A 144,179-nucleotide genomic window follows, 5' to 3' on the forward strand; every position below is an offset into this window, starting at 1 on the left:
TTGTGACTAGTGATGGGGCAAAACTTTTTCCGAAACACAAACAAAAACTTCTGAAAGTGTCGGAAGACCGGCCGAACCCTGGTGTGTTTCGGATAGGTTCGGATCGGTCCGGATAGTTTCGAAGCGTTGCCAGGATAGACCACATTAAAGCCACTGAATGTTCCTAGAGTACCGAAACCATAACCTCCGAGACGCCGAAGCGCGCGCGGGCTTCGGGATCTCGGAGGTTATGCCGAAACTCCCAAGCTTCGCTTCAGAACCGAGCCGCGGCGCAGCAGTCGCGATCCCCAACATAGTGCTGCCCTGTGCGGTCGAAGCGAAGCGCGCACAGTGCAGCGTTCGTTATCGTTCGAGCTCTTCAATCCACGTTCCTGGCCTGTGGCGACACTGGCTTGTTCTAGAGCGCAGCTCTTAGGCGCCCGTTTCCGGGTTGATTGGTGTCGCCGTCGGCGTAACGGCGCGTTGGATTATGGGATGTTTCCCCGCTAAAGTTAGCGAGGAAATTGACGTCACATGATTTCAACAGCAATTCAGTTTCCCCGCTAATTTTAGCGGGGAAATTTTGGCTAAACTTTGCGGGAAATTCAGCGAAACTTTTTTGCTAAATGGGGGGGGGGGGGGGGGAGCCGGAGAGGAGGAGGGGAGGCTACAGAGGGAAATTCCCTCCCCTCCTCCTCTTCAAGAGCTGCGCTCTAATTCGGCGTTACAGAGAATTGTAAACGTCTTTAGTAAAGTTATTTCCTGCGTTCCGAGCGATGCGTGACTTCCTCCTGGCTGTTTCGTCTGTCTCCCATTCTCGCCTCGAAACCAGGGACTCAAACCGTAACCGAAAGCGAAAACCGTTTATGAACGAAATTTTTTCACTAACCGTAACTGGTACGAAATTGTTATTTTAAATTTCTGAAGACCGTAACCATAACTGTAAATTATTTACAGGTAACCGATTAACCGAAATATAGAAATATTAATTTTTCTCAATAATGACCGCGAGGAGGGACCTTGAAATGTCGTGGCCATTTGACAGAGTTACCGTCAGCGAGTAGTGCATCTGGTAATACATTTTCGTTCTATCTAAATTTAGGATTAAAAGTACTTGTTGGGTGGTTTCACCTCAAATCGGGTAAACTAAATGGGTCTCAAATTTAATTTTGACGCAAAAGTTATATGTTTTGGGGGCATTTCTCAAATGAAGGAGGGCGCAAACCACGTGTTGCCCAGATGTTTTGTTCTCGAGTTACGAAGTGTAGAAGCCGCAGTGGCAGAAACATATTTTTGTCTGCCGTCGCAGGTCGCGTGTTTGACGCCCTCTGCTGCCGCTACTGTTTTTTCCTCCACCATCTTAACTTTTCCCCCTAATTTAATAGGTACTATAAAGATACCTTGATTTACTCACATATTTTTAGGAATTTTATTTTTTCTTAAAAAAAAAAGTCAAACTTATCGTTTAGGTTGATTTTCGGTCAACTTCGACACGTTCTTACTTTGTCTGTGCTTAAGCTAAAGTTTATTGTTTTAGCCCTATAGAAAGCCCAAACCAAGCCCATTATAGATACAAAATACCATTATGATCTGTCAACTAGCCGCTCCGCCACCTTCACGTAAACGTTGTGAAATGACTGATGTTGAAAGTTGGAAATCGGTTTTCTCAAAAACATTTTTTCAATTTTTATTTTTTTTTGTTTTTTAGATATAATAGTTTACTATAATAAAATACAATATAGGAATGTAAGTTTAGGTTATATGTCCTCTACTTGAGCCGCAATCGTGTGAAATGTGTGCTCATTTGACTAAAATATCGCAACACTACCGGCATTGTGCGCCTCTACGATTTCAAAAAATGTTTTTATTTCTGTTTACATTTTCAAAAAGGAACTTAAAGTAGGCGAACTTGTGACATTCATTGTAATTTAAGACTTGAAATGAGGGAGAAGCCACATAAGCATGCTACAAAACAAGGAATAAAAACTATGTACAAATCCAAAGGCCACGCAACATGTGAAAATTGTTTCTATATAGAACGGTTCCAAATAAACCAGGGTGGCTACTCATTACCTAGCCTATTACGACTAAATAATAAATTCTCACACCATTCAAATGCTGTACACAAATCTTCAGGATAAATGCACCGGGGTTCGTTCGCCTCACATCTTGCAGACCGCCGAGGGTTGACTGCACAGTTCTCGCACCTCAGTCATGCAGAAACGCGCGCACAGAACCAGTAAAAAACACAAAAAAACATTGATGGCACATTTTCCGAAAGCAGTACACTTTTTTTACCAGTTCGACGTAACTTCGCACTGTGTAGGAGCCATGCAGTCCACGGTCGCAGTTTTGAACATGCCGGTACGCACTCACTGATGATCTTCTAAATTTCGGGACAAAAAGCGGTACGTGCGTGCCTTGACACGTGTATACAGCTCCTCTGGGATTTCGCAAATCATTTCTAGGGCAACATTCAAGGTGCCTTCCTCCAGTGTCTTCCTCCACACGTATGAGGATCGGATGCCCCTTGGGTGGGTTTACCTTCTCCCACTGATTTTTTCTTGAGCTCCCGGAAACGCGTAAGCTTCTCTCTGGCGATTATGAGTAGAACGATCCCTTTAACTTTCGGTCTGAGTGCCTCAACGACGCTTTGCGCGTTCGTTATGGAGCACAATACTGTAATTGTCAAGTTACACATGGATGCCTGATGCTTGGGACGCCATCACACGAGCTTTTCCCGTGCCCCGATGCGGAGAATATCCACTTGGTGATAACCTTCTTTATCTGGAATTCGTACCCCAGGTGCCTGTTTTTGAAGTGGCTTGGAGCACCGTTTGAAATATAAACGAGTTGCGTGAAAATAGACATTACTTCCTTCAGTCGCCCTTTCGCAATGTTGAGCGCAAAGAACGCATGGGACGAGTCATGGACGATGGCGTCGCTCACTAGCCACGCAGGCAAAGATGGAAGCCATATCTTGCTCTTCCAGTTATGTCCTTGCACCGCGCGCTGGATCACGGCACTCCAGTTTTCAGCCAACTTGAAGTGCAAGATGACGGAACGTGACTTCACATGCGCTTTCTCCAGCCATATGGCTTTTCGCTGGGCGCGTCTGATGAAGAAGTGGGGAATGTATTTTTGTAGTCCCTTTCTGAAACTCGTTAACAAAACCGTGGCATCCAAACGTCTTCTTTTTTTTATCACCTTGTTATTGCATACCCACAAGGCAAGCACCAGTTCGCCTTCGCGTTCGAGTCCTAGCTTAGCCACAGATGCGTCATTCGTTTTCAAACAGACTTCACATTCTAGCAAGAAGCAGTCTTGCGGAGGGGCCTTTTTGAAGACGTAAACAAAAATAAAAACATTATTTCGAAATCATAGAGGCTCATAATGCCGGTAAGGTTGCTGCATTTTAATCAGATGAGCACACATTTCACACGATTGCGGCTCAAGTAGAGGACATCAAACCAAAATATTACATTTCTAGTTTTTTTTTCTTCTTATAGTAGACTACGATATCAAAAACAAAATTTACATAAAATGTTTTTTTTTTTTAGAAAATCGACTTTAAACTTTTAACATTCGTTATTTCTCACAACTTTAACCTGAAGGTGACGGACCGGCTAGTCAACAGATCATAATGGTATTATATCTATAATGGGATTGCGTTGGGCGTTCTATAGAGCTAAAGAAAGAAAATTTACCTTAAATACAAAGTAAGGACCTGTCAAAGTTGACCAAAAATCGACCTAATTGAAGAGTTTGAAACTTTTTTTAGGAAAAAAAATAAAATTCCTTAAAATATTTGAATGCATCAAGATAGTTTTATAGTACCTATTAAATTAGGAGGAAAAGTTAAGATGGTAGAGGAAAGATAGTAGCGGCAGCAGAGGCTGTTCAACACGAAACCTGCGACGGCAGGCAAAAATACTAGTTTCTGCCACTGCGGCTTCTACGCTTCGTAACTCAAAAACCAAAAAAAAAAAAAAATCTGGAGAACTTGCGGTTTACGCCCTTCTTCATTTAAGAAATGCCCCCAAAACATTTTTTTTTTTTCGGCAAAATGAAAAAATTAACCCTTTAGCCTGTTCAATTTGAGATGAAACCACCCTTGGAATCATTGGTCAAGCTTATAATGAAAGATCTATATTTATTTACTTATTGTACATACCCTCAAGCGCCGAAGCATATTAGAGGGGAGGGGCAAAGCAAACAGAAATAAAACAAAATGACAAAACAAAAAACATTCGGCAAGAAATTCAAATATCAAAAATACACTGCGATTGGCAAAAGCTGTAAGCAACATCTGTTACGAACAAAATGAACAAAATAAAATGACTCATGTTGGCTCATCAAACAGAAATGTAAACAAAGATTGGCGAAAAAGGAAATAATCAGGTATAGTTGCGATATCTGCTGGAAGGTGGTTCGTCATTTGATGTATGCGGGATAAATGAATGAAAAGAAGTGTTTGTTTGGCAACGTGTTAATTTAACTTTATTCTGATGGTTCAAACGGGAAGAGAATGTAAAGAAAGGGTCTCGCAGCGACTGATAATGATACACTTTATGAAACAGGCACAGTCGAAAAAAAACTTTCTACACAATGACAAAGAGGGTAACAACAAACTGAACTTCATTGGTGATATGCTGGCTGTTCGATTATAATTAAACAGAATGAAACGTACGGCGTTATTTTGAACTAGTTCAAGAGATTCATGTATAAAGGCGTGGTTAGGATCCCAAATAGAGGCTGCGTATTCCAATTTTGACCGTACAAGTGTGTTATAAAGAAGTTTTAAGTTAACTGGGGCCGTTCTGAAGTTCCGTCGTTGGTATCCTAACATGCGGTTAGCGTTGGCGATTATTATATCGATATGATGCTGCCATGTTAAATTCGATGATCTAGTAACACCCAGATAACGGTAAGAGTTTACAGATTCAAGTTAAATGTCGGTTAGTGCATATGCTGAAGGGCGCGCGCCTTACCGAGAAACCCGCATTAGTTTGCATTTGTTAGGGTATAGTTCCGTACGTCATTTTTTGCACCAAAACGTAATATTATTTAAATCAGATTGCGAAAGGTGTTCATCATCATCATCATGAACTTCCCGATAAGTTACAGTCATCTGCGTATAAATGCATGGAAGAAGAAACACAGCTTGGTAAATCATTAATGATTAGAAAAAGAAGCGGGCCTAAAACCGAACCTTGGGGCACGCCGGATACCGCATCAGTCAGAGATGAATTATTGCCATTTAGAGTTACATACTGTCAGCGGTTAGCAAGAAAGCATTCCAGCCAGGTTAACAAATTAGGATCTAGGTTTAATGAAGAAATTTTAAGCATTAGTAACTTATGATTAACTTCGTCGAATGCTTTAGAAAAATTGAGAAAAATACAGTCAGCCTGGTGGTTTTTGTCTAGGATAGCATGCAAAGAATGGGTGAAATGAAGGAGCTGCGTTTCACAAGTAAATGAGCGACGGAAGCCGTGTTGAGCAGGGGCAAAAAATGAATTTGATTCTAGGTAATTAAAAATATGAGAGTACAGTATGTGCTCCATTATTTTACAGGGAATACTTGTTAGTGAAATAAGTCAATAACTTAATGGAGAATGCTTTTTACCGGACTTATGCAGTGGAACCACCTTCGCAGTTTTCCATTCTAGTGGGAGCGTTCCACACTCAAGAGATTGCTGGAAAAGTTTGGCCAAAAAAAGGATGAGTACATTTTAGTTTGTCTTAGAAATTTGGAGTTAATATTATCGCTTCCGCATGACGATGATACTTTCAAAGAATCAATTAACTTTACAATTCCAGTAGGCTCCATGACAATGGGAAACATAGGGCTAAACTCGCAACGTAGAACGTCATAAAATACACTTCCATCACCTACAAAAAAACTATTAAAAAAAAAAACATTATTAAACACTGATGGATATTCTGCCGCAGGGATTAACGCTCTCCAGTAGGAGTGGGTCAAAAAATCTGCCATACTCCTACAATCGCTATATGTATTCATTACGAGTCGTTTTCAGAATATTAAATAATAATTTAGAATTCTAAGATGTCCATCCAACTCGATTCTTTCATAACCACCGATATTTCTGACCTGCACAAGCCAGTATGAAGAGACGAGGTAAATGGACCATCATGCAAAGCTGGCGGAACGAAAAAATGGTATTCATTTGGTTTTGGATTGGAAGGTGATGACCAAATGATCAAGTCAAACATTCTACTTTTAGTAAGGGCAGCACTGTTTGGTTGTTTTGGTAATATAGCAAGAATTGTTATTAACTTTTAAGATATTCGAATTATGTTCAGTTGATTGTAACTATTTATAAAATAAAACAACCTATTCCGTAAAAACATTTTCTCTGAACCTAGACATGTTTGTATCAAAGTCTGGCCACACCGTCCACAAAGTCGAACCAAGGCACATATTCTTTGGTCGAACCTTGTAAAACTTGGTTAAGCGTTCGAAGGTTCGTTCAACCATTCTAACCTAGAGGTTCGACGTAAAAATCCGACTCGACGAAAGTTCGTGACCATCTTTAGTTCCAACATATCTGCAGGAGAAGCTCCGCCTCGAAACCCCGGAGAAAAATGGCGCTACTAGATAAATGCACAATTTTTCTAGCGTCACATAATCGGGCGGCGGAGAAAAGCTCACCGGAGAAAAGCTCACCGAAAAACAAGCACATGCGGTGAAAAGCTCACCGGACCCTGAGCCGAGGTGAAGAAAAGCTCACCGAATGTTTTATTCTTTTCAGAGAAAAGCTTTTAGATGGTGTTTCTCATTTCATTTTCACTAATATTAGAGTTCGTCAGTTTAGTAGAGAAAATTAACATTTTTATGTAATATTTATCAAATTTATCATGCATATTTCCTGCAAGTGAGGAATCCAGTAGTTTGTCTATTAATACCGCCGGAAGTAAAAAAAAAGAAACGGGACGCCTGTAAAGAGGACAACAATTTATTGATAGCATCATTTTTACCTAAGTCAAAATTTTGGCTCAAAAACGAATGCACTGCCCAACTGCTTCGAGGAGCACGGGGATCTGCTTGTGCTGCAAATAATCCGTGCGGAGGTGGTGTAGTCGGCCTTGCAGTCGGCTTGTCTCCCTTCTCGTCTTCTTAGCGGGCGGCTCTCCACGGCTGACTTGCAGCAAGGTTGTACTGGCGGCCGCTTGGTCTTGCTGCAGGCACTCGATGAGCCTCCAAACACTCGGATGAGAATGCCCAACGAGGTGTTTAAAGGCGTTATTCCAGCCCTCGCAGGCGTTGTTTGTGCGGTCCTCCCCTCGCAGCGTTGCTTCAATGACGTTCCAGATCTCCGGAGGAAACTGCAGGGGCGTCGGCGGCGCACGGTGGTTGTCAGTCGTCCATCTGCTTCCGCTCTTGAAACAGTGCGAAACGTTCCGCTCACGTATGTGGAGTCAAAGTACGCGAGTATTTCGGCCATGTCGTCGGGTGCCATGTCACGAATGTGCTGAAGTCCAGATGGTACAAGGTCGGGAGGCACGAAGGCAAGGCCGTCAAGCATCCCGCAAGCCTTCCTGAAGGCGTCGTCGGTCCGGTACCTGCTGATCAGACCCAGCTCACGTAGCTGTGGTGAACAGAAATGTAAAATTAGCAAACACCTATGTATACACATAAATGCGAGCAGCGAGGGGTAACATAACATTTGAAACGCTACAACACTTTTATTGGTAATTTCATGTTGCGCATCCGCACCCTAATAACTCTCCTTGCCTATCGTATTTCACATTATTCCAATTAGCTTTCAATAAGGTGATATTAAATATATTTTGTTATAAAGGATGAAATAGAAATCATTGTTTACTGGAAGCTGTATAACCGCACGTTACCTTGCGATGGGTACTCTGGCACAGATGAAAGAAACACCCCCTGGATGCAAAGTCTGGTCCGAAGACTTCCCTTGCTGCCCGGATCGCAGCCATCTCGTAATCACTCACGATGACGCTGGGGTCTGGAAGGTAACCTTTTGATTCGCATGCGTCAAGGACGGCCCGAAAAAGCTCTCCATAAATTGCGAGGCTCTTTCCAGCAAGGAGAGCGTAGACGCAGGCGACCGAACTTTCTCCGACTGCGCACTTGAGCACGTAGAGTTCTTTGAACAGCGCGGGGCAGACTGAAAACGTCCCGTCCATATACCAGGTTGGGCTCGTGCTCAAGGCTCTGAGCTGCTCGCTGCTGGCGAAGACGAGCATCCGGTCCTTCCGCTCCGATCCGTTGTCATAAATGAGGAACGGCTGTGGCACTTCTCCTCCGGTCGTTGCCCAGATGTCCTCGACCTCGAGCTTAGCCGTGGATTCTGGTTCCGCTGGGCGCAGCCGGCTTCTTTGCTGGCGCAAGTCGCGACGCACAGTCTCCAGGCTTCCAATATTTGCCCGCACAGCAGCTGACGAACTACATAACGCCTGGGCCAAAAGCTTGCTTGGTGGTTCCGACGTTTCTTGCGCCTTTCTTTTCAGGTTCATTCTTATCTTCGCCACCTTAAAGCCGTCGACGTCGCTGGCATGGTTGTGCTCCGTCACTGACCAAAAGCGTGTGATCTGCAATGCCAAAAAAGGAAGATTGCCGGATGAGACGCTGCTTGTTTAGAAAACACCAAGGCAGTTTAAAATTTCATAATTCAACAAGTTCTTACTTTTTCATTGAAATATATCAGCTTGGAAATTATATTCCTTTGCCAATATTAAAAAAAAGATAAAGTCGGATAATAGTAAAAATCGGTTCACGTTGGAAATCGAAAATACGCCTAATTGCACGTGAAGGAAAAATTGTAAAATAGCCAGTAAGTATTATGGACGAACGGATAGACAGAAGTGGTATTTTGGGGCAGGAGCACTCCTGGTCAGTTCTTTACACTGATCTTCTTCATCATTTTTCTATCCTAAATTTTACCTCTCTCCATCTCTTTATTGAAACGTACGTGCGGTGCGTCTTCGTTGTTCAGAAGATATATTTTTGCTAATAGGCAGCATTAATTATTTTGAAAAGTAAAGAATCAATGAATAAATAAAACATTAGAGTCTAAGCACATCCACAAAATCATTTTTACCCCAAATAAATGCCAAACCCCTATTTTCTGCTCAACAATGTGAAGAAAACTACAGATCCCATAATAGCATGCAACACAAACATAGAAATATGCCCCAGCCCGTAGCTATTTTCTGCTGTCAAAACAAGGATTGCTATACTCACACCATGGTCCGTAGTTATTGCTCCCTTGCACCCGCCTGTCCGCTGCTTACGGCTCTGCCACCGGATCCACTCCTTTTTTGACTGCTTTTGCACGTAGTCGAAACCGTTAAGCAAAACTTTCGCCTTACCCTTGTTCGAACGAATTACCTCCATGATGACAGTCAGAATACTGATACGGCTAAAATGTTTGCTTTATATAGCAAACGTCTTCAGGAACTAGCGTTCGACTGTACCACCATCAACCAATAAGATAAAGGCAAAACTTTCTACTGTGCGATTCAAAAAGGAACCGCTAAGCAACAAAAAATATATTTTTATCCTACCGGCTTGGCTTAATAAAGAAAAAATATTTCTTAAACCAACCTCGAGAAACAACACAACAAAAGGTGTGAACACTGCTTTGAAGTTACCATGGAAGGGGCTTAAGACACAAAGGAATATCTAAAATCAGTCACGAGAAAGAACGCAACAAAAGGCGTGAACTCTGCTTCTGAATTAGCGTGGAAGGCGGAAGCAGGCTCCCTAGTGAAACGTCGGCACAGATCTGAGGCTTCGACCCCCGTGTGCAACTATGTAGGTCATAGAAGGTCCCTGCAGTGGCACTATCGCACAAAAGCAACGCGTGGAGAAACAAGCACGAACGGCTAGAAAGTGGGCATGTGCGTGGAAGAAAGAAGTCTTGACATTCTAATCACCGCTCTGGTCTGTTTTCGATGCTTACAATAGCTTCCAGGAGAGTTTTACGCGTCGTACTGTTGACAGTCCCGCTTGTTTTTGTTAAAGACCGACGTACACTTCGCGCTTTCCACTTTTTACCGCCTCCTCCTTTCCTATATCCTCTTCACTTTCTACCTTGGCCCAACTTGGCTCCCCTCGCAGCTTAGGAGAGGGGAACGCTAAGACGATTATCTTCCCTGCAGAAAACCGAGGTTGTACGTCGGCCTTTAATGCGACCTCGAATAATTCGATCGCGTTGAAAAGTCCCGGGACACATTTGCGCATATATTCCCAAATGGTTTAATTCGATCTTCGAGATCATTCGACATAATTTCACGGTCCTGTAGAGGTTGAATTAACAAAAAACGTACTGCATAGCTCTGTAGGCTTTTTTCTACACTCCAAGTTCATATAATTGTCAGATAGGCTTTTATTTGCCTACTAAATAATCTACAGGAAATATTTGCCCTTAAGACACGGTTGCGAGCAATGGACCTAATCGGTTCCACAAATACTGCAAAAACAAGAGAAAGTTTCAAGTTATTAACCTGACTCATTATAATGGTATAATAAATTGCTCTATGTGATGGAGGTTCCAAGAGCTTCGCTAAGAAAATAATCAAAAAAAAAAAGTGGTGAGCTTTCCTCCGCCTATGCCCCAGGACCAGTGAGCTTTTCTCCGCATCTGCCACTTTTGCGGTGAGCTTTTCTCCGGTGAGTTTTTCTCCGGTGAGCTTTTCTCCGGTGAGCTTTTCTCCGGGATTCCACATAATCGAACAGCGAGAAACGTGAACTTCTTTAACCACATGCATTTAATTGGAAATAGCAAAACTGACGTATGTGTAACAGAGCACAACAACCATGGCTAGGGAAAGGAACGAACACAGGACATACTTTTACAGCTTTTTGTGTTCGTTCCTCTCCTTATTCTTTCTTGTTTTGCGCTCTTACATTTACATTTTGTTTGACTTTCACCAACTAGCCCAGCTTACTATAACCGTTTTCACCTCAAGAAAAAAGCAAGTTTTGCGCATTGTTCATACGCGGCGCGAAGTAGTTCTTACGAGACTTGGTTGTCGGAGGAAAAAGCGATGCTTTTGGTGTTTGGAACGTGTACGCCTTGATAAGATAACATATATCTTATCTAAATTTCACCTACATATGTCTTAATTATCAACATAAAAGGGGAAATTAGGAATGCTGCGCGTGGAGCCGGACTTTTTTTACTACGGTTCTTGAGGTGAAAACGGGTATAGAAGCGGGCTATAGGTCTGCTCCTTCCTTCAGTGTGGGCAAAGCCTCTTCTGCATACATTAGGTTGCAAGGAACTATAGCGACGAGAAGGTGGAATAGTTTTTCCAGCACCCGGTGGGATCGTTCTGAGGGTTGCTTACAAACGCTGCCGAACAACAAAGAGCGATGTTTATTTTTATTATATAGAATGTGATGGACCCCAGAGTAGCGGCGGCAACATGTATGTTTAGGAATCAAACTAGAGGGTGTCACAAAGAAACAAAAAACAATTTACAGTTTTTACCGCAAGAATAAACTAGGCATCGCCAAACGCTCATTCTCCACCCAAAGGTAACGCTATAGGTCACAACCATATGCCAAAGTTTCAGCCCGATTCGATACCTTATTCAAAAGTTATTAATGATTTTCTGAAAATTTCTACGGTAAAATGGATCTCATTTTCGCCCGTTTTCGGTTTCTGGTGCCATAGAGCCCCATGTATTCGAAAACTCTGTCGGCCGCCATTTTCCCATTGAAATTTTCAGAAAATTTCAGAACTTTTGAATAAGCTGTCCGTTCGGGTGGAAACTTTGGCATCTGGTTGTGACCTCTAGCGCTACCTTTGGGCGGAGAATGAGCGTTCGGTGATGCATATAGTTTATTTTTGCGGTAGAAAAAAACACGTATTTTTTTTTTTTAGTGAACAAGCGTAGGAGCTAGAAACGTGTGGAACTCTAGACTATAATTATAAGTACTGAGATGTTTCGGAGTTCTTATTACTGTGGATGTCCCATTGTTGGATATCAGGGAATAGAAATTTAACTGGCTCTCTAGCATTTCAATAAAACTAATTATTGAAAAACCAAGAAAAAAGATTTTAGGAACGTGCAATTGGTAACCGAAACCGTAAAAATTAAAACCGTAAAAAAAAAAAAAAAAAAAAAAAAACACGAAATCAACAGGAAACGGTAACCGTAACCGAAACGTTATAATTTTCGGTTTGAGTCCCTGTTCGAAACACATCGAAGTTGACTGTAAGGCTTAGCGTCTAAGGCGCAGAGTTTGAAACGCAGCACCAGCGTAATCGGAGCGAGCAGACGAGCCGGTATTCTTCTTCAAGGTGAACTAGATTAGAGGCCACTTTATATGAAAAAAATCTAGAGAAAATCAACGCACTTTCCATTCGGTCTTAACTCATCGATGCCCGGAGCTCCCGCCCGTGCGTACCCGCCTTAGCCGTGGTAACGCGATGCTTTATACACGTTTTTTTTTTTTTAGGCCTATCTCCAAAATGGCTGACGTATAACTTCCGCCACTGGTTAAACCAGCCAATTAGAACTCGATTCTGTGGGGATTGACTTCCTATACTCTGGGAACATTCAGTGACTCTAGGCCACATTATTAAGCGTTTTAACAAAATAAAATTCAAACCACATTAAATAATTAAAATATTAAACATAAATAGTTAATTTAACAAAATAAGCTTGTTTAGATAACATCTGAGAGACTTAGAGATAAAATAACGTACAGTCGTTGGTCAAAATGGTTCGATTTAACAACGTCCATAGTCACGTGGCCAAAATAAAGCCGAGCAGGTATACGTAATATCAATTATCCCAAATCGCAACGCTCGTTTCCATCGCACGACGACGTGTGTAGTGCTCATTCCAAGCTCCAGGAACGTTGCAGTTTACGTTGACATAACACAGGTGGAAGTGACTAGCTGTGTCCGTAGATCTCCGACACTGTGTTATGCAATCAAGAATATGCACACGTCCTGCACGAAACCATCTGTGCTGTCTACGTGTATCACCTTTATAAGAAATAAACAGTGTAGATATATAGTACACTTTGTTCCAATGAACCTGATAAGTGTACTATCAACGCGGGTACTTACGAACGTTGCCAAGGGGACGCACCGAGTGACATTTTTCACACCAGCAAAGGCTGCAAACAAATGATGGTGATAGACTTCCACGAAGCTAAAGCTATTTGCACAGTACAGATTAACGAGGTTTGCTTCATTTCCCGTCGCTCTCTGATGCAGTGGCTTCGTAACTTACTCTCTTCAGAAAAATACTTCATTGCTTACACGATGACGTTTATTGGTCGAGCATCACAGGCGTCTTTTGCACAGAACGCTCCGCGGCAGACCACTTGCAGCGTGTTTCCAGAATGGAAATGAAATCCCTGATCAGTTAATTGTGATTTGTCACGGTAATTTTCGGGAGGCCTGCTCCTAGAGCTCTGACACTGGGACAGGCACAAGCTACTCGTAGAGAGCTTTGTTTTCTGATCTCCTGCTGTCAGTACCGTCAGCTTGGCCGTCACCGAGCACGAATCAAGAACGAGCTCCAAATCGTTTCGTCGAAACTCGTTTCGCGAAATTACGTTTCGTGGACGCACGTTTCATGCACACGTTTCGTCGACACGAACGTTTCATAGGCACTCGATACGCGAAGTGCACCCTGCATAGGGACATTTCGTCGCGCGTGTATCACTGGGCCCCTGCCATCCAGTGTTGCCGCACTGCCACGTCGGTTTTTCCCTCGCCAAGCGGCGAAAATTCCCTTTTTTTTTTCACAACACCATTTTAGTGACAGAAGTCGTTTTTTTGTTATGCAGAAGTTTGCATTGCATAAATTAGGAAATGTAGTTGGCATTCGGCGAACTGGTTTCCCTAGTCCTTCTTGAATGAACCAGGGGAACTGAATAAAGGCAAGTGGGCCATTAACTAAACCAAACTAAAATCGACTGCTCGTTTTCGTGATGTGAAAGGGACTTCACCCACCGTGCAATTCATGATCTATCGCACTGACAGAGGGTTAGTGTGCGTAGCTAGCGGTGAGAAAAGCGCGCAAACCGGCAGTACTGTACCGGCAGGCTTGCAGCACGCACATGATGTAAGTCGTGATGAATTAGGTTGGCTCTTCAAAACAGCAAACTGCTTTGCTGGCTAGTGCCACTTCCTTTCTCTTGTTCGATGTAGTTAAGAAAATTACGAAATTTTGGTTTAGTTTCGTATTAAAAAATATTTCCCACGTTTTACAGGTGTTTAAATTCTGGTTTCCCTTTTTCCCTAGCTGTCATGCTTTTTCCCACAATATGGGAAATTTCCCACGATTCGGCAACATTGCCCGCCACCCTGCCTACGCCGTTTCGTGGTGACAGTGTGCGGCGGCTCATAACAAAAGCGTTAACCCACCTGACCACCCGTACACACCGCTTCACGGCGACAGTCTGATGCAGCTTATTGCAGAAAAAAACCTAAATTGAGCTGTCGATGAAACGATTTGTCGATGAAACAATCTGTCGATAAAACATCGCTGGTTGATGAAACGTCGCTCGATGAATTGATCGCCACCGATCAAGAACGCGATCAATGGGTCGACGCGCCTGCACCCTCAGCTAGGATCTCCGACCCCACACACCGCTCGCCACCTTGTATGTATTGCTCTAACGCAGAAAATAAAGCAAAAAACTGATCGAATTTCCGTATGTATCAATGTTTAAGATTTTTGAACACTCACAACGCCATGCTGGCTAGATAGCGACAAAACTGCTGAACCTTCTAAACCATGCAGTGGTCGGCAACCTTTTGGAGCAGCGGGCCGAGTCGCAGCGAAGCCAAAGCGGAGCGGGCCGGACGGCAAGCAACAGGCCGGGGGGGGGGGGGGGGGGGGGGGGGGGGGGGGGGGTTAAAGTAAAAAATGAAAAATAAAAAAGCACTTGCACGAAGTTACATTGACGTACATAAATCAAAAATGAACAGTTTCTTTATTTCATGACACACAACATAAGATGCAACATTTCCACAAAAACCTATAGAGACTCCATTCAGTCAGACTTCTGGTGTTGAACTGCGCTCGCCAAACTCCGGACATCCACATTCAAGCTACTAACTGCAAGTTGCAAAACATTGTGAAGGTTCTCGTCAGTAATTCGTGAGCGCAAGTTGGATTTTATGTACTTCACTCGTGAAAGTCTGCTCGCAGACATATGTGCTCCCGAACACTGTAATCATGGTGGCTGCGAGTCTCTTAAGATTCATGAACGTAGAATTCGCAAGGCCAGCATAAAATGTAACAAGGTCGTTTGCTTCAAATGCGCTCTTCGAATCATTATCTGTTTGCAGATCGGCCAGCTCTATCTGGTAACACTCTCGCACCTGGCTAAGATCTGCATTAAATGGATTTTGAAATAAACAAATGTGGCTCGAATGCTTCGTGAAGTCCGCAAACCTAACTTGAAACTCACTTCTCAATTCGCGCAAGATTTCGCAGAGTCTTTCCGTGGAAAGTGGCGTTGCTGTATCGCCTGCAAAAATCTTGCAGCAAGGAAAATGATAAAAATTAGACTCTCTGGCTTGGTTTTGGAAGAGACTGAGCTTCATCTTGAAAGCTCTCACGTCGGCGAGCATCCCGGACACGAGTTTCCCCTTTTCTTGTAATTTTACATTCAGGTCATTCAGGTGCTGAGAAACGTCAGCCAGGAGTGCCAACTCCCACACCCAATCATGATCAGCAAGCTCTTTGAGAGGTTTCCCTTTCCCACGAAGAAACACTGCGATCTCCTCACGAAGCTCAAAAAAACGTCGCAAAACTCTTCCTCTGCTGAGCCATCGAACTTCTGTGTGGTACAGGGCATCCCCATACTCAGCCTCTGTTTCCGACAAGAACTGTTGAAATTGACGATGGTTCAGGCCGTGACTGCGAATAAAATTGATAGTAGGTACGACTACTTTCATCACGGACTCCAAGCGCATCACTTTGGAACACAGTGATTGCTGGTGGATAATACAATGAAGCTGAATAGGAGCAACAACGCCCGGGCGTGTCATTTCTGAGTTGATGCGTTTGATGACACCCGCTTTACAGCCAATCATATTTCTTGCACCATCAGTCGTTACGCTTTTGAGGTTTTCCCATTTTAGCTGCAGCATTTCCAGACACTCGCATAGCTTGTTAAAAAAAATTTTCTCCTGTTGTTGTGCCCTTCAGGCTTTTTAGAGCAGCTAGTTCCTCCGTCACTTCAAAACTGGTGTCGATTCCCTGCACAAAGATAAGCAACGGAGCAGTATGTGAAGATCTGGCTGCCCTACCCCGCGCCGACCCTCCGGGCCCCAATTTCCGACCTCCGAGATACGTCATGCCTCGGGGGACCCGCCATGGCATCGCGCAGCACAAGGTCCGGCTGGACCACTCCCCTAAGCCGTCTGACGTCACGAGACTGGCTTCCCAGAAGAAAGGACCCAAGGCTTGAAAAGGGGAAGCCGGACAAAGAAAGCTTCTCTTGGACGGCAGCGCTCTCGAACGGCGAGACACGAAGGATGGTGCAGCGGTGACAAGGAGACGAAGACGCTGGCGCGGGATCTGGCGGGAGACGGACGCAGGCGCGGGGAGAGTGCGGGCACTACGTCGAGTGGCGGACTCGACAAACGGACCGGACAGCGACCCTGGGCGACGACGTCCCCATGACGCGGTGTGGACGACCACCGATGGGACTTGGAGAAGCTGCTTGGGCAGCGGACTTACCCCCGGCCTCGCTGTTGACCGTCCCCCGATCCCGAAACCCCCCGGCAATGAGTGAGTGAAGAAACCCTTTTGCCGAGAGCGAAGTATTGAAGTGTCATATTCATCCGGAGACAGGGTCTTAGGGAATCGGAGCTAGCAGTATCAAAGACGTCATTGCTTTCGTCAAGCGCCAAAGAGAGGCACTGGAAAGCTCGGGCTCTATCCTTCAAAGTACTCAACGACTGTTCACCCATGTCTTCGATTCTCCTTGTGACAGTGCGGGCCGACAAACTAAGCTCCTTGAATACATTCTTCTTATCCGGGCAAATATCGTCAGCCACTGTCAACAAACACCTTTTAACAAACTCCCCGTCTGTAAAAGGCCGCCCACTCTCTGCGATCAACTTGGAGATTGAGTAGCTGACCTGAACCAGAGCCATCTTCTCCTGGACGTTCTTCTTGAAGACGTCTTGCTGCATGCCCAGGCTCTTCTTCAAACTGTCGATTCTCGCGGCTCTGGCTCCTGACATCAGAGAGTCGTACTTGTCGCGATGGTGGGACTGGTAGTGTCGACGCCGGTTGTATTCTTTAAATACTTAAAGCGCTTCTTTACAGTAGAGGCATACCACCTTATCCTTATGTTGAACAAATAAATTATCATTTGTCCACTGATCATTGAATGTCCGGCATCCCAAATCTATTTTTCGCTTCTTGCCGCATTTAGACAGTGACATGTTGCAGACGAACAGTCTGAAGAAAAAAAAGAAAGAAGATAACCTGTTAAAAAGGCGAATTCTAGAAAACACATTTATGTGAGTAACAGGTAATGTTAAAACTAACTTTTCAAGTTGTCGATGGGGCCCTTGAGACGACCGGATTGCCCGAACAGACGCAAAGGAGTGACTGTTCTATTGAGTCCAAGCAAAGTGCGCACCATTTTGCCCTCAGTGGCTTTGTTGTGAGTGGTCATGTAGCAAGTATCCAATCAGAACGAGTTTCGCAAGTGACGGTCACAAAGACGGGGACCCCGGAACCGGGGGCGAGGGGCAACGGGGGTTTGAGCACCAGCTGACATTTCCCTGGGGGTGCTGGGCAATATACAGAGCCCCCGTGCGTGCGTACTGAACAATGCCTGCACACCCCCCCCCCCCCCCCTTCTCCCCGTTGTGTTCCCGCTGTAGCTCAGCTCCGCCAAGCCACATACTTGGCTAAGGACAAGCACGTGGCTGTTTTTGTTACGGCTGGTTACCCACCGAATCGCGTGACAACCTTGGTCCGTGAAGTTCCAGAAAAAAATTACAAAGTAAAGCAAAGTGTCAGGAAACTGCGGACGACGCGGCAACTCCGAGAACACAGGGAGAAAAAGTAAAAGTCGGCGCCTGCGGCCTGCATATACTATCATGGAGATCTCTCTTCCCCTGTGTAGGGATGGCGCGAAAGATCCCCTTTGAAAGGTAATAGCTTTTCGACCCCGCCAGCCTTGGTGCTTTCTAATTAGGGGCTCCCCGATGTCTCATCCAGCTTCGACGACTTTTCGGAAGGCGGCATCGGTCTTTGTGCTTTGTGTCGCGAGCCCCGCTAACCGCAGAGCAGGGTGTACCACAGAGCAGGTCGCCGTCCCCCGAGCGGAGGTGAGAAGAGCCCTTGCCAACAAGGTCACTGGGTCGGGAGATTGGGGAATGCCCTCGGGGCATTGTTTACATCTGGCGGAAAGGGAGAAGATGAGCCTCCACGGCCTCTCTGATGGGGAATTCCGTTCGCAGATCTCGAGCGTTCCAAAAGTGCTCCATTTGGAGCGCGCATATTCAGCTCGCAGATCTGGCTCGAGCTGGTCATCTTCCGCTCGTAGATCTCTGGCAGCGCCAGCTCCACGGAGAGCATCGAACCCCGCCGAACTTGCTCTGCGGGATTTCACAGATCTCTCCGGAAGTTGACAGAGCTGCCCACGTAATTTCCGCCTAAATCGGCAGTGCGCATGCGCGGCGAGGTTGGAGAGGTCGGCGGGCCAGTCGGCGGTCGGGCCGTCGAGTTGGATCTGTGCGGGTGCGTCGGTTGTTTACGCAGGACTGTGACGGCTCGAACGCTTCTACCTCGCGTAGATCAGGGATACAAAGCCGGGACTGTGCAGCGTGGTAAATCGCAAGCGCTGACATCTGTGATCGTGAGAGGAAGAACGACAGAAAAGCCGGAGGAAGACGCAAGGTTAGGCCTGTTCAATTTGCATCCAATGATTGTTTACCTTTTTAGACGGCATTCCGCCTGCGTTTTCCCATGAAATAAAGCAAGAAGTGATTAGGTAACGACCGTGCAAGTGGCGGTTTTTTACTTCGGTGTTTATTAAAGTCGTACCAGAAATCTGAACTCCACCGCGGGCAATCGCTGTCCGTGCCCCGCCGCTTCGAGGCGGCCGAAAGGTATGTGACGTTGCCGAACGCGGACGTATTCGTGATTTGTGACATGGGCGTCGTGGTGCGTATAATTTCGCCCGGCCTGTGTCGCGTGTTATTTTTGCAGCTAAGCATTGACAGTCGTCACTGGTCGTCGGAGATCGGTCGGCTGAGGCGTTGGTGGGCTTGTCAAGTTCGAGCAGCGGCCATTTTGAACGGCGGTGGGGAGGGGTGTGGGGGAGGTCGCTCCAAAAATGCAAGTTTATCTTCCCTTCGTCGATTCGGGGCGGGTCCCACGGAGCGGAATACTTTCGTGTACTGTCTTTGTTGTTAAAACTTGCTAGTGTGATACCTTTTTATAATTTTATGTTTTGCCTGTTAGATTTGTGTAGTGACTCCTTTCCCAACGGTATTGCTCCCCCCCCCCCCCCCCCAAACCCCCCTCAAAAAAAAAAAAAAAAGGAAACGAATATGAAGAACGATGAGTGACAAACTAGCCCTGCTATACATGCAGTCACCCGAATTTCGGAAGGTCCCGGTCGAAACCAGATCGACAGTAATGATCGCAATAGTCCGGCGTCCTCGATAGCTCATGCATGTTTATCTACGCTATGATTGCTATGCGGAGGGCAAGTTCGTCTGCTTCTTGCGCAGGGGGTAGCGGTGACGTCAGAACGCCGAGCCCTGATTGGCTGATCGCGACCCCCTATCTGAGCGTCGTCTGCTCCTTTGCAACGTCGTCTGCTCGCAACGTCGTCTGCGTCTGTCTTACGTTTCCTGCGACTTTTGAAAGTGCAGAATCGAGATTCACGAAACAATCTTACGCCAAAAATGTGCGTAAGACAAATCTTGAGAACAAATTCGTATTCACGAAACGAAATTTTCGTAAGTTTTGCGCAGGTTACGACGAAATCCTACGACAGATCTGAAGCTGTCTTACGCACTTCTTACGATCAAATCAGCATGGCCGACAGCGTCGCGGTCGCGACGACCCACGGACGTTTATTTTTCTACGTGCGCTCCTCACGCGTCCCGACTTCAAGCAGCAAGAAAAAAGTAAAAAGTACTCGAAACAGACCACGACGAACAAGATCGCTGGATCCACAAACACCCGGGAAAAGCTCCAACGGCGACGATTCCACGGAACGCGACCAAGTGAGCACGGCAGTTAGGCCTAGCACTCCGCGACTCGGCGACCGTCTGCCCACGACCGGCTGGTGTGCTGAATGGAATATGCCCGCGCGACCCTTGTAAACCCCTTCCCGTATTATACTTTAATCGCTGACCTCAGTTTTAGATTAAGAGGTCGATTTCTTCCTCTTGTTATCTCCTTGTTTCCCGAGGCAACGGTGACTCACCGGTGAAAAAGCGGTGAATCTCCGACAGACGGTAATGCAGCCATCGCTTTGACTAGCAGACGTAAAGCAGACGACGTTAACTGCGCCAACCCGCCGATGCCAATAAAGAATGAGGGGTCTCGCCGCACACGAAAGGAGGGAAAACGTATTTGGGAGGGAACTTGAGACGCTCCACTCTCGCTTCTTAGGAAACAAACCTCGGCGCCTCGGGACACCTCGCCAGTGAGTCCTTTGACTTCCCTCCTTGATGAGCGTCTGCTACTTGTTAGACAAAAACAACGTACCGCTCGAGTTATTTCGTCTGCCCTATCTAAAAGGCGAAGTCGAGCTCGCTCGTAAAGACCTGCACTTCCGAAAGGCGCAGGAAAGGTAAGACAGACGTAGACGACGTTGCGAGCAGACGACGTTGCAAAGGAGCAGACGACGCTCAGATAGGGGGTCGCGATCGGCCAATCAGGGCTCGGCGTTCTGACGCCACCGCTACTTCCTTTCTCATGCGCAGAAGACGAAAATGAGCCCACTTGCGAGGCGTATAGCGTTTCAAGCTTTTTAGCGCAGAGGCAGCAGCAATCGCAATTCGCGCTTGTAGTTGTTAAGCTCGTGGAATACTGCAGGATCTAGAAATTCTCGGGATTATGTGGGGCCGAATATTATGAAGGCATTCTTACGTATTTAATCACTGACAATGACGGTGCTTACAACGCTCGTGAGAACCATATCGTTGCATTGTTACTCGTGGAAATAAAGCTGTGTTCTATTTTCTACATACTCAGTTCTGTGAGCTTTATCCGAAGGTTGAAAACGCTGCCGTCACGTTTAACTCATTCTTTCTTGGTGTTTAACACTTGCTTGGCACTATGCAATGTGAGAATGTATCAAAAACCTGCACTTTCAAATACGCAACGCGAAAGATTATGCTCTCTGAATGCGCGGAGAGGACATGGCCGTCGTCTGCTAGTTCTCCTTCTTGGTCAAGGAGGATAGAAGGGTAGGAGAGGGCATGACGTCGGCCGCGTAGCCTCCACAAGCCATGCTCCCCTGACGCCTCGCCTCTTTCTCATTTTCCTCCTTTCTCTTCTCACTTACCATGCCAACGTGACCACATCATGTGACCGTAGCTAGCCTTCGTCTTGCTATGGGGTACTAGAATACACCACAATCTAGCCTACGATCTGATAAAACCTACCGGACGGAGCGCGCGCTAGCTTGCAAGGAGTCCTACAATCAACCATCCATCTCACACGTGACATGTCACACGCACCAATCGCCAGACAGATCTGCGGTCACGCTGGGCACAAAATCGTTTAAACTTTTTATGATTAGGCTTCACCAATATTGCAACGTGCCCCCTCCTAGTACTTCTAACCTCCTTGTTCTTGGTACCCCCTAGGCGGCGCGCGCGGCGCCGAAAAGAGAGAAACGTAAAGGGTGAGGGTGAGAGATGGCGCTACCTTTCCAGTATTAGCCCCGAGAAGTTCGCGTGGCGCCCCCTTACGGCGAACCGGGGTGACGTCACGGCGAGGAGAGAATTTTTCCCCGACTCGCCCCGCTCGCCCTGTGGAGGCTGTGACGACGTTAGCTGTCGGCGCGCTCGTTTCTATTTTATTTTTTCGTGCGTGTTTTTTGTAGGAAGTGTAAATTTTTATATGTGCCTTTATTGAGGTATGGCCTGTAGCTACAGGCGAAACTTCAACCAACATTTTAAGCATGGTTGACAGGGCAGGCAACGCATGAATCGCCGCTGGGATATGAAAATAAAGAAATATGGCCACAATCGCAGGAGCATCACTATAGATTTACATCTCGCACAATAAATGCTGCTGATGGTCTGAATGAATTGGCAGGTACTATTTCTTTTGTATCTATTTTTTTAAACAAGATAGTCGAAGCAGAAAAGCACCATGCTGGTCGAGCAACCAGCTAAATACAGTCTGGGCGATGGGGACAGAATCACAAGTAAGAAGCCCAAGTGCAGGGGCAAAGTAAAAAAAACAAAAAAACAAGAAACATTTATTATATACATTGCTCGCATTTGACTTTTGCTGGATTCGGATAGTATTTCAATGAACTACACGGGTGGTATCTGTGGACTTGTTTATATCAACCCTCAAGTAATGTATAACAAACGTAAGCGAAGATGTCTAGCTCGTTATTAGTCCCTTAAGCCCTAAAATTGAGATATTACTTTAATCGAATTGTCTTGAAGCTAAAATACCGGTAGCTTTTCTCAAGCAGACTGTCGCCCTTCACAGGTTCCACATTTTCTGCTACTAGTGCTGCATCTACCACTGGACAGTCGTTCGAATGTTTGCTGTTCCTTCTGTTTTCCTGTGTTGTCGGAGAGTCCAGCTGCAGGGAGTTTGGAGGCTGAGGAAGCTTTTAGGGTCCCGCAGCAGTGTCTCTTTTAATTGGCAATGACAATTCAGACTAAGCGGTGTATTTTCCGAATACCCAAGGCTGGAATAAAGAATGTTAGAAAAAATTGTAAACATTCCAAATTACGGCACTATTGCTGTGCATATTTTGGGCGGTTCAATACATATCATACAGGCAACTGGGGGCAATTCGGCCGTTTTTGCTGCTACCATACAATCTAATTTCCAGTAATTGTGCATCTTCTAAGAAATACGCCTGCATACGTGTATAAACTATATAATTACGAAAAAGCTACATAAAACGACCCTGTTCCGCGAGCACTTCAAAGATCATCAGACGCAGGGCCTTTAAAACATCTGCGAATCAGCGCATGCAGAGTGGCAGCACAGAGTCGGGGTCGCGAGCTAATTTGCCGACCATCCAAAGACCCATGATATAAATGCCACTTCAAATGCCTTGAAAGCGGGATGGAACATCGTCCTAAATCATGAACATGCAAGGAACAGAATTCCCACGTCTGAAACACTTGCGTCACCGCTTCACCGACCCCTCGCAAGATTGCCTTGTGTCGTGTGGGCGGACGGGGAGGCTCATTGGCGGAATCGCCTCCGCCGATAGCTTTCGAGATTTGTAACCCAATTTTAAAGGTAAAAGGGACAAGCAGGCTTATAAAATGTACGGAAGCACGTCAATATCGGCCTAACTCAACGTCTTGTACTCCGGGTAAACGAAGTCCAGCTCCTCGAAGAGCTTGTGGCACACAACGCCAAACCAGGAAACCGGTGTTGGGGAAGCGAGCCGGTGCGAGATCGCGGAGCGGAGTCCTCCCCCCGACGTCACGGTACACATCACCCAATCAGAGCGCGGCGACCGCAGCGACGCTTGTGTTCGCTCTCGTGGCTAATAGAGGGACCTTAACCGGATGATGATGATGAATACGGCTGAGCCCTTTGGATCGGGCGGTAGCTTACGCCACCTAGCTTACGCCACCTAACCTTATTCAGAATCGCGTGCCATCTATCGGACGTGGCGCCAACCTTCCTTCCGACGCCATCTTTGAGGCGACTGGCAAAGCGCTGTGGCCACTTGCGGCACGTGAACGTGACGCGCAGCGACCGCACGACTGCTCTGTTCCGCTACCGTATTCAACGAGGAAATAAAATGAAAAACAACCGATGTAAAGATTCGGATCCTATTGTTTTATTTTCAAGTTAAAGGTATTATAGCCAACGTTTTAATAGCCGTACGTAGCGCTTTCCTGCACTATTCATGCTCCTAAGAAGAGCCACCCGTGCGTTAGTGTTGTGTGCTTTTACAAGGCTTTTAAACCGCTTTTAATATATGACACTTTCCACAATGGCATGAAGGGCTCATGATATGGGCATGTAACAACAGCGAGCATCTATTATTTCATGTGATTTTTTGGGAGCTCGATGTTGGCTAGCATCGTAGTTTCGCTCGCGCAGAGGAACGGCGAGGTCCAGTCAAAGTCCCTCAGATACACTGGTTCGAGATTGTTTTTTCTTGTTTTTTTCTCGCTCAAGTTTGCTCAAGTAAGTCTTTTACATCCGATTGAAGGCTGATGCAAAGTGCAAAAGAGCTTGGCAACGTAACAACTTCGTTAAACACATGAATGATAAAGACAACGGTGCTAAAAAGCAAAGGTGAACGCCCATTTACTTTATGCTGTATCATTATTATTACGCGACTCTTACATTTCGAGAAACATTTTCGAGATGTAGACCACAGCATAGAAGCGGGCTATTCTTGACTGATAACCTGGACCTGTTGGCGAGTTCAACAGTCGCGCTTGCTCGCTTCTTAACAAATCGGGCTCGCGCTGCGGGAGAAGCTTTTTGATTTGGAGCCAATAGACCATATCCAAAATGAAGCGCCATCTAGTGTATTCATGATCAATTATCAAATTTCTTCCATATTGGGGGGTTCCCGTGCCGATGGTTTCGCCCGAGAAACAATAGTTTCCGCAAAGTAAAAGTCGTATGATCACCTGCTGCAAATCCAGTACGAACCCTTCACAGAACGTCTTCGAGAAATACCGTTCATTGACCTGGATGGCCCATTTCACTGCTTGAGGGACGAGACTTGCGACCTCGTTGCTGACGATTCCTTTTCCAGAATTTGGCGGCCGTCTTTCTTTTCTTTTTTGAACCGAAACTAACCAGCAGCCCGTTGAATCTAGAAATAAACTGCACTAACATCATGAAAACCGAGTGAAATGCAGATGCGCCTCGTCCACAACTGGAAGATGTGATAAACCCCCCAATATGGCACCTCCTAATGGCATGATGATGATAGCTGTCAAGGATTTTGCATATGGCCTATTGTGCAAGCAGCCACTTTTATGAGCACTGGTCATATTCTATCGCGAGTAAGCATGAAAGTTTACTTTATGTAACCGCGCTACCAGGAGGAGTACATTAAAATGTCGCTGACATTTATTAATGCATTTTCTCTCAAGGGGCCAAGAAGTATATATGCGCTAGTACTGAATTTATTTGTTAGCATTATTATTATGATTATAAAAGAAAAATGCTCCAACTTTCCGTAAAATCGCGTTTTTTATATACGTTATATTCCGCATACTTGCTTTGCCGCGACACGCCGGTCATTTCATTTTACACTTTTGTGCCTCGCATACGCTTTGGTGAGCATGCTACTATAGACCTTTAGCGTCTTTTGTTTTACTACTACCGTAAATTCGTGATGTATCACACGCACTCCTTATAATGATGTTTTGAGCTACCATTCGATGATTTCCCCAAGAAACTAAATAAAAATAGATGTAATATATTTATTTTCATATCCATAGTAACCCTGAGACGTAGGAAAAATTAAAAAAAAAAAAACGGACAGTACAACAAAGTTTCTTCACTATTTATTTTCATGCCTTTTTTTTGTGTGTGTGTGTGTGTGCGCGGAATCATATTATCAATATTCCTAAGGTTAAGACAACGGGAACCAAAATTTAATGTTCAACGCCGCAATCATAGAATTCTGCAATTCGGGTCTGCACACGCTGGGTCACTGCGCACGGGGTGAAGAACTCCTCGCATTATTTAGACCCGCAGCCGCAAATGCCAAATAAAAACAAACTCACACAGTGGCTTACGACTCTGCTAAATATATCATATAAATCGTCTTTGTGCGAACAGGCATAATCGGCTGGTCAGGCAACTTAACGCACGATCCTAAAACAAGTGCGTGAGTCGGCCTGCTCTGGTACTGGCATGAAGCTCATTTTTATAAAAAGAGAATCTTAGTGAAACCGCTGAAAACGAACTTGAGCTGAATATTCGCAAGTTATTCTCCAGCAACTAACACCATCAATATACAAAACAAAAAAAAAATAATAAAAAATGCAGGAACATGCACGAACGCAACGCGGGGAGAGGGGTTCGTACTGCGGCGGGCGGCGGGGAGGCGAAGCCTCAAAAATGGCACCGAACCTCTGATAGTACCCGTGGCCGCCGAGAGATGGCGCTAATAACGAATGAGGAACGGATGACCTCAATGCGAGTAATATTGGTGGAATCTAATAAATAAGAAACACTCAGAATTTCACACTTCCTAAAAAAGAACATAACTTTCGTCTTTGACTCATTTAAGAGTAGGTCATTGGAAAAACACCACGCCAAAATAGATATAAATAACGCTACAGACATTCGCAATCGTCAGCAGTTTTAATCGCCGTAAATATCTTAATGTCATCGGCAAATAACAAGGACCACGTGCGGTGTGTTTAATACAGGAAGCTTAATACAGGAAACTGCTGATTAGAAAAATTAAAAACAGCAAAGGAACAAGGGGGATGTCTTGAGGAACCCCAGAAGTAGATAAAAAAAGGAGCAGATAATCGGCCGGATGCTTGCACAAAGTTCAGCAGCTGAAATATAGGTAACTATCGAGGAAACAACAGTACTGAAGACAATAGAACAACAGTACAGAACCAAATAAAACACATGTTCCAAGCAAAGTTGCATCATGATTAGATCTATAGTTGTTGACAGGTTAAGAACACAGAAAATGCTACACCTCCAGCACAAGCTCATTGCCTTCTGCCGAACTTCGACAACTCGTGCGCTGAAGCATCATCAATGTCCGAAGCGATGTACCCGAGACAGAGCGTAAAGTTTTTAACCTGTCATTGATGATAGAGCATATCTACATTTCAATACTAGTATGGGACATAATGACAATCACCAATTGTTTCCAGGCTGTGACCCACAGGAGAAAGCTTCTGCCAAAAACATGTTTCTTAGATATTCTGCGTGCACGAGCATGTGGTCTTCCAGAAAGATATTTATGCGCAAGTATTCGCACAAACAAAAAATCTGCAGTGCCTAGCTTGCACCGGAGCCTTTACCACCACTGAAGACGACTTGTGAGACTATACACCAATTAATTTTTACAAACAATCCGGAGCGCCCCTAGCGGATGCCACTGGCGCTGCACATGCACGATGGAGTGTGGGCAAGAAGCTTGCTGACGCCCATAAAGAAACCATTGAAATGCGATGCTGTTAGCGTCGGTGTGAGTCCCCCTGCCCTTTTTCACGTTCGAATTGTTGATTCTACGTCTTCCTGGCAATGTCCGACTACTTGAGCGGCCTCAGAGAAATTAACGAGGCTCGTTACACCGCAAAACTTCGCGTGAATAATGTGACATGCAGCAATTCATTCCGTGTGGATGCCGTAGAATAGACGCTAAAGCCCGACTCGCATCATGAGATTTCGCTCGCAATTTTCATTTGCAACGTCGCTCGAGCTGCCAAAGTGTGAACCACAGCCGAGATGGTCGACGTCGATACTGAAAATCGCAAGCAGAATCGGACCAAGTGAATCAGACATAACAAGTCGGTGATGGCCACTGGTAACAACGATCAACATCTCGTTGTATCTACTGTTTACATCGAGCCTGCTTACCAACCTTCCAACTTAAGTCTTTTAAGGCCTCCACTCGCTTCATATCGTAAGCACCGGGCCAACATTTGGTCTATGGGCCAATGTTGTCTAAAAGAGCAGATGGCAAGCAGAAACGTTTGAAAGAGCAGACGACAGTTTGAACGATCAGGCGACTGTATGAAGTTATAGACGCACTAAATGTAGTCCGCAGGTGGTCTGTACAACTTGACGGCTTTCCGGTGTTCATGTTGGAACAAAACAAATAAATCTGATGATAACAAGTATCCGTGAATTGAACCCAAAGTGCTTCCCACCCAAGCAATCGTTGTCCAACGGCGTCTGGTTTTCCCTTTTTACGGCACATATCCACGTTCTCGGACGAACCGAGCACATGAAAACTGACCTTCAAACCTTTCTCGACTCTTCTAAAACAGCCCCACTCGCGGCGTTTTGACGAGAAGGCAGGTTTTTGTCTGGTTCCTTTCAAAACAGCGCAGGAATACATGTCTCACATAAAGAGTTCCGCCCACAGCCCGACCGGAAGTGCGCCCAACGCACCACCACCGCGCCGTAACGTAACAGAGATGAGTTCGTGTATACACCACATGCAAAATATCAAATTTTCTCCTGTAGGTCATAGTATGAAAAGTGCAGAATGCTGTACTGGAATGCTTAACCTGCAATAGACCATTTGCTTATTACCCAAGCATCAAGGAGAATGGAGGGATCGGTGCTCCACGTGCCCCACGAGCACGCCTTCCCTGTATAAAAGATTCAAAGTAAATAACCAAAATAAAGCGTTGAAGAGCGCGCATGCAAGGTGCCATTTGTTTTAGGTATTTGGCTTAGAAAAGTTACTACTGCTGAGGCCAATGCATGAAGCACCAATCTCTGCATTCTCCTTGATGCTTGGGCAATATAGCAATAGGTCTATTGGGCCTCTTAGTTAACACTTCAGCACAGCATCTTGCCAGGACACTTTGCCTGCAGCACTGTTGAAGTACAACTTTTACAGATCCCGCACATACCGGGCCATGTCGGCAAAGTTCCGCGCCAGTGTTCGCGCCACCTGCATTGGTGGCTGAACAAGCAGTTTGCGCCACTCGCTGCCCTGCCTCTCACCAGTCGAATCTACAGAGTCTGCGTATCCAGCTGCGCAGTATGCGTCCTCTCCTGCGTGCTGCTCCATCAGAAAATTGTGGAGAACGCCGAGTGCCTTCACAAGATCCTCGGCGTTCTGTGGGCTCTCCCCCAGTCGTTTTTCCAGAATCCTCCAACGGGTGACCAAGATGCCAAAGGCATTTTCCGCACATCTCCTTTAGGTGCGAGAAAAGAACAAAGCAAGAGGTTATTTTTTCAATTCCTACTTGAGAGACATGAACATACCTGTAAACTCTCTCAAAATAATATGTCAAGTTCAAGAATTTGGACCTCATTCCAAAATTATTTTGTTTTATTTTACAATAAATCTTTTTGTTGTTAAAAATCTTGAGAAGTGCAGAGAAAGAACCTTAAGATCCACAATGTGGTGTAACTAAGTCCCACAGATAGTTGCTTACAGGAGCCAAAGCCCACTCTCCTCCTTGAAGTTTGTCAGCTGTAGACCGAGGAGACAACTTTTTTGCACAATGTGCCTGCCACGGTGCTTTCCCCAGAATCTGGCACGAGGGTCCGCTTCGGCGGCCGCCATGATGAGTGTCTGCTACGGATTACCCCGACTGGAGATTGCGCTTATGACTTTGCGGTTCATATCGCCGAGCAGATGTGCCAGGTTTTAGAAAGAACCAAGCTTCTTGCTCAGTCGTCTTTCCATTACTTGTTACTTTTAAGATGCAATATCAGGACACAACGACTGCAACAGGTGATGCTGTTAAAGGAAATTTAACTGGTCATTCGTCGTGACTTGTGTTTCATTTTTCACGTTAACTTGCTTCATTATTTTTTTTTTTACGATGAATAAATACCTTGTATCTACTTTTCTTCTCAGTCTTTTAATGCTGTGCACATCCCCGGCACCCACCTTTGCAGAACGGTGTATGGGCTTTTACTAACAGCCACCGTGGGCAGATTGTTTGCCGGGTGAGATATTGCATTTACAGAGTTCACATCACCTTAGTTAACCAAGTGACTAGCACATATTAAAAAAAAACAAAAACAGTAACAGTCAAGTTGAAGCTCAGATTTTTTTCTAAAACCTGGTGCACCCGCTCGGTGATATGTGCCACAAAGCCACAAGCGCCATCTCTATTTGGAGTAATATGTAGCAGACACTCAACACGATGGCCGCCGGAGCAGACCCTCGCGTTGGATTCTGGGAAAGCACCACATCGAAAAAGAGACGAAAGACAGATGCATGAGAAGCACAAAAAGACTCGTGTGAGCTATTATGTGGTCTCGAAACTAGGTGAGCCATTAGCGGATAGTGCACTTATGTACTTCGGTGAATGCTCGTGCGTCCAGGGGATGTTTCTCTGCAATAGTACAAGCTTCCGGTTTACACGCAGCGTTCACGGCATTCCCATATTTAGTCAAGTTTTATAGGGCAGTAGCACAGAAAAAACTTCCACAGTGAGATTTGTGTGCTTCATACCAACGAAAAAAAGATGTTAAGTGACATGTAGTTGTGACATAGGCATTTTAGATAATGGCTAAGGCTGACATCAAACTGCACATTTCTGCGTTCAGACACAAAAGGCACGTGCGAGCCACAGGTGTCCCGTCGGAGTTTTACTAATTTTCATGTCTGCAGGTATACTGTTAACTCTCTTATTGCATATCTTTTTTTTTTTTTTTTTAAGTTCAAGTTTTGGAAATAATTGCCAGACACAATATTTTTTGCTATTTGTAGTGATATGGTATGTATTCATAATGAGGCGTAATATATTTGCGAGACTATTTGTATGCCACAGTTGTCAGGTTGCGAAATGAATGAAAATGACATGATTTACAATACATTGAACATGCAGATTTTCAAGGAACTCTGCCCTTACAAGAGTCTAGACCAGGGGTGGCCAAACTGCAGCTCGCGAGCCTCTTCACGTGTTGAAGTGCGGCTCGTGGCACCCCCCCCCCCCTACTCCCTCCCCCCCCTAACCCACTCATCCGCCTCCCTCTTGGTCACACGATCACTTCCCCAAAAAGAGGAATGGAACTCGTTTTAAATCGAAACACAGGTTGCGGTTTGGTAGACTTGTGCTACTGCTATCTTAAAAGTAGTTCGAGTTTCGTTTATTGGTCCGGACAAAAGTTTGCCCCCACCTGCCCCGCCCCCCCTTCCCCCCGCGGCTCTTGTAAGTTTCGTGATTTTGTTTGTGGCTCTTAGGCCAAGTCAGCCTGGCCACCCCTGGTCTAGACCTAGTTCATTTCACCTTGCACGGCTGAGGCGGTGGTTAAAGATCCGTTTGTCGCCGTCAAGGCCACGTTTGGGATAGGGCCTCGGAAAATCCGGCCTCAGCTGGAACGCCTCATCCCCCACGAACACAGGTGGAGCAGGGATTCTTGTGCTCGGCAGTGGCAAGTCCTTCGGCAGCTCCAGACGGCGTTGCTCAAGGAGCCGGCCGAAGGTAGACTGCTGGAGGACCCCTCCATCGCTCTGCTTCCCGTAGGCGCCAACATCCACAACAACGAACTTGTAATCGCTGTCGACAACAGCAAGCAGTATAATGGAATAGGTCCCCTGGAATGAACAATATTATTTTACTTAAGGGCAGTGTGGGTACAGTGGACTCGAAATAATTCAAACTCATACATTTTGTACTTCCAGTTAATTCAAAATATCTAAAATTTTGCCTGTCCCTCTATGATTTCAATGCATTTATAAGCTGCTTAATTCAAACATACTATCCTCCTCAGACCCCCTGTCCCCCCACAGGAACATTGGTTCACGGGCCATGAAAAAAAAACATGGCTCTTGCAGTGCAGAGACCCAATATTCCTCTGGGAGGCCAATGTTTGTGGTGCCATCTATGAAGAGCTCAGCAAAATTGTTCATTCCTTTGTAGAGAAAACATGGTGGCAATCACCACGTCCACGTTTTACGCACAATGGCGGGGTAAGTCGCTTTTTTGTTGTACATAACAGTTGTCATTCAAACCGATTGTGACGTGGCATAAAGATTTAATGCCTAGAAAACACGTGGACGCCATTTTTAGAAAGATGTCTTTATGGAGAGATTTGCAGCTTATAGAGTGCAGTGTCCTCGCACAGGGACATTGGGTCCATGTGTTTGAGTGTTTTGAAGTCGGTGCCCCTTGTAGAGCATTTTTTTCTTGAAATTCAACGGGTGCGAACCAAAGTCTAAAATAAAATTTGCTTTGTAATTTCAAGGTTGTTATCCACCAAAAAGGCTGACGAAGTTTGCAATCGATTTGCGAACGGGAAACCTCCGATATTTTGGACTCGGAGAATGAAGACAATGTGAACAACGTGAATGGTGCATACGATTCCGACACTGAGGAGTATGTTGGTTCATCTACTGACGGTGACAATAACGACTCCAGCGGCTCAGACATTTCGCAAAGGCGCGTTTTCTGGAAGGCGCCAGATTCTGCACCAGCAAACGACGTGGCTGTTCTCGAAACTGGGTGTGTATTCTCAGAAAAAAAGATCAAAGTTCTCGCCTGTTGACTACTACAAGCAGTATGTAGATGACATCATGCTCGAAAAAATGGCTGAAAAAACAAACCAGAGAATTCTGAGGGTGCATGGAACCATAGCTAAGTCACTGGCCAGGAAGTGAAACAGTTTTTGGGTTGTTCAATGCTAATGGGAGTGATCGGCTATCCCGGAATACGATTTTTTTGGAAGAAGAGCTTGGGTGTTAGTTCAATAGCTGACACCATGCCATGAGATCGGTTTTTCTTACTGCGACCTAACCTGTGCTGCCAACTTGACGATGACGTCAGTGATGACGATAAGAAAAGGGAGAGACTTTGGAAGGTTGTGCCTTTCGTAGAGATGGTGCAAAAGGGCTGCTTGGGCTTGGAAAGACCCAACTGCTTTTGTGTGGATGAGCAAATCATCCCATTTTCAGGGTCCTGCCCTTTGAACAACTACATTCCTAACAAACCGAACCCTGTGGGCCTGAAAAACTTTGTTCTTGCAGGAAAGGACGGGTTGATTTATGACTTCGTAAATTACAAAGGCAAAGAGATGTTTCCAGACGTTGGCCTTGGTGTATCAGGCAACTCAGTCGTGAAGCTATTTAAAACAGTGCCTGCGTGACCTTTATTATGTTACACGCGGTGCATTATGGGACGTTTTCCATAATGACGTCAAAACCTTTGTGATGTCATTCGTTACCCTTGTGATGTAACGTGTGAAGCCCTTATGGGAAACGTCCCATAATGCACCGCACGGTTACGCCAACGGCGACGCCGCTCAAGCCGGAAACGGGTGCCTATGAGCTGCACTCTAAAAAATTGTTTGGATGTTACTATCAAATCACCAGAAATGACTAAACTGGTCCCATTCCAACCCAAATTTTTGGCCAGTAAATGCATAACAAAATGTGACTGGGTATGGTGTTTGCAATATGAGCTTGTACTTCCCATTGGATGGATTGCGTTCCATAACAACGCGACCCAAACATTTCCCGCAATGCTCACCCTTCCAGTAAAACCGGCAGACGACTCGGTCGTCAGATTTGTACGCGTAACCACTGAGACAGAGTTTCGGCTTCCCCCAAGTGGTCTCCCACATCTCCATATTGAAAGTACAAACCATTACTGGGTGCTCCGTTCTATAGAGAATCATGAACACAAAGTTTGCAGTTGACAGATCTCGGATGCTGTGTGGTCTAGTATTACAAAAAAGATACCGGTTGGTCTCTCCTTGCATTGTTTGGGAAAGTGCACATGAAGGCACCCTACCTTCAATGACCTTATTTACTAACCTTTAAACTTGACCTGCAGTTTGCAATGCAATGGTTAACGGAGTAGCTTTCTGGTAAGGTTGAGTGGCTGTCCTCCTCCCCATATTTTTCTACCCTCTTCATCTTCCTTTCTGATACAACCATTCTACACTGATATTTTCATTTTGTACTTTTGAATTTGTTTGTTTACTCATGTTTTCATTCAATCCTATACACGTTTGCAAGTCCGGTCTCAGGGCGCCGCCATCTTCCTCAGTGGGGTGCGCTCTCGGGAACGGCCATAATCCGATTACGGCGCCTTAGCAAGGCTTCGTAATCGGATTATGACTGGTCCAAGCGCACCCCAGACAGGCAAGATGGCAGCGCCCTGAAGCCGGACTTGCAAACGTGTATGGAAGTGGCTTGCTTTTAAGAGAACAGGTTGAGAAGATGGCAGGTCTACCTTTCTGTGGACTACTAGCAAGAAACGAAAAGGAGCGACACATTTTTTTTTTCTGCTTCATGCGACATTGAGACAGCTCACTGCTTTAAGCAAGGCTTCGTTCTTGAAGCAAGATAAATTTATTGAAGGACAAGGAAACAAACCTTTAAGGAACATATACTCATCAGTGCACTCAATGATCACATATCTAAAAATGAAGTCTTGGTTCCCCTTCTTACTGGCCACACAAATACCAAAATCATCAGTTCCTATTAAAAAAAATTGAAGAAGCAGAGAAAATAAATTTTCTTATTGTTAGCCCCTCACTCTGCTTTAAAAAAAAAAAATTATAGTCATTATTACAGCCCTGTTGCCTTCCAGTATCAAAGAAAAGTTAGTTCCTAGAACCAGGATTCCTACACTGTTCTAGTAGGTGGTGTTCGATGAAAAAGCATTTAGTGAAATGTTCGAACCTAGACATTGAAGGTACTAGGAAGCATGCGTTGGGTGTGTGGCAACTGAAAGTCCTCTCTGCCGTTCCCATCCTGTCACTGTCAGTGTCACAGTGACCATAGGTCAAGGGCTTGTCCATGAACATAGAAACATTCCTCCTGTTAGTGGATTTGCCCCTTCTCCAAGCTTGTGGCTGAGTCCACTTCTTGCTTTCGAATCGACTCTTAAGGACAGAACAATGTGTGCTTTGAGAGAGAGAAAGAGATAAAACACACGAAACCTAATATAGCACTTTCCATCTTTGTCTACGCAGACATTTTTTTTACAACGACAACAATAAGATTGGGGATGTGAGAAATTCATAATGGTATTTCAATACATTTATGAAAATATAAATCTAATTTTTTTTTTAAGGTACCTGGGCAAAGCAACATGAAAATAATTTCAGAGATAATGAGTAATCAATTTCTTCCAAATTACTAAAAGCGATTACTAGTAACGGTAATCCATTCTTTTAGGGCTGAGTGGCTCATAAATAGTTACATGTTTCAAGCGACGAAAGCGAGTTCGATCCACACACGTGTCAAAGCCAACAACTCGTCCAGTGATGGATGTTATAGCTTGACAAATATACCGACTCCTCGGAGGTGCCCCCATATAATAAGCGAGTTTCTGCTTCTTGGAAATTGAAAGGTGCATCCTTTGCCAAACGGCATTACCTTCCAGCTGGGCCCATCATAAAAGATTACGCATAATTTTTAGCCCACAGGAAATGTGTTGTGTTTGCTCCGAGGTGACAAAAGTAACTGGGCTGTCTGAATGTTAAACATTCGGAACTTAGCCCCATTGGGCGTCTGGTGCCTCCCCTGTAGATGAGAAATGTAACCAGTGCAGTCCGACTGTTAGCCTGGATTCTTTAACGTGCATCACACAGTAGTGATACACGACCACACGCCAATACGATGCTCATCTGGATCGAGACGGGCACGGGTGGAGATCCAATCCACGATCGCCGCTAACACCTTTGGCCACTGATCCTCACCCCCTGAATTGACAGGCACTGAAAAAAAAAAATAAAGCCGTTTACAGCTCCCTGTAACGCTGAAGTAGAGAGCAGCTCTTGAGGGGGAGGAGGAAGGGGTACCAAGGGCAGCGTAAACCCCTCCTCCCTCCTCATCCTGTCTGCTAATCCTCCCTCTGAGCGGCGTCACCGTCGCCTCACAAGGGTCATATAACCTCACGGGGTCACATGACCCCTGTGAGGTCATGTGACGATGACGTCATTAGTGACATCACTAATGACGTCATCGGCATCGTCACTGATGACGACGCGTCCCATAGTGCACTGCGCGGTTACGCCAACGCCGACGCCGCTCAAGCCGGAAACGGGCGCCTAAGAGCTGTGCTTTAAAACTTCTATAGAAGGCTTAAGCAAGAACGAGCTGAAGTCACTACAGTCATGTCTCAAAAAATATGGACCCCATTAATATGGATACCCCGCTACATGGAGACCACTTTCGGGGACAAACTTGGAAAATACATGCATTTTTGTCTCGTTAATTTGGACAATTCACATTATGGACGATTTTTTACGGGAACGGAGGTGTCCATATTGATGAGACATCACTGTATTAGCAGAAGGTGACCAACACGTTTTACAAGAAGGTACCCATTCTTTTAATGGAGCCAAGGGAGGACGTCAGTGGAGTGACGCATTTAAACGTCGTCCAGGAGCGGTGTAGCTGGTAGGTCCGGCATCTTTTCGGCAGTCAGGTAACGGTCGGGTATGGAGTCTCGCCTCTGCTGCACGTAGCTGTCGGGAGACACCATCGTGTCCAGCAGCATTGTGTCCAGCTTCATGGGGGGAAGCACAATAGCGATGTACCCAGAAGACCAGGGCTGAAAACGAAGAAGAGGTGTTATGCGCAGCACACAGCGATCAAACGACCTTGCATGGCTTCGGTCATTAAAGGGGCGATGCAGCAATTTTTGTATTTTGCGCAAATACCGCTCAGAACGGATCCCTGACGTTAATGACCTATGAAACACGCATTTGTTTTTCACCCCACGCAATAGAAGTCCCAGAAAAAAATGAAAGGAAAACGAGCAGCGTTCACCCCCTCAACTCGCAGCCAGAACAAGCGGCCACATGATCTGAAGCCGATTATACGCCATCAATGTTGATCATAGCCACACGCTGGGGTTGGCAAAGCACAGGACACGCGCTGAGTTCCAGACATTGTTATGGTTTGGCTATTGTCGCCGATGCAACGACTGGACACGGGCCACTACCCGAATGCTTCTCGAGCAAGTAATTATCACGAGCCCAAATCGAGTGCCCACGCAATGCTCAGGTCCAATCTGTGAACCGCATTCAAATACCGTCATTGGGGTGTACTGCGATCCCCACGTTACGTCGTAAAATTTTGCAAAGGAGAGACTAAATGAAAATTATTGCTTTTGTCCTTGACAGTAGTACACTGCAACAAAGGCGTTTCTTGGCCAGTGGCGTTCCGTGCGAGTATCCTAGAGTCCCGCTAGTGCCAGTAAGCTTGTGTAAAGTGAAAAACATTCCAATTAAATATTGTTGCACCGCCCCTTTAACTGTGTAGCTTATGGAACTCAAAGCATGTTACACAAGACTTTGTTCCTCATTTTTCTATTTGCGCTCCGAGTCACAAGCTCTGTACTTGAAACCAAAGAGGCTGATGGTATAAGATGCTTTTTCAATTACACTCATTATGGCTAAAGGTACTTTGGTGGTTGCGTACATCAAAGTATGCAACCAAAGCGTGACTCTTCCATGGTTGTGCCGAGATTCGTTGTTGCTGTCTGAGCGGCATTAACAATAGCCCCCCTCTCACGGACCCAGATAAGAGCGCACGGATTAAAACCAATGACACTAAGCTCTTGGTGCTGCTCTACTAATGGGAAAATGGTACACTGTCATTCTAAACAAAGGCCACTGATATCAGTTCAAGCACTTGAAGAAAGTGATTGCTTCTGCAAAGGTTCAATTCCTAAAAACACCCTCTTGCATGTGGGCCTTTAGGGGTCAGCAATCAGCATGACCGATCAAACTAAAGCCCACTGGGACACATTGGGAAACCCTTAAAAGATGTTGAATATTACAACTGCAGTTCTCCTAGGTGTGACGGCAGTAATTAGCAGGATTTCAATCCCACTGAGCTCTTCCTTAAAAGTAACTAAGTTGTAAAAAACAAAAACAAAAAACACTCAACTGGTTATTTTTGAATTTTATTCATAATTCGGGGCCTTAAAGTGAATGAGGGCCCAATTTCACTATTTATCATTTGCTGACCGGGGGCTGATCCAGAACTCCGTTTTGGGGGGAGTGGGAAAATTCATTAGGATACTATCCTCCCATTCTTTCTTGTGAACCAGGGGGTCCACCCATGTCAAATTGCCCTTCGAGAAGGGGAGGGGGGGGATCGACTTTGTTTGGGGGGGTGGCCACCCCCGTTCCCCCCCCCCCCTTGGATCTGCCCCTGTTGCTGACACTTATGCATGTAGCTTCCAAGGTTTGACGTCAGAATTAATTTTCTAAATATATGTTTACTGCAAAATACCGTATTTGCACGAATATAACGCGACCATGAATATACCGCGAGGGCACGTTTTGATACCCTCAAAAAGAAAAAAATATTATTACTATCATAACGCGAACCGAGGGCGCATCAATTTCTCGCACTCGGGGGCATAGCAGATGTGAAAAGTCAATGAAAATAGAAGAAATATCAGTTTATGTTTCGACTGCACTCGTCCTCACTCCTCAGGTCCTTCCGTTTAAAATCCACTTGGCGACTACCCAGATAAGCAGCAGCACGGCACCCGCTAGTCTGGTAGTTCCTTTTTCTTTCCTGCGAGCTCCTCAGCAGCCCACAATCCAAACAAGGCACGAAGTAGAAGCACCAACACACAAACACGAGATCACTCTGGAGCAGAAACTAAACAATGCGCAGGCAGAAAAAAGACTGCTGATTCCACTGATCTCTATGTCTATTTGCTGGATCGCATTTGACCAGCTCCGCCTATGGACAGGAATGCGGCCACAGTCGGCCATCTTTTTGGTAGAGTTATATTATCTCTAGCCATCACAGTAATATGGCGGACAGCGCAATGGCGGCAGGCTGCCATAAAATAGCCGTGGATCTAGTACACTGTACCGTGGGGACCATGGGTGATATTTCGTGCTTGATCGAAGTTGTTCGACGAAGCAGATTCTTGAAACCTGGCGTGAACGGTAGCCTCATCTTTGAGGACCCGGCGAAAGTTCTACGAAAGCGAAGCACCGGGGGAAAGCAGTGCAGCTCGCATCGAAAGCAGACTCCGTACCGGCATCTGCTTTCGATGCTTCTTTTGATGCGACTTTCGATGCGTGCTGTGGTGCTTTTCCCCGGTGCTGCGATTTCGTGAAACTTTCACCGAGCCCTCAAAGATCGGGCTACCGTTCACGCCGGATTTCAAAAACATGTTTCGTCAAACAATTTCAATCAAGCACGAAATATCATCCACCCTATTCTGACGGCGGCCTGCCACCACACCTGCCAAAACGCTGTCTGCCATGGGTGGATGATAGTGGCTGCAGAAGCTGTACCTTGGCTAGAGGTAATATAACTCTACCAAAAAGATGGCCGCCAGTGGCCGCATTCGCGGAGCGGGCAAACGCGATCCAGCGATTGTCATAGAGATCAGTGGCTGAATCCGATACACGATCACACTTCTTGTTATGGTCCCTCTGCATAAACAAATGCCTCGTGTTGCACGATTGCGTAAACACGGTCAATGGTCTTGGCTTGGCTTGTTTTGACTTGACTTGGCCCGGCTAGGATTGGCTCGAATTGGCCAATGCCTGCATTCCCGCATGGCGCGCGTGCGCCGAGTTTCTGCAGTGTGCACGCGTTGTACAAACACAAAAGCGATAAAAACATTTTTTTGTTTTCTAATCGCCCCTTCAAGTGGCCCACAGGGTTCGTACAAAATATTTGACTGAAAATTCAAGGCGTTTTCAAGGATTTCAAGGATGAAAAATGGCAAAATTCAAGGAGTGTTAGCAAAATTTTATTTGCTTACAAGACTTATGGAAGCAGCGCAGTTTTTGCATGGATTTCTTTTTCCACAGAAGCTATCTCCAGCTCCTTTTCTTAAGCAGTTCGACGAAAGCTGTTTGCCTTGACAAAGTAGGTAAGGTCGTTTTTCGCTTCAGCTTCTTCCGAAAAACGGTCCGCAGATTACAGCAGGCACTTGAGTTTTTTGAAGCTTTGACTTCCTTCCGTGCATCTTATCAAGCTCTTGCTCGAGCTCTTTTCTCTTTGAAGCTGCCTGCCGTGAGAGTGCTTGTTTCTTTTGTTCGTCTAGGTATGCAGCGTACCTATGCCGGGCTTGGCGCACTGACGCCTTCAACTCTTTTGAAATCGGAACGTTCAGCAGGCCACCATGGCTTTTCACAGCCTCGCAGATAACTCGTTGAGAAATATATGACAGCTCTGCCAAATTCTCGACCGCAACCTGCTTGTTGATGCTGAAGCCTCTTTCCACTGAGGCCTGCCCATGGCTCAGGAGGAGAAGTAGTTTCACCACAGCCCATAACTGCGAGAATGAAGCATCGTGGTTCAGCAGCCGCACGAAAAAACTGTCAAGACGTTCATGATCTTTTTCATAGTTTTGTAGTTCATGCCGTTTTTCTAGACAAAACTGAATGTACTGTGTGCACACAATGTCACGTTTGTGCTCAGAGAGAAGCTTGTTGTCGATTAGTAGGCAGTTAAGCACAATTTTTAGCTTCCCAAGGCACGTGTCTGTCTTAGACATCTCTATGGGGTCGAAACATGACAACCCACGAACGAAAGGGTACCTCAGGGGACTTCTCTCCATGACTTTCAGGATCATGTTCACAAGGAAGTTCCGGCACTCGTACCTAAACTCAAGAATACACTTGCAGGGGTGGAACTCACGAAATGTACTTTGGAGCAGCCACGGGAGCAGCTGAAACAGCTGTTTTGGAGCAGGTTGGGAGCAGCTAAAACTACATTTCGGAGCAGGTTAGGAGCAGCTCAGATTAGTTTTCATTGCATTTCAGCTGGAGTTTTAGTCAAGCACGGGAGCAATTTCAATTGTGCTTAGCAGCACATATGAACACGAGTGCACGGTTAGGGACCTCGTTAGATCGGATGACATTGTGAAGGATGCGAAAACTTGAAACTGTGTGAGCCTTAATGAGAACCAACAGGGAATAACCACATGTTTCTGAAGATAGCGCCCTTGATATCTTCTGACTGGCTTTCAGCAGCTCAGAATGCAAAGCAGCATTGCTTATCGCAAAACCCACACGTGCTCGACATAGTAATTAGTATACGTGTGAACCACGTGACGTGCTTAAGCAACGGGCGTGCAGGTGCGCGAAGGAACAGGTAAACAAATTTTGAGTTTATCCTATTGGGCAACTCAATATCGAAGCAGCAGACTACGATTAACGGAGTTATCGTATTCGAAGCAATAAGGAACAAGGTTAAAGTACGCCGAGCAGATCTACCGCTTGCGTGAGAGCTGCTGGCCGGCAAGGTTTCGGATTGGGCCGCGTTTCAGAAGTTATCAAATCACGATTTTTCTTGCGGGAATGCGGTTCCAGCTTCTAACAATGAAGTACTAAAAGGAATCTTTTGCCCATTTGTTTTTAACTGGCTGACGTCCGGATCCCGGGCCGCAGAGCCCGAGGCAATCTGACGCTTAACGGCTCGACCTCACTTCGGCCGACTTGCTTAGCCGCTTATGGTTGAAGAGTAGTAGCAGGTGATGTAGTGCTTGAAATCAGACCTCCGATTTCTTTCGCGCGCTTCAAGATTCGGGGTACACAGGGAGAATAAAGAGATAAAATTATTGCAAGGTCGACCCAGCTAAACGCGCTCATTGTTGCCAATCGAGTCGATAGAAACCGAAACCAAAACAAAATACTATTTTTTTTTTTGGCGCACGTTTTGCGATTTGGTGCATCATGGCGCCAGGTATTGGTTGTGGCGCAATTTCCGCAACATGGCGCAGGATGGCGCAGACAAATGCGTATGGCGCAAAATGGCGCAAATGGCGCAGCCGTTCCACCCCTGACTTGGCCGCTCGCTTTGCAGCATTTCAAAATCTTCTCAGCTGCACGTCCAACATCCACCTTTTCAAGTTCTGTGTAAACGGCAGCATCTTCAACATCAATTCGCAGCAGCTTCGTGATGCTGGTGGCTTCTGTCATTACAGAGCGCTTTACAAACCTTGACAGAAGGCTCCTCAGAACACTTTCAAGTTCTTTTGCCAGCAAAAAAATCTTGGGAGAATCACTCTGAAAAACAGTCAGGAAAGGCTGCACAACCATGGCAACATTCAGGGAAAAGTTCAATTTTGCAAGTGCAAGCTGGTCATTTAGAAAAGCACTGACGTTTTCATATGCTCTGCATTTTGGCACGGGCAGCCTGCGGCCACTCACTGCTTCAGTGTATTGCTTCAAGTGCTCCCATGTGGCCAGGGCTCTTTCCAGTACGGGCACGTTCTCGATCCAACGGTGAGATACAAAAGGAAGTGGAAACACACTGCTCCTTGTCTCTCAAATAAAATCTTCACGCCTGGCCGGTGCATCATGAAAGAGTGAGAATAAGCTGGACAAATATGTGTCAACTGGCCATCCCGTTGCATGCATTCTAGCTTTGTAGGCATTATGCACTGTGCGAAGGCCACACGATCCAATATCCAAACACTGAACTTGAAAGTCATTTTTCATGTGCTGCTGGAACTTGTGGAAAAGGCTCCAGTTGACATTGGGGCCATCCATGGAAAGCTGAACAATTTTGCTCATCGGAAAGGACGCCAGCGCTTTCGTCAAATTCTTCATGAGGTTGTTCGCTGTGCTGTGGCCCATGAATGCCGATGTCACATACCTTGTTGTCACCTCAGAATTGTTCCACAGTCTCACGTGAACATCAAGCTGTTTCTTTTGCAGGTATTCGTTTAACGTTTCATCAAAAAGTACAACAAAATGTTCAGATTTCTCCATCATGTCCAAGACTTGAGAAGTGAAAAATGGGCGCAGACCATGGCACGCGATGTACGCGAATTTTTTTTCCGAACAAGTGAAGCTTCTCGCGATATCGCTATCCGGAAACATCTTTTGGAACAACTCGGAAACTGATCCGCTGGAGCTGTATGAGTAGTGTGAAGACACAACTTTCATCGTCCACAAAATTTCGGCTTTAATCACGGAGTCATGCCTTCTGCAGTCTTCGTCAAGGGTTGCAGCTCGAGAGGATGTTTCCGTGTTTTCCCGCTGAGAAGTCGTTTCTGTGACGTTTGCCGCTTGCAAAAAACTCGTGACGGAAGAGCAGCCCTCGCCTGCCGCAACTTTGGATCGGTGCTTGGCACTTTTCTGATGGCTCTTCAACGCCGACTCCACCATTGTTGCAATGTCGACCGACTTCTGACATACTGCGCACTTCGCTCGATAAGGGTCGCTTGTCTCCGGCCTCACCCAGTGACGATATTCGCTGTGCTCCGGCCACGCAGACTGAAACTTGCACTTTCCGCCTGGCATCCTGTCAAAGTACTGTCAAAGTAAAGTTGCAGGCATTGCACACAGCACAAATGCAAACTTTCGCCCAGAAATGACGCGCGAGGCCGACGCACGGAGCGAGTATACCGAGTACCGACCGACCGACCGTTACTATAACTTGCGTTGGATTGGATTGGATTTCTGGCTCACATTTGTTGCCAGAAGACGCAGGCGCTGCCGGTTTCGAAACCGAAACTTGCTGCTATTGCTCTCCTGTCAAGACTACATGTTTTCGCAAACATTCCTCAGTAAACGCGTTTTTGAAATCAGTGCGACTTACGGAAATACGTCGTTCATTTGCTATATTGAAGCAAAGTCCACTAAATTTTCAAGGATTACAAGGAGCTCACTTATATCTAAGGAGTTTCAAGGGCCCTTGAATTAATGTTATCAAATTCAAGGACATTCAAGGATTTCAAGGGTCTGTGCGAACCCTGTGCAGTGTGCACGCGTTGTGCAAACACAAAAACAATAAAAATGCTTTTTTGTGTTTTCTTATTTGCCCCTTCACGTGGCCCAATAGCTAATAAATTCCCTACCACACCCCCACTTCTTTTCACACCCGGTATTTTGCATTGAGCCAGGGGGATGGTTTTCTCCTCTGGCTTTCTCCAGACTCGCGCGCCTCGTGGCTGAACTCGATTCCGAATATAACGCGAGATGCGTTTTGGAGCACGTAATTTCGGAAAAAAACTCGCGTTAAATTCGTGCAAATACGGTAAACATTTGGTTTGCATACCTCAAACCTTCGTGCAACTGACATAAAAAACGCCAAACAACAACAACAACAGGCCGTCTGCATGTGAAATTTGCATACTAATAACAAGGTGGTACAGTCAAACCTCGACGTAACAAACTTCTATGTAACGAAACCCCCAATGTAACGAAGTACACAACCTTTTCTAACAGCAAGTGTATGCATGCCATGCATTTTTTACTTCTACGTAACAAAGTCCCGTTTGCCGTAATTTCGATGTAACGAAGTTTCATGGACAATTCAGCACAAACTTTTGGGCCCCAAAGAGATTTTGGGAAGCACACGCGCTGAAAAGGGCCCCCGATAAGGCGCAAAAAGTGAAACGGGCCGCCTAACTGGCCCATCTGGCCCAATGCACCCAATGCTGCGGAGGGTGCCCTCTGGGAAGAAGTCGGCGAATCTGGCGAGTGTGGCATACAAAACGGCCACTAGAGGACACTAGAGCATCGCTGTTTCGTCCGTCGGCTTCATTAGCACTGTGTAGATCGGTTGAGGCCTAACTGAAAGCTTGTGTTTCTCGTTGTTTAGGTCAGCCCATGCATTCTGGTATTGAAGCCTAGTGACACATTTTCGTGCATTAGTGCTTTAGCACTATGAGCTCCGGCAAGCGAAAGGTGTTGTCATTTGAGCAGAAAGCGAAGATCGTGCAAGCAGTCGCCGATGGTGAAAAGAAGAAAGATGTTGCAGCCCGGTTTGGAATTCCTCAGAGTTCGCTGTCGACGATTTTGAAGGCGAAGGAAACCATACTTGGCTCATAGAGTGGCATAAGCGGTCTACGTAAACGACTGAAGCTGGCGGTCTATGAAAACGTTGACAAGGCTGTTTTTAAACGGTTTATGTCTATCCGGGCACATAACGTCCCCACAACTGCCGCTGTACTGCAGTAGAAAGCGAAAGGTTTTGCCTGCCTGCTGGGTCACGATGATTTTCAGGCAAGCAGCGGAAGCCTGGACAAGTTCAAGGGCCGGCATGCGATTGTGGGAAAAGTAAACAGCAGAAAATCGTCTTCAGCCGACGCACTAGAATCTGCCGGATGGCTTGAAAAAGAGATGCCGGGAATGCTGGAGCGCTATGCGCCTGGGGAGATTTACAACGCCGACAAAATGGCTTTTTTTTATCAGATGCTTCCAAATCGGACGCTCTCTATCAAAGGTGACCATTGCCATGGCGCTAAACAGAGCAAGCTCCGCATTTGAGTTTTGTTATGCGCAGATATGGACGCCAGTGACAAAAAGGTGCCGCTTGTAATTGGGAGAAGCAAGAATCCCCATTGCTTTGCACACACCCGGAAGCTTGATGTGAACTACACATCAAACGGCAAGGCATGGATGACCAGAGACATTTTCCGCGCTTGGCTGCAAGCTTTTGATGCTGCCATGAGGGACGCCAGCCAGAGTGTGTGTCTTGTGCTAGATAATTGTTAGGCACATCAACGTTGAAGATGTAGGCCTCACCAGTGTGGAGCTCAAGTTCCTGCCGCCCACTGCATGTCCCTCATCCAAACGCTCGATCAGGGAATTATAAACAGCGTAAAGTGTTTCTACCGTAAACGGGTCGTAGATGAACTGGATCTTCGACTGAACCGTCTGACGAAAGTGGACATTTTCCAAGCGTTAAAAATGCGGACAGCCTGCTGGAAGGTCACGCCAAAGGAAGCTATCGTTAATTGCTTCCGAAAAGCTGGACTTCACGATGTGGCAACCACAACCGAGGCCGCAACAGCCAGCAGCTGTGCCGACCAAGAGATGGCCGATGACCAGGCTCTTCACGAAGCGTGGCGAAGCCTTCAAGGCGATGGAGCCGCCCTTGACAGCGTCGACCTCGACGACTTTCTGTACGCTGGCTGCTATCAGTGCGACGGAGGAGGTGACCGACAAGGCGATAGCTAACGATGTTCGTGGGAACTTGCAAGACGGGGAAGACAGCGAGCCTGATGAGCAAGACACCTGCGATGTCCCCAGTAACCATGAAGTGGTGGACGCAATCAATGTCTTGAAGCAATTCGCGAGCACACAGCAAGACAAAGACGCGATGCAGGCCGTCTGGCTATGCGAACGTCGTGTGATGCCAATAATAATGTCAAGAGTGGCCCAGAAAAAGTTGACGGACTACTTTCAACGGAAATAAAGGCGTTCTCGGTGAGCTTTGTGAACCCGAGAAACATTTCTGGAAACTTTCTTTAACGCTAGCTCCGAATTTCTATGTAGCGAAATTTCAATGTAATGAAGTAAATTCCGAATTTTACCGACTGTATTACATCTAGGTTTGACTGCATAAAGTGCCTTCAACTGGCGTGTTTAGCAACCATGAAGTGGCAACAAATTACATCAAAAGAGCCGGCGTGTCGCGCCGTCGGTGTTGCGATCCTGACGGTTGATCGTAAGAACTCCAGCAAGAAAGGCGAGCGAACGCTCGCCTTTCTTGCATCCCAATTCCTGGCTGTTAGAGCCTCCGCAAACCGTCCACCTGTGGAGCAAACTACGGCAGAAAGGGCACCTGCCCCATACACCCCTGCTGTTACGCCGCTGCCAGGGTCGCGGTAGGCAACTGCACGAGACTCCCACAGCGTTGCCGGGCAGAAATTGCGAAACTGCACCGGAGCGCGAGCTAAACGCGATGGTCGGAAACACGTTCCAGGCCGTCGTACTACTACAACTGACCAAATACTGCTCGGTCGAACGAGTGCCGCCAGAGTTGTTGCACATTCTCAGTACCGAAACTTCCAAGCTTCGTCCAAGAACTGCGTCAGACCGCCGAGACGAACGGCTATGATGTGGTAAGCCTGTGCAATCAAATCAAATCGTTTCACTGTGTTGCGTCGGTGTTTGTGCGCGCCCTCCTTGCCCGCAGCCCCACTACAGTGACTGACAAAGCGAGAATGGCAGGGCGTGTCTTGCAAACGTCTGGCCTCCAGCGTGTGCTCCGTGCCTCCCGCCATACTTTGGCTGCACGAGACACCGAAGCGTCGTTGAAGAAAGGACGCTCGCGCGGGGGGTGGGGCAACCAAAACTCTGTGCCATCCTTACCTTGCCAGTGGCAATAGTATTTCTTAGTGTTGCACGAATATCCAAATTTTGCAACAGTAGTTTCGAATAATATGCTACTCGCAGTGATGTGATTGGCCTAAGCCATTTTGGAGCACCTTTTGGAGCAGCCAAAACAGTGTTTTGGAGCAGAAAAAGTGGCTTTTGGAGCAGCCAAAACAGTGTTTTGGAGCAGCAAAAGTGGCTTTTGGAGCAACCAAAACAGCATTTCGGCGCAGAAAAGGTGGCTTCTGGAGCAGATATTCTTAGAAAACAAATATATGTTTTAAGTGCTGGACAAACGAAGGGCACTTTGTGTTGTGATGTGTTCTGATGGGATGTGTTGTGACGGAACTCGCTGCTTTTGTTTTTACAGCCGAGACATCCCACAAGTATACAGTGCTGTAAACATTGCCAAGCAAATGCAAAAAAAAAAAAAAAAAAAAAAAAGCTGTTATTGTTTTATTGGTTCCTGACGTGCCAGAGTTTTACAAAAAGTAAGGAAACGTAAAACGATGGATTGCAAGCGTCCCGGCTGGTGCCTCTGTCATGCAATCATGTTCGCATGCACGTGAGGGCAACTTCGGCAGGCATGCAGCTGCACGTGCTTCGTCGCGCGAGCGGAGGCAACGGCTGTTCAATCGAAACCGAAACCATGCCACTCCGCTCCGTCGCTAACTGGTTCCAAAAATAGTATGCAAAATGTAATTGTCGAGCACACGACAATAAAAGTCCAGCGGAACGTGCTTGCCAGGCCGGCATCCGATTTACAGCTAAAAACACAGAAAAAAAGAACCTGATTATATTCCTAACGAGCGTGTTGGTAAGATGTACTAGATAACAGAAAGTATAAAACAGAGAGAGGACGAAAGACAGACCAGAACATTCTTTCCTGAGCGCATCGATATAAGACATCGCGAGCCAGGGTCAAAAAGTTCTTGAAACGCTTTGTGCAATGACTGAACTCGTGACAAACAAGCGCGATGTGCGGGGTCAGTGTGCAGACATTGCCTTCTTTGCTTTAGCTCACTTCTCTTCATCAACTTTCTTTCACGGCATATTTTCACGTACCGGGGTCCCTCTCGAAAGAAAGCCCATCGAGAGAAACCTAAATAATCAATACTTCGCAAAGCAGCCTTAGAGTTAAATAGGGATTTTTATAGCAGTGTTTGATTTAAACAAGAACAAGAATGTCGATGCGTTTCAGTTTAGAAAGCGCCATATCTGCAGCGATGTGGGGACGGCAACACACAACGTCGCGCGACCACGGCGACTGTGGTCGCGCAAGCGCTTCAACTCACAAAGTGACCCTCGCCGCGCAAAAACGTGGTTTTGATGGTTTTGTTTCACAGCATGACGGCATGTCCGGCACCCGGCACACTAAAGTCGGACCGTCTGCGCACGCCCGCATCTATCGTTAATATTTTTATCTTTTTTTTTTTTAACGCGAGAGGGCGAGACGAGATGCTTGAGACGACGAGCGCGCGAAACGCGAGACGGCGGGGTCCATCTCGAGAGAAAGCCCACCGAGAGAAACCTAAATAATCAATACTTCGACATAGCAGTCTTTGAGTTAGAGGGACTTTTGTAGTAACATATGGTCTAAACAAGAACAGGAATGTTGATGAAAATGTGGCAGTACTTAGTTTCATTTCAGAAAGTGCCATATCTGCAGCGATGTGGGGACGGAAATACCTGACTTCGCACAAACACGGTGACTGGAAGGCAGGGACCAAATATAGTCTTCCCATGGCCATTGCTTAAGTTTCAGGAGCGAGTGCTTCAGCACACAAAGTAACTCTTGCCACGCAAAAACATGGTCTCGTTTCACAACATATCAGCATGGCTGGTACCTGGCATGCTAGTGTCGGAGCATCCGCACACACCCGCGTCTATCATTGAAAATATTTTAAAAAAGAGGCGAGAGGATACCCACGAGACGACGAGAGCGCGAAATGCGAGACAGCGGGAAAACCATGCAAAACCATGCAACACACGCATGCTCATTTACGGTACTCAGTTTAGTTTCGGTTTTGAAAGGCGACCGAAATTGTTTTTTTGGCACAGGCTTGGCGCAAATTAAATATATTTTGGCCAAATGTAGCAGGATGTAGCAGGGTTAGCCCCTTGGCACAGTTTGGCACAATTGGCGCAGCACTCACATCACTGCGATGTCAGCCTTTCCAGTTTGGAGGGACGCCTACCTGCTTGCACCTCTGCCCACTGCAGCACGTTGCATTGGCGTTGGAAGTCGGTGAAACAGTTGTGAGCTTTAGAATTGCGTATACGAGCGAAAGCAAGCGCTGTGTGTTTGCGTTAACTTTGCGTGTTCCACACTGCACATGCGTGGAGCCCAAAATTGCAGTCTTGGATTGGCGCAAGGCGATAAGATGCACACACAACGTGGGGCACGCAACTTAACGCAAATGCACAGCACTTGTGTTTGCTTCTATATGCAATACTAAAACTATCTAGCAAGGTACAATCCCATACCCGCTGCAGCACTACGTTGGGACAGTTGAGAGTTGCTTGCGTTCGGAAATGACATTTCGCGAGCCCTGATCGCGAGCAGTTCTGCCGTGCCCGCGTCGGGGGACCCTCACTAGAGCGTTTCCGGTTTCCGCCGTGGGAGGGTGAGCAGCGAGCTGGAGGTGCAAATACACATCAATCTTAGTTCTTCTCTGGAATGCACAGTTCTGTTCTTGAAGTGTGGTGATAGTGATGTCATTGTTGGAATTTTCTACCGTCCTCCTAATATGAATGGTACATACACACGTGAATTCCATCAAATTGTGAGTGAGATGCTTACGCATTTCCCTAACAGTGCAATAATTATACTCGGTGACCACCTTTCCTGGCTATCTATTGTAATCAGTGATACAGAGGCGCACACCTTTCTTCAGTCATGCCTCGAGTTCCCATTATCTCAACTCGTTACTCAACCCACATGGTCATCTCTCGCTTCTGTCATCAACATTCTTGATTTAATTTTGACGAACAATCCTGACACTTGTTCCGACATAATTAATCCAGACAGGCCTTCCAATCATGACGTTATCACTAGACTCTTCGTCCTTTCGATTAAAGAAAGGACTACTATTAAGAAGAGAAGGTGTTACAGCAAAGCGAATTTGATGGCCTTAACTCTGAACGATCGCTTTTTTCCGAACATTTTTTGAGAAAATACTTGTCACGCTCACTTCAAGAGAAATGAAATTTGTTTAAAAATACTCAGGCTAATTGTTCCTGTCATATCCATAATAAGCAATAGCAGCATACCTTTTGGTTTAAAAAACAACTTCGACTGCTTAACAATGAAAAGAAACGACTGTTCAGGCGTGTTGACAAGAGCAGGCTATATAGATTAAGAAGTGTGTTCATGAATACCAATCACTTCTTAAACCCACTCGTTGGCACTTCTCCCATCATGATTTGTCATCCATGCTAGTAAATAAACCCCGCGGGTCTAAGTGCGACTCGCAACTCTTTAGCATCTGTAACCCCGCCCCCCCCCCCCTCCCTCCCTCCCTCCCCCTCCATCTTATCCACTTTCCGCGGCTGAAGAGCATGCTGGACGCTAATCCTGAATTTGATCTGATGGAAGTTAAGGTTAGCGAAAACTGTAAACGACTTAATTTTCGCGAAGACCTAATTTTTGAGCGACTTGCCCGCAATTCTTGAAAAGTAGGTCCCGTGAACAATACCGGTAAAATGTAAACACGTTGCGATCTATATTGAGATCCCACCACGTCACGAAAATTAGAACCCGTGAATTATTCCAAAGATTCAGCTTTGACCTAAATTGCGAAATATTTAGCCCGCGAAAAATAAGTCGTTTCAGTACTTTGCCAAGCTTGAGCAACTCGAGAGTGACTTCCAATCTCAGATTAAAGATATCAAAGAACTCAAACCATGTTTTGCACTTCTAACCAATCCTTTTATGGTCATGTGTTGAGTGGCATCTTTCCAACAATGGAAAGCTTTGTTGGCACTGTTGGAGCTTTCAAAGTGAAGCTCCAAGGAGTCAAGGGACTGAAGATGATTACACGGTCTGTGGAGACGGTTGAATTCTGGCGGCAGGTGCCAGAAGCAAGGTATCTCCACGTCAAGCATGCGGGCCAGAAACGTTTCTCAATGTTTGGATCCACCTACTGTTCTCAACAATGAAAGCAGTGAAGTAAAAACAGTGTGTGACCGTTACGGACAAACATCTAACTGAGCTGCTCCGGTCTGCAACCACGTCATTCGAGCCAGACTTCAAGGTGATTGCTTCATGAATGGGGAAGTGCAACGCAGAGGCACAATGAGGAATTGCAGCATGACTGGTCTTCAATGTGCTCACCAGCTTTGTTGAACGAAATAAAAAAAAACTTGCCATGCTCCTTTTTTCTTGCGGTTCTAGACTGAAAAGGTTATTGTTTTCATGGCTCTTTGCCTCTTTGCATATGCCTGTCTGGCCACCCCTGATAAAGTATTTCAAGTTTCATATATTGCTCTAAAAAACGTTTAGACCCCCCCAGTTTTCTGATTTTCCTCTTCGATGCGGCTCTTGGAAGTTTGGTGGTCTTGCTTGCGGCTCTTAGGCCAGGTCAGCCTGGCCACCCGTCATAGATTCTGGATTCTGGCAAGTAGTCAATTCAAGTAATCATCCTGAATTAACTCTTGTTAACGCTAATGGCGTTATGATTCCCGAGTCAGAGTGTGCCGAGCTCTTAAGGGGGAACACTGGTCTTGGAGCTTTTTTTCTTATTTTATGACCAAACTCAATGAAACTGCACAAGCTTGTTCAGCTTTTTGTGCTGATTTCATATATCTGGTAATTTCTTGATTCAGTAGAATTGTCCTGAAGATAATTAAAACTTACCTGGCTTTGTTTGGAGGAATGATAGGGAAAAAACTGCTCAACAAAATATCCTTTTTATCACTTGGCCAGATACTACGAAGTGTAAAGAATACAATGTTGGAAGTACTTTTAAGATAAACCCATTATTAGTGATTTTACAACATATTGAAGTTCAGTGCTCAATGCATGGCTAACAAGTAATAAAACAAAAGATCAAATAAAAAATTGTCTAGACTTATATTAAAAAATCTGCTCTCAACATTGTATGCTTCACACACTTAGCAGCACATTTCAAGAAAGGTTATATTTCTGACTGCTGTAGATGCTGAGATATCCCTCCTGCAAATTTTCAACGAGTCCAAAAATTGTGTTATGTGAACACAATGTTTTAGAGTCATCTTTAATGCACATTCAGCCAGCATAGACATTATAAATTGATTTATAGCTCGAATATTTAACCACGAAATTAGAAGCGTGGTAGATTCACAAGAACAACAGCCATCGCCGTTTTCAAAAGAATGCAGTTTTAGGAAGTTTTTGGCTCTAAAGACCCATGTCCCCCCTTAAAGATTTTTTTTTTTCGCATCAATATTTACTTGTGGGGAAATTACTTCAGCTCCAAGTTTAAATACTTTTCTAACATTTTCATGCCTGAGATTGAAGAGGCTGGCATTTTTTCTTTACTAAATAAACTTAAAAGTTTTTCTACCTACAATCACTTTGGTTTCAATAACAAAATACCTAAAAATATGTCTCAAAGCGCCTGTGGGATTGTAACAACCATTTTTTCACAATCATTATCAACTGGTTTAATCATGCAATACTAACGCATAGCTAAAGTAAAACCCATCTTTAAATCCGGTGATCGCTCATCACCACTATATTATTGATGCATCTCGCTAACCCATCTGTAAGCTCCTGGAACAAGTCATACATTCTCAAGTCATGAACTACTTAGAGGACTATAACATTGTCTTCAAACAGCTGCATGGTTTTCGCAGAGGTTACTCATGTGACACTGGACTTGCTGGATTTGTTCAGGACTTACACTCATCTGTAGACGCAGGCATTCAGGTTGATGCAATGTTTCTCGACTTTTCCAAAGCCTTCAACCACATTCCTCCCCCCTCTAAAACTTACCATATCCACTCTCATGTTCTCCATGGATAAAACCTCTCATCTAGACTCCAGGTGACTTCTGCTTATAATCTAACCCTTTCTTAGTTTAAGTGACGTCTGGAGTTCCCACGGGGCAGAGTGCTTGGTCCCTTACTTTTTCTTATCAATATTAACAACTTACCCAAGTGAGTTTCTTCCGGAGTTTGACTAGTATTTGCAGATGACTGTCATTTATCGTAACCTTTCTAGTAACACCGACAGCCAAGCCCTTCAGTCCTACCTTGATGCAATAAGTGTGTAGTGTTCAACCTAGCTAATACGACTAAATCTCTACAAAACAAGGAGTATGTCAATCACTAATTGGTTATCTCTAATCATAATCTCATACTTTCTAAATAACAATGTAGTCAGTCATTTCTACATATAGGTACCTAGGTATTAATTCTCAGCCTAATTTAAAATGGCACTACCACATTAATTGTTCACTTGGACTCAGCCGGTGCAACCTTGAGTGGGCTCCTTCTCACTTAAGAAAACTTTCCTACATCACACTAAACTGTCCCAAAACTGAATATGCTTCTGCTATATGGAATCCTGACCAGGCCAACATCATGAAATAACATTGAATCGCTGCAAAACTGTGCTATTCATTTCATTCTTCTGATTTTATCTGTGTTCCAGTGTGACAGGATTAAAAAATTGTTCCCAGTTGCGACCCTTATCACATCGCCAGTCACTCGCTCATCTAACACAGTCCCACAATCTTTATCATCATGCTTCGCTTCACAATGATTTCTTTCAGGCACGTCACAATTCTTCAGGCCAGGATCACTCGTATAAAGTTAAGAGTATCACATGCCACTCACCTTTTAATACACAATCATTCATACCGCAAACAATAATTAATTGGATTAACCTGCCAGCACACATAACGACTGAAGATGAGATAACAAAATTTTAAGAGTTCATGTGCACTGACAATAACATCTAGTTTTTTTTTTTTCTTCTCTCTTGTCTACTTATCTGTACTTATATTGGGCAGGAGATTGAACTATAGCTTTATCAAGGTTGTTGTACCTACAGCCTAGTGTTTACCAACACAGCATAACAAAGAAACTGAACCTCACCTAGCAGAATCTGGGCCCAAGCGGTATTGGAATTGTCATCTTCAATTTCTCGGATCAAAAACAAACAATAAAATATGGTTTCTCATGATTCTGTTCATTCTGTTTTGCAGTCATACTTAAATTATTTACTTTCTGTGTTCTTATATAATCCCCACTTCCCCTATGTAATACTCTCCCTTAGAGCACAAGGGAGATAGAAACAGCAGCACCAAATGCCAAGTCAAGATTTCAGTGATGTGATTGGTCTAAGCCATTTTGGAGCACATTTTGGAGCAGCCAAAACAGTGTTTTGGAGCAGCAAATGTGGCCTTTGGAGCAGCCAAGACAGTGTTTCAAAGCTAAAAAAGTGACTTGTGGAGAATATATTCTTAGAAAAATAAATATTTGTTTTAAGTGCTGGACAAACGAAGGGCACTATGTGTTGTGTTGTGATGTGACGTGTTGGGGCGGAACTCACTGCCTGTGTGTTTGCTGCTGAGACATCCCACAAGTATACAGTGCTGTAGGCAATGCCGAGCAATTCCGAAAAAAAAAAAAAGAAAAAAAAAAACTTGCTATTGTTTTACTGGTTCCAGACGTGGCAGATTTTTATAAAAAGTAAGCAAATGTAAAACAATGGATTGCAAGCGTCCCGGCTGGTGCCTCTCGTGCAATCATGTTCACCTCCTCGTGAGGGCAACTTCGGCATGCTTGCAGTTACACGTGCTTCGTCACGCGCGCGGAAGCAACGGCTGCTCAATCAAAACCGAAACCATGCCACTCCGCTCCGTCGCCAACTGGTTCCCAAAATAGTATGCAAAATGTAACTGTCCAGCAGACGACAATAAACAGTCCAGCGGAGCGTGCTTGCCAGGCCGGCAGGCGAGGTACAGGCTAAACACACAGAAAAAAAGAACCTGAGCGTATCGATGCAAGACATTGCGATCGAATCAGGGTAAAAAAGTTCTTGGAGCGCTTAAATTTGTGCAACGACTGAACTCGAGACAAACAAGCGCGGTGTGCGGGTTCAGCGTGCAGACATTGCCTTCTTTGCTTTAGCTCACTTCTCGTCATCAACTTTCTTTCGCGGCAGATTTCTCACGTACTGGGGTCCCTCTCGAAAGAAAGCTTATCGAGAAAAACCTAGGTAATCAAAACTTCGCCAAGCAGTCATTGAGTTAAGGAGGGATCTTTATAGCAGCGTATGATTTAAACAAGAGCAGGAATGTCGATGCGTTTCAGTTTAGAAAGCGCCATATCTGTAGCGACGTGGGGACGGACACATACGACGTCGCGCGATCACGGCGAAGGTGGTCGCGCGAGCGCTTCAGCTCACGAAGTAACTCTAGCCGCGCAAGTAAAGGGCTGTTTATACTCCGACGTTGAGCGCAGTGAACGCAGCGTAGCGCAGAACGCGCGCCGTTCATTGGCCGGCAACCAGAAACTCGATATCTGCGACCAATCCGTATCTGTGCGGGCTGCGCCACGCCCGTCGACGTTACGTTTGAGTATAAACGTACCTTAAAGGGATTGTCCGGTCAAATTTTGTATCCGAGAAAACAATTGAATATCATTGTTATTGCCTCGAGACGGATCGTACGCGCAATATCTGAATTTTATATGTCCCTCTGCGTGAGTAATTGAATTTATGCTGCTTTAATCGCATTCTAGCGTAAACGCTGTTTTTGTTGGCAACATTGAAGCTCTGACGTCATAAAACACAAAGCGAGCATTTTCGTCTGCCTCAGCGTGCTTCGTTTTTGTTGTTGTGCTCGACTTTTTTCGTAGTTGGGTGAGATTTTTGTTGCGCGGTTGGGTGCCACAACCACCGGGCAGCACATGCAAGCCAAGACATGACGTGTCACACTTTCCGCGAGATGTGCAGTGTCGAGCGAAGTGGATCGTCGCCGTGCGTAGGGACTAGGTTCCTGTCAAGATCGAGATCCCGCTTATGCAGCAATCATCTCACAGAAGAGAGCAACGAGCTGAGCTCTAAGCGGACAGGAGGCTCGCTGAGGTATACGTGTGATGCTGTGCCAACGATATTAAACTACGTCCATCCACTCCTCACCCAAATCGGATCAATCAATTTGATTATGCAGCGATACCGAAACCAAACATCTGGAAACGATACCATAAAGGCCCGTACACACTCTTGCGACCGAGTACGACTGAGAGAGACGAGATCTCTTAAGGCCCGTTCACACTCTTGCAACCTCTTAAACGTGGGTTCCTTAAAACTTCTTAAACCAGAGAACACACTGGCGCCATCTATTGGGAAGCAGTGTAAACTCGGCGGTCCGGCATATTTTTTTTTATTTCTCGCGCATTATCCTTTCTTTCTTGGCTCGAAAAACTTTTGTCAATGTTATAGCCGAGCCTTTCTATGGGTATTACGCACATTTGACCTCGGAAATCCTGCAAAACCTTCGCTCTTGTGAAATGCAGTTCCAGGCTCACCGCATAGATGGCGCCACAATGCCAGTGTGTTCCCTCATTCTAAAAACATTTAAGAAGTTTTAAGAGATCTCGTCTCTCTCAGTCGTACTCGGTCGCAAGAGTGTGAACGGGCCTTTACTTCTTAAATGTTTCTAGAATGAGGGAACACACTGACATTGTGGCGCCATCTATGCGGTGACCCTAGAACTGCATTTCACAAAAGCGAAGGTTTTGCGGGATTTCCGAGGTCAATAGTGCGTAATACCCATAGAAAGGCTCGTTTATAACATTGACAAAAGTTTTTCGAGCCAAAAAAGAAAGGATATTGCTCGAGAAATAAAAAAAAAAAAAATATGCCGGACCGCCGAGTTTACACTGCTTCCCAATAGATGGCGCCAGTGTGTTCTCTGGTTTAAGAAGTTTTAAGGAACCCAGGTTTAAGAGGTCGCAAGCAGTCGCAAGAGTGTGAACGGGCCTTAAGCTGTATTTAGCACGCGTGCAGCCCGATTCTGTTTGACCCGCTTGTGAAAGTGGAGCGTGACTACGATTCACCAAGCTTCTCCAAGTCAAGTGACAACATGCATTTGAACGATTCGCCGTTTGTGTCCGACCCGCGGACATCACCTCTGAGGGAACGATCCGCAGCCTCATCACCGATCCAGTGGATCCGCTCACATGTGTACCCAGAGGCCGCTTCGTGTACTTAGGTGCCGCTTCAGAGGCGAAATCTGCATCCTCTGCTTTGCAAGCGCCCCTAGTTCGATCGGTGGCCGTCGCAGTTGTGTTTGCTCGAAACGGCATATACGTTTGCTCGAAGCTTGTGGCTGTCTGCGAGTAATTTGCTGCTAAAAGGCGTGACTTTTTTTGCACATGCTTGGGAACTGCGTTAAAAGAACCGTATTTAAGTAGGGTAGCCTTGGCGACTATATAATTCGAAACAAAATACAAGACATCCATCGACCAACGCTTGTTATCCCGACCATCCGACAAACCTTTGCGTTTTGTGACGTCACGCAGCACCTACGGATGTCAGCCATTGACACTGGCGAAATTCGGGGTGCAGTTTCGTAGATAGGCTCATGAAAGGTTTAATTAATAACGGGAGATCATATATCAAAATAAAAATGATGTTAGTCTACATGAAGGCTCCCTCGACGTAACGAGCGCAAGAACTTAAGTACTTCCGGTTTCGACCGGACAATCCCTTTAACTCTCGCCGCGCGGCATGTTTGGCACTCGGCACACTAACATCGGAGGGTGTGCACACGCACGCGTCTATCGCAAAAAATATTTAAAAAAAAAAAAAAAGAAAAGAAAAAAAAAAAGACGCGGGATGAGATTTCCCAGACGACGAGAGCGCGAAACGCGAGACGACGGGAAAAATCATGCAAGACCGAATAGCAATTGATGTAGGGTACTTTGTGTCCGGCGGCGTCTTTTGTGCCACCAAGCTCACGCATGCTCACTTGCGGTTTTCAGTTTAGTTCCGTTTTTGAAAGGCGACCAAAATTGGTCCTTTGGCGCAGGCTTGGCGCAGATTAGCCATATTTTGGCGAAATGTAGCAGGATGTGGCAGGGTTAGCCCCTTGGCGCAGTTTGGCGCAATTGGCGCAGCAATCACATCACTGAGATTTGGTAGAGAAGAAAAGGTTTGTTGTGGAAACTATTTTCTTTTTGTGAATTCCTAATTTTGGATTTTTGTTTCTTTGTTAACTTATGCTAGGGCCACCATGTTCATTGTTCGCTCTACCCTGTCTGTTTTCCTTTTGTTTCATTTTTTATGCAATTTTTATTGACAAGATTTCCAGAAACGTAGACTCTCCTTAATCCAAACTCCACAAAGCCACAAAGTTTGTTTGAATTATCAGAAATTGATCTCAACACGATGCAAGAAAATTATAATTTGTCATTTGAATGGCTACTTATACAAGCAGATATTTGATTATCTCCCTTACATGGACCTACTGATCATAAGAAGATATGTCACACATGAAACTACTGTGAAATTTATGACACAAGTTTACTTATTTCTCAAAAAATATTGTTTCTTGTGGACTGTTTAGACAACACATGACAACTCAAAACAAAACTTTGTTCATCAAGCCAAGAAGTTTTCTAATCTGGACTACTAAATAGTGGACACATGAGCAACGAAAATGGGCACTACGGGGCAGTCTTCATAGCAGCTCGTGCGGGCGTTGGTACGTGGACATATGCCATGCCGCTACGTCACAGCGTCCGGGCAAGTTGCTATGGCAATTTCCGCACGGTGCCCGTTTTCATAGCTCATGTGGGCTCTGGTTGAGCCCCGTTGAGTGCGCTTCTCACCCAGCACCGGTGCACTGCGGAGAAGCAACACCCCTTCTCTGCAGTGTACCAGTGCTCTGAAAGAAGCGCACTCAACGGGGCCGCAAGAACAAAAAGTATGAATTACACAAAAACGCCGTTCGAATTAAGCGGCTTATGAATACGTTAAAAACACTGCGGGACAACCAACACTTTGAGATCTGTTTGAAGATATTACAAGTACAAAATATCAGAGTTTGAATTATCGTGAGCCTATCGTATCTGAGGACCGTCCTAAAAACTTTTTGAGATAAGCGACATGTATATGCATTGTGCCTATCAAAGTTCATGCCATGACAAAAAATATTTAGACTTAACTGATATTTGGATAGTCAAGTTCAAGTTAATGAGAGATAACTGTAATGGCTTCTCAGTCGTAGTTTGACCACTGAGAACTTCTGCCTGAACACGTTATAGCCACTGTTGGCGAAAGTGTCAGGTTGCATGGTCCGTTGACCAACAACTTTAAAGTTCGTTAACTAAGTCCTCTCTGATAAATGTCGCCTGGCCTCTGCCGTCAATAACGCCGCAGATGTGAGCATTGCTCTGATCAGTCATGGCCCGGCTCCGGAACGTTGGCAGCAGAACGCGCGAAGACCGGTACGATATTGTGCTACCTGCTGCGAAGATGTCGGCAGCTTCCTGTTGAACTCCCTGAACCAATATTGGAGCTCGCCAAGTCGGACCGCACATTGACAAAGCATGTCCTCCCATGCATCTGGGACATCTCACATGATTGTGGCAGTCCTTTGACCAATGTCCTCGTTTGGTGCAGCAAAGGCATCATGTCTTGAGTCCACCTTCTTTTTTTCTCATCCAATGAGATCACAGAAGTGCAAGCAGTGGTACAATGATTTTCTTCATAGCAAAACAAGCACATTTTGTATGCTCCACTCGTTTGCAGCACTAGCATTGCCGACGAATAAACAATTTCCCTTTATTTTATTCGTTTATTTTGGCCCAAGCAGGAGTGGATGTAATGTTTAGACAGAACTAAAGTGCTAGAGCCTGATTGTGAGTAAGTGTTCTCATGCTTGCTGGCCTTTGCTCGGCTGCCACTGACTGTTCCCTGCTCCCCATTTCCATGGATAGAAAGTCCAAGAGTTTCGTCAGCCTCACTGTTGACGATTCAGAAGCAGTATTCAAGTATGCTCCTTTGCCAGTGGCCCTAGTGGCAGAAACTCAGAGCCGTGTCTCGTAGCTATTGAGTCGACGAAGCTCGATCACAATGTCTGTTGGAAGACTGGACAGACGAATGTCTTTTACCAGAGTGGCATACAGTATAGACCACTTACAACGTAACCGCTTATAGTGCAGGACCGGGTATAACGCGGCTTTTTTAAACTATCGGTTCGCATCCTATAGGACTCCATGTAATTACATACCGCTTAAAATGCAGGCGCGCGGAGGGAAATACCGGTTATGGTGCGGTTTCTGGAACAGCCCCCCGACCGAGCGGATTGACCAGCGCAGTGAGCACGCTTCCCTGTGCGACACTAGATAACGGCGCTAGCCGCAAGCGGCACTTGCGGGGCAAGGAGGTTGCTCGAAGAAGCGTGGAGAAGCGAAGAGAGGCTTCAGTTGCCATAGCGACGGAGGACGCACGCACGTATCGTTCACGTGCGTGCGTCCCTCCGTTGCGTTGGAAACAACCTGTGGAGACAACCGCAACGACAGACCAATCGCAAGTTGAGGAGAAGTGTTCGCGCGCGTTGCATGCCGGTCATGGGCCGGCTTCTTCTATTCACAAACATGACGTCGGTTGTGATCGTCAACGTAGACGGCATGGTGGAAGCTCATCGTTCTGCGTAAAAGTGCTATCCTTGACTGTGAATTTTCGTTGCGTGTCGCTATGATAACCCAGCAGGTACTAGAAGGGAAGATCCACCTACTCGTGTGGCGATGTCGTGGCGGCACTCTCAAGACGGCAGAAACGCCCGTGTCGTCGTGTTTGTTTACTTCGACTACAGTGGTGCTTTCCAAGCATTTGTGTTTCGAACATTGCCCGGATTTCTTATTTGGAGCATTTTATGCCTGTGCTAAAGTTGAAGCTATTACTGGTGCGTACCGTATAAAGGATGCGAATTTTCAAGCGTTTTCATGACTGGAGAAAAGTGACTAGGGTTAGCAATCCTGAACGCTTGCAACGTCCGTCCGCAACCCGCGACGCCAATAAAGGCTGCGCCAGGCAAAAGTCGCTAATTTCTTTCAAAATGTGTGACACACTTGATAGAGAAGTGTACTAGTCTGTTGAAATAAAGACTTTCCTCAAACTAAGCTTTATTTTTCATCTAACATAAAATAAATTCTTTTACAAAGGTAAGTTGTCTCATGGCATGTATTTCGGCCTGAAAAATTGATGTTTTGGTTATAACGCGGTACCGCTTATAGTGCGGATTTTCGCGACTCCCGCGACATACGTTATATGCGGCCTACACTGTACGTCGCACTCGAAATGCCCGGGGACCGTAAGCTGCGAATGTTGGTCTGGATGTGATCATAGACATTCCGTGGTCCCTGAAAATCTTGCCCCGACTTGACCATTGGTATGCCTCGGAATCTTTGTAGATACAGTAGTCCCTCGTTCTAATGAAGTCAATGGGATGGCGAAAAAATTCGACGTAAGCGGTAATTCAATAAAAGCGAGGGAGCCAAAAAAAAAAAAGACAGCAGCCTTAAAGGTGGAAGGGAACACAGTGAAAGACTTAAAACAACTATTTAATCAAACAAACCTCGGTGCCGAACAACTTGCAACTTCTTCACTGATGGGTAAAAAAAGAACTACATGGATTTTGCCAATTATTTTTTTCTCGGGCATCAGTCGTCCTCGAGTTGCTTCAGGCATCGCAAGAGCATCATCACTGCCCCTACACTCCACTTTGTTCCAAAGCAGCCGTAGGATGCTTCGCATCTTTGCAGAGGGCATTTGTTAAAATGCCTCTCCGATGTCTCTTTGTCTTTACCAGGGTGTAAGACAGGAAGGTGAGAAACAACCACTGAAACCTGCCGCAGCGGTGCGGCCAGGTGCGACCGGATTGTGTCCTCCAGGCGGCTCCTGCTCGGTGTGGCCAGCGGCATTGTTATACTCATTACCGGCACAAGCAGCGCCGCCAGCCCTCTGTAGTCGCAACCAAAAGTGTGCGAATAAACATTTTTTTCTCTCAGCAATCACCGCGTTCGGGTGTGCCCGACGCGCGGTCTACACTCGGCAGGTACCTCCGCCTTACGACAGATGGCGCGGCAACATACAGAAGGCGATGGACTCGGGTTTGTATGTAACTCTGCGAGAGAATGCACCGTGTCACCGACATTCTTTAATTTAAAGTAGCATTCGCTAAATCCTGGCGAAATAAAATTATAGCATGTTTGTCCATTGACATTTTCCTTAACTTTAATGCACTTTCCAAGCCACATGATTGCCTGGCAGTATGAAGTCGTCTGTAAAACGTCTGACGTGCTCTTTGCTATTCGTTTTGCTTGTTTTGTTGCCGTAGTAATCCCCTTCATGGCACTAGAGGTGTGCGAATATTCTGTTAAATTTTTCACTTTTTCTTACCGTTATATGAACCCCTATGAACAAATTAAAACCGGCTCTAACCTTTATTCTTTTTTCACTCCGGAGCTGATCCTGAACTGAACTGAAATATTTTAACTGTAACCTAAACCGAACCGAAAAGAGTTTCGGTTTGACACTCTGGTTAGTACATCGCTGTGTGACATATACCCATGCGTAATAGACACAGTTAAATTTTGAAGATTTTACTGCAATGTAAATATCAACAACCACAATGTTTTACTTGTTTTTAATACACTATGCGTGAGTGTGCACCGAGCTGCTTTGAAAGTGTGTTTTTCGCTTAAGCGATATGAGTCGCGAGATTGTGTTGTCAGCTCCGTGGGTATTGCTTCTCCGCAGTGCACCGGTGCTTGAGGAAAAGCGTATTTAGGGGGGCTAACCTGCCACGATGAACACTTTGAAAAGTATCTACATCGCAGTTCATTTTGAGGTGAATATCAAATAGCATATGACTTGAAGCTACTATTTGAAAATTTGAATATTCCCACAACCCTACTCTTCGCACATACAGTAATCCCTCATTAAAACGAAATCACTTTTTCTGAATTTTTGCTTTTATCGAAGTTCCATGTGGTCCCAACCAAATACAAGCATTTTTAACCAGATTAGTCTAAGTATCAGCAGGTGAATACACTTATTACGAAAGCCGTGGTGCCAAAAGCACGCAAGCCTACACGGGGGCGCACAGAGACCCTTTCACAGAGACCCCTTCTCCATCAAGGCAAACGTCAAACTGGAAAAACGGCGAACAAGAAAATGGAGTAAACAAATGATGGAGGGCAGAGCGCCGCTTACAATGCCGATGCGCCGACGTGGGCGGGGAGCAGCAGGAGCAGCGTCCACGTTCCAATGCTACTCACGGCGCCCGCGGGGGACGCTGTCAGACTTCTGTCGGAATCGGGTCAAAGGAGAGATGGAGCACGGAGGAGATCATCTCTTCAGAAGCCCCCAACATGTGCGCCTGCGGCGCACTACCCGCACACGTGCATCGTATAGTAGATTGAGGGTGTTTACCGAAAGTCGCTTAGATCTGCGAGGTTGAGAAAAGTGGCCGGCCCGAATTTGAAACCGCCAAAACATTGGACATTTCGGCGTCGGCTGTTCGACACTGTTCGACACTGTCCACCATTTTGCAGAACGAGCAATGTATTGGACGGGTTCGAGAAATTTCTCATGCAATAGAAAGCGCGCCCGCGAACCGAAGATGAAATATCGCCAACTGCTTTGTGACCGTCAAATTTTCTCTCGCGAGCATGTTTGCCTTGCGAGAAAAAAAGACTCACAGAGCTGCAACAATCTCTACAGGAGTGTGTAAAAGCATGTTGGCAAAGCCACCGAGGAAAACTTTGATTTGGTCGCGCTTGTCGATGCGGACGTTCTTGCTGTTGCTCCTGCCACGGTTGCTGCGATCGTAGACATTGCGTGCAGCCAGGGTAAACACGAAGCGACGCTGGAGAGGCACCTCGGGAAATGCCAACTGCGGAGATGCAAAACATCCTACGGCTGCTTCGAAACAAAGTGGAGTGCAGCGGCGGCGACTGTTCTTGCGATGCCTGGAGCAATTCGAGGAGAACTCTAATGCTTGGATAAAATTATCGGCAAACTCAAGTTAATTATTTTTTTTACTCGGTAAAACTGCCATGAAATGTTCATAACCAAGGTTTGTTTGATTAAATATACAGTCAGGGTCAGTGTGTACCGTAGTGTTCCCGTCAACTTTCAAGGCTGCTGGCACCGTTTTTTGCTCTATCGCTTGTATTGAATTACCACTTATACCGAATTTTTCTGCCGTCCCATTGACTCAAATATAACAAAGATTACTGTAATACTTAGGGAAAAAAAACTTCTTTATTTTTAGTGGCATTGCCAACAATGCCATGTGACAGACAATTTCAGTTTCCTTTTTGAGAACAACTTCGTTTTGGCACAGACATGGCACAAAGTGTGCACAAATAGAGCCTTTGGAGCAGCATGTAGCAGGTTATTCGTTCTAGCACAGTTTGGCGCAGCAGTTCCACCACTGCAAGGGCAGGCGCTGTTTAGGTGTTTTTATACCCCATTTCAAATGTTATACACCTCAAAAAAAAACAAAAAAACACACACACAGAAGGGGAGTTATGGTAGCTCATTCTTTCAAACTCATAGGAACCGTTTTATTTGTAATGTTAGTTTTCAAGGATGTGGTTCGACAGTAGCGATGTTCCAATGCGAAAAGCCGAGCGTTCACTTAACTCGAAGTCCGTTCTTTCCGCGAGTCTCAAAAGCATCCGGGCTAACATCCGACAGCGGGTCATCCAGCAGCGGGGAAAGGGACACTTTCTGTACAGCAACACAGACGTTGTCTTGCAAAGATGGTTCGGAAACCTTCGTGTGAAGTGGCCTGTGTGGTCTGCTAGTGATGATGGAATGAGATTGTGGTGTGAGGGTAAACACAAAGTCCTGGACTCATCATCAGCTTGAGAGAATGTCACCTTTTTCTTCGGTGGCTAAAGATGCACCAGTACAAGGTGGGAATTTTTAAATTTTTGTTACGAGTGTAGTAGTTGTTGGGCAGAATGTGACTGAGCATGGAAAGTGCCGAACACATGGAGTGCCGAAGCATCCACAAGACAGAAATTATGCTTCATAGTTGTTTTTTTTCCAACGCTTTATAATTGCATTACAATACTAAAAGCGAAATTTCGCAAAGCAAATAATTTCAAAGGGTTACATAGATTATTCGGTAGCACTGTAACAACTCCTCTCTGGAAGTCGCGCAAACGGGATGCTTCGGCTGCGATTCAAGGTTAGATTGCGTCACGATCACGAGTAAATCTGCGTGCTATAAAGATTGTGACGTTCGTTACTTTTCTTTTACAGTGGAGCTGTTAAGGGCTAGGCTCGTCAAGATCGTGTCCGGTACCAAAGAAATGTCGACAAACCTACACGAACCTCTGGACAGCTACCGCCATCTATAAGCGACGGCGGCAATTAGGCAACCAGTCTGGTTGTCGCCGTTGCTCATAGATGGCGGCAACCTTTCCAGCTATCATAGAAGAATGGATAGTTCGGCGAGTTGGTGGGAATTCATCGTAGGAAACAGCGCGAAAAACAGACGAGGACGAAGAAGAAACGCACGTGACGAGCGCAGCGCACGTCACGTGCGTTTCTTCGTCCTCATCTGTTTTGCGCGCTATTCCCTAGGTTCTTATCAGTTTCGGTTTGGACTCACGATAAGTTGGCCGCGTGCTCTTTCTTCGGAGAAAGAAAACCGGGAGCGGAAGGAGCGACGACGTACGCAGCAGCATGAATGGGTTCGCAACCATCGCGTGCGTCGAGCGCTTCAGATTCCCTCGCGAAGGAAGAGCAAATCGCTCGCCTGGAGAGCCATTACCGAGAACAGAAGCTACAGCTCCGCTGCTCTTCTTTCTTCACCAAAGTGGAAAGGCTGAAAGTTTTTTCTAACCTGTGCGTTAGATTTTTGTGGAATGGTAGGACCAAGAGGTGTTTCTCGCATGGTCTGTCGAACATCACAATGCTAACATCGGGAGATAAAATGGCTCTTTTGTCAGCTCCGCGACGACCGCGCGTCTTTGGTCGAATATATTGAATATTGGAGTGACCGAATACTAGAAATTCGATTCGCAAATTGAATTATTCGGGAATTCGCTATTCGATTCGAATTCGAATATTTGCACACCCCTAGGCACAATTTTATGAGAGAAGACCTACGATTTAGCTTTGAAACAGTAATGTGAAGAATTCGGGTGCAGCAATAGATGGTTTTCCCGCTTCAAGGGACGAAACAACTTGACGTTACTTATGATGTATGATGAGAGCGGCGGCGCAGACAAGACTTGTCCCAGATTGGATAAAGCACACCTCGGCTCCGCTCAATTCCGAAGATTCCGAGATAGTAAGTGATTTTGCTTTAAAAAGCCCCAGTAAAAGACACTACGTCACTTGCTTTGTGAAAAATGGGATAAATATTTTAAAATCCAATTTTTAAACACGAGCAGAAATCGAAACCAAAACTCTGGCTCTGTCTGGCAACATTGGCCTCGGGCTGCCAAGAACATGACTATCGAGTGGTACGAGACGTCATGTGATCCTCTGCGCAACGACGGGCAGGATTGGGGCGGGCGTGTACCAGGCACAAGAGTCGTCTGCACTGCACTCTTCACCACGTTTTGATGTCTATGACATTCGATGACATCTGTACCACTGCGCCATAAGTTTGTGCAAGTAGTGTCCGTAGTGTGAACGAAACTCTGAGAGACAATAATCCTAAACGGTGAGACGACGAGGGCGATTGCGACGCGGGAAACAGCGCTAATGGTGCAAACACGGTGGGGCGGCCGGACGGCTTCCTAGAAGTGTGCTGCGCAGGCACGCAGAGAGGAAATGTTCCTGACGTCACCCATTACACTTGCCTGGAGAAGTAAAAACAAGCAAAAGGGGGCAATGGTGAGGATGTTTAGTTCAATGCTCGCCACACCCACGCCGCAGCCTTGACTGCGCTGTTGGTTTCGCCTCCATTTTCGCGCTCAAGTCAGCCAATTTCGGCAACTGTCGGACTGTTTAAGAAACATTTAGTCAGAACTACGCCGTAATATTTGACGTATGGTCTTTCTAGGTGATATCGAAGAAAACTGGATTGCTTTTTCAAAAAACAAAAATGAAGTAGTTGCCCTTTAACGTCCAAGTCCAAAATCTAAGACTCTTCTTGCTGCGGGTCAAGTGAATCAATTCCCGGTAGTGAATCAATTCCCGGGTCAAGTGAATCAATTCCTGCGTACACATTTGAGTGTACGCAGGCTCTCCTCCTCCCCCATTTCGGGGGGAGGAGGAGAGCCTCCTCCCCCCGAAATAACGCCTCCGCGATGTCGCGTCTCGTTGGAGGATCCGTGACTGTGAAAACTTGCTGTCTGGCAGGATGGGCAGCGCCAGGGTCGGAGTGGGCAGCGATGGAGGGCTGAGTCGATACAAACGCCCCGGCGCTGTAGGCAGGCCTTGGGGGGGCGAAGTGTGGGGGGAAGTTGGCAGGGAAACCAGCGGCGGCGTGCTGGGTTGCTGTACTGGGCTGGAACTCTCCGGGATGAAGAGGCGGCCAGGCGTCGGTGGTAGTGGCCCTGGTGAAGGTGGGCTGGGTGTCCACGGAGAATGTTGGGGGGAAGACGGGTCCAGCTGTGGCTGCGGAGACCGTTGGTTGGGTGGAGGGGACGGCCTGGGAAGTTCCAGCGGGGAGGGTGGATGCACGACTGAGGGCATCGGCAACGGCAGCTGCCATCTCGACATTGTTTTCACGCAGCAGCGAACGTAGATCGCGTAATGACGACGCGCGATCCTCGACGAGCACTTGCTCGAGACGGTGAGAGTGTTCGTTAAACATCTCAGAAAAAGTAACTGGATCCGGGAGGTCGTCATCACTTGTGTGTTCATCTCCAGGCTGGGGCTGGGCTGGCTGCTTGGGTGGCATGGGGTAAGCAGGAGGGCGAGTGTAATACACACGCGCAAGGGTCCAAACGGGTCTGCCACTCTTGGTTGGGGTCTATCCGGACAAGAGAACCTGCTTCGCTGGGGTACTGGTCTGGTGGCAACCCAGCGACTGACCCGAAGGGGCGCGGGAACCTAATATATAGGCCCCGGCCCCCGGCGGCGACCCCGCCCGTCCCCACGGTAAGAGTGCGGTGGAGGCGAGAGGGGCCGTCGGCAGGGTTCTGGTCAGTAGGCACCCACCCGACCCATCCAGCTTTATTGAGCAATAATACAGTGGCTGCGAGGGCTTCCGTTGGTGCAAGGGTGCGGCCGTGTCCTTTGGTGAGGGCCTGGTAGATGGCGCGGTTGTCTGTCACGACTCTGGTGCGGGGCGGCGCCAGCAGAAGGGCAAGCAACACTGCCCACAGTTCTCGGACGTAGATTGGAGTGGGCTGGGATGCGATGACCGCGATGTTTCCTTGCGGGAGACAGATGCCAATGCCGGACGAACTTGCGTCGGCGTAGATGGCGCGTTCCACGGAAATAAAATCAAAGGGAACGGCGACAGGAAGACACTGCACAACATGCTCAAAAAGTTCAAGCCAGGGATGAGACGGTGGGGCGCCGGTGGCCGCTGCAACATGTAAGGGCCGAAGAGCGTGGAAGTGCGAAGAATACAATGAAAAATAAAAGCCCCAAAAGCCAGCGGCTCGCTGGTAGGCTTTGCGGGTCTGGGGTTGGCGCAAGGCGCGGAGGACAAAGAGAAGGTTTTGTCGCCTGGAAGGCGTGTGGCTGATGGTGCCGGAGGTTCCATCCAGAAAAAAGCCCAAAAACTTCACTTGGCTCGAAGGGGCAAACGTGGAATCGCTTGGATTCAGGCGGATGCCCGCGCGAATGAGTTGATCAAGGAAAAGATCAAACTGAAGTTTCAAAAAGTCAGGGTCCGGGTGTGCAAACAAAAAGTTGTCCAAATGGGGCCACGCCCATAACCCACGGGCACGAGCCTCGCGAGTGAGGGCGGTCGCCAGCGAATGCGTGAAAAAGGGCGCAGGCCGTATTCCGAAGGGCAACACAGTGTATCGGTAATAGCGGCCGTCGAGACGAAAGGTAGTAAGGGCGCGGGTAGCTGGTGCTAATCCAAAATGGTAAAAAGCATCTCTTAGGTCAAACTTGACAAAAAAGGGTTTCGCAGGGAGGGGACAAGCTTTCAAAGCTATCGGAAGGGGGGGGAGGCGAAACTTGGGGCTCGGCAGCGAAGTCGTAAGGTGCGAGCAGTCAAGGACAAAACGAGATGCCGTAGATGTTTTAGGTACGAGCTGAATTGGAGACAAAAAGGGGCCACGAATTGTCTCCTCAATGATCCCTGCAGAGAGCATCGACGCCACCGCTAGCCGGAGCACAGGAAGTTGGTCCGAGTAGTGGGGGGCGGGCGTTGAACACGGAGGGCTTTCGGGCGAAGAAATGAAGCGCCGCCGGGTCAAATGGGTGGTGGTAACCAAAAGTCTCTGCGAGGATATCCCACCTGACATTAGGGATGGTCTCGCTGGGTCGTACAGGTGGGTAGGGCGGCAGGAGCGGGAAGGCCGCTGCTGCCGGCTGTCGTCGTCTGCGTCCTCGTTGGCCTCATCTGGCGGGTGATGGGGTTGATGACGTTGGAGCCATTGGAGTATGCGGAGAGCCGCATCCGCCAGACTGTCGTCCTCTGGAAGATCCGCGGCCACCTCAGAGTCGGTTGTTCAGTCCGAAGCGGAGGAGGCCGAGGGTGAGGGCGACGCCGGCCGGGGAAAGGTCCCGGTCGGACTGGTAGGGTCCGTGGTGGGCGCAGCAGGAAGGGAAGGCCATCCCGCTGGGCCTGGTGGGCTGGAGAAACTGGGAACGCCAGCTTCCCGCAATGCTTGTGCGAGGAGATCCTCCGGAAGGAGGACATCTTGTAGGAGTCCCAGGGTGGGAACTCCGTCGACGACGACGGCCACGGTTTGGGCGTCTCCCAAGACTACGTCGAGTGGACGGGGAAGGCCCGTTTCAAGGGCATCGACTGCGTCAAGGAGAGCCAAGCATTCGGCCGGAGGCTGGAAGCTTGAGGGGAGGGTTGGAACCTCACCTTCTTCTTAGGTGGGTTCTTGCGAGGGGACTTGGGAGGTTGAAGCTGAGACCGGGTGTTGGGACGGGTGGCACGTGATGGACTGACGGGGCGGTCGGGGAGCCGCTGCGGTGGGCTGCCACTCTTCGGGGTGCAGGAGGTCCCAGCAGATAGGTCGCGGAGGGGTCAGCATAGCCGTCGAGTGCGGCTCCCCACCCGGACAAGGCCACATGGTAGAGGAGCCGCACCCGATCAAAAACTCGGAGCTTGTTGCGGGGGGGGAAGGCCGATGCAGCGACAGTCCCAAATGTCCACAAAGAGCTCCAAGAGTTGGAGCTCCTGGATCTCACGCCTCCCAATGTGCTGTGAGTGTCTGGCGACTTGCTGGACAAAGATAAACGCCTCCGCGATGTCGCGTCTCGTTGGAGGATCCGTGACTGTGAAAACTCGCTGTCTGGCAGCCGCCAGACAGCGAGACCTACGTCCGAGAACTGTGGGCAGTGTTGCTTGCCCTTCTGCTGGCGCCGCCCCGCACCAGAGTCGTGACAGACAACCGCGCCGTCTACCAGGCCCTCACCAAAGGACACGGCCGCACCCTTGCACCAACAAAAGCCCTCGCAGCCACTGTATTATTGCTCAATAAAGCTGGATGGGTCGGGTGGGTGCCTACTGACCAGAACCCTGCCGACGGCCCCTCTCGCCTCCACCGCACTCTTACCGTGGGGACGGGCGGGGTCGCTGCCAGGGGGCCGGGGCCTATATATTAGGTTCCCGCGCCCCTTCGGGTCAGTCGCTGGGTTGCCACCAGACCAGTACCCCCGAAGCAGGCTCTCCTCCTCCCCCCACTTCGGGGGGAGGAGGAGAGCCTGCGTACACTCAAAATGGAAGAGGGGACGTGGGCCTGTACCTTCCACTGCATTGCCAAGAAAAGTTGTCGCGGAGTATAGTGATATATTTTTACAGCAAAGCTGTATACCTCTACCCCGCAAAAAAAGAATGTGTGTGTAGGAAAAACAATTTGCGGTAAAGCCAACTTTATCAAAAATGCTCTGCAGAAAACAGCTGTACATCTTGTCTTCTCAAAAATATCCCCGAAAAAATTACGTTACGATTGGCCGCTAACACGACTCTATAATTGCGCCGAGTTTCATTTACTTGTCATAATTAGGTAGCTCACAGTGAAGTTGTAAAAATTGTGGAATTCCCATCTGCTGTCAATACATGGGCTTCTACGGGAGCGAAGTGGACAGCCCCATGTTCGTCTGCTAGGGTAGAACTCGAGTCCCAGTTACATTAAGCTAATTAACTAGGAAGTACGCTCAATCGCAAATTACAAACAAACACGTTTTGTTTTGTGCACTCGTTTGCTTTGCCGTCCAACCACGTTCACACCCGTTTCGCCGTTGAAGGCGAAACTGCCGGAGCACTACTCGCAATGACGCCTTAGCGAGCAATTTGTAAACCGCCAGACGGAACATCGCATAGAGCCGCCTGTCAGGAATCTGAATCACGCGTATTTGCTTCCCTTCATAAACAGTTTTTTTTTTCTATTCCATTATTGATATATAGGTCCGTAGCAGCCCCTGACTACGGAGCTCCCGTCTGTATATTGGTTATAACTTCGGCGTAAAAAACAACAATGGAAATTGAAAAATCCATAAGCACGACGACGGTGTGCTTGCCCAGTATTTTACGGTATATGAAAGGGGCGCCGAAGTTTCGTGACCAGAAAAGCATTGAAGCACTCTGGCGTAATTGTGCACACATTGAGAAAGAAGCACTTGCAATAGTGTTTGGAATTGAGAAGTTTCAAAAATACTTGTATGGACGTACGTTCAAGGTTGTAACAGATCATCAGCCTCTGACTACTTTTTGACACGGAGCGACCTGCTAGTGCAGTAGCTGCTGCCCGCATTCATCGCTGGCTGACGTTCCTGGCAGACTACAGTTCCCACATAGTGTACAAGTCGGGGAACACGATCAGCAATGCTTATGATTTGTCAAGGTTACCGCTGCCCAGCACAGCTGATGATTCTGACAAGATCTTTTATTTTTCACCTCTGAATAAACTGCCAGTGCCTTCTAGAAATGTTAAACGGGAAATGACGAGACGAATTGTTGCGTGCCGTACGAGAGATGACTTGGCGAGGTTGGCCGCAAAAAGTGGCAAATAAGTATCAGCCATTTTTCATTAGGCAGCTTGATCTTTCTGTTGAGATGGGTTGCCTTGTGTGGAACAACAGGGTTGTCATACCCATGTCTCTACAGGGTGACATGCTTAGCTTTTTCCATGAACAGCCCACTGAAGTCACAAAGATGAAAGCGCTCGTAAGAGCCATGGTCTGGTGGCCAGGCATGGACAAAGCTCTCAAAGAAGTAGCGAAACGGTGTGATGTGGGCCAGAGTGTTGTGTCGATTGGACAGCATGCCCTTCTGCAGCCATGGCGATGGTGCACTAACAAGTGGGAGGGGGTACATTGAGACTTAGCAGAGAAGGAAGGCAAGACTTGGTTGCTTGCTGTAGACTGATACTCAAAGTGGCAAGAGGTACAGATAGTGGCATCGACCACTGCACAGCAGGCAATCGGGACAACCAGGGGATGGTTTGCGGCTCACAAACTTTCAGCAGAAGTTGTCAGTGACAATGGGCCACATTTTCGCTCGAAGGAATTCTCCAACTTCCTTTGTGGCAATGGAGTTAAGCATACCCTCACAACACTTTACCGTCCACAGTGAAATGGTGCAGCAGAGCAGGCTGTTCAAACAGTAAAGAGGCCGCTCTTAAAACAGCATCTAGAGGACCAACAGCAAAACCAGCAAAGGTCCCTAAAAAATTGCTTAGACAATTTCCTGTTTGCGTACAGAACGCCATACACTTTTACAGAGAAAACTTTGCGGAGTTGTTCTTGGAGAGAAAACTAATAACGAGGCTGTCCATTGTGAAATCGGACATGAAAATGGCGATGCAAGAAAAGACAGAACACTAAGAGTGCCCCTGATAAGAGAAGGTGTGCACCGAAGGTGTTTTCAGTGGGTGACTGTGCGTTTGTCAGAACAGTGCCCAATGAAGCTGTGAAGTGGTGGCAGGCAACAATCAAGAGCGTTGAGTACCCAGTAACATATCTGGTGCTGGTGAATGGACAAGTGCATTTCGTGCATGTCGATCATTTGAGGCAATAATTTCAGGAAGGTCACTCCGAAAAAACTCCTGAGGTTGAAGGCTCAGTGCCTTATGATGCAGATCTACAGGACGCTCTGGTGAGTATCAGTTCCTTGCAGACACCCCACAGTTCCAAACGTCCAAGAAGGTTCCCAAAGTCTAGAAAGTTCCTTCAGCACAACACACCCGGTTCCTTGGGAACCACCCACTTGCATCGATGTGACAGTTAGGCGGAGTGGCCAAACCACGTGTCCGCCCAACCGGTTCAGACTTGGTCCAATCTTAAGCGGGGAGGGGTTGCTATAACTTGGTTTCATTATCGATTTGTGTTATACAGGTTTAAGAGTATGTTGACGGTTACGCTGGTTCAACAATATCTGTTGGCAGGGCAAAAAATAAAGAGGGTGGGCCTCTTGCCTCAACCATCGGCTTGTCATGTCTCCGTCTTCGAAAATAAGTAACACCTTCTAGTAAAGGTTTTGGACGAGCGTGTCTAGACTCGCATAAAGAAATGCGAGGCTGTCAATGAAGCGAAGGTTGCCCACCTCTAGTAACCTAAAGTTCTGACAAGATGTGGCAAGGACGTTAATGTCTTTTGAGTCAAACGGATGCAGCTTCCCGAGAATTAAACTCTGGTCATAGGAATGGTTATGTGGAACGAGTGGAATCATACTCTTTTTGATTAAATGGTTTAAATTACATTTTGAACAATGTGCACGTCTATACTCTCTTGTCATGTGATCATGCGCACGAGTTTTTATTTTCTCGCTAAAGCTTCCAAAGCATATGGCACAGTGGGACGAGTTTGCATGAGCTACCTCATTGTCAGGGTTCATTTAGAGGGGCACCTGACTCAAGTGGATCATGGTAGGTATTTCCTTTTCCAGGCGGTTTAAAATCAAAATAAATACTTCAATGCAGTCGGGCCCGCGGTAGAGATATTCCTCCAAAATGAAGGAGTCTTTTGATGGGATGACAAGAATACAAAAAGAGCTAGGAACGTAATTCTCGTAGACGTTTCCCGTCGACCAAGCCAATTCCACGATTGCTTCGAAGTCGTAAATGCAATAGCAGGGAAGTTCTTCCATTACGTGTGTGGTGGCCTCTGACTTCACTCGAAGACATGATTGCACAGCCAGCAACAAGCGGCCTGCAGGCTCCGAACAGCGAGCAACATTCGCGCGAGCAAGCCGAGAGCAGAGCGTTGCCCAAGGACAGGGACGCGGGGGAGATGGCGAGGGGGAAGCGACAGCGACCGGTTGCAGGTACCGGCTTTTTCATGTGAAACGCTCCCCAAAGAGGAGGAAATAAACAGGCCCGGTAGCTTTTCCTCAGGCGTCGGACGTCTTCTCTTTTTCATTGTCAAAAAACATGAACAGCAACCCACAAATTGGTGACCCTGGACGAGCGACTCTACGTGGTTCCGCACAACATCTCATCATGCCTTTATTGGACAAGGAGGGGGCTGCCGGAAGTTCCAATCCACCGCAATCTCTAGCGGCACTCCGACTGAAGCTGCCGCCATTTTGGACGAAGAATGCGAAGGTTTGGTTCGCACAAGTGGAGGCGCAGTTCTAACTCCACTGGGTCAGATCACAGGCCACGAGGTATCCTCACGTCGTCTCGTCATTGTCAGTCGAGGTCGCTGACAATATTTTGGCGGTCGCACCCGCACCTGACAATCTCAAAGCGGCCATTCTCGCTCAAAAGACCGCATTGGAGCGCAGTTGGCTTCAGCATCTCCTCAACATGAAGGAACTCGGTGATCAGCGACCCTCGCAGCTGCTGCGTTGCATGCGACAACTCCTGGGCGACGCAACTTCGGAAGTGGGCAGATCGCTGCTCCGGGAGCTGTTTTGCAGCATTTGCCGAACAACATGGTTGTCGTCCTCGCAGTGGCCAAGGACATGCCTCTGGAGCGCCTGGTTGATTCGGCGGACCGGGTTGCCGAGTACTCCACACTCCGCGTGGTCGCCATGTCCACCTGTACATCCAGAGTTGCGACAACTGAGGCTGCTGCATTTTCCGATGACAAAGCGGCCCGATTCAGCCGCTTAGAGAAGGCGATTCGCAACCTGCGCTGCTTGGTTCTCGGCGGTCCACCTCTCATAGGAAACAAGGCTCCTGCCGGGGTTCTCCAGCTCTAGAGGCACCGGACGGCGGCCACTGTTGGTATCACCACACCTTCGGACCAGCAGCCTGCAAGTGCACCCCGCTGTGTTCGTGGCAGGGAAACCTGACCACCGGGCACTAGCAGCAGCGGGTGATCCCGGTTCAAGACAGAGTCACTTGTTTTACATTGTGGGTCGCGTCGCTGGCCACCGGTTTCTTGTGGACACCAGAGCAGAGGTCAGCGTTCTTCCAGCATCGCCAGCTGATAAGCATCACCTCATTCAAACATCCCCACTTCGAGCCGTAAAAAGTTCGTCAATTGCCACCTATGGTCAACGCTCCCTGACCATCAACCTTGGCCTAAGATGGACATTTCGCTGGGCGTTTATCGTCGCAGACATTCGCACGGCTATTCTGAGAGCTGATTTTCTCAGCCAGTTTAATCTCAGCATGGACATGCATTCTCGTCGCCTGGTTGATGCAATGACTTGCCTCTCAGTCTCTCAGTCAATGGCATCGCATCATCCCACGTTGTCTCGGGGGTACGTTCTGCGCCGCCAAGTTCAATGTTCGAGGAACTGCTAACCAAGGTTCCCGAGCTGATGAGAACTACCAACTTGGATGAATCGGTTCGGCACTCCGTTACTCATCACAACGAGACCACAGGGCCTCCTACAATCATGCGGCCTCGTCGTCTCATGAGCAAACGACTCACCGTCACCTGCTGTGAATTCGACTACATGCTGCAACTGGGAATCATTCGCCCTTCTGAGAGCAACTGGTTGTCACTCCTCCACCTCGTCTCCAAAGCCACCGCTGGCGACTGGTGGCCATGCGGTGATTACCGCACGCTCAAGGCCCAAACCGTCCCGGACCGGTACCTCTCATTGCATATCCAGGACTTCACCGCGAACCTGGCAGGCAAGTCTATTTTCGCCAGGATCAACTTACCATATTTGCACGAATATAACGCGTTTTTTTTAGAGCGCAGCTCTTAGGGGCCCGTTTCCGGCTTGAGCGGCGTCGCCGTCGGCGTAACCGCGCGGTGCATTATGGGTAAATTTCCCCGCTAAATCTAGCGTAAAAATTTCTCCACTATATCTAGCGTAAAAATTTTCCCCGCCAGATTTAGCGGAAAAAATTCCCCGCTAAATCTAGCGGAAAAATTTCCCCGCTAAATCTAGCGGAAAAATTTCTCCGCTAAATCTAGCGGAAAAATTTCCCCGCTAAATCTAGCGGAAAAATTTTCCCCACTAGATTTAGCGGAAAACATTCCCCGCTATACCTAGTGGAAAAATTTTCCCGCTAAATCTAGCGGAAAAATTTCTCCGCTAAATCTAGCGGGAAAAATGCCCCGCTAAATCTAGCGGAAAAATTAACCCGCTAAATCTAGCGGAAAAATTTCCCCGCTAAATCTAGCGGAAAAAATTCCCCGCTAAATCTAGCGGAAAAATTTTTCTGGGGGGTCACGTGACCCCCCAAGGTCACATAACCCCTCCCTTCCCCCCCCCCCCCTGCCCCAGAGAACAGGTAACCCTCAGTACCCTTCCCTCCTCCTCCTCAAGAGCTGCACTCCAATTCGGTGTTACAGGGAGTTGTAAACGGCTTTCATTTTTTCTCTCGGGCACCTCGCGTTATATTTGGAATCAAGTTCAGCCATGAGGTGCGCGAGTCTGGAGAAAGCGAGGAGAAAGCCATCCCTCTTGCCCAATGCAGGAGATCGGCTGCAGAAAGAAGGAGGGGTGTGGGAGGGAATTTTTTAGCCATTGGGCCATGTGACGGGGCAAATAAAAAACCTAAAAAATTTTTTTATCGCTATTGTGTTTGTACAAAGCGTGCATGCGGCAGACATGCAGCGCACCATGCGGGAATGCGGGCACTGGCCAATTCGAGCCAAGCCAAGCCATGTCAAATCAACAAAAGCCAAGCCCAGACCACCGACCATGTTTACGCAATCGTGCAACACTGAGGTGTTCGTTTATGCGGAGGGACCAGAACAAGAACCAGGGTGATCGTGTATCGGGTTCAGCAGTCTTTTTTTTCTGCCTGTGCATTTTTTAGTTTCTGCTTCAGAGTGGTCTGGTGTTTGTGTGTTGGTGTTTCTGCTTCGTGCCTTGCTTTGCTTGTGAGCTGCCGAGGAGCTCACGCCGAAGAAAAAGGAACTACCAGACAAGCCGAGCCATGCTGCTGCTTATCTGCCTAGTTGCCAAGTGGATTGTAAACAAAAGGACCTGAGCAGTGAGGATGAGTGCAGTCAAAACATAAACTGATATTTCCCCGAGAGCGGGAAATTCCCGCGGCCTCTGGCTCACGTTATAACAGTAATAATATTTTTTTTTTCTTTCTTTTCGAGGCCATCAAAACTTTCCCTCGCGTTATATTCGGGGTCGCGTTATATTCGTGCATACTGTATTAAGGAGTACCATCAAATCCCAGTAGAGCTCTCCGACATTCCCACGATGGCAATTACAACACCATTCAGTCTTACGAGTACGTGCACACACCATTTGGGTTGAAAAACGCCGCCCAAACGTTCCAGCGTTTTATCAACGAAGTGACCCAAGGCCTGGACTTTGTGTTCGCCTACATCCACGATCTGCTCATCGTGAGCTCATCTGCCCCGGAACACAAACAACACCCCCTCGTCTTCGAGCGCCTCCGGTCCTTCAGCCTTGTCATGAACCCAGGCTAGTGCGTATTCAGCGTCTTGGCTATCGACTTCCTTGTACATTGTGTGATATCAGATGATCACCCCCTTAGAAGACAAGGTGCAAGCGATGCGTGACTTTCCGCAGCCTTTGTCACTGCGGAAGATCCGCAAACTTTTTTGCCTTCTGAATTTCCACAGACACTTTATACCTACCTGACTGTGAGCAGATTCTTCAGCCTCCAAATGATTTCCTATGCACCAGAAAAGGGCCCAACTCACTGGTCGCACGGTTGGACGCAGCAGCGTCTGCTTTCTCGCTCGCCAACAAAGCCCTGGTCGACACTACCATCCTTGTTCACCCCCGTGCCGACGCCCCACTTCGTGTGATGGTGGATGCCTCGAGCATCGCGGTCGGCGCCGTCCTACAGCAGTACATGGAAAGAGGCTGGCATCCTCTCGGATTCTTCTCGCAAAAGATACAGCACATTTGGATGAGAGTTACGCCACTGGACTAGGCGCTGCCTACAGTGCCAAGGTACTAAGATTAACGAAACTCCTTTATATGCTTTCCACTCCCAAAGGCAAGCTTCAACCACATCCTTCTTGATCCTTGCCAAGGATTCACCTGTGTCCTAACCTGCATGGATAGGCACACAAGGTAGCCAGAAGCCATACCGATCCCCAACGTTACAACCAAGATGGTTGCAAACACCTTGGTCTTGCATTAGATATCCTAATACGGTTTCCCATCCATCATAACCACCGATCGAGGGTGACAGTTTGAGTGTGCGCTGTTCATGGCACTGGTTCAGCTTCTCGGCGCACATGTTTGAAAGACAGCCTACCACCCTTCGGCCAACAGAATGATGGAATGTTTGCACCGACAGCTGAAGGCCTCACTCACAGCACAGGAGGACCACATGCATTGGCTCCAGCACCTTCCTCTCATACTTCTCGGTATCAGATGTGCCTTTGAGCCCGACCTAGGATGCATGGCTACCGGGAGAGTTCTTCCCTCATGTGGATGACCAAGCCGTCCAATCGCCGAGCTCTTACATGAATCGTATGCGAAAGCCTTTCCAGCATCTCCAGCCCACTCCTCCCAACGACTTCTCCCTGCAAGGTTTTCATGTCCCAGGACCTGACAACGCTCACCCATGCCTTCGTCCGCCGCGATTTGGTCAAGAAAACTTTGACACCGACATACGATGGCCCGTTTAAAGCACTGGAACGCGTGCTAAAGACAATGACCTTAGATGTCAACGGCAGCAGCAAGTCATCACCGTCGACTGCATCAAACCCGCTTTCATCAACTGCCCGGCTACAGCTTCGGCCTTCACTTCACCTCCGTCGCGTGCCTGAACCAGCTCAGATTCTCAACGTAAGGGCTGGACTGTGACACGGGCCCCTATTTTGTTTCGAATGTGTTAATCATCTCCTGACTTCTCAACACTCAAGCCAAGAAACTGAGGGGGGGAGGGGGAGGGGGGGCCACTGTGGCGGCCTTTGCCATCACCCGAAGACGGTAACCGCCCAGCCGGCGACAAGCGGCCCGCAGGCTCCGAGTAGCGAAGCAGCGAGCAACATTTGCGCGGGCGGGCCGAGAGCAGCGCGTTGCCCAAGGACAAGGACACGGGGGAGATGGCGAGGGGGAAGCGATAGCGACTGGCTCCGGGAACCAGCTCCTTTGTGGGGGTTGCTCCCCAAAAAGGAGAAAATAAGTAGAACCCTTTGGATTTCCCCAGGCGTCAAACGTCTTCTTTTTATCGTCGTAAAAACACGAACAGCAACCCACACGTGTGTGCTCCAGAAGTGGAGTTCATCCACCTTGCGTGGGAAGACAGTTTCGACCAGCGTTTTTTCCTTGCACTTTGAGAGGTGGGCGGATAGTGATTCTTGTTTTTGGAAACCCAGTCAGGCACCTCTTGCGACGAATGCGTAGGTTAAAGAAATCCGTAAACAATCCTGCAAACATTGTGATGCCGACAAAACGGTTTTCAAGAAGGAGGAGATCGACAAGGTTACTTAACTCGTCATCAACTACTTTCAGCGGGCAGATGAACTTCTCTCTCAAAACCAAAGACGTTAACTGAAACACCATTTTTTCACTCAAACGGCCCCTGCATCCTTCAGAAAGGTAACTGGAAACACTTTCCGGTATATATACTTGCACTTACGTTTGCGGCATGAGGATGCTCGCGACGAGCTCCAGTCGCAAGCACCAAAAACACAAAGCACATGTCTCGTTCACATTCGTAAAGACCCCGATTCACATTCACAAAGCTACTATAGTGGTTTGTGATAAGTTTCTTTGGTAAGAAAAAATTTGTGCAACCAACGATCTGAGAAAGAAACCGTCCCAAGCTGATGGAGCAAACTTTGAACCCGACAAGAAAGAATCAATCCCGAGCCTCGTTCTTGGTAATGCTCTAATGTCAGTCAAGTTTCCGCTTCTCTTTTCCATCAAGAGATCTCTTTTTTTCGATAGTTCCTCAAAATATTTTTCTGTCAGTTCTCCAATTCTCTTTGGGAGAAAAACCTGCTTGAGTTCGTCCTCAATGAGGAGCTTTACAAATGTTCTCTCTCCATACTTAGTTTCTGTTCTTACGATTTCTAGAACCACAATTTTCCCATCCGACGGTACTTTGGATATTTCTATGAAGCTGGATTGCGGACATTTTTCCAATTCTTTTAGTTTACGAGCTAAGTCAGGCATTGGAGATTCTCACAGCGAAGGTCCTCCCCGAAGACTTGTTTTCTTCCGAAGGGCCGACAAAACGTCTTGGTCACAGAGAAGGCCTAAGGCATCTCGTAGTGTGCTTGAAGTTTTGCGCAGCTGCTTATCCAGATCCAGAAATTCTTAAAAGTGGCTTGTCCAAAAGCTGAAACAAAATTTCCACTAGAAGGGAAAGACAGACATACAGAGGAGACTGTCCTACTTTCTGTTTAAACGACCCGTCTGAAGCAGAGAGTGAGGCACCTGCATTTTCCATTGGCCGCGGGTGATGTCGTAGGGGCTCGAGCATGAACAATGAGTACATGCGTAGAAAGTTGCAAAATTATTTTGCAAAAAGGAGTGCTCTCACTTAATCATAAAATTGATTTGTCAGACATTCTTGTTCTCCTTCCATCTAGCCGATTTCTTTTAATTCAGGAAGTCGACGTTGCTTCCACGTGTTTCCTTTTTTCTCGATAAAGCGAGCCTAGACAGGTTCCCCTAGGTAAGCTTCATGAGGTCAAATGCAAGTCTAGACAAGCTCCAAGAGGGACCTGAACGGTGCCTCGCACCATAAAGACAGCGTTTGCATTAGCTACAGTCAACGAAGTGGAAAGTATAAATGATATTGCCGCGCGCGCAGCTGGCCAAGCAGGCAGCGCGCACGTGGCCTAACGGTTATCGCGCTTGCTTCCCACGCTGAAAGCCAGGGTTTGATTCCTGGCCGCGGAGACGCACTTTTTAAAGGGGGGAGTAATGCCGCGCGCGCAACTGGCCAAGCAGGCAGTGCGCGCGTGGCCTAACGGTTATCGCGCTTGCTTCCCACGCTGAAAGCCAGTGTTCGATTCCTGGCCGTGGAGACGCATTTTTGTTGACACTGTAAGGTAAGGTTCTGGTGAATTCGAGAACCGTCTTGCTGATTCGAGGTTAAAATGTTTCACGCGCCGAACCTTCTACGCCGAACGATCCAGAAACCCACGAGGGTACATAAGGAATTCCGCAAGGCGAGCGGAGTCAGTTTTCGCCCCAGCGTTCGACTCTGCTCTTTCGCCGACTTCGACGCCCTACTGTTATCGTTTGTTTCCTTCTTTATTTTGGGCACAAGTTCGCCTGATTAAACATTTAGTTTACTCAGTTATTTGACGCCTCATCACTTGTCATTCGTGACAATATGGCCGCTTTGTTGAGTTGGGTACGTGTTGATACGATTTTGCAAGGTTTGACCAGTTCCACGTGCGACCTGCCGACGACTTCAAAACTTTTTCAATGCGTTTCATCCACACCATCAAGACTGTGTTTGTATTCCCCATTATCGACGTATCGCGACGTATAAATGACACGGGCGCTACGTTGGTTACAGGACATGTTGTCGCAATTTTACTCCTTGTTGCGCGGTAAAGTTTCAGGGCAACAGCAATTCCTTTTTTTATATATTAGTGGACGTCGGGATTATTTTCAGCCATACGCTGTGGAACTGAGGGGGAGAAGTTTCGCGTTCAACCATGGAGCAAAATAATATTTAGTGGATCGTCACAATGTGGCAAATCGACTATGGTGAAAAAAATAATCGGTTGCCGAAACAAAATGTTAGACAACCAACCGAAAGAAATATTTTTTGGTTACTTTCACAAAAAATGTTTTTCAGAAAAGATCCAGATGTAACATTTATTCAAAATATTCTCGAAAACTTGGATCCCGAAAAGTGCTTTAGTTATCTTTGACTATTTTCTAGCAAACACCTCAAAACTAAAAAAATATTCCTGCAAGCTTATGCAAAAGTTTGTCGCTTGTTGTATGGTATGCGTCCAATACCTTTCCTCATGACGTCTTTGAAAGATGACCCTCGTCTCATTTGTTCGGCCACATGTTTACCTGTAGATAGAAGCTTTTGACCTAGGTATGGGGCCACTTGCTTACTAATTATAGGATATAATCTCCGATACATGTCCATGAGGAAGCCACTACCTACCAGGAAAAAAGGCCCGCCTTCATAGTGAAGCAAATTCTGATCCCCAGAGCCAGAAAAATGGGACAAACAGCACGGAGCTTGTCTTACATGCATAATCTAAAAAAAAACCTCCTCTTTCATTGAGCAGTTAAAAAAAAAATGACTGAACTATTCTTTACTGCAATCTTTTTATAGCAAAAAATCTCATGAGCATTTTCGAAAATGAAGGGTGGCTGCCACACGACCCAATCTATCTAGAAATGGAATGAAAGTTCCGTTCTCAACAACAAGTTCCAAGCAAATAGTGCTGAGCTTTTTTACGATCTCTCTCATACACTTTAACAAGTTAAACAATTATGTTACCATTCTATTTTGTTTTTTTACAGCAAAAGAAACCAGTCTCAAGCTTTAACACCCCCAAAGTGTTCTGCTTCATTGATGACGTCGGTGTCTGCCACGGAAAAAGATGTATATACGCTATTGCTTCTTTTACCAAACCCAAGCATATGTGATAAATGGGAGTTGATCACTATCAGGGGTGGAACTCATGAAATGTACTTGGGAGCAGCCACGGCAGCAGCTAAAAAAACTGTTTTGGAGCAGGTTGGGAGCAGCTAAAACTACATTCTGGAGCAGGCTAGGAGCAGCTCAGGTCAGTTTTCATTGCACTTCAGCTTGTGTCTTAGACGAGCACGGGAGCAATTTCAATTGTGCTTAGCAGCAGAGATGAACATGTGTGGTTAAGGACCTATGTAGATGGGACAACAATGTAACAGATGCGAAAACTTGAAACTTTGTGAGCCTTAATGAGAATCAAAAAGCAAGTACCATATGTTTCTGAAGATAGCATCCTTGATATTTTCTCAGTGGCTTTCAGGTGCTCAAGATGCCAACCAGCACTGCTTATCACCCAACCCACACGTGCTCGACATAGTAATTATATGTGCGAACCATGTGACGTGGGTAAGCAACATATGTGCAGTTGCACGGAGGAACAGGGCAACGAATTTTGAGTTTATCCTATTGTGCAACTCGATATCGAAGCAGCAAACTATGATTAACAAAGTTATCGTATTTGAAACGATAAGCAGGAGCAAGGTAAAAGTATGCCGAGCAGATCTACCGCTCGCGTAAGAGCTGCTGGCCGGCAAGGTTTTGGATCGGACTGCGTTTCAGTTCTATCAAATCACGATTTATCTAGTGAGTATGTGGTTCCAGCTTCTAACGATGAAGTACTACAGTATAGACCACTTACAACGTAACCGCTTATAGTGCAGGACCGGGTATAACGCGGTTTTTTTAAACCACCGGTTTACCTCCCATAGAACTCCATGTAATTACATACCGCTTAAAATGCAGGCGCGCGAAGGGAAATACCGGTTATAGTGCGGTTTTTGGCACAGCCCGCCGACCGCGCCGACGACCGGAGCAGCGAGCTCGCTTCCCTGTGCGACACTAGATAACAGCGCTGATGGCGCGAGCCACAAGCTGCACTCGCGGGGCAAGGAAGTTGCTCAAAAACACGGGGAGAAGCGAAGAGAGAGGCTTCAGTTGCCATAGCGATGGAGGGACGCACGCACGAGTCGTTCACGTGCGTGCGTCTCTCCGCTGCGTTGGAAACAAAGAAACAAACAACCGCAACGACAGACCAATCGCAGGCCGAGGAGAAGTGTTCGCGCGCGTTGCATGCCGGTCGCGGACCGGCTGCTTCTATTCCGCAAACATGGCGTCGGTTGTGATCGTCGTCGTAGATGGCGTGCATCTCATCGTTCTGCGTAGAAGCGCTATCCTTGACTGAATTTTCGTTGTGTGTCGCTTTGATAACCGAGCACGTACTAGAAGGGAAGATCCACCTACTTGTGCGGCGATGTCGTGGTGGCGCTCTTAAGACGGCAGAAACGCCCGTGTCGTCGTGTTTGTTTACTTCGACTACAGTGGTGATTTCTAAGCATTTGTGTCCTCGAACATCGCCCGGATTTCTTATTTGGCGCATTTCATGCGTGTACTAAAGTTCAAGGTATTACTGGCGCGTACCGTATGAAGGACGCGAATTTTCACGCGTTTTCATCTCCGGAGAAAATTGATTAGGGTTAGCAATCCTGAACGCTCGCAACGTCCGTCCGCAACCCGCGACGCCGTTAAAAGGCTGCACCAGGCAAAAGCCGCTCATTTCTTTCAAAATGTGTGACACACTTGAGACAGAACTGTACTAGTCTGGTGATATAAAGAGTTTCCTCAAACTAAGCTTTATTTTTCATCCAACATAAAATAAATTCTTTTACAAAGGTAAGTTGTCTCATGGCATGTATTTTGGCCTGAAAAATTGATGTTTTGGTTATAGTGCGGTACCGCTTATAGTGCGGATTTTCGCGACTCCCGAGACATAATGGTGCGAGGTATTGGCTGTGGCGCAGTTTCTGCAACATGGCGCAGAATGGTGCAGACACATGCGTCTGGCACAAAAGGGCACAAATGGCGCAGCCGGTCCACCCCTGCACTATACATCCATTGACATGCATCTGTAACTCTACAACTTTAACAGCGAGATTATAATGAAGGAGTATTTTTGACTTATGAAGATAAAAGTGGGATTGGTATGCATTATGTATAGCTGGGATCACGTCTTCTGCTGATTTCTAAAAACCCTCATGATCCACGTGTTCCTGCTTCACGACATGCTTAACCCTAGACAGCTCTATCTCAATCCCTTAATTGAATATACCTTATAAGACAAGAGGGGGACCTTCCACACAGCCTGACCGGTTGCGAAAATTTTCTTTGGAAAACCGAGCTTTTTAGCCAAGGACGACGACATGTGTAATTCATCATTTCACTGGAAACATAAGTAATAGCCAGGGCCGTAACCAGGGGGTGGTTAGGGGGTTCTGACCCCCTCCGAAATTTTTTTCTGGGTACGGCCCTGGTCGGTGCACTTGCAGCCAGCCGATTTTAATCTCCACCTCTGCGCACGCGCAGTGGCGCCGGTCGGCTACCGGATACCAAACCGGGACCGGTTCTCCGGTTTGCTGCAACTCTCCATTATATGCCACCGATGCACATGATTCGTAGGCGAAAATAAGACAATAGACACTTTCGAAATGGCCGCCGTTGTCCACGAAAACCCCCCCCAAAATTTTTTTCTGGGTACGGCCCTGGTAGTAGCAATTTTCTTTTTTGTCAAGGCTCGCTTTTGGACCAAACAGTTCCTTCAGTGCAGCTTTCACTAACAAAATAAAGCCCTGCTTTGCTGGAATTTGAATATTTCTTGCTTGTTCCGACTTTTCCAGCATTAGTTAGAATAATAAAAACTCTCGTTAGACGGTCTTGTAGACTCTTTATGCTAAATGAAAAATTTAATTCTCCTAGGGCCACCTCTTAAGGTTGATTTAGCTGGATAGGATGGGTCAATTGCACTTTAAATTTACTTAAAGTATTAGCGTAAAATATCCTAAAGGAGGCATTCGGGAAAAGGTTCACATAAAATTGACGCTCATTTTGAACGACCGATCTAGAGCAGGGTCCAAAGCGGACTGAGTGCCTAATAACAAGGATCAATATTTTCTATTCAGATGACGCCCGCGCGACGCAATCCCACGAACGATAAAATGACAGCATTCCGCAAGTTCATTTACCTTCGACAGATGGCGCGAAAATAGCCTCCATCTTTTTGCAGCAGGTGGCACACCAGCATAATTCATGATGAGGATTAAAGCGCACACCCGAAATTGGGACTGGACCCCGGGCCCGAACCTGTAGGAAACACTTTAAAAGACCCCGACGTCACGGCGAGGGAATAGGGCTATTAAAGGACAGTGGGAATCGTTTAGGACCATAGAGCACTTTGTTTATGACCTAAGTCAGTTAGCAATTGCCAATTAATTGTTCAATCACGTGATAATTAGATACCAGTTGCGTCCACCACTGCTGCCCCTACACTGCCAGGATCGCGGTCTGCGACAACGTGACGCCTCTACGATGTCATCAGGTGTAAATCGCGAGACCACTCGTTGGGACGTAATAATCACGCCAGTGGGGGACGCGTTGCATGCACCACAGTGTCGTAACTCGGGCAGTTAGTGAGACTTGAGTACACCGCCGCCTCATAAACTGTCTGCGGGAGGTGCCTTACCTTTTGGGTGAGGAGCTCGGGGGCCGTGGTGAGCCGGTCGTTGACCTCCATGAGCGCGCCGGGAACGGTGCTGACCAGCGTGTACTCCGAACCGTCCGCGCAGGAAACAATGCACATTGCAGACTCCTTCTGCAGCTTCTGGCCTCCCTGCAGCACGTGCAAGTTGCAACGACAGTCGAGGGGAGAATTCCTTTAAGAGGAAATATGTGTCTCCGAAGCCAAAAAAATCGCAAACACAATAAACATTTCTTCAAATTCTTTTGAGAGATAAAAAGCAGGTAGCCCCGTAAGTGCATCGAATATCACTCTAATTTTTCTCAAATTTTCTCGTCTGCTTTGTGGTGTTTCTACTTAACCCCTTAAGTGCCTTGGACGAGCTGAGCTCGTCGGCCACTTTCTGGCTAAAAATGCCGTGGACAAGCCCAGCTCGTCCAGTGGTTTTTTCAGTAGCCCTCAATTCCACGGATGAGCTAGGCTCGTCCGAGTAGTTTTGCGGAGCTGATCATAGATGGCAGCACTCGTTTTAGTTGGCAAATATTTTTTTCACCTCCGCTGATTTTTGCGTAATAAACTTTTCAAATTTTATGTGTAATATTAAAGGAATAACAATTCAAAATAAAAAAAAGGCACTTTTAGGTTACTTTTGCAAAAAAAAATTTGCCACTTAGGGGGTTAAATGGACACTCATGGTATGGTTTTTGCTAACAGCATGGCTAGGATAATCGACAATGTTTATTTACTGTATTCATTTGCTTGTTCTCAAAGCAATAACATTACACAAAAAAGTGGGCGAAGAAAAACAAAACAAAAAAAAAAAGCAAACTAAGAAGGGGTTTACATCGAATGATTCTAAATGGCAGATTTGAAGACACTGGCATCAGTGATGAAGCGACAGAGGTTAGGTGGTGTTTCTACTTAAACAGACACTCACACGGAACTGTAACCTGCAAAAATGGTGACAGCGGGAAGCAAGGGCAAGGGAGATGGTGTATGCATGCAGAGAAGCTCACTGGTGTCATGCAATGCAACGGGGGGGAGAAAGGGCTGGGAGAAGGACAGTGAAGCGTAACGGCCAATCACAGCGTCAAGTGAGTGCACGCGATGTCGTCAATAACGAGCGCCTTCGGTCAACGTGGTTCCGAATGGTGGATGTTCAGGGAGGAAGACAAAGTGCAAATTGGTACAACAGTGCCAACAAAACAAAATCATTAAATGTCCAGTCAGAAGGATGGAGTTTGTGAAAAAGGCAAAGACGAGAGATTTTACGCTGTGGTGAAATATCGGTTGAGCAAAGATTACACCTGGTTACACTGACACAAGCAGTAAAGGAGCAGTTGCAAAAAATAAAATACATGAAACGATTTAGGATGGCCTTAAAACATCCAAGGACGGGCGAGCTGACATGACGGTTCCAAACTGACGACGCAAAGTGAAGTCTAAGTCGTCTTAAAGGGACACTGACAGGGTAGTTATGCTCGCCCGGGATTTTAGTTGTACGTGACATATGAGAGCCCAACTACCCAGAACAGAATTTGCGGCTTGAAATTCGGTTTCTTTTCGCCCAAAAACCGTCGATCAAGAACTGGCCAGTCTGAGTCGCGCTCACTCTCTTCTTTGTGGTCAGGGGCCGTTTTCTAAGGTTTAGACACAACCACCAAATTTAATCAGTCGTTGGTCATTGAAGGCACACACTCAATATCAAAAATAGAAAAAATATGAAACCCATTTTTTCTGGTTTCTAAAAAGCTGCAAATAGATTGATTGACAAGAAAGTTGCACAGAGAACCGGAAGCATTTTGTGCATTTACTGCATAATTCTCAACATGGCGTCGTTTCGCGTATCGTGGGATTCGCGGGGACGGCGATGGCAGTGGATGAAGGGTGTAGAACCTCTACTTCAGAACTGTCGTTCGCGGCACCGGCAAATTCTGTCTTCCTTTGAAAAGTAAATTTTGGACCGATCAAAAGAATTGGTATTCATCCCGTACGACATGCCTCACCACCAAGCCGATTTGCACTAAGACATTGCCGAGCCGTCGCCCCCTTCTCGGGGCTGAAGACATCGCTCGCGCAAACCTCAAGAACAAAGTGCATACTTGGAGTTGAATATGCACGCGTACGATTTCTTTACTAGGTGCGAAGGTGGCCAATGCGTGGTGCAGCCCGACTTCGACCCAGGAGTGCCTTTGCTGGAGCGAAATTTGCAGCAAACTTTCCGACCTACAGTCGACCGGCTGCATTACTTCAAAGAGTTTCCCCAGCAGCTCAGTGGCAAGATGTCCGCTTCACAGGCAGCGGTCACAGGTTCAGTGCCGAGTGTAAGCGTACCGTTATTTGTTTTGTTTTTTTCAAACATTTTGCGATATTTACATTTCTTTTTTTTTACATTTATCACTGAAACAAAAAAAAATAAATGTTGTGGACGAAACATTGCTGAACTAAATGGTACGCGATTTCCTTTTTGACACCTGCAAACTCAATGTAATCACTTTCCACAAAATGCAAGGAGCATATAAATCGGGTAGTGTCCGCTTTCCGAGGTGCCCGTAAATATTCTACAGGAATTGCAGCCAGCCATTGGTCCCGATCCCGTTGGTCTTTCGGAAACTCTGTTACACAATGCCACTTCTTTTCGGACGCAGAACCTGTGAGCCAGCTCTTCACGCAACATCTTGGGTGTATTCTTTTCGGAGCCTATCTCGGGTATTCACCACGGGCACTCACTACTCATCTCCAACTCTTCAATGTACAAAACAACTCAACTTAAACTGCAGAGCAGCGAGCGGAACAAACATAACTGCTAAAGCAATCGCACAGCTAATAGTTCCCCGCCACACATGTCATATGCTACGCAGAAAAAAAAAAAAGAAACGGAAGGGGAAAAAAAAAGCGCACGGTCAGCAGCAGCCACCTAACTTCCACCACTGACTCTCTCCTCTCCACTTCTCCAACCACTGTGCACGGGTTTCGGTTTTGTTTTCAAGCAGCTGCATTTTTCAGCTTCATTAAAATTACTATGTGTGACTCTATTACAAAATATTATTTGGGTAGTCTTCCGACACCATCATAAATTGCCTGGCAAAAAATTAAAAAAATTGTTTGGGGGGTGTCAGTGTTTAATAGACATTCTCCGAGTCACAGGCACCATCTGGGGAGTTACCTGTGAACTACAAATGAAGGGCAGTTCAACATGCCTCCACCTGTCAGAACAGATTGGCATCGTGCAGTCGTATCGGTTTCCATTGCTTTTTATGCCCCATACTACTTATGGCTAAAAAGGAATTGTCAAGAAAAACGACATACACGTAAAAATATGTGGTGAATATGTTGGTCAGGCGGAACTGTACCCTGCAAAAATGGTGACAGCGGGAAGCAAGGGCAAGAGAGAGGGTGTATGCATGCAGAGAAGCTCACTGGAAAAAGGTGCATTGTTTTGCACAGCGGAATTTTCAAGCTAGTCAGGTCTAGAAATTTGATAATAGTACATAACAAAATCATAAAAAAATAACAGTTCTATGGATAAAACAATGTTGTTCAGTGGGTTGCTAATGTCAATAAGAGAAAGTAAGGGCCCCGCATAGGATGTCAGATGTCAGTCTTCATCACTGGTTCCTACGATGAAACCTGGTTCATCGGCCCATCCTGCGATTACAAGTTTTGCAGGTCACAAAAACTTAAACTAGCATTTTCTAAACTTTTTTTTATTGCCCCCCGAAAGTTAGCCCTCTTCTTATTTTCGCCCAATTTGCTTTCGATTCTAGGTGGACTATCTCCCGGGATGTTACGGTAGTAAAGAAATGAAGCTAATTTTCACTGGAGTCGCTTTTTCTGAAAAGGAACTATGTAGTAGTTTCGAGAAAAGATATAATATAAAGGAAAATGACATGTTCCAGGAGTTTGCCCAGTCAAATAGTAAGTAAATAGTACTATGCACTATTTTACCAACAAATCTGGCTGAAGATAAAGCTGTGGCATAAACAACATATAGTTATTACAACAGCACTTTTGTACCTGACCCGACCAAAGAGTAGGTCACCGTTTATACAATGCTACACTAAGTGGTGTGAAATGGATTGTACATAATTTTCGATAAGACTGCAACCTGACCCTAATGAGGCTCACATACCATTTAATATTCTCGGCAAATTCCTAACACACCACAAATGGCGGTCCCATCTTTGAGACAGGCTTATCATCCAATGTAAGAGGCCGTGTTCCGAGGCAGGTTTGCTTTTGCCGTGAATACAAAAGTGACCAATAGACCCTTGTACGTATTTTGTGCCATCTAGCAGCAGTGTTTCAAAACTACATACAGGCCATGAGGCTGGCCACTCGACCGCCACTTATATGAAGAGAGGCTTTCAAGCACTCACGTTTGTGCTGCTCCTTTGACGCTACTCAGAAAATTCTTTTCCATTGATTTGTTTCATGTCACCCTGAGTGCACACAGGAGGGAATGATAATAACAAAGACAAGGAGCGAAATCATGTTTAAGCAAAGATGAGATCCAGAATTTGGTTTCCGTACCCCTTAAATAACCAGTTCAATTTAATTACCGTATTTACTCGAATGTAACGCAAGTTTTTTTTTCAAATTTCCCTTACCTAATTTGGGGGTTCGTGTTATAATCGAAACGCCTCAAAATTTGCCTTGGCGGTGTCGCAGCACAGACTCTTTAAAATGGCTATGACAAATCTCGCTATCGTTAAATTTTTTCTGGCAACATATACGCGCTGGAAACAGCCAATCCGATCCTATTCTTGTTTGCGACTCGTTGCGCCCATATTAGAGTTACAGGTTACCTTAACAATGCTTTCTCTTTCTGTTAGGGTTACCGTATCCATGTGCCCGTGTTGTCCGTGTTTTGTGAGCTGCTGCTACGTGCTTCAGCGACTGGACTCGAGCAAATGGCGACGCGACAAGCTCAGTACGACGCCCGCTTTAAAAGAAGTGCAATTATGATGGCTGAGGAAATCGGAAACTCTGCCGCGGCTCGACGGGTAGATGTGACAGAATCGACTATCCGTGGGTGGAGGCTCCATCGTGAAGTGCTCTTCAAGTGTGAACCCTTCCGAAAAGGCTTCCGTGGACCACGTTGTAGTACTTTTTAAGGTACTTTTTTCCCCTCACTTAACTCGCGTTACATTCGTGTTCTTTTTTTTTTTTTTTTTTTTTGCGCTGTGAAAAGTCAGTCCTTGCGTTACAATCGTGGTCGCGTTACATTCGAGTAAATACGATAATTTATTTTAACACAAAAGTTGGGACTTCTCGTGTAGAAAACTCACCGATAGCTTGAGTAGCGAGTTTTAGAATAGTGTATGCAAGGAAATAGCGTCACCTTCCTGTGCCAATCCAAAACTGTTTGGGCTCAACACAAACGCAATATCAACAACTTTTTTTTTTTCTTCTAGTGTGCACAGAGGTTTTGCATATGCCGTTCTAACACTTGGCAGTGTCTGGAGTCCTCAATAATTGACGCCGCAAAAATAAGCCGTCTGTGTAAAAATCAGCCGAGTCCAGCGTTGTCAATGGCGAATAGAGATTTACATTTAGTGGGCGACGTCAAAATTTACAAAGCACATCTGTTCAAACAAGTAAAGATATGTTTACACAGGTCCATAAAGTGACGCTTAGCGTTAGACTTCAGCTAAACTTGTCAAGGTACTTTCCTGCACCCTTTAGAGAGCTGTGCAGCGATTTTAACGTTGAAAGAATTTGCATCTCCTACTTTTCACATTGTTTATCTACTAGTCACAAAGAACAGAAAACACATCTCCTTGATTCAAAAACTTTCAGCCTTTCCATTCTGGGGAAGAAGGAAGACCAGCGAAGCTGTACTATGGTGGGACGACCTCAAGGACGACTTCTTGGACGACTTCTTGGATGACCTCAAGGAAGACCTCAAGGGCGACTTCTAGGACGACCTCGAGGACGACCTCAGGGACGACTTTAAGGACGACGTTTAGGACGACCTCAGGGATGACCTCAAGGATGACCTCTAGAACAATCTCGAGGACTACCTCTCGACAGCCTCAAGGCAACGTCTAGGACGACCTCAAGGACGACTTCTAAGATGACCTTGAGGACGACATCTAGGACGATGCATAGAGAAATTCAGCTTTTCACTCTAGTAAACACCGGAGTGGAAAGGCTCGAGCGATGAGCGAGGAGGGAAGCCGGTTGTCTGGTTGCCGCCGTTGCTCATAGATGGCGGTAGCTGTCCAGAGTTTTGTGTCATTTGTTTGGTACCAGACACGATCCTGGGGAACCTAGCCCTTAACAACTCCGCAGTGAAAGTTGTGATTCTGCCGCGTATTCGCGAGGCAAAACTCAGAATATTTCCCGACCTGCAGCCGCGAACGGCGGCCGTGAGAACCACGCAGCATTACATCAATGGAGGACTCGTAAAAAGATAGCAAGTTGTGCAAATACCTGCTAGGTAAAAGGTAATTTTTCTATAAATCTCGTCATTCCAACGTAACTATAAATGCATCAAAAACCTGGTAATCAACGACAAAACTTTTATTGTACGGAGGTCTAGTGGCGCCATCTATCTGAGATCAACAAAACCGTCAGCCCTATCTGCTACCGCAAACAGCCGCCAGAAGCCGGAGGGGGATGGGGGCAGAGCCAGATGGGGATGGCCGGACCCGGACGTTGGCACTTTCCTCCTTTCGTCATGTTGATTGCGCTGCGCAAAAACCCGGCCACGTGGTTGCGAGCGGGCGAGTTCTCGTTCCTCACTGATGGCTCTAGAGAAAGAGCTTTACCGGAACCCCGCACGTCCCCCCTCCACATCACAGCGTACGTGACTCGGAAGATGGTGAAGGTGTTGAGAGGTGCCGAAAGCCTCAATCTTTGTCCATTTTTGAAATACAAACTGGGACATGCAGGCAAAAGCAGTTTTTGTTTTTTACTTCAGTAAGGTCGAGACACCAAGACCCAAATTATTTAAGCAAAGCACTGAAATTGTTGCACAGCTCCTTCAATTTTATTTGGCCAATTTTAAGGAAGATAAATGTCAGGTTTAATTTGACTGGCCTGCCACTTATACCATATTGTGAGTACGCTGTAAGCAAATGTTCATATAAAAATAGTTATTTTCCTAGGGACAATACTGTGAAATGCTGCTAATGAGTTCCTAAACAGAAATGATAATTAAGGACATTTCCTACTTGGCCTATATAGGTCAGATTCAGAATTTTTTTCAAGTACTTATTTTTTTAAATATAAAACAGTTTGAGACAATATTACTTGTTTTTATAAATTCTCTGCATCATTATGTGAGACTGTCTGCAAAGTTCCCTAAAACTTGGGTGTCCACAAAACTAAACAGTGGGTAGTAAACTCGGGAGTTTGTCAGTTCTTCCCGATTCAGCACATTACTAACCGAGCTGTCGACCTGCTTCTACACATTCATGTATATTAGTCTCTTCATTGGTTTATTTTTCTGGAAATTAGTGTCTTAAGTACGGCCGTAGACACTAATTTCCAGGGGAAGACAATGGTAATCTTCCCAGTACATCGGTTGTTTTTCTTTTAGGCACGAAACCATATTGTAGTTATCAAAGCGCCCCAGTGGCACTGTTTAAATGGTTGTGGGCTACAAAGGACACATTTGCATCACAAAATTAAGCAAAAACGACATAAAACAGCAACACAGCCACGTGCAAGTTGAAACCGCAACCAACCACCTTGAAGCAACCTGATGGCGGCAAGTGTGTCAGTGCCCTTGAAGCGACCTTGAAGGTTGGTCTGAGTGATGCGGAGAGGGGGCGAGGCACAGTGCTTGCCTTGTTGTAAGGAAGTGGGACTGATGTAGTGAGGGGCAGATCCAGAACACTGTTTGGGGGGGGGGGGGGGGGGGCCGCCCCCGTTGCCCCTCCCTTGTATCCGCCCCTGGATGTAGCAGTGACGGGGTGAGACTCGAGAGAGGAATGGGTTTGTTCACCTCGGGCTGATGGCACCACTAAAACTGAATTTAATATGATTTTATCGATGATATGAGGCTTTTGATGCATTTACTCGTGTTGAGACGAGAATATTTATAAAAAATAGCCTTAGCTTCAGCACATAATGGCACATCTTGCCAACCTATTACAACGCACCCAGGTTGACATCACGCCTTAGCTCCCATGGCCGCCAACCTGCGGCTCCAATATGCAAAATTTTCCCGCTCTTTGCTTTGCTATTGTGCAATGGAATCGCAATATTTCAAAAAGAATGAGGCAGTTTCTTTATTCCTTTTGGTAAGATAAACAATGTAAACATTAAAAACTGGGAATTTTTTCGAAGCTGAAATTGTTGTATTGCCCCTTTAAAGGGATCAGTGTGTCGAACCGAAAAAAATACGGGTTTGGTTACGGTTCAGGTAAATTTATTTTGTTCCGGTTCAGTTCCGGTTCGATTAATTTGATTCGCGAACCGGTTCGGGGCGCTGAACCGGTTCGCGAACCGGTTCGGAAATTATAAATGACAAATTGCAACATCAAAATAAATTACAAATAAAACATCTGAAATCAGCACATACGAAACGGGATACATCGTAGTGTAAGGCTCAGGGATTTCTACCAGGAATGGTTTCTTTATGTGCACTCAAAGGTTACCTCACCGACGTTTACGCATTCGGACTTCATCTAATTGGGTCCGACGCAGTAGCTGTAAAATCCGCGACCTCCTTACAAACCCACTTACAAGTAGAACTCGCTAACTACCCCAGCACCTCGGCGTGTAAGCAATTGTAGGAACAGTGGGGAGAAAATACAGCTTTCTTTATTTGAACTAGCCTTCGGTAACTCAAATTAGACCCTTAAAAAAGTTTTCATTAAACAAGATAGGGAATATGAAAAACGTAAGAGGATAAATATTAAAATAGAAGAGGTGCCGTCAGTTGACGGCACTTAAAAAACAAATGGCATTGATAGCACATTCATTGTCAACAGCGCATGGCCGAACCGTTTTGACATGAGCCGGTAACCGTTATTTTTTTTCTGGTTCAGTTCCGGTTCGGGTTCATCGCGATAACAATATAACGGTTCGGGTTCGGGTTCAGTTCCGGAAAAAATACCGGTTCGGTTCCGGTTTTCGGTTCGGTTCCGGTTCGACACCCTGAAAGGGATGCTGAACAGAAATTTGGATTTCGTAAAATAAGGCCGTAGAAGCGTTGAACGGGACGCTACAAACTCCAAAACATCATCCTAGCAAGCGTAAACCATCTGTAGGTACGAGGGCGTGCGTTCACGGTATGGGTGAAAGGGCTCCCTCGAGGCTCTTCCTAAACAATTTCTCAAAGACCACCGCGAGAGACAGCAATATTTTTTCCATTCTTTTTTTTAGGTTGGGAATAGCGCCAGCGGGCAATTTAGAACTTTGCCAGTGCTTTGTCCAAGACCGTCGCGACATGCCCTTTTCAACTTTAGTACATGGTTTCGTTTACTGTTGCTTGGCGTTTTTATTTCTCCCTCCTTTTCAATATGCGGGTTTGGTCGTAAAAAAAACAAAATGATTTCTTTTTTTTTTTTTTTTTTTTTTCGTAACGGGGTGCATGGGCTTGCACAATGGTCAAACAAAAAATAACAGCAAAAAGGAAAGAAGAAAAGGATGCTTACGGCACTGACTCTCGGGTGCAGTAGTCAACACATGTAGCAGTGGCGAGCGAGCTGCCTCACAATTTGTACATTATTAGTACTGGGAGAAAAGAAGCGGGCCTCAATGGGCCCATGAAAATTAGTGCCAGGCCGGTTGTCAAAAACGAATGGCGGGCCGTGGGCGGCCCAAGAGACAGCGGGTCGGGCTGGGCCGAAATCCAACATGTCGGCCCGTGCGGGCATCTATGGTACACTCTTCGCGCAAATCGTTTGCATGCCTCTAATGAACAACATTTTGTTCGCATTATTCATATTTACAACGACATGTGCACCGGCGTGTGAAGCACGTATTAATGACGCGACGAAGACCTCTTGAGCAAAAGCCTTGTTTTAAGGCCTTAGGCTAAAACCTCTGGGCATGGTTAAATTGAGATGCAACTTCAGAAACCTAATGCGCACTATTGTCACCGACAGTTTAAAAAACGCAAGGTGTGACCGATTAGGGTCACGCTGCTCCTTTCGAAATTTGCTCTTCGGTGTCGTCGGCTGAATGCCGCCATGTGATTTGCTGCGGAATGATATGTAGACCCCTGGGACTCACCATGTCCCGCGTCCCTTAGACTGTTGGCAACTACGGAAGCCGACGCAACCTCGCAGGTGCGTCTATACCTTGCAGCAGCAGTTAAGCACCTGGCAACGATGGTGGTACCTGTCGACATTTGTCGAACGCTCTGCACCACTGGTGTCGGGAGCACTCACCCTTTTCCACTTGCCGGAGACTTGGTTGGAGAGGCGGTTGAGTTTTTCGTTCACTTGGAAGTTCACCTTGGTCGCCGTCTTTCCTTCCCTCAGGATCGGATGGGACGGAGCCAGCGTGACCAGAACGATTCTGGAAAAGAACCGTCGTACCGCACGCTCCAATGCACCGCAACGGAGCTGTTGCAACTTCGGTCGAGCCGAGGAAAATAAACAAAAAAAGCTGAGAACTAAACGTCGTCGTAACACAGCGAGCGCTAAACATTTGTGCCAAGAGGCGCTCTTTTGCGTGCCTCTGAGCAAAAAAAGAAACCAAAGCGGTGCGATGAAAATGAAAGTGCGCGTGAAGGCACCCTAGTGGAGCCCACACCACCTGGACAGCTTTGGCGTGCCTCCCTCGACATCATGAAATGGAGGGAGACATGCAATGTTGACCTGTTGTTGACTCATTTAAATTGTATTGATTGTTGACTCATTTAAAATGTGAATTATGAGGAACATTGGATGTAGAAGTCATTTCTTAAACAGGCGAGTTGGTCCGAAATACTTTTTTTTTTTAAACTTTGAATACAGATGTTTTTGAACAGGTAAATAATGTCATGTTTCCCAATGGTTTTCTGTGTACGAAGAGCTGAGCACAACACAATTTATTTACTTCCCACAGTTTTAGCACTTCGTTTCTTTAAAATTAATGTTAGTATAAACAATTCATACGTTTCGGGAGAGTTGACAGTTTTAAGGGGCCCTGCAATCATACTTAAGTGCCTACCTTTTTTGCGGTTACCACGTCCCTTGGGGTTCGGGCAAGTCAGCGGGCACGGAGAGAGTAACTAAATATCAGTGCGTCATATTTTAACCGGACGACGCGGAAACCTCCTCTACCTACGGGGGCGACTTGCGGTGCCGAAAGCGCGCGATATGTAACGTCTTAGGTCCTGGGCTGACTACTGGTCAGAGCCGCTAAAAGCTTCTTTTTTTGTCGAAATACAAATTACAAGTGTCGCAAACCGTTTCAATTATTTATAAAAGTAGTTTTTGTTCACTATTTTAGATCTGAAAAGAAACAAATGCAGTTTAGAAAGTATGGAAAAAAGAAATGACCCGTCGACATAACCGCCACCAAGTGATGGAAAAGGCGGCGCATACTAGAAAGCTGTAGTGGGATCAGGCGCCAACGAGCGGCGAGCGTAGAAAGATCCCGGATGTATGCGGCGGCGCTGCCGTTGTGCGAACTGGAGGATCCGATCGGTTCCTTACACTCCCAAGGCCTTCAGCAAGCAGCTTTGGCTTGCGGTTTGGCCTTTTGGAGGTATGGCAGCGTGAAGTGGCTTCCGTTCAGAACTGATCTTTACCCCGTGTTTACTGTCATTTGTGGCTAATGAAGTGTCATGCCGAATTAGTGTTTAATCGCGCAGCAAACACAATGTGAGCAGCCCTGGCTGCCTGCTTCATACAGCCTATCCAGAACATGCTTTAGTGGCGCCCCGAGCCGTCAACACCGAGTGCGGCAGCCGTGAGTGCTCGCTGAGCTCACTACCCCTTTTCTAGTTCACGGCTAGTCAAGTAACCAAGGACGTCATGAAGGAGGTTATTTTTTGCTTGGTTTTGTAATTTTAATTTGCCTACAACTTTTAGAATAAAGCGAAATTCGAGAAAAGAAAAGTTTTATTAAGTTACTACATTCAGTGCGCTCAGGTTCGGTGCAAATTAAGAACCAGTAAAAAAGTCCTTGCAGGGCCCCTTTAACGCACGGTGCTTGACCTTAAACAATACACACCAAAATGAGACATCTGTCGAATTCAAAGTTACGAGAGAACACGGATCGCTCGCTTCCAACACGATCGGCTTTTACGCCAAGAACCCTGCCTGCTTTTCTGTCCCTGCAAGACATCTCAATGGACTCCTCGATGAACTAGCAGCAGCATTCAGACACAATCGCCTCGAGACCAGGGCCTTTTTCACAGTGTCGTAACTCTACGAGTAACCCTGAGAGCCTGGGAACAAACGGAACCGCAGAGCCTGGAATGCGTCTTCAACTGGTACGTTTGAGGTCCCATCCCGCCCACGCGTCAAAAGGTGGCCCCAAAGTGGCAACGAACGACGTCGCAGAAGTGGGTGCGTCGCACTGTCGGACGTCCCGATCCTGGCGGTCAGTGCTAGAAGTCCCAGAAAAAGGTATGAGCGACGGCAAGTGTCGCCGTCGTCAAGGCACCCCGACTCCTGGCTGTCAAGCCGGAGAGCGACCTGCAGCAGAGCAGGCGTCTGCCACATCTACCGCCGCTGATGTGACGCCACCACGATTGCGGCCAGCGACGATGTGACACTTTTAAGACGTCACCAGGTGGAAATCGAGAGGCCACTTTTAGGGACACGGTAGACGCACCAGTTGAAGGCGCATTCCAGGTACGGTTATGGAACGGCATCTGGGCGACGAAACGGATGGGACCGCACGGTGCATTTACCACTCGCCTGCCAGCGACGTAGACAACAGAAATCTGTCTGACAACGTCGTCGTCTGTGAAATGAAGCTCGCGCAACTCGAGAGATGATTTTGCCTTCGTATAAATCACAGCTCCTTCTCAGAACTGATTATAAAACGTCAGGCAAAGAGTCTTATTCGAGAGTAGTGTTTCGAGTCCTTCGCGACAATGTCACTAAATGATTTGCATTTTGCAAGAGAAACAACAATTAGCAGAGGTCAGGAAGTTCTCTCCTCGAGGTGCTTAGAATAACCAAAATCCTTTCCTGGGGTCGGATTTTGGTCACTGCTAGAGCAAGAGTGAAATCTAACTTGACACTCAAGGAGCAAGCAAAAAATAACATTTATAGACAATTCGTCCTCTAATGCAATCGGAAACCGCGATTTGTCTGCCACGAAGTGCCATTTGCGGATGGAAACAAAACAAGAAAATGCCGTACGTAATCTGCTAACACACCATAAAAAAGTCATTGTCTGCTACAAAACGAGCGCCGTGACGAAGTGAGATCGGATGCAGGCTGAAATTCTGACCGTCTGCTATTTCACGTTGGAACCCATTGAGAACCTGCACTTAGTTTGCAAATGTCAAGTTGTATACTGTTGCTATATGCAGGCTGACATCGACCAGAAGATGAAGGAGTATTCACAAAAGGCTTACCAAAGGCCTCGAGACATTTCTTGCTACTTGTATGTTGGTGAGATGTTCTTACTAAAATATTGCCCGATTGTGAACTCGTGAACAGGTCCAAAATGTCTCATTGGATGATTACGCGCAAGCTGTGGTGCCACATTCTATCAGCAACCTAGAATGCTCTTGCTCATACTATGACTGAAATCGGATCCCTGGTATAGATGATATCCATACCTTCCACAACGCTTTGTCTCGAAGAAACAGAAACACATTCACTTTGGTTCTCAATCTGTAGTTCTCGCATGTTGACATTAATGTCATATAATTGTGGCAATCCTCAGGCACTTGCACACTGCCAACAAGTGGCTAAAACATAAACACCGACTTTTGAAAAGAAGCCACGACAAGCACTGAATGAGTCCGAGATTTCACGGTGCAAACTATTGCAGCTTAAATGGATGCTGAACCGAAATTTCGAGCTAACGAAACAAGGCTGGAGCGATAGGTGGGACGCTGCAAAACTCAAGAACATCACTCATACAGCGGTACCTCTAATGGATGGTCGTATTTTTGGAAAAGAAGTGCGCGATTGAACATGGCCGACGACGCCGATGAGAAATGCGACGTCACGATTCTCATTCCCTCTCCTGTTCACTTCGTCCCTTGGAGCAGGTGAACCAAAGCAAGGAGAGAAACAAGGTTGCTTCCCCACATTCTCAACTGTTCCAGGAGGATTGTGACGTAACAGTCCTTGCTTGATCACATCCTTTTTATAAAAAAAATATGGCCATCCGTTGGATATATCGATGTAGGAGTGATGTATTGGAGTCCGTAATGTCTCGTTTAACAATTCTGCGGCCTTATTTTGCAAAATCTAACATTCAGTTCAGTCTACCTTTAAGCGGGAACGTAGACACCTGTTCCACATGTAAAATGTTAATCTTGTAGTTTTACAAGAACATTCAAGAGTCCACACAACTGAAATGAGCATTTGCAACAAAGAACTGACGGTTTTCATGCGCACACACAAAAAAAAAGAAACACGTTTGGAAATTGAGTGTTTGCATTGAGGCACTTCGGTGCAGCCACCGGCGTCTCTGGAAGTGTTTCCCCATTACCGCAAGATTGGAAGCACACATACTAAGAGCTCTAAGGCCTCGTTCATCGAGGTGGTGTTAGTCGAGTACTATTTATGCAAACGAGGTGGCAGAATTTCAAGCGTCTACTGGCACAAAAGACAGTGCTGCTGCAAAAAATATTTGTGAAAAATAAATGGCCCTGCTGACTGAGAAGTGTTGAGCGGTGCCAATATCTAGTGTCAGTATTTTCACATTTCTTTGATTTCCAGAAATTAAAAGCTTTGTGCTCGAGATCTGTGCTGACATGCTCCTTAAAGGGCAACTCCGCTTCATTATTGTTTTTGAAAAAAAACAATGCACTCCTCTTCAGTATCACCTAAGAAGACCACATGTCAAATATTACGACCAAGTTCTGTCTAAATGTTTCTTAAACGGTCCGGCAAACTTTGCAACTCGCCAAGTTACCGAAATCGCCCGACTCGAGCAAACGAATTGAGGCGCAACCAACAGTGGAGTCAAGGCCACGGCGTAGGTGAAGCTAATATTGAGCTAAACGTCATCACCGTTGTCCCTTTTTGCTTGTTTTTACTTCTCCGGGTAAACATAACAAGTGACGTCAGCAACGTTTCCTCTCAGCGCTCAGCGTCGTCCGTGAGATTGTCGTAACGTGCCTGCGCAGAGCGCTTCTTTGGCACCGTCCCGCCGCCGCCGCCTCCTGCATCCCAACCGCCGTCATTTCCTCACCATTTGTGATTATTATCTCTTGGAGTTCTGTTCACACTACAGACACTATGTGCACACACTTATGTCACAGTGGTGCAAACGTCGTCGAATGTCGTAGGCACCAAAACGTGGTGAAGAGTGCGGTGCAGACAGCACTTGCGCCTAACACACGCCCGCCCCAATCCCGCACATCGTTGCGTTGCGGATCACGTGACATCTCGAACCACGGGATAGACATGTTCTTGGCAGCTTAAGGCCAATGTTGCCAGACGGAGCCAAAGTTTCGGTTTTTACCTCTGCTCACGTTTTAGGTATACCAATACATATCCCATTTTTCACAAAGCAAATGACAACGTATCTTTTGCTAGTGCTTTTTAATCTGAAATCACTCATTATCCCGAAATCTTCGGAATTGAGCGGAGTTGCCCTTTAAGTTCTTTTACATAAAGTGGATGCACAAAGTCTTCCATACAAATTGCAGAACGAAAACAGACATGTACAGTAGAACCGGCGCATACCAAGGTCAGTTTTTTCATATATAACTTCACTACAGTCGCATTTACACATAGAGTAGGAGAGCACGTTTGTTTCTATGTGCATAATTGAAGAAGGAGGGCATGTGCCGCCCCCATGTGTACTTGTTGTAAAGTCGAACGTTGATATTAGTACAAGTATAAACAAACATGGCTTTAACATAGCACGGCACAGGCCCCACCCCCAGTCCATTTCTGCATAGCCCTACCATACGGGGCTCCTGGGTCCTGCCCACATTCCCACCTGTTGGAATGGAAGAGTGCACACTGGTCCTCGCCCTTCTGCCCACTTGCGTCTGAAAGAAAAAAAAAAGGCTGTGTCAAGAGAGCCGTCTCACGGCACCCTTGAAGAGCGTCCAAGTGCCGTCCGACGGCACCACTCCATTTGCACCTTCAAGAGCCGTCCGAAAGTGCTAAGCACAAGTCATGCTTATTCTGACATGTGCTCCATCAGCTGCTCGCCGACCTTTTTAAATAATGCGCAAGCGAGACAAACACTACAGGAGCGAACAGCATGCTTTCTTATGTATCTATGACTGCGCTGTGTAGGCACGCGATCTGCCAAAGTTTACCGAAGTAACACTCTGGCGAAAGTTTTGTTCATGATTTTAAATAAATTTGAGTTTATATCCTACATTCTCAAGTGGCGTCAATAGCCTCTACAAAATATTTTAAAAAATACATTAAAAAATTAAATTCTTTTTTATAAAGCATGCATTGAACCTAACTATTTTTGAGGCCATTAGCCCCCAGAGCAAACACAAGCGTCACTGCGATCACCGCGCCCTTAATGGGGCAACGTGTACCGTGACGTCAGGCGAAGGACTGTTTCACGATCTCGCATCCTGCTCGCTTCCCTGCCCCCATTTTTTGGTTTGCGATCATGCTGACCTACTGTTCAGTGCCGCAATGCTAATCCCGAAAAGAAGCTGGTATCAGCTTTCACTGCCCGAAGACGTTGAGGTTAAAGAAAGCGTAGACAATCAAACTAAGAATGGAAAAGGCATCATCAATGTCGGCCGTTCTGTGCCGCAAGCTCTTCCAAGAGCAGGACTACGTTTATTTGGTGTACAAGATGCTGGGTAAGACCGACACCAACGTGCCTCCATACATTTTCTAGCGCGTTTTTTACTTTTATAATTAGGTTAAAAGTGCCAAAAGGCAATTCAGCCGATGAACCTCCTTGTCTGTCCACACGACATAAGGCGATCGTGTGAGCAGTCGGTGAGGCAGTGGCGTAAGTGTTTCAAACGCTGAAATTCTATTTCTTGCATGTTTATGAGTTAGGAGAATATCACACCTTGCTCTGTGGGCAATTCAAATTACATTTATATGTAAAGCATTTGGGCGGTGTACAAATCAGCTAGCAACCCGACCATGCGCGGGCCACTCTGCATGCGCTGGTTCGCAGACGCATTGAAGGCCCTGGGTCTGAAGGCCTTTCTCTCCGAAAACAGAGAGAAACAGGAGGAACAGCAAGCATTCGAACGGCTGTACAGGGGAAGTTGCTACACTAGTTGCAGAAAATGTGAAACCTGTGCAGGGTGACAGTTTGTGTGAGAAACGCTTCTGGTGTTTTAGCTTAAGGACAATTTTATTTAGCTAAAATCTCAATTTTGAAGCCTGTAAAATGTAAATTGTCGAGAAGGAAATAATACCGGGCTAAACACCTCCGTCTATGTTTGTTGGGCATTACCTAAGGGATATTATAAACAAGTCCACAGATGCCACCATGGAGTTCATTGAAATACCATTTGAATCCAGCAAAGGTGATGCGAGTAATGTAAACAGATATAAATAAGTAACTTTTATATGCCTGTGTTCTTCTTTCTTTACTTTGCACTGCACTTAGGCTGTTTCATTAGTGATTCTCTCTCCATGGCCCAGGCTATCCTTTATATGTTGCTCGAGTAGCATGCAGAGCTCTTCTACTTTGGCGTTTTTGTTTAAAAGAAAAAATAAAAAGAAAAAAAAAGAAAAAACGAAATAGGATTTATAATTTGTCAAATTCATTCAGACCACCAGCAGCATTGATTGTGTGAGATGTAAATCTATCGTTATGCTCCTGCAGGTGTGTCCCCATTTCTTTATTTTCATATACCATGCAGCTGTGTTTCATGCACTGCCTGCCCTGCCAAGCATGCCAGAAATGTTGGTTCAAGTTTCGTCTGCGGCTCCATGCTATACCTCAATAAAACCATATATGAAATATACACATTCACTTAAAGGGGCCCTGCAATCATATTTAGGCGTGTACCTTTTTTGCGATTTCCACGTCTCTTGGGGTTCGGGCAAGCCAGCAAGCACGGAGGGAGTAACTAAATATCAATGCGCCATATTTTAACCGGACGACGCGGAAACCTCCTCCACCGACTAGGGCGACCCGCGGTACCGAAAGCGCACGAAATGTGACGTCTTTGGTCCTGGGCTTAGTATTGGTCAGAGCCGCTAAAAGGTACTTTTCAGTCGAAATACAAAATATAAGTGGCACGAACCGTTTCAATTATTTATAAAAGTAGTTTTTGTTTAGTATTTTAGATCAGAAAAGAAACAAATGCAGTTTATAAAGCACGGACACAAGAAATGACCCATCGACATACCCGCCACCAAGCGGTGGAAAAGGCGGCGCATACTCGAAAGGAGAAGTGGGATCAGGCGCCGACACGGAAAGGTCTCGGATGTACGTGCATGGCGGCGCTGTGGTCGTATGAACAGGTGGATTCGACCGTCTCTGAGCGTTCCGAAAGCCTTCGGCGAGAAGCTTTGTTTTGCGGTTCGGCCGTTTCACGGTATGGCAGTGCGAAGTGGCTCCCATTCTGAACTGATCTTTACCCCGTGTTTGCTGTCGTTTGTGGTCAATGAAGTGTAATGCCGAATTAGTGTTTAATCACGCAGCAAATGCAATGAGAGCCGCTCTGGCTGCCCGCTGCATACAGTCTATCCAGAACATGCTTTAGTGGCGCCCTCTCGCGCCGTCGACACGGAGTGCGGCAGCGGTGAGCGGTCGCTGAGCTCACTATCCTTCGCCTAGCTCACGGCCACTCAAGCAACCAAGGACATCATGAGGGAGGTTATTTTTTGCTTGTTTTTGTAATTTTAATTTGCCTATAACTTATAAAATAAAGAGAATTTTGAGAAAAGAAAGGCTTCACTAAGTTACTACGTTCAGTGCGCTCAGGTTTGGTGCAAATTAAAAACCAGTAAAATAGTAAGTGCAGGGCCCCTTTAACTAGACACATGAAGTATTGGAAGGTTGTCTACTTTTCTACTAACTATGGTACGCAAATGCTGCGATATACCATACCAAAACTGTTAAATTTCCTTCTAGAAAAAGAAATTTCCATTGACACTATCTCTTTCAAGGCTTTGTGTTCTTTTTCTCTGTAGCAGTGATTTACCTCCCCCACTTTAAATTTGTTTATGCTATATAGAATGCACTCTTTCGTGTTTTTTTTTCAGATTACTGTCTGCAACGACTGTGCATGCAATCTGTTTAGGTGATTAATGACTGTTTTGTAATCTCGTGCACATTTTTGCTGCAGTGCCAATGTACGGGGCCGAGGGCTGGTCAAGCCTCCTTTGAGGCTTTTACCCTTTGCTCCACCATGCCTCATGGAAATAAACTAATATTATTATTATTATTACTATTATTAAAATTCACACTTGCTACGAAGACCGCAACAAAAAAAAGGTAAATAGAAACGAGCGTGCCGACAGCTAACGCCGTTACGGCCTCCACAAGGCAAGCGGGGCGAGTCGTAAAATTTGGTCCTCGCCGTGACGCCACCCTGGTTTGCCGTAAGGGGGCACCACACAAACTTCTCGGGGCTAATAGACTACTAGCCAGGCAAGGATGACACTTTTTGTTTTTTGGATATTATTTGTAATAAAGGAAGTTTTATGGAATCTGAGTACCTGTTTACCAGGCTATAGTCTACAGACTATACACCTTTCCAAAAAACGCTCCTAGGCCGCCACCATGTTGCTGATGCTGATGCGGCTGGTGCAATTCTCAAGCCCTCTATCAGCTAGAAATTTTCTGCCACTCTCTTGGACTGTGAAGAGCTGCTCAGCGCAATTCTCTACCTAAGTTTTTGCGGTTTTGCATTGGACGTTTTCTAACCCCTCTTGAAAGTTCACCCTTAATATTTTTTTATGCGTGCTGCGTACCCTTCTGTGTCATCCTCCACTGTGAGAAATAAGGCTGGTAAGTGCCTGCCATTCAAGCTTTTCTGTTCGACACTCACGGGAAACGAAGGAGGTGAAGGACGTCGAACGGCCCTCGGCGCAATTTTTCTAACATTGTTCTCCCCCCTCCCAGAGATAATCCGCGTAGAATCCTCAATCGTCTCCAAAAATAGTTGACTGGGTTGGGGTGGGAAACAGGTCAGTCGCGTTCGTTCCTTGCCTTGGTGCTGTTGTAAAAAAAGGAAGCTCTCCCCAAAACGTGCCCCAAAACGAAGTCAGCTCGGATTCCGTCCGATCGTCAAGATGTGACTGTCATCGACTGTGACTGTGTTATTTGAGATCTTTCTCAAATAAATTCTTGTTGGATAACGCTGCATCGTGTGGTACGTACAATATATTGTTCAAATGTTAACACTTGCTAAATTGTATGTCCATGTCCTGTCCATCGGTAAACACAATATTTGTGAGCGTGAAAAATGCGTGCCTTTCGGCTATTTTCTGTTGTAAATTATTTTCGACAGCTAAGCGCTTTGTCGTTTGACATAAGGCGAATCGCGCTGCACCATCAAAACTTACCGTAAAAAACTAAAACAAAAAAACGAGAACTATACATTTCAGTCACATTCATTGTCGTGCGCATACCCAACAAAAATATTTTATAGGTTTTTTTTAATGCTTTTTGATTTTTTCAAATGTGGTACAATGCTTTCTCAATGACCTCGGGAAAATACATGCACCATGAAACACAAAATACAGCGGGAAAAGATGAGAATTCAGCCACCAGCAGTGTTTGAAACTGCGCCTACGCAGGCTGCGCCTATCGAAATCACAGTGCACTCGGTTAGGGTTAACAGGGACGCCGGTGAGAGTCTAACCTCAGACCCAGTGACTGGGCTTGAAAATGGTTTGCTGCACCCAGGGTCGAGTGTTTCTTGGAAAGTTGTATACATGTTTAAAAGTCTAAATTTTAGGCTGTGCGGACTGCGGACTATCTACGGGTGCAGACTACAGAGGATTTTTGCTTTTCAATATCGTTGATTACGACGAGACGAGACAGATTTTGTGAACGAAAGAGCATGTTAATGATGATTTACATATATTATAGGCTTCTTTGTGAGCTAAGAAAGCAGATATTTATTAAGTTGTGCCGTCAACGAGTAGATTTTCGTGTCGACTAAGCACCAGGTGCACACTATGCACCGGGTGGGACTTTACACCGGGTGCAGACTATGCACCAGGTGCAGACTATCTCAGCAAAAACTTTTATATTTAACCCCAAATCTGCCCTCGCGGACTATACACCTGGTGTGCACTATAGTCCGGAAAATACGGAATACACATAATTAGGAAATTTAACACAAAAAAGTACACCGAAAATAGGCATACTATAATTTCGGCCACAAAGTGCCAAACGCAAGACATTCTTTACAGAGACGGCATTTGCTCGGTAGCGGCACCGAAGGACGGCACTCAAATGCAGACTTAAAATGCCGTCAGACGACAATTTAACGCTCTGCACGAGCGCCGTCAAACCACACTTGAAACACTGGAAGAAAAAAAAAAAAAAAAAAAAGAACTTTTGATACAATTTGTTTTGTGCCAAAACAAATAGCTCACAAAATGCCAAAGTTTTAGGGATGTAGCAAACCTACTAGCTTGACCGGGTCAAACTTTTCCTTTCTTAAACACGACGTTTGGCAAAAGTTTGCCTGAAGCTTTGAATATTACGTGCATGCTTAGAAATCAGGGGCGGATGCAGGTATTTCCGGAAGGGGAGCTCAGGTGTTGGTCAGCGTATATGTTTCAGAACTACACTCCCCTCCCCCCTCTGCCATTTCTGGGATGGATGGATGGATAGCGATGGCTATGCCCTTTGTAACAAGCACCTGCTTGCGCCACCTAGCCTAACATTTCATCATCCCTTCTTTCTTAAAATTAGTTTAAATTTTGTTCTAACCTTCCCCCCTTTATTTAAAGTGTGCCCATTGCTAATTTCTTCCTGCTTTTTCCCCCCCCCCCCTCCCTAGATCTTTTCCACCAATCTTCCAGCCTCCTCTTAGTTACCACAATTCTTTCGCTATCCCTTCGTCCACCCATGCCTGCAAATCCTAGTGTCGCCTCCAAATCCATAGTAATCCGCCCCCAAAAGAGTGGGACGAAGCCCCGTGCACCTTAAAATTACATGTTCTATAGTTTCTCCTTCGTAATTGCATATGTTGCATAAAGTGTCCATTTCTTGGTGTTTAGTCCTATATGTTTTCGTTCTTAGCACCCCTGTTCTAGCTTCAAACAGCAATGAGCTCCCCAATGAATTATCATACAACTGTTCCTTTTTTATTTCTTGTTTTTGTGCCCTGCGTATTGATGAAGTTGATTTGCTCTGCATTCTCTCTTCCCACAATTTCCTCTGTTTCCTTTACTCCCTTTTCTACTGATATGCTCGGATTGGCATTGGCCCCATCTCATTGAATGTAATTAGGTCTCAGCTCGCGGGTTCGGTTTGTCTACTTAGTGTTTAGACTTTTCATATATAGATACTTGTACACTTTCCCTGCCCATTGTGTATCCTCAACTTCAACTAGTCTTTGTGCAAATTTTACTTTACTGATCGCTTCTCTACTCTCGAAAGATGCCCAATCTATATCCTCCTGTACTCCCTCATTTGGTGTATTCCCATGCGCCCCCCCCCAATGCCAACCTACCTACACTCTTTTGCTGTATCTCTAAACCTGTCTGTATTCCTGACCTCATACACAATACCGCATTCCCAAATGACAGTCCTGGTGCCATGACTCCCTTCCACACATCCCTAAATACTTCATATCTAGTATAGTTCCAGAGTGCCCTGTGTTTCATGATAGCCGAATCTCGTTTCCCCTTCTTTATTACAATATCTTCATGGTCTTTTAGATACCGTCTTCCTTCACTTAACCATACTCCCAGATATTTGTACTTCTCTGCGTGTTCTATCTCTGCGTCCCGTATCTTTAGGGGTTCCCCCTCTCGCTGTTGAAAACTATTACACCCAACTTGTCCCTACTGAAGTTTAGGCCTAAACTGCTCCCTTCCCTGCTGCAAATCCTAATTAATTCCCCTATTGTCTCACGACTGCCTGATACGAGAACAATGTTGTCTGCATACATTAACCCTGGCAATACTTGATTTACTTAATGTCCTCTCCCCATGTAAGTCAGGTCAAAACCTATAGGTTGCACTGCTCTAATCTTTTTTCTATCACACTGCAGTATATCATAAAGAGCAGGGGAGACAATGGGCAACCCTGTCTAAGTTCTCTTTTTATTGCTGCTGGTTTTGTAGTTTTGGCTTTCCATGTTATAATTACCCTATTCTCCGTTTATACCTGTTCTAGAATTGACCATGGTTCCCCCTAGCCTATATCCCTCCAGTCGGCTCCAGGTTTTCCTGATTTAGATCATCATATGCCCCTTTGAAGCTTAAAAATGCTACCCATAAAGGCCTTTGACTTGTAGTCGTGAAGGAACTTCAGTATAGGTAAAGTAAAGCAAGATAACTGTTTTAACAAGGACTACATAAGTTTAATAATCAAAGCTAACAGGCGGACCAGTAGACGTGTTTTCTTCTCCAGCCCCAGACGAAGACTCCCTCTCGCCTGTCTTTACGTAGGCGAGGGAGGACCCATTAAGCCGTCTGGCTCTTGAGCCGACGGTCCCCGGACGCTCCGCTACTAAGCTCTCCCCTTCCGGAATGCGCGGTGCCGGGTTCCACCCCTACGGCCGCCGTGCTTGCGCGGTCTTCATCGCAGGACCGTCCGCTGTCTGGAGCATGTCTAGACGGGCCACGGACCGCCACAGACTTGTCACTGCTATCTCTATGCACCGAGTGATTATGAATAAGTTATCGTCTAGTCGTCTATTTCTCCTGAAACCGTTTTGAAGCTCCCCCAGAATCTGCTTTCTCTCTGCCCATTCTTTCATTCTTCTTTTTACAATTTGCATCGCTAGTCTGCATATTACCAAGGTATATTGTGATTGGTCAATATTATTTGATACTGTCTGTCTCCCTTGCCCTTATATAATAATTTCTATAATAATCTCATCCTGCTCAATTTCCAGTCACTGGGTACGTCCCCTCCCATAATTATCTGACCAATCATCTGCCTCAGTTTCAATCTGCTTGTTTTGCCTTAAACCTTTATCAGTCTCATTGGTATGCCATCTGGACCTGTTGCAGTTCCAGCCGGAACCTTTCCTTCTGCTTTTTCCCATTCCCCTGTGGTCATTTTCTCTTTTTCCCTATGGTCCTCCTCTGGTGTTATGTAGATACTACCATTCCCTACTGCCTGATCTGGTTTTAAATCCAAAAATGCTGCTTCGATTGTAAGTCTAATGTATTTACTTGCCTCTCCCCCTCTATCTTTGTCCCTTCCTGTGTGGTTAGTGTCTGCAAGTACCCCTCAGTCTTTTTTTTTCTGTGCACTGATGTGTTCCCAGAACCTTTTTGCCGCATTCCTATCCTTCTGGTTTACCTCTAACATCCACTAGACCCCTGCTCCCCCCAATTTTGGCCTGTATTAATGCTGATGCCTCCCGCTTTCTTTTTTGAAAGTCCTCCCATTTTGATGCTACTTCAGCTGGTGCAGCCCCCCTTTTCTTTGCCCATCCGTGTTCTCTAAATGCCGCCTGGCATCTCGATATTGCTGCCTTAACCTCTTTATTCCACCAGTTAGAGCTTAGTTTTCTTCCTCTTTGTTTGATTCAATATTTCTCTCTCTTTTCAAAACACTAAGTCTTTATATGTCCATTCTCTTTCCGGCTGCTTGGATACTATGTTCTTGATTTGCTTAGATACCTCCTGTAATTGCTTATCATTGAAGTTATTTCTAGCCGCTTGTTTTTGATTTTGCGCTTCTAATTTTACTGTGCCAAATCTAATCTTGAACCTGTTAAGGTTGCTCCCGACTTTTTGTGCGTTCCTCATCTATATCTATACCACCTAATCTGTCGTATAGCTTTTGTGACATTAATAGCCAATTCACAAAACGGACCAAATCGCAATTTTTGTCTGTGGGCCGTGTACCACGTGACCGTCACGTCACCGATTCTTGCAATCCGTGCCTCGTCTGTGGACGCATAGACTGATAAAGTCGAGGGCTTTTTTTACTCGCGGATTTTTGGCGGGAGAATGACTTGAAAAGTGTTTAGTCTGGCAACAATACAATGCTTTTCCTTTTTTGAACGATTATAGAAAAAATGGCGCATCGTTGTGTTTTGTGCGTTCACTGGTTCATTTTGTAATGAGATTCTTGGTTCCCGCGTGACAGAAACTGCAGAAACCTTGTCCAGTTGGTGCGACGCAGGTTCCGGTGCTCCTCTGGGTCCGTGTCAAGAAGGTCCCATCGAAACTCGTCTAGCATGCATGATAATTCTTGCACGTCCGATCAGGATTTCACCGTGCAAGACCCTTCTTGTGGCTGTGGTGCGCTTGAGTGTTGTGCACGAGCACGAAGAGCGTAAAGGCATCTCCAAAGCCCCTTCGCGAGTCCAGAACTTTGTCGCTTCCATGCCGAAGCCTTCTCGAGCCGGGCCATGCCTGTGTCACTGTCACGCCTTGGGTTAGTAAAGCTAGTGGCACTTCGCGTGAAGGCTATCACAGTTTTCTGTCTCCATCTGTGTGTAACAACTGCATACAATTTTTTATTGTGGTAGCAAACATTGACTTCTTTCTTGGAGAATGGTGCCATGGTGCAATGTTAAAGTTTCGTGGTACTGCAGGGTGGCAAACAGGTTAGGGTCATTCTCACTGGCGTCTGCTCATTGTTTCCCTCGTGTGGATACGCTTGGGAGACAGAAGAACCACGGACATGTTAATGTTATCACGTCATCAATTAGTCTGCGGATGAGTCAGTCGTGTGAATCGGCCTTAAAAAGTAGTCAATAGTCTAGTGCGAGTTCTTTCTTTCCCACATTATTTTTCCATCGCACTTTACCTGATCGTTAACCAATACGAGATCAAGAACTTCGCAGAACCCCTCTAACATCCTTCCTGTTGTATCCATATATCCATCAAAGTCTTCCAAATGTGCATTCATGTCCCCCAAGATAATTATTTCGCTCCCTGTTAGTGCCGATTTCCCTTATGTTTCCTGATATACATGGTAAGTGTTCTGCGTCTTCTTCCCCTGCATCCCACCTTGTTTTGAGATACTCAAAACCCAGGATTGTGTCTAAACACCCAATATTGCCTTTGATCCACATGTGTTCCCTGCAGCCCTCTCATTCTCTTTCCCTTTCCTGACCCTTCACTAACACCCCTGATCCCCCTCCCTTGCGTTCCCCATTGGCCCGATTGCATCCCATCTAATGATATCCCGGTATGTATGGTGGTTCTTCCATATCCCTCAGATGTGTTTCTGTTCATCCGTTGACTGCAAAGTTTTCGCTTTGTAATTGCACCTCGATCTCCTTCCAGTTTATTCTATTCCTGTCCCCCTGCATGTTTATGAACCCTATGTTAATGGTTGAAAAAACCCCGAGACTGCGGGTAAACGACACAACACTAAAAAGTCTCTAACACAGCTGAAATTTTTATTGTTAAGTTGTTAAGTTGTTTCTTTTTCCTATTCCTGCGAGGCTTCTCCCACACTCCCAAACCCTCCTTCCCGGGTCTACATTTTGACCCTGATTTACACCGGCGCCCTGAATGAAACGCCGGAAGCGAGGTTCAATATTTTGTTTCCCATTACCAACCTAACTAAATAATTAAACACTGTAGATAGTGTTTGATTTAAATTTGAACAGAGGTTTTTCAAAGATGACACGTTAACAGGTTTGACTTTGCTGTTTTAGTCGCTGGCCAGTCTCGAGCGGCGGCGGTGTCATACCGATCCCGTCAAATACGCAGGTCTTGCTGCAGTTCTAAACTCTGTTTTTCTTTTTTTAAGCAGTAACTTGTAAATACAAAAACAAAAAAACTAAGTAGTTAACGAGGTCAATGAGCTAGTTAGTGAGAAAAAGCGTCATACCAAGAAGAAACCGGGGCTTGAAGTAGCGTTCAGTAACGCTCGGCAGATCGCTGGAGATGCGCTGACCTAGTCGTAGTGACACTTCGCTCGGTAACAATGCCTGAGTAGCCATGATTTTGGTTGATTTTTGAGGTTTCCTTGCGAATTAGACAAACTCAATCATCCAAACACATTTTCAAACGAAGCGACCAAATAAAACGCGAAAAGATGGCGAGAATAGCGTTGGCAACTGCTAAAACAATTCCGCCAAAAGCGTTATTCTATTCTAATTTTTTTCTTCTTGTCATAATCTAAGCGCAAAACTTTTTAGATACAAGTGCGCTTGAATTTAGTGCAGCTTCGCATTAATTTATTGGAAGTTTTAATTAATTTAAAGACTTCTTCCAAAATCAAAGCGTCCCATCGCGGCGAAATACCACGCAGTGCACTCTGGGAACTAGTTGGCCACTCAGTTTCGGTTTCGGTTGAGCAGCTTCATTTCATGCTATCAAGCCGTGACCGAATGCGCTGTTTGCGTTTTCAATTATCTGACATTTCACGACTGTACAATACACTGATTCTCGAGCGATACAAACCGAAGACTGGGGAACTCTCGTTGGTTCCCGAAACACCGGATATTGTGCGTGCGTATACGAGTTCGTTTCACGGCATTTCAAGGAAACAGCGTACCCTCAAAACAAGCACTCTAAGCTTTCATGCACACAAAGAAGAGCCACTTACACAGCGCTGACTGACAACTCTACGTTCATTTCATTCATTTAATGATCAGGAAAAAACAGAGAAATTAACCGAAGAAGTCTCGGTTGGCTACTCTGCTTGGGGAAGGGGAGTGGGATAACAGAGGACAGGGAAGAGGAAAAAATAAAGATAGCAAAATATAGAGCGCATACAGTCTGGTGCAAAAAAATCAGTTATCACAGAATAGTGGGAATTTGTAAATATATACTCAATGAATAGAAAAAAAAAAGATCGCTTTTGTAATGCGACAGTGTTAGAGTTAAAAAGCCCATATTCATGTATAACAGTCTGTAACATTCAACATTGTGTTCGGTTGAGTTCGACCGTGAGGTCTCCGGTCACTTTAAAAGACCGTCACATAAGAGATGTCACAATGAAACGGATATTCAGATATTTCTACAGTAAAGAAAGGTGGGGGCTCAGTGATTGCCGTTTCCGCCTCATTAAGTATCTACTGCACACAGCGTCACTTCCCTGCCTTTCAAGAGCTAGAAGTTATTTGGGTAAGGAATTTAGATCAAAGACGGCTAATTAGGTCTGTTTTCTCTAAGTAAACCACTAAGGCGTCTATAGCGCTCTGTTGGCTTTTTCGATCGTTCCAAGGGCCAAGGATCTTGTTTAGGCTGAATGGATCGCTACTTAATTTCTGAATAGTGTCGTGAAGTGCGCGTCTCTCAGTGTTAAACAACTCGCACTCACAGATGACGTGGTGGAGGTCTTCAGGGACGTTGCATTGTAAACAGTTCGGACTTGAAATAAACCCGAATTTGTGCATCTGAATATTTGTGAAAGCAGAATTCAAGCGACACCTATGCAAACAAGTTTCCACGTTTCGAGGTAATTTTTTAGGAATAGAGTTTTCTAGTCCCGGGTCGATTTGATGGAGGTATGGGTAGCAGTTTTTGGTGGACGACCATTCACCCAGGAAAGTGTTTTTACCGAATGATGCCAGATGTCTTGCAGCAGAGCTGGCAGTAATGTAATTACGGTAATGAAATTACAGTAATTTAATTACTTGTTCCAGTAATTAGTAATGTAATTCATTACTTTTTGTAGCAGGTAATTTAGTAATGTAATGAATTACTCCAGCGACGGTAATTGTAATTAAATTACCTAATTACTTTTTCGCACCAGGCATATTTTTGTGTCCACAATACACAAGAGCGCTTTTCTTTTTATTTTACTTTTTCTTTTTCCTTTCCAAAAAACGCGCTTCGGCCGCCGCTACGTTGCTGATGCCCATGCGGCTGGTGCGAGTCTCGCGCCCGCCATCAGCTAGACATTTTCTGCCACTCTCTTGAACTGTGAAAACCCGCTCAGCGCGATTCTCTACCTATGTTTTGCGGTTTTGCATTCGACGTTTTCTGGCCCCTCTTGAAAGTTTCCGCTTACTTTTTCTGATGCATGCTGCGTACCCTCTCTGTGTTATCTTCCACTGTGACAAATAGGGCTGGTAAGTGCCTGCCATTCGAGCTTTTCTGCTCGACATTCTCGGGAAACGAAAGAGGGGAAGTAGGTCGAACTAAGGCCCCTGGTAGTTGTCCGGGTTGGGGTGGGAAATGGATCAGTCGCGTGCGTTCCTCTGTCCATCGGCAAACATGCAACAGAGAGTTCTAGCTGTGTGCCATGAACTGTGTAAATAATGTAAATAAAGTTATCTGTAAAAGGAAGTTATCAACAGCTCCTTTATATTTAACATTATACAAAAGTAATGCGAAAGTAATGTCATTACTTTTAAAAGTAATTTGTAATGGTAATTAATTACTTTCTGGCTGTGGTAATTTGTAATGTAATTTAATTACATTTCAGCAATTTTCAGCAAAGTAATTAGTAATGTAATTTAATTACAAAATATGAGTAATTTGGCCAGCTCTGTCTTGCAGCCTCTTGTCGAGTGAAAGGAATGTTTTCAGATGGAGCAAGGTTATGCGCATTTTCTGCTTCAGCGTCAGCCGACTCGTTCCCAGGAATTCCTGTGTGTCCGGGTACCCATTGAAAGTCAACTGTATGACCCTTGTTTGTTGCTGCGACATAGTTGTAAAGTGCTTTCATAACCAGCACTGGGTTTGATGATTTTAAAGGTGACCGTTGTAGCATTTGTAATGCCGCTCGTGAGTCGGTAAATATTGTCCACCTCGATCTCCTTGTAGACTTGGTAATGTAGCATAGGGCCATGTTCAGCGCGCAGAGTTCTGCTGCGGTAGAGGAGACAACTCGACAGTGTTTCAGTGCCTCCACAACACCTAGTCTGGGTATGACGAATGCAGATGATGAACTTTCCGAGCGCGTGGACCCGTCAGAGTAAACATGAGTACTGTAACGGTACTTGTCATGTAGAAGGTTTAGTACGTGTTGCAGTACGACTGGTAGAGCTTGAGCAGTCTTTTTTGTAAATCCAGGAATATTAAAATTTACGTGGGGTACGGCTAGAGTCCACGGGTGGCATCTTGGGACTGCATGGAATTCAGCATAATTTGGAACGTTGTTGTTACATATAAATAATATTCTGCCAAAACTTGACATTGGTAGCAGATTTGTTATGTCTGACAAGTGATGTTGACGGTGTTGTAATTTGTGTCTCAAGTGAATACGTAATGCTTCTTGTTTGCCATAATCGCTAGAGGCAATGCCCTTGCTTCGGCAATAGTGCCGATACTTGATGTGCCCGGGGGTACACCTAGGCAAGTCCTGAGGGACTTACAAAGCTCTGCCTCAATGATTTTTGTGCCCGATACACATATGTTAGTTAAAACTGGCAAGTTATATCTGAGAAGGATATTAATTAAAGACGTTTGCAGCATTAGCATAGATTTAGAGGATTTTCCCCACGTGGTGCCAGTCAGGAAGCGTAGCACGTTGCCGGCTGAGGCCAGCTTGGATTTTAGTTCTTTTGTATGGTGATTCCAGGCTAGGTGTTTGTCTATTGTAAAACCGAGAAATTTGTGTTTTAGAACACATGGAATTACTCGTCCACCAAAGACGAGAGGAAATCGCTTCATCGACATTCGAGTAAAGGCGATGGCTACCGTCTTCTCGACCGACAGGCTCATACCACAACGATTAAGAAAATTACTGATTTTTATGAGTGATTTATGGAGTTTCCTTTGAGTGACAAAGCGATTTGCATTGGTGGCCCATAAGCAAATATCGTCAGCATATATTGAAAGGCGGACGTCTTTAGAAACCTGACGGGGTAAGTCGAAGAGCGCAAGATTAAAAAGCAGCGGACTCAGGGCTCCCCCTTGTGGTACTCCTCTTTTTACATTATGTAAGGTTGTTCGGCCCTCAGTCGTTTCCATAAAAACCGTACGTTCACTTAAGTAGTTTTGAACCCAGTTGAATATTCTACCTCCAAAACCTTGATTTTTCATGGCGTTCAGGATACAGTGATGGTCAATTGAGTCAAATGCTTTCTCTATGTCCAGAAAAACGGCCGACGTTATCTTGCGTTCATGCAGGCCTTGTTCGATAGAGCTGATATAAGTTCAATGACGTTGTCTACAGTTGAGCGTCCTGCTCTGAAGCCAGCCATCTCCTTTGGATATAATGATCTGTTCTCGAGAAACCATGACATTCTTGCGAGTATCATGCGTTCCATGACCTTACATATGCAGCTAGTGAGTGCAATGGGTCTGAATGATCCAAGGTCGAGAGGAGACCGACCGGGTTTAAGGATAGGGACAATTTTTGCCTGCTTCCACTCTGTGGGAAGTGTGCCCGTGAGGAATGATGTATTATAATATTCCAGGAGAAGTCTTGCAGATTCGTTTAAACAGGCCAACGCAGAATAAGTGACCCCGTCTGGGCCAGGGGAAGTGTGCTTTTTGATATCTTGTAAAGCGTAGCTTAGTTCATTTAATGTGAGCGGAAGGTCTAAGGAAGCATCACGTGTTAGGGGCGCAGGATTTTGGAATGGTTGATCTTTAAGTTGTGGGTGATATAATTGTGTAATTTGCTTGCAAAAAGCTTCAGCGATTTCAATGTCTGAGCATCCGTAGTACAGACTTAATGCTCTGAATGGGTGGCGTTGTTGCGCTCGAGTCTTCAGGCCTCTCACGACCCTCCATGCATGAGATAGACCTTTCGCAGTGTCAAGAGAGTTGCAGAATTCGCGCCATCGACGACGGCTAAGAGCGTCTATATAGCGGTGAACCTTTTTTTGTGCCTTCCGAGCTGCACGAGAATCCTCTAAAGCTTTTGTTCTTCTTGCTTTCCGTTCAGCTCGTCTTCGAATAGCTCGCAATCTTTCATATTGTCACGGGTGGTGACCAAAAATAACAAATAAACAGGAAGAAATAAACGTTTAATGTGGCGAACTTGTGCCAAACATAAAAGAGTACAAAAGATAATAATAGAGCGTCGCGGGCGTCGAAGTCGGCGTGGCAGCAGAGTCGAACGCTGAAGCGAAACTGACTCGACAAGGTAGCGGGCGGCCTCTTATCTAGAGTGTGTCACTATCTCGAAGATTCGGCGAAAGCGGCTCGAGCGTCCCGTGATCGGGGCGAGAATGAACATGCACTTTCTAGAAAACAAAAGCAGGAATAAATGATAGAAGTTACGTGCGGCACATGAATAGACGAGAACTTTCTGGGGGTCCGTGACCGAGCGTTGCTTTCTCAGCCCTGCGCGCGGCATTATCCCCCCCTTTAAAAGTGCATCGTCCCGATGCAGCACAAAAACGGAAAACAAGAAAACAAGAGGACAACAGAATTGCTAGCCGGAGTTCACAGTCCACAGTTCACTCGTCGACGAGAGTGGAGAGTCCTATCGTTCGTAATACGGCTTCAGCCGGACGACATGCACCACCTCGGGTCGCGGCTGACGTCTTGCAGATGGGCGCGTTCCGTCGGGTAGAACTTCGTAGTTCAGATCGCCGAGGCGTCGGATGATCTTGTAGGGCCCAAAGTAGCGCTTCAGCAATTTCTCACTGAGGCCGCGGCGACGGATGGGCGTCCATACCCACACCCTATCTCCGGGCTGGAAGTGGACGTCCCTGCGACGAAGGTTGTAGCGGCCGGCGTCGACGCGTTGCTGGTCTTGAATCGGGAGTCGGGCGAGCTGGCGAACTTCTTCGGCGCGTTGAGCAACCGCCTGGGCGTCGTCGCTCTCGTTGTCAGATGGCTCATGGGGCAGCATGGCGTCCAGCATGGTCGTTACCTTCCGACCATGTACCAGCTGGAAAGGGGTGAATCCAGTGGTGTCTTGAACCGCCGTATTGTAGGCGAACGTGACGTAGGGCAGCACCTCGTCCCACGTCTTGTGCTCTACGTCGACGTACATAGAGATCATATCGGCGATTGTCTTGTTGAGTCGCTCCGTCAGCCCGTTGGTCTGCGGGTGGTACGCAGTTGTTCGACGATGACTGGTATGACTGAGTCGGAGGATTTCTTGGGTCAGTTGTGCCATGAACGATGATCCGCGATCTGTAATCAGAACTTCTGGAGCGCCGTGCCGGAGGACGATGGACTCAATTAAAAACTTGGCAACTTCCACAGCAGTCCCCGAAGGAAGAGCTTTCGTTTCGGCGTACCGTGTGAGATAATCTGTGGCGACGATGATCCAGCGATTCCCCGACGTCGAAGGCGGAAAAGGACCAAGTAGATCCATTCCGATCTGCTGGAAGGGTGCAGTTGGAGGAGAAATAGGCTGCAGGAGTCCGGCCGGCCTCGTCGGAGGTTTCTTGCGTCGCTGGCACTCGTGGCATGATCGTGTGTACAGGTGGACGGTCTTGGGGAGCTTGGGCCAGTAATACTTTTCACGAATACGGGCCAGTGTCCGGCTGTAACCAAGGTGTCCGGATGTCGGGTCGTCGTGACATGCTTGGAAGATGTCCCCTCGAAGGTCGGTCGGGATTACCAGCAGCCACGGCGAGTTGTTGTCCCCGAAGTTCTCTTTGTAGAGTACACCTTGTCGAATGGCGAAGGTCGACACGGCTCGTGAGAAAACACGGGGTACGGTACCGCCGCGCCCTTCTAAGTGCTCGATTAAGGCTCGCAGCTCCGGATCGTCTCGTTGACGTCGTGCCATGTCATCGGTGTTCACTGCCCCTAGAAAGCACTCGTCATCATCGTCGTCGCTGCTGCCGGAAGGTGTTTCGACAGGGGCCCTGGACAGGCAGTCAGCGTCGCTGTGCTTGCGTCCTGACTTGTAAACCACAGTCATGTTGAACTCTTGTAGCCGGAGGCTCCATCGAGCGAGGCGTCCTGACGGGTCCTTGAGGTTCGCAAGCCAGCAGAGCGAGTGGTGGTCCGTGACTACGCGGAACGGGCTTCCGTACAAGTACGGACGAAACTTCGTGATTGCCCAGACGACCGCAAGGCATTCTTTCTCAGTCGTGGAGTAATTTCTCTCTGCCTTGGACAGTGTCCGACTTGCGTAGGCGATGACTCGTTCGGTGCCTTCTTGTACTTGAACTAGTACCGCGCCAAGTCCTGCGTTAATTGCGTCAGTGTGAATCTCGGTGTCCGCATCCTGATCGAAATGTCCAAGAACCGGAGGCGTCTGGAGTCGTCGCTTCAGCTCGTCGAATGACTGCTGCTGTTCCTCGGCCCATTCGAACCTCTCGGCGTCCTTCGTGAGGTTTGTGAGCGGTGCGGAAATCCGTGCGAAATCCCGAACGAAGCGACGATAGTAGGCGCAAAGTCCAAGGAATCTTCGCACGGCCTTTTTGTCTGTCGGCGCTGGAAATGACGCGACGGCGCGAGTCTTCTCAGGGTCTGGGCGCACGCCTTCGTTGCTAACCACGTGACCTAGAAACTTCAGTTCGTCATAGGCGAACCGACACTTTGACGGTTTGAGGGTGAGTCCAGCGGTCCGTATGGCTTGAAGAACAGCTCGGAGTCGTCGTAAGTGCTCGTCGAAGTCGCTGGAAAACACCACGACGTCATCGAGGTAGACCAGACAGCTCTGCCACTTCAGTCCTGCCAGTACGGTGTCCATAACACGCTGGAAAGTTGCTGGAGCCGTGCACAGTCCGAAGGGCATCACCTTGAATTCGTACAGCCCATCTGGCGTGACGAAAGCTGTCTTCTCTCGGTCCCGTTCGTCGACTTCGATCTGCCAGTAGCCGCTCTTCAGGTCCATCGATGAGAAGTATCGAGAGTGGCGCAGCCGGTCTAACGTGTCGTCGATTCGGGGGAGTGGGTAGACGTCTTTCTTCGTCACCGCGTTCAGCTGCCGGTAGTCCACGCAGAACCGAAGCGTTCCGTCCTTCTTCTTAACCAGTACGACTGGAGAGGCCCACGGACTGCTTGATGGCTGGATTATGTCGTCGTTCAGCATCTCTTGAACTTGCTCCTGGATCACCTCCCTTTCTTTAACGGAGACTCTGTACGGTGATCTATGCACAGGGCGCGCGTCGTCCTCGGTAATGATGCGGTGCTTCGCAACGGCTGTTTGGCGTACCTTCGACGACGTCGCAAAGCAGTCACGGTATTCGGCGAGGAGGTTAATCAGCTGCCGTCGTTTCGGGTCCGGAAGCTTAGGGTCGATGTCGAGTTGCGCTGGCGACGTACCGTCTTGCTGAGGTGGCGAGGATTCATCAGTAATGGCGGCGATTTCGGCGAAGTTTCGGAGATCCTCGACGTGGCCAACGGCTGCACCTTTTCTGAGGTGTTGCGTTTCATTCCGGAAGTTCGTCACGAGGACCACAGTGCGGCCATCCTGAAGTTCGGCTACTCCTCGTGCGACGCCTATTCCTCTTCCCAGGAGCAACTGGAGGTTGCCTTCCAGAAGAACTTCGCTACGGGTAGCTGCATCGGTCACGACGGGTACGACAACACTTGATCGCGGCGGCAGATTCACGTGGTCGGCAGCGACTCGGACGGCGGCTGACGCAGTTTGGAGTTTCTCTGAAGGCGGAACAGGTGTCCGCAGCGTCAATCTGTTTTCTCCAAGGTCGATGACGGCGCCGTATTCACACAAAAAGTCCATGCCGAGAATGACGTCTCTGGAACAGTCTTGTAGAATGACGAATTTCACAGGACACGTCTCGCCGTGAATTTCGACGCGAGCGGTGCACCTTCCAACAGGCGTGATGAGGTGTCCTCCGGCGGTTCGTATCTGCGGTCCATCCCACGGCGTCGTGACTTTTCGAAGGTGGCGGGAGAGCCTCCCACTCAAGACTGAGTAGTCTGCTCCGGTGTCCACCAGTGCCGATGCGTCGTGGCCGTCGATGATGACGTTTAAGTTGTTGGACACCGTTTCAGGAGCGTCGTTTCGGTTTCCGGTAGCGTTCGAGTGGGGGCTCTCCGACGTTCGTGGAGGATCTTGGCGTCGGTCGTCTTCGGCAACTCCACCTCCAGGGGTTGCCGCGCCTAGTTTCCCCGGCGTGGAGCGAGGGGCGACAGGCTTTCACGTCGGGGTCGGTGCATCGGCGAAGCTGGACGTCGTGGTGAAGGCGATCGGAACTCTCGGCGGGACGCAGGCTCGGGGGACTGGGGTCGTCGCAGATACTCGTCGATCTCCCGAGGGCGTTCACCATACCGGGGGCGCGGGTCGTTTGGGTGAAATCCGCGCAGCCCGAGTCGTCGGTATGGGCATCGGCGGTACACATGGTCAGCTTCCCCGCAGTGGTAACACAGCGGGCGTCGGTCGGCCGTCCTCCAGACGTCTGTCTTCCTCGGCGCAGGTTGCTCTGGGTGAACGTGCCCTTGATCTTCCTGTCGTCGGGGGTAATGCGGCGTTGGGGCGTCTCTTCGGGGTGGCGACGTGGCTTGGCGGGGGGCTTGCGGCGGTCGTCGGGCCATCGCGGCGTAGCTCAACATGGGTTCCTCCGGTGCCACCGTGGTGACGGGAACCTCTGGTTGGAGCGCCCGATGCACTTCTTCTCGGACAGCCTCGGCGATGGAAAGGGCTGGCGGACGGTTGGTAGTTGGCAGCAACTTTCGCAGTTCCTCCCGGACAACCTCTCGGATCATTTCCCGGATGTCCGGTGTATCCGGAGTGTTTTCGCCGTTAAGCGGTGCGGGTGCAGCGACGCCTGGATGTCGCTGGAAGTGGGAAGCACGTGCCTGAAGCGCGCGCTCGATGTTGGTTGCTTCGGCGATGAAAGCTTCCACGGTGGTAGGCGGGCTCCGCACAAGGCCACCGAAGATGTTCTCCTTGACGCCGCGCATCAAGACTCGCAGCTTTTTCTCTTCAGGAGCGATTGGGTCGGCGCGATTCATGAGGTGGAGAACGTCTTCGACGAAGCTTGTGACGCTCTCGGTCGGCCCTTGGTTTCTCGCTCGCAGGAGTTCTTCGGCACGCTGCCGTCGGTGCTGGTTGGCAAAGGTCCGTCGCAGCTCGGCCTGGAATTCTTCCCACGACGCAATGGACGCTTCGTGGTTCTCGAACCAGGTGCGTGCCGTGCCTTCCAGAGCAAAGTAGACGTTCTGAAGGCACTGCTCCGGTGTCCATCGGTTATGGCGGGCCACTCTTTCGTAGCGTTGTAGCCAATCTTCAACGTCCTCGTGGATCTCCCCGGTGAAAGGCGTCGGAGTCCGGGGTGCGACGGGCAAGTATACGACGGCAGAAGCGGCCGGGATCTCCGACTGGTTGACCATCGCCGTCGTCTTGGGCCTCGGCTTGTCCGGCAGCAGACCGTACTCAGGATCCTCTCCCTTTATGCGGCGGCTGGTCCGAGGTTCAGGTTCCGCGGTGAATGGTCTTCTCACCAAGCCGGGAATCGGACTTGTGCTGCGGGCCCTTGGAGGGGAACGCTGCACGGGCATGCGGTACTCCGCACCTCCACCAAAATGTCACGGGTGGTGACCAAAAATAACAAATAAACAGGAAGAAATAAACGTTTAATGTGGCGAACTTGTGCCAAACATAAAAGAGTACAAAAGATAATAATAGAGCGTCGCGGGCGTCGAAGTCGGCGTGGCAGCAGAGTCGAACGCTGAAGCGAAACTGACTCGACAAGGTAGCGGGCGGCCTCTTATCTAGAGTGTGTCACTATCTCGAAGATTCGGCGAAAGCGGCGCGAGCGTCCCGTGATCGGGGCGAGAATGAACATGCACTTTCTAGAAAACAAAAGCAGGAATAAATGATAGAAGTTACGTGCGGCACATGAATAGACGAGAACTTTCTGGGGGTCCGTGACCGAGCGTTGCTTTCTCAGCCCTGCGCGCGGCAATATTCAGCATCAATGTCAGTACAATGGAAAGGTACATGTATCTGTTTTGTCGACAGTTTTAGGCAGAGAGCAATAGACGGTGCAAACTCCTCGTTTGTTGTTGCTGCTGTTATACATTTCCCTGCTAGTTCTGAAAAAAGGTTCCAGTCAGTATATGAAAGGGCGTTGGATGTCTTACAACCGGCAAAATCACGAACTGTGAAAAGAATAGGATAATGATCACTACCTCGAGTTTCGAGATCTGTAGTCCATGAAACGTTTTGAAGAAAGCTTGAAGAGACAAAACTCAGATCAAGAGCACTGCTCACCGTTCTTCGTCTATAGAACGTGGGGCTTCCGTCATTGAGTAGCACCAGATTCAATTTTGAGGTGAGTTCGCTAATCGTGTTACCCCGTTTATCATTTCGGGTGCCACCCCAAAGCTCGTGATGTGCATTAAAGTCTCCCCGAAGTATATGGGGGGAAGGAGTGTCTTGAATAAGCCTTTCTAGCCGTTGGGTATCGAATGTTGCTGTTGGTTGTATGTACGCCGATATCAACGTAAACTTGCGCGATTTACTTTTAACTGTTATGCAAGCATATTTATTTGTGTCATGAGGTGCCACTTCATGTTCTATGTAACTTAAATCTTCTCTTACGCCTATTAAAACTCTGCTCACCCCATTTGACCTTTGTGAGGTAACGAAGGTATATCCTGAAAGCTTTATGGCATTTTTGTCTGGAATTCCAGACTCTGATATTGTAATTAAAGGAAATTGGTGTTTCCACGTGAACTGTCTTAGATCTCCAAGCCTTTATTTAAGTCCATTAGCATTCCACTGGAAAATAGTCGCTGCATTTAGAATAACTTCAAATGGGTCTACATTACCAAGGTGTAGATGTACGGAAGTGCGAAGTCGACCAGTTAAAGTAAAACTTTTGCCCACTCTGATTGGCTGTCATTAAGTAAGCGGCGAACATAATCAATTACGACATTAATTGCTGTCCTACAAAATGACTCTGTTTCTTGTTTAGCGTTATCAGTAGAGGGCTCATTTGTTGTTCGGTCTTTGTTTACCTTAGTATGTTCTTGTGTATTTGATTGCATTGCTGCAGTTGGGGTGCTACGTGGGGGCGTAGGTGGATGTTTCTTGTCCTGCACACTTTTTAGAGCGTCTCTATAGCTACACTGTGGAGGCCCCCTTTCCTTGCGGGGCTCAAGATTGGGTGTCATTGCTTGAGCAGCAGGGTGCTGGATGGCAGTTTCCTTGCTGGCTTGTTTGAGTGGTTGTAGGGGCCTTAAAATCTCTAGAGGTGGCCCCACTTCTGGCGTGTATTTGTGGCCGCTCTGATCATTGTTGTGAAATCTTCTTTTGTTCTTGGCAAGTTCTCTTTGTTCAACTTGTTTGGGACAGGAAGCTACAAGGGCATCATGTTCACTGCCACAGTTAACACACAGGGGAGAAGCGTCGCAGCTCGCTCGACTGTGGCTGCCTCCACATCGACTGCACATCTGATTCTTCGTACAGACCACAGTCTTGTGGCCAAAACGGCCACAGTTGGCGCATTGCAAGGGGCGCTCTTCGAAATCCCAAACTTGGTACCTGACCCGTGAGAGCAGCACGTACTTGGGCATTTTTGGGCCATTAAAAAGGATCCTGACTACTTGAGATTTACCTAGTCTTCTGGCGTGGACCACGGGTATCTCCGAGGTTAGCCCAGCTTTTAGGAGAGCATCATCAACGTCGTCGCCAACACCCTTGATGACGCCGACGGCTCCATCGCGGGGTCCGGGCTCGTACGACTTCACAGTGACTTCGCACAGAGATGTTAGTTTTAGAAGCGATCGAGTAGCCTGTGCGTTTCTGGTGTCTACTGCGATCAAGTTCAGTCGGTTGTTTGGGCGTATCATCTGGATGCTTTCTGGGCAGTGGTTTTCCAGCTCGGAGGAAACTCTCATGATGCTAAGTTTGGTGAGGGAATCTGTGTGGTTCGCTGGTACAAATATGACAGTTGGACCTACTTGTGGAGCCTTAGGCGGTGACTCGCTTGGTTTGGGACTCTTTCTCGATGTTACCAGTGTGTAGCGGTCGTGCTCAGATCTTTGAGCTGTTGCAGATTCTTCCATGTCGTCGTCGGTACCACGAGGTGTGCCTTGGCCGGGTGTCAATGACGCTTCACTGCCTTGTGAAAGTGATGAAGGAAGAAGGTCTGCAGCACTAGAATCCATAGGAGCGTCATTTGGGTTGCTATGTTCAGCAGAGTAAGAATGTTCTATGACTTGCTCTGACGAGTGTGTTCCGTGATCGTTCACCTCGGTGTTTTGCATGGTGTTGAAGAGCCAAAAGCCCCACACGCGCTCAGGGCGTGGGGCGAAGGATTGTAAATATGAAGTGCTGCAGTTGTAGTTAGTAGGCGAATAAATTATACGATTACTTCAGTTGATATGAAGGAAGTGATCAGAAAAGTCACCTACTGTTCTGACTCCTCGTCGTCGTGACAACTCTACGTTATATTTACAATTTTCGTTTTCGTCTTTCTTTGGGACTAGGGTTTCTATGGCATAGAATTGCCCTTTTCTTCTTCCTTCTTTTTCCTGTGTTTTTGTAATAGGAAGCTAAACCATAAAATTATTGTAGGGCTAAGTACTCTAATTCTTTGTTGGATAACATTATGGAAGGAGGAGTGCTGACACATCTCTCCTTTTGCCTGGCAATGTTCTCTGCTTCCATGATTTCTCTTGTCAGCTTGTCATAGTTCCTGCCTAACACTATGCATTTCTCCAGCTGCGCTGTGCAGCCACAGTCTCGGCAGTGTATTCCTAGGTGTCCGGAGTTTTTGTTGGTGATAGTGCAGTTGTGCTCACGAAGGCGATCGTTGACGCACCGTCCGGTCTGTCCTATGTATTCTCGTCCACAGGATAGAGGGAAGGAGTAGACCACCTTTTCGGTACACTGTACGAAGTTGTTTTTGTGTTTCTTCGTGCACTTGACTGTGGTTCTTGTGGGTGTGTTTACTCTCTTGCACAGGCTATGAAGTTTGTTAGGGGCTGAGAAGACGATGTCCAGGTTAACTCTATTAGCTATTTTCTTTAGACCGTGGGAAAAGTTTTGAATATATGGCACAATAATCGGTTTTTTGGCCCTGTCTTTTTCTTTTTGTATAATGTGGTCCCCTTGCTTGATGTCTTTGATGAGTCTTTCGGCCACTGATGTTACTAATGAGGTTGGATATCCAGCGCATTTTAATCGAGAGCCTTGTCCGTTGAAGCTTGCTTGCATGGAATGGCAGCATGATTTTGTAAGTGCGTTGTTGAAACTTAACCGCACAATGCTCCGCTTAACAAGTTTTGAGTGCTCCCAGGGGGAAAAAGCCACTTCTACCTTTCAACTCGGCGCACTCAAAACTTGTTAAGCGGAGCATTGTGCGGTTAAGTTTCAACAACGCACCCAGACAACACCCGACATCCTCAGGACGTCCTCGAAAGGTACAAACGTCCTCACGGTTTTCAAGACGTCCTCAGGACATCCTGAGAACGTCAGTCGCTGGATCATCCTAGAAACGTCCTTCCGAGGACTTATTGAGGACAAAGGATACAAAGTTAGAGGTAATATATACGTTCTCAATTTGATTGCGTTTTTTTTAAATAAATGAATGAAATGGGTGGTAGTATACACAGTTCACGTTCACTGCTCAACTAAATTTTACATACAAATTATTACATGTAGTTGCGTAAGTTTAAGACACCTTTTAACTATAGTTTTGATCAAACAATTCTTTAATAAAACCAGGACGCACTACAATAATTATTAGTTTTGTATTTGCGCAGTATTTCGAAATTCAGTTCCACTGGCAACATTCAATCCAGGTGGCGCAAGCTACCGCCTGCTACAAGGTGTACCGTTATGGCAATTATCCACCCATCCGAGAGACTCAAGCAAGCTAAGCCAAGCCAGGACAGAAACAGAAATAGCCTCCAAATTGATGATGGCTTGATAATGTGGATGCTTGGGCTAGTTGGTAATTCATGCTTGGATGGAACAGCGCGGATGCAGTCACACTCACGGGCACGCAAGAAGGAAACAGACTCGCAGCGCTGATTAACATGTTTCTTCTTCCTCATGTCGTCATCTTCTTCTGCTTCGCCGCTAATGAGAACATTTTAAATTTTTAAACACCAGAAACCAAATAGCCAATAAACATAAATAAATAAATAATAAATAAATGACAACTAAAAAATAAAACTTAAAAAAAATTAAAAGAAATAAGTTTTTAAGTTTAGTTTTTAATTATAATTTATTTTCTAAAAATATTTTAAACTTTATTTTTAATTTTTTTTTATTTTCTTAGTTTTATTTTTTTAGGTGTCATTTATTTATTTATTATTTACTTATTAATGTTTATTGGCTATTTGGTTTCTTGTGTTTAAAAATTTAAAATGTTCTCATTAAAGGCGAAGGAGAAGATGATGACGATTTGAGGAAGAAGAAATATATCACTGAGTTGTTAGTCAGCGCTGCGAGTCTGTATATCCGCGCTGTTCCATCCAAATTGATGATGGCAGCAATGCAAGGAAGTGACAAAGGTTAGTGTGTTTTTAAATGTAGTACTTCTTCGAAATGGCGGAAAGCAATGAACGGCAATTTCGGCGGGAAAGATGCCGGCGCGTAAACGAATGCTTCGAGCTTTTCAACTGTGCGAAAGTAAACTCGGTAGCAAGGGTATCTTCCTCGCACGAACATTAATTGTGATTTTTTTTCTAGACCATCTTAGTTTTCTGCTGTGACTGCCATCACAAATCAATGTTTTAGGAGCAGTGAAAGCAAATGTTGAGTGAGCAAACAAAGCTGACGTGGAGACCATCATCAAAGTATGGCTGCGCGACGCCGGAGAGAAACTGAAAAAGCTGCAGTCAAAGGCCGGAGACGTTCGACCATAGCCTCCTCTATACGGAGAAAGCCTGGCACATCGACGACGGAGCCATTGGGCGCGCGGCCGCAGGAAAAAGGAGAGGAGGAGCGCGCCGAACGGTGACCAATATGGTAGAGCAGAGCAGAAAGGGCAGACCTAGACAGCGAGCGCTTGGGTCATGAGCGGCCGCTCCCCGAACCACGCTTGTTTTTGTGTTTTCGTCACCGTCGTTTTCGTACTCCGGGAGAAACGGGCGCGGCGATTCGAAAGGGCGCAGGGAGAAACACGAAGGGGTGAACGTTGAGTTTCTCCTCTCCACGATAGCGACAAGAAAAGAGAGAGAGAAAAAAAGATTGTTTCTGCGTTTGGCCGCTCGCTCTTTTGTGGCGCTAGCGGGCAAGGTTCTCTCCGCTCCCGTTTCTCCGCCCATCCTTTCCCATTTACGGCGGCCGTCTTTTCACGCGACGCGCCAGGCTTTCTCCGTATAGAGGAGGCTATGGTTCGACATGATGGTAAGTTTCTCACATTGCCTGTTTTATTATTAATGCTTATGGAATTGATTTTTTTCTGTAGATCCCGCTGACTATTTGGACTAGTGCTGGCCAAGATGCGAAGCCAGACTGCACGTCTGGTTCAGACATTGGAAAAAGTCATGTATAACATTTGCTCTGCAATAAAGTATTTCTTGAACAGTTACCTTTGTTTTCAATAATGAATGACACGATCATGCTCATAGTTACAGGCTAAGAACATAGAGCAAAGAAATACGCAGAGGAGAAAGCCGACAGGATGCTGGAGGGGAGAGGTTTTCTTCTCTCCTCTTCAGCATTTCGCCAGCTTTCTTCCTCCTTTCCCTTGCCCTATGTTCTTAGTCTCTCACTGACTAGCGATCTAGAATTAGTGCGTGAATTTCACATTAAAATAGTGCACAACAATGCTTTTTTTTTTCTGCAGGCAGCTCTTGCAAACATCTTCAGGTTCAAAATACAGTTGGAGAAAACCTAGAAACAATAAAAATGAAAGCATCCTAACAGCTCAGTGAACAGCTGCACCTGCAGTGCGTTGTCCTAAAAATGTACTAGAAAAATCCTTGGCTGCCCTCCTGAGGACGTTCTGGGGATGTCCTGAGGCCGGACAGTAGGACGTTTTTAGGATGTTTCCAGGATCATTTGAGGACATCCTCAGGACATATTAATGTCCTCAAGAGGCTGCCCTGAGGACATCCTGGGGATGTCCAAGTGTTGTCTGGGCACTTACAAAATCATGCTGCCATTCCATGCAAGCAAGCTTCAACGGACAAGTCTCTCGATTAAAATGCGCAGGATATCCAACCTCATTACTAACATCAGTGGCCGAAAGACTCATCAAAGACATCAAGCAAGGGGACCACAATATACAAAAAGAAAAAGACAGGGCCAAAAAACCGATTATTGTGCCATATATTTAAAACTTTTCCCACGGTCTATAGAAAATAGCTAATAGAGTTAACCTGGACATGCATCGTCTTCTCAGCCCCTAACAAACTTCATAGCCTGTGCAAGGGAGTAAACACACCCACAAGAACCACAGTCAAGTGCACGAAGAAACATAAAAACAACTTCGTACAGTGTACCGAAAAGGTGGTCTACTCCTTCCCTCTATCCTGTGGACGAGAATACATAGGACAGACCGGACGGTGCGTCAACGATCGCCTTCGTGAGCACAACTGCACTATCACCTTGCAACAAGAACTCTGGACACCTAGGAATACACTGCCGAGACTGTGGCTGCACAGCGCAGCTGGAAAAATGCACAGTGTTAGGCACGAAACTATGACAAGCTGACAAGAGAAATCATGGAAGCAGAGAACATTGCCAGGCAAAAGGAGAGATGTGTCAGCACTCCTTCCATAATGTTATCCAACAAAGAATTAGAGTACTTAGCCATACAATAATTTTATGGTTTAGCTTCCTATTACAAAAACACCGGAAAAAGAAGGAAGAAGAAAAGGGCAATTCTATGCCATAGAAACCCTAGTCCCAAAGAAAGACGAAAACGAAAATTGTAAATATAACGTAGAGTTGTCAGTCAGCGCTGTGTAAGTGGCTCTTTTTTGTGTGCATGAAAGCTTATGCTTGTTTTGAGGGTGCGCTGTTTCCTTGTAAGTGATGAACAACCAACTCGCCCGAACCTCCGTTTTAACTCGTTTCACGGCACTCGTGCCCACGCGTGCCCACCCGCAGCGTGGAGCGGGTTCGTTTCAGCCGGCACTCCACGATGATAAAGACGTTTTTTTTTTGTTTTTTTTTAAAGAGGAGGGGAAGTAGATACGCTTCAGTGCAATACAGATGAACGCATAATATTGCAACCTAAGAACGAAGGGCGAGGGTAAGACGGGCCGGGAGGAGGTGGGAGGATGCTGACGGAACGCTAAAGAGAGAAGGAGGTTTCCCCCTCTCTTCTCCAGCGTTCCGTCTGCTTCCTCCTCCCTGGCCCGTCTTACCCTCGCCCTTCGTTCTTAGGTTGTCGCGAGGCACCCTAGGTTCGGTTTCGAAAGGTTTCAATATTTTCGAACCGAACTGAGGTTCGAAATCGAAAGATTTCGACATTTTCATACCGGCCGAGATTCGAATTCGAAAAATCGCAACTTTCGAACACCTTGGATTTTCGAATTGGAAACGTTCGAAGCTTTCATGGTTTCTAAAAGTTGTGGTTTGAAAATGTCGAATATTTTTTTTTACTTGAGGTTCGAGAAATGCGAAGATTTCGAATCTTCAAACTTGAAAGTTGAGGGGTTCGAAAATTTCGAATTTCTTGGGATCTGAAGGTCGAAAACATTCGAAGATTTCGAATTTCTTTGAATCTGAAGTTCGAAAAATTCGAAGATTTCGATTTTTCCTTGGATCTGAAATTTGAAAACTTCGGACACTTCACATTTTTAGAGATATAATGTTCGAAAATTCGAAGATTTCGAATTTATTTCTACATAAAGCTCAAAAAGTTCGAAGGTTCCGATTCTTTTTTCAGGCTAAATTCGAGAAAAACTTCGAAGGTTTCGATTTTCTTTCAGGTCCAAGTTTCCAAAGTTCGAAGTCCGATTTTTATGTTTCTCCACCCCCGGTTTCAGCTTCAAATAACGTTTTCACGCCTCACTGTTTTCACAAAATCAGGTTTGGAAAAATTTGGATCTGATATTTAGACTGCGCGAAGTTGGTCAGGCAATTAAACGAAACGACGAGTGTCCCGGATTTCCTGGAATATTTGCTAGTGCAGAGTGACGTGTGACCCGGGGGGGAGGGGGGGAGGTGGTTTAACGTGCATCACGCAGTAGTGATCACACGAACGCACTGTTTTACGATACACATCCAGTTCGAAACGACCAGGGGCGGGCAGGAGTTTGAGGCTCAGGAAAACCTTGAAGCGTCCTGGCAAACTACCTTCCCACCCCCTTGCACGATAGTACGCTGGTAGTAATCCGATCGAACGCCACCCGAGTGACGCTTACATATAGTAAGTTCAGTTTGTAATTGTTCTGGAAGTTTATTTTCCGGGACTGAGGAAGCGCGGAGCAAAAAGCACAGATGCCGATACAACTCGAGGTCGATGAGCGTTCTACCATTCCACTGGCGTCGAATTGGAAAAACGGGGGGAGGGGGGGGGGGGGGGGGGAGGGAGGGAGGGGGGGGAAGGGAAGGGAGGGAAAGGGGTAGAGTAACTGTATAGGCTCTGCTTGCAGAGCCAGAGTATCGCGTTCCTTTTCCTTTCGCCGCCATCTCCGTATTGGCGGAGGAGTGGGCACGTGGGCAGAACTGGATCCGACCTTGGTGCGGGAAAGCGGCCTTCCAGAGCGCCGAGTTTCGGGGGAACATATTTTCCGCTTTGAGTTCGCAAGATATAGATCCTAGACTAAAATCGAACGAACCGAAAGCTTAATAAGTCATTGAACATTATGTGCGTCAACTGGGTACAATACAATCCTTTTTTTTTATAACGCGAGCGATTCCAAGGTATGGGAAGCAGACGACACGGCCGACGATCGCGTAGCTCGCGACTGCGGCTCTCGCGGAGTGATACGCGATGCGCGACCGGCACATCCGGCCATCTCGGCGAGTCGGCGAGCTCTTGTCCGAAAGCGAGGGGACGGCGTTCTCGTCAGCCGCACTATTTTCCTTACGCAGCGCGCCGCAGCACGCCACAGCACGCCGCCTCGCGTCTGCGCCTTCGTGTCCCCTGCAAAAACCGACCTTGGCTTCCCGCAGTGTGCTTGGCTCCAGAATGGCACCATTGCGGTACTCTGCTCCGCAAGCGGAGCATATACAGTTACTCTAGAAAGGGGTAGCCTCCAGCTCCCCCTTCCGCCCAGATATTACGGGGAAAGAGGGCGTAGTCGAGCTTATTTTAATCTGAAATTATTAATGATATGTATAGCTACTGTTGCTCTTCACTGCTTAAAAGATCGCGTAGATGGTCATTGTCGGAAACTCGTTGTCAGAGGGCACTACTTGTCTCATGCTTAGTGGTTCGGAAGTTCACAGCTATGTCTTTTCGACCTTAATTACTGGGTCAATAATTAAAAAAAAATATTAAACATAATAATGAATGCGGAAATGAATAGCTGAAAAAAAAAATGACCGCATCTCCACGTAGTGATTGATGTTGCTTGGGGCGAAGCTCTGGTGGTGCTGATGATATTGATTTTGTTCATAGGTAATGCTGATGATGCTGATCTTTTTTTTTTTTTTTTTTTTTAACGCTTTGCAGCAGCTTTTCGTGCCCTGGTCTCCGGAGCAGCTTGCTGTCTGCGTAAACGCTGAGGCGCAGCATGCCGAGTTTTTCGTTCGTTTTCATCCACGTCAGAAAGAGAATGTGTGGTATGGAACGTGGTTATATACGCATTTGAGCATTTGACCGCAGCGCCCTCTCGTCTATAAACTTTGAGCCAATGCATGCAAAGTTTAACGCGATTATATACGCATTTGACCGCAGCGCCCTCTCCTGTATAGACGTTGAGCGGCTACAAGCAACGTTTCATCCATGACATCCCCAGCTCTTGAGTTACTACCACATCTCAGAGCCCCCACTCGTCTCGCGGTCGTGGCCGAGTGGTTAAGGCGACTAGAAATCCATTGGGGTCTCCCCGCACACGTTCGAATTCTGTCGACTGCGTAAACATTGTTTCTCTTTTTTTTTTTTTTTTTTTTTTTAAACACAGATGGATATGGCAATCGATGTGAGCACGGGCGCTGGACAAGGCTAGACCTTAAGGAGCTTCGCCTCTAAAAAAAACTATCAAGAGCTTGCCGGAAGTGTTGTATTCTTGCATATTCAGAGGCTGAGAAATTTGAAACAAGTTTCTTCTACCAAAATGTGTACAGGCTACAAGAGACACATCCCCAAAACGTAAAGCAAAAATAAATAAATATATTTATTTTTTTAAATGACGTACTGAACATGAACAATATTAGAAACTTTTCCTATGAGTTTATTTATTCGTCAACATGAAAAAAAAAACAATAAATACATCATTTTGTATTCTGCCGATGGCAATGATATATACTGTCTGTGGTGTTAATTTAAATGCGATACCTTTAAACAATTTACACGAAAAAAAATTACCAAGTTTAGGGCATAATTGCACATAGGTACATGTTTGGACATTTCCTCGAAACTCATCTTGAATAACAATAGTCATTCGGCCGTAAAGCTTGCCTAAAAAGGTTACCGAGGAGCAGGGAACCGGTGTTGTGACTAGTCGGCGTGATCTCCGTGGCAGCCGATCTCAGGGTTTGCAAATACTTCATTTCCAGTCGGTATAAAATTTTGGCGGGAAATATACGTCAATATATGGGAGAGTTTGAGGTTGTTTTTCTGCAGTAGGAAGGGCAATATTTTTTGTTCAATTTATTTTCTTTTGTCAGTTACAAGCGGGAAAGCAACAGCTCGTTTTTTTTTTTTTTTTTTGTAGCAGTAGTATTTGTTCGCGCTCGTGAGCGCAGGTGTCACAGAAGGCGTGTTGCCCGCGCACCAAGTGCCTGTGAGGCTCGACTTAATGTGACAAAACGCAGGCTTCAGGCAAACCAAACATCTTCCGGGCTTGGATTAACCAAATATTCATTATGCTTCGCCAGTACTAAAATATTTTCTTAAAACTGAGCCCAGAGGGCAGAACTCGAGTGGCGAGGTTCGTATTTGACAGACCTGCAAGCAGTGCATTCGGTCGCTACGTGATGCCGCACCGAAGGTACCAATGGAAACCGAAGCTTAGTGGATAACCGGTACAGAGAGTTTTGCCGCGCGCCTCACCACCAGGAACGCTTCAAGTTCTCAAAATGTTCACAAATCTATATTCTCCCGCTGGCCTCAATTTGAGATTGTGGCTCTTTTTTCACAAAGTTTCGTTGGTCCTTTGAAGTGACTACATAAATTTTCTTCTCAGGTTGTCCCATTATGATTTCCTCCTGAGATTAGGGTGACCACCCGTCCCGCGACTCGCGGGACTGTCCCGCATTGAAGGCTCGTGTCCCGCGTCCCGCGAGAAATTCCCAAATCTTCAAAATGTCCCGCATTTCACACTGTAGTAAAATTCACTCTTCAACTCATGGTGCTGCCGAACAACGGGGAAGCGCGGAGGTCACTGGTAATCGTGTGAATCGCAATGGTACGCCATTTTCTATCCAAGCATTGCGGGAAGCGATCGTCGTTCTGCAGGAGGCCCGACGAGCATGCGCCGTTGTGCCCCTCCCCTTAGTGTCAAAATATTGTGAAAAAAAATTACTCGTTTATTGCCATTATTTTCATATCGCTGTTTTAACGTAAAAGGGTTGCTGTGGATTTCTTTTTTTCGCGAAGACAGCCACATAAGGCAAAAAGAGAAAGAACATATTGTTAAAAATTTGCGTAGGACCATTTTCATAAAAGTAAGCGTTGACAAGAAACAATAACCAGGAAAAGATTTACTGTTTCTTGATTTCATTTGATGCATTGAGTGCTGCTGGAGTTGATTTTTATGCTTTCAAATTCGACACATTTAGTAACATATTTGGCATAAAAAGATATATCACTGGGAGTGAAAACTATTTTAGCTTAATTGCTGCAATACAATTTGCAGGTGTATAAACAGCAGAGGATATTCAATGTGTTTACAGGGCCTCGGTTTGTGGTTTGCGTGTTCATAAATTTCCTCTATACCCCTCTCCCCCCCCCCCTCCCCCCCCCTCTCCCCCCCCTCCCCCCCCCCCCCCCCCTTGCCCCGCGTGTCCCGCATTTCGCTAGCAGGAAGGTGGTCACCCTACCTGTGATACCCGAAGGTGGTGAACTCATTATTAGAAAGTATGAAGACATTATTCCCCTGGAGTAAAAAGGAAAAAAGAAAATGTTTTCTCCCACGGAGAAAACAAATTGAAGGGGAAGAAAAGGGTAGAGGAAGGGGGGGGGGGGTCGTTTTTTATGTAAGGGAGGAGGGTTGTTTGGATTGGGGGGATGTTGAGGGAAGGGGTGTATAAATCCCTGGCTCGTTCACGCGCCGCAAATCGTTACGATTAACTCAAACCGTTCCCGAGTTCACACGCAATGTGCGCACGCATGCGCATAAGTGTCGGCGAATCGTTCAGGGACGAACCGTTCGGGTCAAAACAGTACCACTTAGAAGAGAAGACTTGCGCGTTTTCTCCTCCAAACGTCATCAAGGGCTATCCGCACGAAGGAGAACTCCGCGGACGGATGTTGTGACGTCAACAATCCGGGAAACTCCGTCCTCGGCTCCGCCGCCCACCTGCGGAGCTTCAAAAAGTGCTCTCTGGCAGCCGCCATTTTGCGAATCGAGCGACCCCTATCAGCCAGAAATTTCTGCCACCCGCCTGAGCTGTGGAAACACGGTCAGCGTGACTCTCCACCTGCATTGTGCATTCGGAGTTCACCGGCTTTTCTTGGAAGTTTTTACTTTTTTTGCCTGTTTAGGATGCTTACCCCTTGTGTGTTATCTTCCACTATGAGAACCAGGGAATTCCAGGGCTCGTAGCCAGCTCGGCCTTCGCAGGGAGCGAACGAAGCGAGCGACCGTCAAGCAGCCCGCGACGCGGACAGTTCGACGTTCTTGGAGGATTATTTCCGTTGAGATAATCTCCAAAAAGCCTTCCCGGCTATGTTCCGGGTCTTCGCGAAAAATAGCTGATAGGGTCGGGTCCGGGGTGTGGTGACGGAATAGACACGCTCCTTCATTTGCTCTGAAACTGTGCGAAAAAGCGGCTCTCTTCTACATGTGCCCCAAAGCACACCGGATTCCGTCCGATCGTCGTGAAGTGACTATCGTCGACAGTGTATATTGGATATGCTGTGTTATTTGAGACCTTTCTCAATTCCTGTTCGGATAACGCGGCACCGTGGGGTACGTACAATAAATGTTGTTCCATTGATGAGACTTGTTGAACGGTTCATGCTGTGGGCGGAGAATATCTATGCAGTTTGGATATCCTATGTGGTGAAATATTTTTGACGGTTAAGACCTTTGTAGTTTGACACGACTGAGTGTGTGGTGCCGTAAATTGATCAACATAAAATGAACCAAACATTCCAGTTGCATTTCTTGAGTAGCGCACGGACTCACGAAAACAGCTTTCATTTCTTTGTTTTCGTTCCCAAAAATAATATAATGCATTCCTAAAGACCCCTAGACATTATTTTCACCATAGATCACAAAACAAAAAATTGAACGCGGCAATTTAGCCTCCATCAGCGTCCGGAAGTGCTCCTATGCAGGCTGCCACAGCCCCCTGACAAGAAAACCCACAGCTCAGCGCAGTCGGGCAACACTGACGTACCCTCTCAAAACCAGGGGCGCGCGCTGTAAATCGCTTCGTTCGAGACTGCCGCTGGAAAGGTCTATACTGGAAAGGTAGCGCCATCTCTCCTCCTCATCCTTTAAGTTTCTCTCTTTCTCTCCTTTTTTGCGCCGCGCGCGCCGCCTAGGGGGGTACCAAGAAGGAGAACTAGCAGACGACGGCCGTGTCCTCTCCGCGCATCCAGAGAGCACAATCTTTCGCGTTGCGTATTTGAAAGTGCAGGTTTCTGGCACATTCTCACATTGCATAGTGCCAAGCAAGTGTTAAACACCAAAAAAGAATGAGTTAAACGTGACGGCAGCGTTTTCAACCTTCGGATAAAGCTCACAGAACTGAGTACATAGAAAATAGAACACAGCTTTATTTCCACGAGTAACAATGCAACGATATGGTTCTCACGATGTGGTAAGCACCGTCATTATCAGCGATTAAATACGTAAAAAAGCCTTCATAATATTCGGCTCCACATAATCAGAAGAATTTCCAGATCCTGCAGTCTTCCACGAGCTTAACGACTACAAGCGCGAATGGCGATTGGTGCTGCCTCCGCGCTAAAAAGAGCTTGAAACGCTATAGCAATCATACCTTAGATAAACATGCATGAGCTATCGAGGACGCCTGACTATTGCGATCATTACTGTCGATCTGGTTTCGACCGGGGCCTTCCGAAATTCGGGCGACTGCATGTATAGCAGGGCTAGTTTGTCACTCATCGCTCTTCAAATTCGTTTACATTTTTTTTTGTTTTTGTTTGAGGGGGGTCGGGGGAAGGGGAGTACGGTTGACGTTGATGCAGTGCTACTGTATTCCGATCTGTAAAGCCCTTCTGTACTTACGAATCGGTGGTGTCGGCTGACCATATTACTGCAATACCGTTGGAAACTAGTGTTCCTTCGGTTGTACCGTAACTTCAATCACTTTTTTTAGGTTTAATGAATTTTACAGTTATTTGCCAGAAATAAACATAAGCTGCACAAGCTATGTTGAAAAAAAAAAGAAAAAAGATCGTGACATATTATTCATATGATGTATTACATAGCATCACAGTTGGGAAGTTGTGCCTCCTTTATATTTACTTAAAGTAAAAATATCCAACTTTGATTTTGGCCATTACCAGAATGGGCGAAAAAATTGCAGAGAAAAGGCAACTGACTCGAGATTAAAATATGTGGCATATATTTATTTTCTAATTACCACAGACTACCATAGCCAAGACAGCAGTGAATGGAAGCACTTATACACATGCTCAGATACACTTTTTACAACAAAGACAATAGATGAACAAATATTAAAAGGAGTCACTACACAAATCTAACAGGCAAAACATAAAATTATAAAAAGGACTCACGCTAGCCAGTTTTAACAACAAAGACAGTACGCAAAAGTATTATTACAAAAAAGCCGCATCTGAAATTTATGTATACAACACTAATATATACATATACAACAATGAATGTTTACAAGAGGTTTAAGGGGAGACTGACAGTGTACTTATGCTCGCCCAGGTTTTTATTTGTACGTGACATATGAGAGCTCAACTACCCAGAACACAATTGGTGACTCGAAATTCCTATTCTTTCCACCCGAAAACCGCATATCAAGAACTCGCCGGTGTGATTCACACTCACTCTCTTCTCCGTGGTCACGTGCCATGACCTGTTCGCGTGCTGCAGATCACGGCACAGCAACCAGGCATATCGGCCGTTCGACAACGCAATCCGTGGCGAAACGCGAAACGGACATCCAGCTACAAAAAGAAACGAAAAGCTACACGACCAACGACAACAGCAAAACTGGCACGAACGTCTAAGCAAGTCCGGATCTGTCCGACGCAACGCGAGTCCGGCGTAGCTTGCGGCGCAGCTGGCGACGAGACACACGAGACACGGGAAATCTGCTGGCTGGATCCTTCATGGCTGCCAAAGGGGCGGAGCGCTAGGAGAAGGTCACGTGCCACACACCGGCCTACCGCTGAACTCGGCGGCTTGATCAAAGGTTGTCGCTACTTTTCAGACAGCCTCCGCGCCTCCGCACGGAAAAGAACGGCGCAGCGAGACGTCAAAAAGGGATGACGTATGTCCCACGTGATGCGCGATCCGCGGAGGAAAGTGGCGGATTTCTCCTGCGTGTGGATACCCCATCACTAGCAGATCCCCTCAGCACCCCCCTTGGTAGCCCGGATGAGCACCATCGTCTGCTACATCGCCTGTTTCAGTGGAGATGCTCAGGACGAGGTCACATCATTAATAGGCTGCTAAGACCGGCATTCTTGATGGTGTTGCACGAGCTCACATTAATAGGCAGCTAAGACCGCAAACTTGATGGCGTCGCACGAGCTCATATTAATAAGCTACTAAGACCGGCAATCTTGATGGTGTCGCACGAGCTCATATTAATAGGCTACTAAGACCGGCAATCTTGATGGTGTCGCACGAGCTCAGATTAATAGGCTTATGCTAAGACCGGCAATCTTGATAGATTGATTAAACACGTCTTTAATGAAGCCGCCCTCTGGCTGATAAGGCCTCGAGGTGGGCGGGGATGATGGATGAGTATATAAGCTTGAGTTCCACCTCCTCAGTCGTGGCCGGCTGGGTCCATTCCTCAAAGGAGGTAGGGCGTAAGTGGCTTGGGAGGTCTGCGATGGCGGCAGTCCGCTCCCGCGAGGTCCCCCTACAATCCCACATTAAGTGTTGGCACGTTGCAGGGACTTTGCAGCACACGCAGTTCGGGTTTGGTCCGATACTTGGGTGTCGGCTGGACGGTGTATCCTGGCTCTCCACACGGGGGTCATCATCGTCAGCGTTTGTATACGGTGGAGAGCCACCTTTTCCCAGCGCGGAAATCCGCGAGGGATCGGATGGGGATTATGTGGCAGCAGGGCGGCGAGTCTTGCCTTTCTTGCAATTCTTTCTTCTCGTTTGACTTCGAAGATGTCGAAGTCGTCTTCCTCTTGCTCGTCCCGTTGAGTGGGCGAGAGGACGAGACCTTTTGAGGGCAATTTTTCTGCTTGTAGCTGCGCCCTCGCGGCCCCGTCCGCCCGCTCGTTCCCCGGGATGCTCGCGTGGCCCGGAATCCACGAGACCGTGATTGCCTGTTGTGGTTTCGCTTGGCGGACCAGCGTTCGAATTTTCGTGACTGTGGTGTTGCAAGCGTCTGAGCGTCTAAGTTCGCGTAATGCTTCTTGCGAGTCCGTGTAGATTCGAGATTCAGTAATTCCTGCCTGGCGTGTTGTCGTCGATGCATGGACTGCCATCTGTATGGCGAGTAGCTCTGCGGCGCAAGCGCTTCGCGTGCGTGCGGCTAGTTGTTGCTGGGTTTCTTTCCTGGTGGTGGAATGACAGGCGATGGCAGTGCGGCCACTCTCGTCGCGAGCCGCATTGGTGTAAAACACCTCAACGTTCGCTTTGAGGGAGCCAATTTCTGCGAGATGCATTTTGACCTGTGTGCCGCGACGTCCCGAGTTGTCGATTCCTTGGTGCTTGGGAGTAGGTTTGATTGAGGTGACCAGTTCTGTATCCCACGGGGGAGGTGTGATGGGCATTAGTGGGCCTTTCGCTAGATGACTTCTCCCGCTCTTTTCGAGAATGACTCGTCCATGGGGTGTGCGCGCCAGTCGGCGCTCCTGGCTGATGGCCATCTCTTGTACGATTTCTCGGATGGTATTCATTTGCGCTGCACGTTCGAGCTGTTCCACGGTGGTGAAGCGGGGCAGGCCAGTGACAATTCGCATCGCTGCTCGGTTCATTGTAACTAAGGTCGCTTCCTGTGCACGCGTTAATCGAAGATAATTGATACCATAAACCACTTTGGATACGAGCAGGGCTCGGACTAGGCGGCGTAGTAGTTCTTCTTGTGCACCCCAAGACTTGCTGGAGATGGTTTTGAGGAGTTCAAGACCTTTCTTACATTGTCCTTTGACTTGCTTAATCCATGTAGTGGCGCCCCCGTTCTGGTTAAAGGGGACACCCAGGATTTTCACGTTGTTAGATGGTGTGATAGGATCTCCGTCGAGATGAACTTTGATGTTGACGCTATATTTCCTGCGCCTGCTTGGGATGATCATGTAGGTAGTTTTATCTTTAGATATTTCCATTCCAGTGGTGCAGGCAAAGGTGGTGACAATATTCAATGCTCGCTGCATGTAGTGCTGCTGTTGTTCAGCTCCCCCGGCCGTAGTCCATAGGGCGATATCGTCCGCGTAGATGGTGTGCAGAACTTGCGGGACATTATCGAGGGCTCGAGCGAGATCCGTCATTACAATATTGAAGAGTAGCGGCGACAGGACCGCACCCTGTGGTACTCCAACGTTGTTGGGCTTCCATTTGCCTTTTGTGTTGCCGATCATTATTTGGTAGGTACGATCCTGCAGGAACGTCTTAATGAAGTTCAGAAGGCGTCCTTGGATCCCGAGCTTCTTAGCAGCATCTACCACGGTGTGATGGGGGACAGAGTCAAACGCCTTCCGTAGGTCGATGGCGACAAGTGTGCGGGGTTGACTCTTGAATAGCCGTCGCTCATACATGTGGTAGTGTATCATGAGGAGGCCATCTTGTGTTGACATGTGTGGTCTGAAGCCAGTTTGTGTGGGGTGGAATGCTTTGGAGGTCTCGAGGATTCATGAAAGGCGAGTGGTGACCATACGTTCCATGACCTTGCACAGATTAGAGGTGAGGGAGATAGGCCTAAGGTTAGCGACCGTGTGTGGTGTTTTGCCGGCCTTCGGGATGGGAATCACGGTCGATCGTTTCCAATCAGCGGGAATTTCCCTTTCGGACCATATCTTGTTAAAAGTTTCTAAGAGTTCTTCCATGGCGTCTGTGGGAAGGTTCCGGAGCGCCGTAACGGTGATTTTGTCTGGGCCAGGCGCGGACTTCGCGTTCGCCGAGCTAAGAGCGTCAACAAGCTCCGCAAGAGTAAATGGTGCGTCTGCTGGCTGTTCGTGCAAGATAGGCTGTCGAGTGTAAGTTTCGGTTGGCGGAGGGTTGGGTTGCTGTGGGAAAAAATGTTCTCCCGCTTCATCTGCCAGTCGTTCTTCGCTTATTTTGAGGCGGAGGGCAAGGTTGCTTCCCGTGTTTCGTGTTTTCGTTTTCCCGGAAAGGCCTTTGTATGCGTGCCATATACTTTGTAGTAGCCCGTTCTGTAGTTGAGTCACACAGGCCACGCCATGTTGTTCGGCAGAGCTCTATCGTGTACTTCTTAGCTTCGGCTGTAGCTTGATTGAGGCGGATCTTGTTGGTCAGTGACCGTCGGACTCTGTAGTGCTGGAGGGCGGCTAAACGGTTGTCCCATAGGTTGGTCAGGTGAAGATCTGGCTGAGGAGTGTCTTCTTTCACCTGGTATTCCGTGCGTGCTTCTTTCAAGGCGCGCTGAATTCTCTCGGTGAATGGAATGTCACTGTGCCGGCTCATCGCCGTGCGGTAGTTGTCCCATTTGGTGAGGGTTACTCGCCGTCTCGGGGAAGTACGGATGCCGAGTTTGAGATAAATGGGCAGGTGATCGCTACCCATGGGATCTGACTGGACCTGCCATTGAAGTCTCAATCTCGGGGATGCCCACGTTAGGTCGGGTGACGTGTCATTTTGGCTGGTGGACTGGGCCAACCGGGTGGGAACGCAGGGGTTGTTGCATAGCTTGAGCTTGGCTGTGGCACAGGCTTTCTTGATGTTCCTTCCGCGCAGGGCCGTAACCAGGGGGGGGGGGGAGATAGGGGGTTCCAACCCCCCCCCCCCCCCCCCCCCGAAATTTTTTTCTGGGTACGGCCCTGGTCGGTGCACTTGCAGCCAGCCGATTTTAATCTCCACCTCTGCGCACGCGCAGTGGCACAGGTTCTTCGGTTTGCTATAACTCTCCATTATATGCCACCGATGCACATGATTCATAGGCGAAAATAAGACAAAATGGCCGCCGTTGTCCCCGAAAACCCCCCCCCGAAATTTTTTTCTGGGTACGGCCCTGCTTCCGCGGGCGTTCTCGCCTGAGTACCCCCACGCAGTGTGACGAGCATTGACATCACCCGCCAGGATGGTATGTTGTCCAGGTGTTACGAGTCCCTCGATCCAATCGGCCTCGTTGGGGCCCACGGACGGCCGTGTGTATATGT

General features: G+C 46.7%; 1 protein-coding gene and 1 pseudogene across 1 annotated transcript; one reads left to right on the forward strand and one right to left on the reverse strand.

Annotated features, from left to right (window-relative positions):
- The first annotated feature begins 32,149 nt into the window (after positions 1-32,149).
- Positions 32,150-32,943, forward strand: LOC121837498 (annotated as a pseudogene).
- Positions 32,944-36,119: 3,176 nt separating this feature from the next.
- On the reverse strand, positions 36,120-113,745 carry LOC8027830 (protein Abitram). The gene is made up of 5 exons (XM_029973457.4): positions 113,513-113,745; positions 102,566-102,617; positions 96,880-97,009; positions 86,534-86,680; positions 36,120-36,365 (listed from the first exon to the last, which is right to left on the reverse strand). Exons 1-5 carry the CDS (start codon positions 113,622-113,624, stop codon positions 36,183-36,185), a joined length of 624 nt encoding a protein of 207 aa, XP_029829317.3. The 5' UTR covers positions 113,625-113,745; the 3' UTR covers positions 36,120-36,182.
- Positions 113,746-144,179: the final 30,434 nt, after the last annotated feature.

The sequence above is a fragment of the Ixodes scapularis genome, unplaced genomic scaffold, assembly GCF_016920785.2.
Source record: "Ixodes scapularis isolate PalLabHiFi unplaced genomic scaffold, ASM1692078v2 PGA_scaffold44__24_contigs__length_19508400, whole genome shotgun sequence".
NCBI classification, from domain to species: Eukaryota; Metazoa; Arthropoda; class Arachnida; order Ixodida; family Ixodidae; genus Ixodes; species Ixodes scapularis.

Coding starts and splice junctions, on each gene's coding strand:
- LOC8027830 (XM_029973457.4), bottom strand. CDS start 113,624: ATGGCTACTCAGGCATTGTTACCGAGCGAAGTGTCACTACGACTAGGT. Junction 102,618..113,512: donor CAAGCCCCGGTTTCTTCTTG/GTATGACGCTTT, acceptor TTTTTCTTTCAG/ACGCAAGTGGGCAGAAGGGC. Junction 86,681..96,879: donor TCTCCGGCAAGTGGAAAAGG/GTGAGTGCTCCC, acceptor CACGTGCTGCAG/GGAGGCCAGAAGCTGCAGAA.